This window comes from Chiroxiphia lanceolata, chromosome 5, assembly GCF_009829145.1.
Source record: "Chiroxiphia lanceolata isolate bChiLan1 chromosome 5, bChiLan1.pri, whole genome shotgun sequence".
NCBI lineage: Eukaryota > Metazoa > Chordata > Aves > Passeriformes > Pipridae > Chiroxiphia > Chiroxiphia lanceolata.
The window spans coordinates 31,175,593-31,319,771 of NC_045641.1; the positions used below are offsets into that span (position 1 = coordinate 31,175,593).

The 144,179-nt window shown below is 40.4% G+C and overlaps 2 protein-coding genes, 1 long non-coding RNA gene and 1 other non-coding gene across 7 annotated transcripts; 2 read left to right on the plus strand and 2 right to left on the minus strand.

The window, feature by feature from the left end:
- Positions 1-3,206: 3,206 nt before the first annotated feature.
- SLC38A1 (solute carrier family 38 member 1) lies at positions 3,207-45,043 on the minus strand. Of its 2 annotated transcripts, XR_004357108.1 has the most exons (17): positions 44,799-45,043; positions 36,049-36,261; positions 28,540-28,615; positions 27,865-27,980; positions 22,921-22,994; positions 21,250-21,342; positions 20,868-20,949; positions 19,605-19,687; positions 18,909-18,967; positions 18,080-18,202; positions 15,849-15,928; positions 14,594-14,694; positions 11,374-11,492; positions 10,680-10,821; positions 10,474-10,571; positions 9,235-9,422; positions 5,604-6,084 (listed from the first exon to the last, which is right to left on the minus strand). XR_004357108.1 is itself a non-coding variant. In XM_032688040.1 (16 exons), exons 2-16 carry the CDS (start codon positions 36,165-36,167, stop codon positions 9,321-9,323), a joined length of 1,467 nt encoding a protein of 488 aa, XP_032543931.1. In that variant the 5' UTR covers positions 36,168-36,261; positions 44,799-45,043; the 3' UTR covers positions 3,207-9,320. The 2 variants fall into 2 exon arrangements, 1 of the variants encoding a protein (XP_032543931.1); XM_032688040.1 differs by having other exon boundaries at positions 3,207-9,422.
- A 21,567-nt stretch (positions 45,044-66,610) lies between these two features.
- On the minus strand, positions 66,611-82,351 carry SLC38A2 (solute carrier family 38 member 2). Of its 3 annotated transcripts, XM_032687754.1 has the most exons (16): positions 82,074-82,351; positions 81,290-81,454; positions 80,938-81,019; positions 80,698-80,813; positions 78,449-78,522; positions 78,261-78,353; positions 77,985-78,066; positions 74,985-75,067; positions 73,945-74,003; positions 73,669-73,815; positions 72,819-72,898; positions 72,623-72,723; positions 72,114-72,238; positions 71,248-71,392; positions 71,033-71,130; positions 66,611-70,285 (listed from the first exon to the last, which is right to left on the minus strand). In XM_032687754.1, the coding sequence occupies exons 2-16, from the start codon at positions 81,406-81,408 to the stop codon at positions 70,187-70,189; spliced, it is 1,503 nt and encodes a 500-aa protein (XP_032543645.1). In that variant the 5' UTR covers positions 81,409-81,454; positions 82,074-82,351; the 3' UTR covers positions 66,611-70,186. The 3 variants fall into 3 exon arrangements, with proteins under 3 accessions (XP_032543645.1, XP_032543644.1, XP_032543646.1); XM_032687753.1 differs by having other exon boundaries at positions 71,033-71,392; positions 82,074-82,326; XM_032687755.1 differs by lacking the exons at positions 81,290-81,454; positions 82,074-82,351 and adding an exon at positions 81,149-81,167.
- Positions 82,352-101,086: 18,735 nt separating this feature from the next.
- LOC116787062 lies at positions 101,087-104,587 on the plus strand. Its single transcript, XR_004357150.1, has 3 exons — positions 101,087-101,168; positions 102,784-103,026; positions 104,541-104,587. It is a non-coding gene; the product is annotated as an uncharacterized LOC116787062 (long non-coding RNA).
- Positions 104,588-104,831: 244 nt separating this feature from the next.
- Positions 104,832-104,993, plus strand: LOC116787783. Its single transcript, XR_004357449.1, has one exon. It is a non-coding gene; the product is annotated as a U1 spliceosomal RNA (small nuclear RNA).
- Positions 104,994-144,179: the final 39,186 nt, after the last annotated feature.

Below are 144,179 nucleotides of genomic sequence, written 5' to 3' on the forward strand. Positions count from 1 at the left end.
TCTGTACCAGGCAGTAATGGGGACAATCCAGCTGTTGCAAAGCTTATGTAAAGTGAGAACTGCTGGGAAAACAATAGGTTAGGGTTAAGGAAGAATAATTTTTGGGAACTTTCCTGAGCATGGGTGTGAGGGACTGAAAGAAACTAACTGGCTCAGAACAACTCTGTGTGTGGGGAGAGGCAGATCAGGTTCTGCCAAGGTGGAGTGGTGCTGTGCCACCCCCATAACTCTGCCTCCTTGAGAGCCTTTGGCACAGCTGTCAGTCACTGGCACATTGGAAGCATCGCCTCACACCCTGCCCTGGAGCCCCAGTCCAGCCCCAGAGTGGCCAGTGGGCCAGAGGTCCCACATGAAGGGGGTGGCCACAAAGGGCCAGTGCAAATAAAACCAACACCATGAAGCCTCCACATGGTCATGACCCTACCGTCAGGACATATGGAAGCTGAAATTCTAGTGACCCAAGGCAGTAGTTATAACTTTCTTTTTTTCTCTCTCTTTCTTTACTTCTTCTAATCTCCTTTCTTGATATTTGGGTAACTTAAGGCTGGATGGGTGGGATTTTGCTAAGTTGTATGGGTTAGCATGTGCTAAGTCAATGTTATGTGAAATGCTTTAGTTTGTTTGAATGCTGCCCTTAAATTTTTGCCAAGTTCCCTTATTTTCTAAAGTTTGCCAGTAAAAGTGTGTTATTTGACCTCTTGAGAAATGTGTATAGTGTCTTCTCTTGTGCTCTCTCTCAAGGTATAAAAAGAACTGAAGGCCCTTTTAATAAATCTGGCAGGTGGATTTTTGGAGCCTTGTATATTTTTAATGTAAAACCCCTTTGATGAGCTCGTAGAGCGAGCCTAGGGTGTTACAATGGATGCCAAAAGGTGTCCAGAAAGGAAGAGCACATGGGAGCATGTCAAGGGCATGGTCAGTAGCTGGTACATTTGAAAGGTTTAGTCTGAAGTAATAATCTCCACAAAAAACTAGGTAAATTTCACCAGCTTTTCATAAGTGGCAAGAGGACAGTTCTTAAGGTTTGCTGCCCACTGGGCAAATGCTCTTCCAAGGGTACATGGCAGGCAGGAGGAGGGGGATCTGGTTACCTCTGGGAAAAGGACCTGAGACTTTAAGCCAGGCATTTTCTAAGGAGGGGACGTGGTTCGTCTCCAGGATACGTTCTGACTCGTGTTGATGATACACTTTCCTCTGTTTTTCTGAGACAGCAGCTTCCGTTAGCCCATAGCTCAGGGAACTCACAAGGTGGCTTTGCTCTGCAGATTGAACCTCAGACAGGGCTGGCTGGTGCCACCCCAGCCCATCACAATTTATTTGCTTAGCTGTGTTGCCTAAGCCTTGGCCGATTAACACCATTTTCCAAGAAAACCAGTAACCACATGTTTTTCAAGCAGGGAGTCATGGCAAGGTTGAGGCACACTAAGACAGCAGCACTGTCCCTTGCCAGTGCCATGGCATTTAGCAGTGCACCATCTTTAGGAGTCTCCATTTTCCAAACTGTAAGCTGAAAGAGAAATGCATGGCACTTAGTATTTCCAAAACACAGATGCTGGGCTGCTTGAAAACTTCTGTCTAACCACACTGGGATCTATGTTAGGAAGTTGGTGTTTGAACCAGAAATACTTAACACAACTGACTGCAAGGCAAATGGTGCTCCTCTCTTGCATGGGTCTGAGGACAACAGGGTGCAGGAAGCAAAGCCCGTGCTAAGTTTATTATGTGTTTGTGGCCAGAAAGTTTTGGAAATGGACTTATCACTCGTCTCTGTTCCTACCATCCCCACTTTCTCCACACTTCTTAAACTTGGCATGAGTGCTTACTTTTAGCTCTTGGCAAACTGAGGAATGAGACATCTTAACAGTTGCTTGAATTTGGGCTTCAGCCTGAAGATTAAATGCAATTTTACATGAATTTCAGTTGAACTAAGACCCCACTTGAACCACATGGGGGAATCTCTTCCTTCAGACAGAGCTGCATTGCTTGCCCTAGGAAATAGTAATTTTCCCTTTTTTTATTCATTCCCAAATAGGGACAGGTCAGATGAACTCAAGAGATCTGGCTGACCTTGGGGATACAAGAAGATCGTGCCAAGCCAACAGTAGAAGTATGTGGCTGGAAAAGAGACTGGTGTTTGGTTGCGTGGTTTTAGGTGAACTTCAGGTGAAGCTGTCAGACTGCACTGCAGAAGGCAACAGATGTTTGTTGTAGTCTCTGCAAGAAAGGAAAAAAGTAACTGTAGTTTCTGCTTTTCCCTCTGCTCCATAAAGCATGTTCCTATGTCTTAAGGTATGGCTACGAGATGATTAAGCTTGGCTGGGTAGAGAAGTGGGTGCAAATGTATGCCAAACAGAAGGGGCTATTAGACCAGGTCAGTGCAGAAGCTTCTACCTCTGTGCTCCCTGACTTATGGCTTTAAGACATGTCCCTGGGCTTGGGGACCAGGCAATGGCTTGCCAGAGATCCTCTGATACATAAATCCTCCCATCACTTCTCCTGCAGAGGGGCCCAGGGAGCTGTACTCATCCCATGCAGTCAAGTAAGCTCTTGGGTTGTTTATAGGACTTGAGCCAAGAGCTGTTTTTGTAGGTGGTCACTACAACCTGAGCACTAGTAAAATTCATGACCAAAGGCAAAAAAGTTAGCAATTTCCAGAACCTTTAAGACTCTAACAGAGACATTTTGGCAGATATATCTGGGAATGCTTAAGACATTGAGTCTTTGGGAATCTCCTCATACATCTGCTAGCAGACAGAGAAAGTCTGGCAAAGGCTTAGTCACTCCAGGTACCAGTTTGACATCTGTACTCAAACCTAACTCTAACAGCAGCCCTTGAAATTAAACTGCCTGACTCGACCCTGAAACAGACTGGCAAGCACTTGGACAGTCTTCAAAGAGCAGGCAGAAACAAGTACTGTCTTTTAGGAATGCTGTCATCTTCAGCAACCCCAGACCGCGGTGACCATATGCCCCAGCTTCAGGTCCCTCTAAAACTGTATCAGAAACTTCACTTTAATGCTCCACAGATGTCTATTGATATTTTGCTGCATATACTGCACCAAATCTATTAATATAGTTGGCTTCGCAAAAGCTGCATGCCCTACATTCAGTGAAAATACTTGCATAAACAGCAGGGAGCATATGCTATTCAAATTATTAAAATAATACATACACATTCCTTTGAAAGAATATGGTCCCAACATTAGTTTAGATTACAATTTTAATGTTTAAAAACTATAGAGTTAACAGAGAGATTATAGAACTCAATACATTTTTTTTTATTTACACACAGAAACAGAAAAAACGGCGTTGTTTATTTGGATATGAGCAGCACAAAGTTAACAGGTGATATTAACAGGAGCAAAATATTACCTATGACTCACTTCAACAATCTATTACAGGCGAGCTTGTATCAAGCATACATCATTCAAACAGCATTGTTCATACTGGATCTGGGTGAGCCATAACACATATTGGGACACTAAAAATAGGTTTCTATAAACAAGTTAAAGTTCAAGTCTTGTGGAAAAATACCTTTACAGTTTATATTTTGTTGGCTATAACACTGAAAATAAAATGTACACTTGTATTAACTTGAAAAGCTTTGTAGAACTGACTGTATATAGGTTTTTTTCCTCAATTTGTGCTCATGGTGAAAGCAAATGTTATTTCAAGTTTCATTTTCATCCAAGCTCATAAAGTAAACATGGAAAAAAAATACAATTATTTTTAGATGCACTTCCTTAACCTCCGTTTTTCAGCAATCCTGAAAAAGACATGTTTCCATGCTTTACCAGTGAGAAAGTCTATACAAGGCCTTTGATGGAGGCACTCTTGGGATGCACACAGCTCTTCTCCCCCATCACCCTCACCCCTGGACACGCAGCTATCCCATGACCAAAATACTGGCCTCTGTCTGTTCACAGGGTGGGATGTGCAAGCAGTCCCTGGCCGGGGATGCTCTTGGCATCCTCAGGTATTAGTGTTTTGGTTGCATGAGAGCAGTGGGGTCTGTGGCAGAGAAGCAGCCACAGGACTCTGCAAGAAGGGCAGGGGTTAGAAATGGCACCAATTCCAACTGCTCTGGTTGCTGCCCACCCCTTGCTTGTAGTACTTTTTTTTCTGAAGTACACGCATTTCTGATAGCTGAAAATGGAAATGCAGAAGTTTTGCCCTGACCTGTTTGGCCTAGTTGGGTAAATATATGCCTGGATGCAACATGGCATAATGCTGGGTCAAACTGCTGGTTGCAGTTTGCCATGGTTTCTGCATAAAGCCTTTTCAACACTTTACCTGCATACCAAAGGGGCCTTTTACAAGGGAGATATTTTACCGACCAGGAAGACTGACAAACTTGCTCTTGAGAAAACAGGGAGTCATGCACTGGAATTAATCCTAGCAATTTCACTGGACCTTTTATTTTTCTGTTTCTTGTCACATTAGTGATGTAACTGTAATTTCAAGTTTAGGATTTAACTTGTGTACTCTTGGGAGAAAGAAAAGGATATGCATTTTGCTAAGAAGCTAAAGTATTTGTATTTCTATTTAAATTACTCTTTATATGCAGAGCCTATCTCAACACTTCTATATCATAGGGGAAAAACAACTGCAAAAATATACAGCATCCTATTTATTTACAATATATATGTACATAAAAATGAAATTTCCTACAATACAACACAACTGCATAGATTTGTTTTGAGAAACATAGGCGTGTGTACAATTTGTGAATTCTAGACCTTTCCAGCCCTGTACTTTTTATTAATTCATTCTTTTTTTTTTTTTTCACAGTTTGTTACACAAATCCTTACATTAGATACAAATAAAACATTCTTTGTGTACGTTATAGGAAATAAGGATTTTCCAGCACCAACGGCTCTGGGGACTTAGTTTATGAAAGCACCCTGGCGCCAGTTGATAAAGCCATCTCTTAGAGCTGCTGATGGAGCTGAGTACATTCTGCGGTGCCTTTCTCCTACAGGCACTGGGGTGGGACAGTAGGACTGGACGTGGGACACCACCACATGGGAAGAGTTTTGTTTTGACCGAGATGCTCTTTAGCCTTAATGTAAGGTTCAAGCAAAGAAACCTTTTCATTTAAAGATAAGCTAGAGATACCATTGTTACTGTTAATACTCAATATCAGAACTGTGTTGCGCTTTGCACTGTAAGGCAGATGCACAAACACAACCCACGGATCATCTAACTCACACTTGCACGTGTGACCTATTGCAAGTGGAGCACAGGCTGTGTGTTCAAATGTGTCTCAGAAGAGCAGCCCTCAGGAGCGGATGAGCATCCCCATCCCTGACCTCGCAGGATGAGACCAGCTGTTCTGTCCTAGGCCTGCACATGGGCCAGGCACCACTTGGTCCATGTCAGCTCTACAAAAGGTCTGTGCTGGTGCATGGATTTGGCACTGGCCCTTCGACCAGAAGCAAGCATCACCCAGAGAGGTCACTGCTCCTGAGATACTGTTCCCGAATAACAATTTATTGTGTTTTACTTACTAGGTATGTGTGCCATGGGACAGAGAAGGGCAGCAGTATTACGGTTGTTTTAAGCCCATGACTATTTTCTTTGCAATGTGCTGTGATCTAGGAGAGGCAGCAAGGCCATCTTTTAAGTGTAGGATTAACTCTCACAATCTCATTAGTAGCCCCTGCTTCTAATTAGTCCTTTCTTGTCCCTCACCACTCGATTGTTGTGATTATGCAAATGGAAATTTTAAAGTTTTTTTGTTGCAGTTATTAGGAGCAATTCTGCATCCAGTCTATGACATTTGCAGTGCTCACAATAGTGATAAACTCTCTATGAAAAGAAAGCATGCTACTCCCTACTAAGTAGATATGGTAGTCTGGATCCTATTAATTTAACAGAGAAACTCATATAGCATTTCACTGTGCTTTTAAAATCCTAGCTAAAATGTGGTACTCATACAATCATTGGCTACAGATTCACTATTCCAAATGAACTGAAAAACAGCAGTACATTTTACAGATAACCTCAAACAAATATTGTCATCCATCACTGATGTTGACAGTTACAGCAGGGTCTATTGCATTCTGTTAAGAATGTATAAACCTGATGAAAAAACAAAAAGCAAGTTATTTCACGTTCATTACCACAGACATCAATAAACACATGATACCTTTCCATAAATATCTATAAATATGATGCCAGTAAATCAGTTTAAGCAAAATTCTCTTTTTTTTGTTTGTTTTTTTGTTTTGGTTTGGTTTTTTCCTAGTTAAGAGACCCAGAAGCAAAAAGTCTGTTTAAAGACTTAATATTTTGGGTATCTATTTTTCAGTATCTAAAATATGCTTTGGTGGTCCAGTACCTTGGGTAATTTCACTCTATGCACACTCAGCTCATTCTCCCTATTTATTCAGTAAAACTCCAGTATACAAATAAACTGGGAAAAAGGAGAAGGCAGAACAGCAAAGAGGAGAGAAAGCAATAGTGATGGAAGAGATTTAGGAATATAAAAGGAGCAATCAGTGACCCAACAGCCCTTCCAGTCGAAGGAAGTTGGGTGCCAAAACTCAATGGTTGGTATTTCAAACAGAAGACTACAGATTATTCGGGGGGATGGAGAGGAGGGAGATGTCACAGATGAGACCTTGCTGGAACCCTGTGCAGCAGATCAGACCTCTAGCTCATAGCTGGGTACTTGAAAGTTGTTCCCAGGATCTCCTCTCTCACAACTCCTGATGCACAGAGCGATGCTGCTCATTAATCAGTAGCAGAAGGATAAAGCGGGGAGGAAAGCAGGAGAGCCCTGGAGCATCTTAAGGATAACACTGTACAGCATCCTCAGGTCTGAGTTAGGTTTTTCAGGATAAGATCCAGAGAGATTATAAGGCACCTCAAAACCTGAAATGTGACCTCAGAAAGTTGAGTCAGAGAATGGAGTGAGATGCTGGGCTCCTGCTGCAGTGACCACTGAGGGATGGGTGCCTGCAAAAGAGGAGCCACAAACTTACAGCCAAGCTGGTGGGTGAAGTGCAAAGAGATAGGAACGAAGCATAGGTTCTTCTCCCCAGAGCTTGCCTAACACCTGGTCTTGTAGGCTATGGTATGGACTTCTTTGTGAATAAGGGCAGGGATCAGTCCCATAAAGAGATGGCACAGAGAGAGCTGGTGACCTGCACCATCGCAGGGTCTGAGACCAGTCACAGGAAAGCACAAGGCACAATAGCCCAGTGGTCCCAGGTATCTCAGCAGTTCATGTGTTAAAGGCTGGGCTAGGGGATCCTTGGGAGAAAGGATGCTGCACTGGAGATCTTGCTGGGAGCCTGTGAGTGAAGGTCTCAGGGGCCAGGAGGAAGGAAGAATAAAGGAACCCTGCACTGCAGTCTAGCAGGTCACTTTGCCTGAAGGGAGAAGGCTTCCAGTTTTGTTCTTGCTGCTGGGCTACTCCAAGGACTTGGGCAGCCTGCGGAGTCCACTTTGCCTTATTTCTGGATCACAGTGGAGTATCATCAGAGGCAGATACCTCACTGCCTGGGCTGAGGTACAGATCTGGAAGTCTGGGCTTAGTAGGCTTAGTTTCTGCAGCATGAACACTGCAGATCAATGCCCAAATTCTAAGGAAGGCCTCAAACTAACCTCTCTGGATGCTACCCTTAGAAACCAACTTTCAAGGTCCTGAGATGCACTCTGTGGTCCCAACTTTCAAGCCATGGCAACTGAGGCAATTCAGTAGCTCCCAGAAATCCAAAGACCCCAAATACTCCATCCATAACCTTTAAAAGAGCAAGTTGCAATGACAGGCTCCTCACAGCTGATGACAGTATGCTTCCACAGTTACAATGGGAGTTGTCAATGAACCAGCTACTGGGAACAAAAGGGTTACTACATAGTGAGAGATATGGCATACTGAGAGCATCACTCAGCCCTGGGGCTTGACAGGGGCTCCCTTTAGCCATCAGTGCTTTCAGTGGGAGCCACATTCATATTCTGAGACACTTTTTGGCTCACACGGTGAATGACACAAAGTGCACACATTTATGCTGCTGGCAGTGCAGTAGTAGAAGATGTTTGCTCAGCATTTGAGTCTCTACAAGTAGTTCTCTACACCAGCTATAAGGCATTAGGCAAATGCTTATTCTGTGGACAACAGATGCAAGTTACAGTGTTTCTGCTAGTAGTAATTGAAAGTTGTTTAACTGTTATGAAGAATTGATGAAAAATGTAAATGAAACTTTTAAAACTAAAAAGTATTTCTGTTCATTTAAAGAAATGTTACAGATTTCAATTTCCACTAGAGAGCGAGTCCAATCAGGCTCCCACTACTGCCAAAGATCCTGCTGACTTCAGTGGGAGGAGGGTAAGGTATGTACAAATGAATCCTAGAATGAAAAAGGCATGAGATATGATTAAATGTGTAGGTTTTAATAAAACTGGAGTTTAGTTTTTTTTTCTGACAGCAGTGGAACATTACTGAACAGCTTAACGCTGAAGAAAATGCAGACTTCCCATGGAAATCTCTGAACGTCTGCTTCTCTTCAGGCTCAAGTGCTCATGGTTTGGGGTCAAGTCTAGTTCTGGTCAGTCTCCAACAGAAGTGTGCCAGGGGAACGGTGGCTGGTGGTAGTGGCCATCCTTCTCTTGCTCCCTGCACCCCATCACAAAGACACACACAGGCTGTTCCCAAAAGCCACGAACAGGTCAAGCCCTGGGGCTGGCTCCCCCACCAGAATACCAGAGAGAAGCACCGGATTTAGGACCTATGCTTATATAACGCTCAGTTATGCTCTCGTGGTGCTTTTCATGCCTGTATCCACAATCCTACACTTGACCCAGTGAGGCAAATGGTGCCTGAAACTGCAACAGAAGAAACAAACAAACCAACAAACCAGATGTGTACAATTAAAGAGCAGAGTTTTGGCTAAAAGAGGGAGGGAAGGGTGTGAACGGACATCACTCCAGTTGGAACTGATAGCAACAGGTGCTGCTGCTCTAAAGGAGCAGAACTTGTGGATGAAGGGCTAATGACAATAATGAAACAATGCAGTTCATGAGTGGAAGAGGGGAAACTAATTGTGATGAATTCCTATGAGCAATACTCTACATAGCTTCATGGACAATTAACACAGACTTATCACTGATCTGATAACTCAATATGTCTGTTGGAAAAATGGGTCTCTTTTCTCCAAGAAAATACACCCATAACAATATTTTCAGTACTGGATAATAATTATTTGGATTTGATTTGAGTAAACTCACAAAAGATGGAATAGATAACAGAACAGATGGTTGAGATTTTGGTGTATAGTGAACAGAGGTGTCTTCTTTTCAGAAGGAGGTGAACTTCAGTGGCCTTCAGCACTGCCTCCCGATTGTACCCAGTCATAGATGACCAAGGGAATGCTCACTAGGGAAAACATTATCCCCAGCACCAAGAAAAGAGAAGCCTGAAACAAAAAACGGAGAGAAAATTAGTGCATAAAAAGAAAAGACAATTAATTCAAGGATGTTAACTTCTCCTCTTAAGGAGACTTACAAGGTGATGTATCAAAGTTATCAACTAAAATGAAATAGCACTTCTGGTAAAGACAAGACCCATAGATAATTAAACAGATTAGCGTCATTAATAATTACTTGGTGAGCACCAAACGAATCTTTTTCCTTCTCTCAATTCACTTCTTAAATACCGATCATCCCTAAAGAGGATTAAGTGAGTCTGTTTTTAGGACTGATCAGCTCTGCTCTTTCCAAAGCCTCACGGAAATCAGTATATTCTTCCCAGCGGATATGTGTTCATCAAAGTTCAGCCCTTTCATCATGGGATCTGTGGATGTAGCCACAAGTGAAACACATGTTTCCTGCCTGTCTGCTCAGAAAAGGAAGGTCTGACCTTACAATGCTTCCAGTGCATGCCCCATTAGGTTGGCAATACACAGTATTGCATCTTTTCAGCTCTTTCTGGGGCTCATAGGAAATCTTTCCAAGGCCCATTTCCATCTGCTCATGCATGCCAAAGGGCTAACATAACATTTTAGCTGGCTGCTTCTGGTGGAACCACCCTAAGTCTGACTCTGGTCCATGAAAACTGTGAGGAATACCACAAATGGAGCACTTTGCACACTTTCTGGATCAACTCACAGAAACAGAGAGAGCTTTCTGAGCTGAAAGGTTTGCTGAGGTGGCTGGAGGGGTTTCTGCACCCCACTGACAGCTACTGCTGCTTGCAGGGCTGCTGCTTGCCAGCCAGGGGAGTCCCTCACCCTGCAGAGAAGGGCTCCCCAAAATATGAGATGCTGTGCATGGTATGGCCCCTCCACTAGGAGACCCCCAGGGTAAGCCAAGGAGAAAGGCAAGCACAGCTGCCAGCTAACTGAAGCACAGGGGGAAAGTAATGTAAAGAAGTTCACACTTATGTTCAGATCAGATGTGCTTTGCACGTAGCACACTTTAAAGAATGACAAAATGGAAGTGTTGCATTGATGGGAATGGAATGCATACCCAAATCCTCTGAGTCAACTTTGATCCATCCTGCTGTGTAATTTTTAAATACAACGATGAAGGAAGAATGAAAATCAGCATATTGGCAGAAGTGACCCCTGTAAAATTCAAATAAATGAGTTCTGTTAACTGTCAGCAACAGCTAATTATTGTGTTGCTGATTAGCAACCGTCTTTTATTAGTAGTACAAAACCAGGATACTGTACCTACAACTCCAAAAATATCCTTCATGGATGGGATAAAAATGACTAACAGGTTGATGATAACCAAAAGAACAAAAGTAACCAAAACATGACGGCCTAAGTCAAATTTTGTTTTTCTGGCCATCTCAAATAATGATGAACGCACCTGTAGGGAGAGAGAGAGAGAAATTTCTCTGTCAAGAATAGTCTATGAGCCAATTCAAAGCTTCCCATGTTTATTTGAACTGGTTCTTCATGTGATAAGTGCTGCATAGATCTGTCATAAATTTTAGATTGTCTCACGTAATATCCTTTGAAATAATCCTTAAAATCAATTTGTTATTTCAGAACTGTAGTTACACATGCATGTGTAGTAGGATATTCCTCTCTTTCTAATGTATCTTTTGGAATCCTTCTGCACTTAAAAATTAACTTCATCTCTGAGCCTCCTCCAATAAAGTGATGTGAAGGAAGAGAGAACTCTTGTGGATTCAATTTAAAACATGTTTAAGACCAAAAGCAATTTATTTATTTCCTGCATGAAGAACTTCTCCATGCAGAAAAGTTGAAGGGGGAGGCTGGTGTGCAGAAAACTGATCCAAGCTCAAGCTCTTTTAGTAGCTGCAACATTATGGTCTCAGCAACTGCTGGACTGTGGTTTGAAGAAACATGCTGTGTACAGCTATTACTTCCAAACCATGCAGGAAGTTTTACTTACAGTGAAAAACAGCACCGGCACAGTGAGTATCACCGCCACAATCACAGCCAAGCGCACGGTCAGGATCAGGATGTCATCTTTGCTCTGGTATTTGTGAAGCAGATCTGACTGCACACTCTCTATGGAAAAGACAGTAAGGTAAGTGTTCTGGCAAACAGGCAATTAGTTCACAAAAATCATTGTTTAACAACAGCCTTCTTGAACAACAAGTGATTTATCTGTAAACAAAAGAGTACGGAATGAAACATTCTTGAGTTAAAACAGCGCTTTGAACAAAATCCTAATGATCCCATTATTCCAGATTAATCCTTTGGAGGCCTGATTTAGGAATGCATCTTAATTCAAGACAGTACGTGCCTAAGTCTAAGGTAATTTTCACTGTAGGAAAGACAACAGTGAGACATACACAAAAGCTTGCTTACATATATACATAGATACAAAAATAGGTAAAGTGAAATAAGCTATTTTTAATTAGTTCCATGGACTTTTTGGTTTTTTGTTTCAAAGGATATAAAAATAAACACATGCACTGCAATGGTTGAACTTAATATAAACTGCAAGGTTTTGAACTAAATTAGTCTAAACAGCAAATAAACTAGCAGTGAAAAGCAGTGCCCCTGTTCTCAACCGAGAACAAAGCCTATCTTGGGTCAGCTCTCAGTGGGACACTGACATTTGCACTGAAATCCCTCAGCAGCTCCTCTGAGGGCTGCCAGCAGTGCCTGCAGCTCAGCTCCACGCCAGCCGGCGGCCCCAGCAGCCAAGACAAATCACAGGGGGTGCCTAACGGGGAGGCGCTGGCAATATTTTAATATAACCTCCTGCCAAAATGTTTCCTTGAAGTTGTGATAAATAGTGCAGAGCAGGTCTGCATGTACTAACCAAGAGGAAAACCAAGTTGCTGAGGGATCTACATGTTTGCTTTGTAAGTTTTAAATATCCAGGAGCAAAAACCTAAGGCGGGGGCTGTTAAGCGTGACACAAAACATACTTGCTGCCCCTTTTTAGGCTTATGTTTTGTTTCTGCCTGCTAATCTTAGAAAGCTGGTGGTAAAATATAACAGCTCTTAAAGGGAACTCAACGGCCACGTCTGATTTACCATTTTTGGCACTTGGTAAAACCTCATGTATTCCTGGAGGCAGAGGGATCTATCCTGTGGCAAAATGCCTACACTCCCCCCAGGGCACCTTTCTGGGTAGAGACCACAGGTTAACACCACCTATGCAGTGCTTGAATCCCCACCAGGAGAAAGAAAATGCTCTCCCACCTCCCTGCAGATCAGGAGTGGGGTTTTCAAGCCGGGCACATGCACAGCTTCTGCGACACAGAGCTTACTCTGCTCCTGCAAGCACAGACTGCAACTTCTGTACCACTCACGGGCTGCAGCCAGGTAGGAAGTGAAGGGCAAGGCTTACAGTTGAAGGTCTGTTTTCCTTTCAGCTAGATACACCACAGAGCCCAACCACACTGTGACCTTTTAGGGGAAGAAAAACACCTCTTTTCTGTAATTCTGCAATGTAAATATAGTCATCACTGCAACACTTTTGAGAACACAGCAAACAGACAAGTACTATTGGTGCAAAGAAGAAATGGTCACAATAAAAATACTGTTCTTACCCAGGTAAGGGTAGAGAAGAGGGTTAGAACACTGTAAGTGAACATATGAAACGTAAGGTCTTGTCAGTCTCAAGGGGAAGAATGATCCAAATGGAGGAATTTTATATTCCCTCAGTGTCTTTTTTGCTGCCTGTCACGGCACTGACACTTGCAGAAGCGCCAGCAGAGCTGCACAGCTTCTGTTTTTGGGCTCTCAGTGCTGGGGAGCCTGATGTGGGAAGACGCACACAAGACACCCCAGGGATTCCTCCACCATTCCCCCTCAGGAGGGCCAGAAGGACGCAGCCCCTACCTCCTCCATGGACTCCAGACCCTCGTCCTTGAGGGATGTGGGAGATTCCCAGAGAGGAGCGCCACGGATCTGCCTCCTCAGATCCCTGGGGCAATCACATCAGAATCTCCTCCCTGCCAAAGTGAAGGGGTCCATGCTGATTTACACCCACTTGCTCCCTGGGGCTGCTAATTTGACACATCTCTATGAAAATGTATTAGATGGGAGCAGTTGGATGAGAACAGCTGATGCTGTTGTCACTTGCAGGCTATTTGTGGTTTTATTGGGAAAATTAGAACAGATGACCTCAAATTACTTCAGCGCATGTATACTCAAGGCCTTAGAATGAGAGTCTGAGAAAACAAATATGAGATAGGTAAACCTTGGAAAGAAAAAAAATGCCATATATTTAGTTATTTTCTTTCTCTTGCAATAGGTGGCTTACAAGGGACAGTATCATAAATGAAGAGGTTGTAACAAAAAGGTCACTTGGAATAGGGTGGAGAAGACTGATGGTGACTCTGAAGTAAAAGGCAAATATCAGCTTTGTCACCTGTCTTGTAACCCCTCAATGGTCCATGGAAAAAGAGACTGCTTTTTAACATTCTCATTATACTGGAACATGGGAATAGCTTCCTGGGCAGCATTCATATTTTATCCTACTCTACTTAACAATTGTGCCTTTAGGGTATACATATTGTATCCTTTAGTGACACAACATAATTTGTTAAGTGAACTGATATGCATGAAAAGAGATGGTATGAGTCTCAAACACTGAAATAATCATCCTTTGGTAGCTGAGCTGGGACAATACTCAAAGCTTCCCCACTGCCAGTTTGTTTAACCAAGACCTAAAGAGGTCAGTTCCAGGGACACAGGGAAAACATTTGGTCTGGTGTCTCTAAACGCGTCAATAAAAAAGTGAAAAACCTGTGATGGCCTATTTGTTACTCATTTCCTAGGACCTACTCTCAAATCTGTCTAATTTTTTGCAAGTATGCATGCTTCAGTCGTTACCAATGCACACGTCATTCAGGTGAGGACCCTGGAACACAATCTTAGTGGGCCCCACCTAATCCCCAATTCTGTTAAACAAATCTCTCCCTCATATTTTGAATATGCCTTTTGCAAATAATACTTTCACTTGTGCTTTTCATCCACAGGGGAAAAGGAAGAAAGGACTTATATCTTCCATATGAAAACTTTAAGGAAAATTATTTGGAATAGTATTTTAATATAAGTAGATGGGACTTTCCTTTCCAGCTGGGATAGACTATTGATTTTACACGTATCCCCTTTCAACTCTGATCAATAAAGAACTGCATACTTACCGTAGAAAGTCAAATAGCCAAATATGGCAGTCATAAAGTACATCAGAAACATGGCAAAAAATGAGATATTTGAAACCAACTGCATTTTTTTCTGTGAACGGCTGGAGAAAGAACAGAAAAAGAACACATAAAAACGGTTAGGCTGGATTTTTCAATAGCTGTTTCAAATGTTTTAAGTCTTTGCATAAACACAGTATTTCTGGGGAGACTCACTAATGCATTTCCATACAAAACACGAATTCATTGACAGCTGCACAAGGAAGAAAAGGACTGGGGAAAAGGACCCTACTTGGGGCTTAAGTCAAAAAATAGTGGGTCCAACCTATGGCTCTGCTCCACGGCCAAACCTGTTTAAGCAGAGTGAAGCCCTGTGGAGAGAGGACGGCCCTGAAACACTTCAATAATTAAACTGAAAGGTCAAAATGAGAGAAGCATAAAATTATACAGAGATGAAAAGAACCCAGAAACATTCTGAATGACTGCAGAGAAACATTCGTGTTGCCATGGGTAGAAAATACTGGATGTATGCAGACCTATAAAATAGGTAAAAGTGTAAACATTTCATCTTTAGATATTTGTTCTAAAATATTTACACTCCAGTGGCTAAACTTAGACTTTTAAATCCACACAAGGATGCCCTAAATAGGCACCTGTGAACCTGCTAAAGTCACTTGAAATTTAAAGCATCCAGCAAGTGGCAGTGGCCCGAGGGCACTCATGGGTCTGCCTGACTCTGACCTCCCTCCTGGGCTCCCCAGCGGCCCAGGACCCCACTGCAGCTGCCCAGGGCTGCCAATGATGTCACAGCAGGACTGGTCCCAGCCAGAAGTGTCAGTGAGACAGCAGTACCAGCACAGGTCTTTTAATATCAGTGAGGCTGAAAGTACTTTTATTTTCCTGGTACTGCAACAGATTTTTAGTTGCACTGGAACAAACACCATTAGTGGAACACACACCTCTGCCAAATAATGACCAGCACAATTTGGCACTCCCCAGGCTGCTGTGTACTTCCAGAGAAAACTCACAAGTATTGCATTATTCTCTACTTCCCTTGCCCCCACCCCAGCAGCGCGGCACGGCCAGATTTCCTAGCTGACAGCCATGCTCGCGGGCTTGTTGGGTGTTGTTAAAGCACATCTCTGAGTGGCACAAATGACTCAGAGCACCTCTGTGCTAACATTTTCCATGTAAAATGGTTAAAAACAATTAACTGGAAAAAAAAGAAAAAGAAAAAAAAAGGAAGAGAAAGGCTTACTCTTTAAGTTCGCTGTAAATCGGGAGGACTGACGGGTGGCACACAAATGCAAAAGCAATGGTGGGCAAAGCGTACACAGTCTGTTCAGAGAGAATTTCAGAAAAGAAGTTAAGAAGTAGTATTTCCTCCAGTGGTGTGAAGAAACGTTCCGTGTTCAACTACCTCAGCTCCCAGCTTTTTGAATTCTTCAACTGAACATTGAGAGCCCTTCTGAGAAGGCAGAAGACCTGTCAATTAGCACGTATTTAATGAAATACGGAAAGCAGCGTGCTTTCAACCTGAGGACAAAGTCTTCGCATTGGTGGTGCAAGTGCAGCCCTGACTGTGCTTGTAGAGCGCAGCTCTGGATGCCACACTGCTGCTGGTTTTGCTCCCTGGGATGGGTCTCCCTGCCCAGCTACTGTCACGGTTACTAGCACAGTGTCACGCGTAAAAGGGACATATGGCGGGTCACCGCTACGCTACCCTGCCTTGACATGGAGAGGGGTGCGCACCCGTGGTGCTAAGGCTGAGGTCCTGAAGAGGAAGCCCGTATCCAGACTGTAAGAAAAGAGAACAGGAATGCAGAACTTACAAATAAATGGATATTTCAATGTACCAGACTGAATCCCTTAATTTCCCAGGCCAACAAAAGGACTAGGAGGGCTTTGGAGGGAGCATGCTTTTCTTTGGGGAAAGAGAAAGACCATTATGTCACCAGGAAGTGCAGGAGGCCTCTGAGGGGTACCTCACCCCTTTCTCCACTAAGAGCTTGAGGGGATTTCAATCCTCAGCCAAATTTCACAAATGATCGTGCCCAAGCACTTCCATTCTCCGTTAGGGAATGGATATGAGCAGAGGTAGCGTGAATCTGCAAAGACAAAATGAGTTCATCCCTACATGCAGCTCTGTCCCACCCTCTGAGATCTTGTGCTGGTCACAGGCATCCCCTTCCCACAGAAGCTGTTCTGTGATACAGCCCAGGCCTGGCAGATTCAGTAAATGCACTGGCTGCTCTCCAGTGGTCCTTCCTTGCCCAGGCCTTTGTGACCTACTCTCGCTCACTCATAGCACATTGCTGCTGTGGTGTCTCCATCTGTAGGAGATACTGATAAGTTGCCTGGACACAGTCCTGGGTGGCCCTGCTTCAGCACGGGGTTTGGACCAGGTGACCTCCAGTGGTCTCTGCCAACCTCGGTTATCCTCTGATTCTGTAAAACTGTCCTGTCTCTCCTCACACACCGAAGTTGCTAAAATGATTGGCAAACTGTTGGCCCTGGGGGCAAACCTCGGAATATCAGCTCCGGGTGCCTACTTCAAATGGACTGATCCTTCTGATGTGACTCTGCTGGCTCTGAGGCAAATGCTGAGACTCACTGTAGAAGAAGGTGCCCTTCCATACTATCTGGAATACCTACACTTGAGCCGCTGTCGCACACCAAATTAACTAATTCTTGTTCTGTCACACTGTATCTGGGGTGACGGTTTCCCCCAACCAAAGAACAGTGCTTGGATTGGCTTCTTCAACTGAAGTTGGTAGCCTGAATTTTAAAAAAATTAATTTTTGCATGCCTCTGTTACACATGTGCATTGTTTATGAATGCGACTGTAAGGCCCTGAGGACCATACCCTGCTGGATAAGGGGCTGTTCCACTGGGAGCACTGCATCCCATCCTCCTGCTCCCAGAGCTCTCACATTCTCTTAGACCAACTTCTTTTGCAGCTGTGTGGTGACAGAGGGAAGCATCTGACTGAAAAGCAACCAAATTTTTGCTGGACTAACTTCCAACTGTATCCTTTTTGCAGTCCAGTTCACCACATGGCTACAGAAACATGTACCCTGTCACAAAGAAGTGTTTTTTCTGCTAAAGGACAGAGATTACTTCTGGGCTTTGGATGCACGAGTGGCTTACTCAGCTTCTGCTGAACAAGAGTCTAAAGGCACAGTTGTAGTATGGATAGTAAGAAGCAGTGGAAAGGAAAAATCTCCTGAAGAAAGCATTAATTGTCCAGTGGTAGCTCAGGCTCATAGCCTTAGCACATCTACTACCAGGGCAGGACAAGACTGCAAGGCACATTCATCATGGCATCTCCGTAACACCGGGCAAGGAGACCCATTGTGCATTCACCATTGGATCACAAATGGAAGCATGGAGAATCAGGCCCTATGTGGTGCTGTTTGGCTTAAGAACATGGGGTGTAGGTGCACATATTATGTGAATTAAAAATAAGTATTATAAAAAGAAACATACCTTGGAATTAAAGATAACATACTTTGGCTTACACATATGTTCATGTGCTGAGCTATTTGATAGGACAGATGTTGCATTTAGTTCTGGTACACCACAGGAAATTTGAAACTTCTTGTAAATAACCTAGAATAAGAATGGAAGATAGCTAATTGCTAAAATAATAAAAAAAGTAAATTAAAATTAAAATATCAGTGAAATTGTGAGCATCCTGGTCTGTATCATAAATAGCGTGGCCAGCAGGACTAGGGAAGTGATCATTCCCCTGTACTTGGCACTGATCAGGCCACATCTCGAGTACTGTGTCCAGTTCTCGGCTCCTCACTACAAAAAAGACATTGAGGTACTGAAGTGAGTCCAGAGAAGGACAAGAAAGGCAGTGAAGGGTCTGGGGAGTAAGTCATATGAGAAGCTACTGAGGTCAGCGGTTATTTAGCCCAGAGAAAAGGAGGTTCAGAGGAGACCTTATCACTCTGCAACTACCTGAAAGGAGGTTGTAGGAGGTCAGTGTCAGTCTCTTCTCCCAGGTAACAACTGACAGAACAAAAAGAAACTGCCCCAAGTTGCACCAGGGGAGTTATGGATTGAATATTAGGAAATTTTTTTCATGGAAAGGATTGTAAAGTATTGGAAAAGAGTGCCCAGGGAAGTGGTGGAGTCACCATCCCTGGAAATGTTCAAAAAACGTGCGCCTATTTCACTTGAGGACATGGTTTAGTGGTGAACTTGTGCTAGGTTGACAGTTGGACTTGATGGTTTTAAAGGTCTTTTCCAACCTTAATGATTCTATGGTTCTAAGACTCATCCAACAAAGAAAGCAAGCTGAACTTACCACTACCAGGAAAAATACCATGCAGCTTAATGAAAATCCACTGGTATAGCCAAGATACCCTGAAAGAAATTAAAGGGAAATCTTACACAAAATTATCTTATTAGTCTATCTTGGCTTTTACTTCCTTTTGCTTCTTCATGAAAAGTTCAAATGTGCTATACATTTAATATGCATTGTGAGCTTCTGGGCAGGACAAAAATACGTCTTATTGGTGTGGAAGTCTCCCATGTGGGGAATCTCCTACATAACAAGTCTCCTAGCTTTTGGTCAGGCCTGAGCCTTGCTCTGACCCATTTGACTTCCTCAGGGTCACCTATACATCAGTTTAACTAATTTTACTTTTGAAAGAGGTTGTGATAATTGAAAAATACATGAAAGTGTGCAGTTGCAATCAGAATGTGATACAGATTCCCTGATACAAGTCACATCAGCTGAGTTTGGGTTATTTTCTCAAAAGGAAGATCCCAGCTGGACTTTGATGCCAAATGTTGTTACATGATTTTAAAAAAATACATTGTGTACCTATTGGCATCTCTGTGGATTCAAACACATTTGAAAATGCAATTCTCTGCATATATCTTACTTCAAAGTCCAATACCTCACCACCAAAAATTTTGATGCTTATAGAAAAGTAACTTATTTTTGGTCAGTGTGGCTGTCGGTGGCATGATGCCCAAAATGGCATTTTCATCTTACCTAAGTTCTTAAGGAGACATAAAGGGAGGATTATGCCAAATGTCACTACGACAACAAGAATCCGTCCATCCACGTACCATGCCCTGCATAAAACATTTAAAAAACCATATCATGAGCACACCTTAAACACTCTCTGGTTTTCCCTTCAGTCACCCTCTTTGACTGCTGTACTTACAGAACTATCTTTGGTCTTCTTACCCTACAAGCTCCTACAAAAGGAGAGAAGGGGTCACATCTCAACTTTGCAGACTCTTAAAGTATCCAGCCCTTGAAACAGGGCACTGGTCTGACTCAGGTATGGCAGATTTTCATAGTCACTAGTCAAAATATCACCCTACTGCTGGGATCAGTGAGTGGGACTGAGAGGCAGAACAACCACCTGTGTGACCTGATATAAGCCACCGTGTCAGGATGACGAAAGATTGTGCAAAGGGTCACACATACGGCACAGTGGAGCAGGGAGGGGCACCACAATTCATTTGGGAAACCACCCAGGCATTTGACTGGAGTGGCAAACCAGGCTCCTGAGGGCTGGCATGCACTGGCCAGTCCAAGACTGTTATCTCCTCTAGCAAAGTGCTTTGAATACTGCTGGAAAGCAAGAAAGAGGAGAAGGGACAGTGTTAGTGATGTTCTGATGACCTATTTCCATTGCTTGGTCCAGTTTAGTATGATAGCCTGAGGAGGAATGGAGTCTCTACCACTTTCTTGTGCACTACAGCACACCATATAACCTAGTGCGAGGGATATTTACCACTATAAAACAATGTCATCCCTCTATTAAAGAAACTGGTAAATTCAAGGAATGATAAGTGGCAGAAATCTAAGTATAATATTCTGCAGTTGTCATATGCTAGTATTGAAGGATTTCACACTACGGACAATGTTCCGGGGACAAAATTCTGCAAGATGCTGAGAATGCAGGGAAACACATAATATCTTTAACTTGCATTGCTCCCAATATTTTCAAGTGTTGCCTAACACTATAAAATATTGGATTCTATAAGAGCTTTGCATAAATCACCATTCTTCATAAAAATCTAGTGTGCAAAACCAGCAGCTAACTAACCTGCATTTCCTATCCATCTTTTCCTTCCCAAAATTGTCTTGGTTTTTATGAACCCCCTGAGAGACTCCTGTGAAAATCTACTTTGACAAACCTAAAGGATATCCAATACTTAAGAGCTTTTGTAAACATATGCTTAAACTTAACTACACAATGTTAAATTCTACAGTCTAAGCATCAAAATTAATTCAACTTACGAAAAAGTTTCTTCTTTTCCCATTAGAAACTTTATGGCAGAAGGCAGCTCATTTTTGACGATGAAGAGATAGCTCAACATTGCTGGAGGAAGAAGAAGATCAGTTTAGAAAATGGATAAAGTATTTTGTGGAACGAGTACTGAGAAGCATCCTGAACCTTCTCCCACAGTGATGTCTGATGATAGAAGACCCTGAAGTATGACTGACCGTAAAACTACAGCATTTTCAAAACGCTGCATGCAAAGTGTTGGCCACAGCTATCTTGAGGAGCATGAAGATCCCAAGATGTCGTGGGGAGAAGGAGGAACCTGACTGGTTGGTAGCTGTAACATTATTGAGATATTCCTGAGCTTTGTTTTCTAATATTCCTCATTTCCTTTACCTCCAACGTTCTGAAGAGATGTAGAGCCAAAGACAATCATTTTGCCTGGGGTACCAAAGATCTGCTCACCAAGCTTTTCATACACCATGCACCCTGCATAAAAGAAAAGAGGAGAAAGGTAACAAATATACCACTGAAAGCTGCTGAGTTGAAACACTTATGATTTCTTTTCAGCTAACCAGCCATCTGTGCAGCCCAAACTGCCCTTTGCAAGTAAATAGGGAGCTCTCTTGTAATTTCTAGGGCTGAAACTTATATGTTTTCTTGACTTTTATAAATGTTATCATTGGCTACCAGTCACTTTTGAAATGGAAGCTCTTAATGAGACTATTGCACTCCTTTAATGAGTCTGTCTATACCCCTAGTGACATTTCCTTCTGGTATCCCCATCCTGGCATAGATTTGTGCCTGCAATGAGAATGACATAGAAAGCCTCCTCTCCAGACAAAACCTGGTACAGCAGGACCTGCAAGTCAGCACTGGCAGCTGCTTGCTTTCCCTGAACGATCCAAATGAGGACAGCCACTGTTTAACAGGATCATTTACAACTTCTAATGACAAAGCCCTAACTTGTGAGTTCTCAGTGTGGTATAGTTTTGGTAAAACCAGAGAAAGGTGTAAATTATAACTAAGATTTCTTTTTAAGTAATCACCAAGCTTAAGAAACTCCCCTATTAATTGGTTTGTGTTTCTGTTAAATGGCCTTTTCCTTGTCTGAGAATTAGGCTGAGAAAAAGACTGGGTATTGTGAAGATCATGAGATACATTAGAACCAAAAGAGAAATACCGCAGATGTTACACTGGGCAGATGATTTTTAAAATGCATTCCATTGTTTGGTTTTCTCTATATTTCCTTACAGCTGGCATTTCTGCTTTGAAGTTTATATAAAAAATAAGTTTGAGCTTAAATGTACCAGCAACATAGAAAATAGGGCTCAGATTTTGGAAACTAACACGGCACAAATGTGTCCACATTGAGTTTAAATAGGCATTTGGTGACATTATACATGCTAGAACAGTAACTCGTGTGATCAAATTGTGTATTTATACATTATAGTGTTCTCGTGCACAGATAATTTTAAAAATATGGCTTCAGAGATTGTTTACAAGGAAAGAGACTCTCGGACTTCAGAGCACAGTGACATTTAACATTGCAGGTAACTCCTCATTTCTGCGTTTAGATAGTGTATCTGTGTTACAAATACGCTTCTCTCTGTGAAGGAACTGTTCCCTTCTATTTTATTCTATGAAAACTACTACTACACCACAAAGGCTATCAGGAATTTCACACTAACCATTAAGGACAAACTGTATTTTCATGCATTCTTCATCACTGGTGAAGGTCCGCTATGTTTCATTTGTAATTCACTTTGTAATGCAAAGAACCTATACGAGCTGCTCCTTCTAGCTCACTGAAGACAACATTTCCAGGCAGCAGAATTCACTCTTTGTCATTAGTTTTTTTCTTTATAGTGATATAGTGCTCTTCTCCATTGTCATGACATAAATTCTTGTTAATTCTGGGCTTTTGACCCAAATTTGTCAGGCCTTCCTATCATGTCAGCAAAGTGACAAAAACTCCACCTTACATAAAGCACCTGGCTTCATTTGAACACTTTTTACCTCTTGGTTTTTACAATTCTACTGAAATGGTAAAACATCTTAGATTACCTGTTTCCTTTGAACACACCAACAGGAGATGTATTGAATAAATAGACAGCAGCGTGACTGAAATCAAAAGCAGCCTACAAAAGAATGGAAAATAAAGCTTACCATAAGAGATGAAGTCTAACATTTCAATATTTCATGTCAGGTCATATTCCTATTGACTCCAAGACAATTTTTTTATTCTTCTGACCATGCAAAAAGCCCTAAAATACATGTGATTCACATGCTGTTTGCAGTTCCACCATGGAGGTAGAAGACCCCACATGTAGAGGGATTCAACCAAATACAACTTAGCGGAGCCACAGAGTGCAGCTGAGTTACACCTCCCCATATTGAAAAAAGCAAGAGTAAAGATCTCTTATCAGACAGAAATGAAGATTTAATCAGAGCACAAATGAGCCAGGTATGTCGTTCAACACGCACTCTTAAACTTTTCTATTCTGGAAGCAGAGTAAAAGTTGAGGAAAGTCCCGTGTTTAAGGACTCCCATAACAAATGGAAACATCTTTTCCCAGGACACATTTCATATGTTACCTCCAAAGGGTAACATGCCCAAATTGCTTTTTATGTGCCTCACAGTGCCCAAGGAGAGGGAAGTTAAGGCTTGACTGCCCTCCCTTGGGAATAAAGGCAGCAACCAAAGGCTTATACTTTGTCCAGGTGGGGGCTATTGTTCCCTCACTGATGTCAGTCCTGGTCTGACATGATCCATAATTTAACTTCACAAAGAAGAATTGCAGGAAGTAGTGACCAAACTGTTTGTGTAGGGAACTTGCTGGCACAAATGATAATTAGTCAGTGCTGGGGGCTAAGTGCATAAAAGCACATTTTCTCATTGCTCAATGTCTTTAAGTCAAACACCATGTGTGCCTTCCCCTCCAACACTGACACACAAAGACCTGATGATGTTTTCATGATGTGTGTGAAAAGCATTCCGACAATCTGTTGGCAATTCCTCTCTTTATTATGACAACCACCCTCCGGACACCGAGGAAAACAAGACTAAAATTTAACAGAAAACAAGTTGCTGCCATAGATAGGCAGGAACACATCTTTTTCATATGAATATATAGAAAGAACAGGACGAGAAGCCTCCTCCCGTCACTTTTTTATTAGTTTAGACTGGAAATACTTTAGTGCCAAATAATGACCCACAAGTTCCTTGGGGCCAGAGGAGCAGGGAGAAACATAAAGAGGTGATAGAAGGAACTGTTCTTTTGCCAAGAAAGAATGATGGTTGACAATAACAACGCATTCTTTGTACAGCCCCAAGGCTGTTTCTCCTTGAGAAGGTGGAGAAGGGAAGGGAGATTGTACTGACTGAGGTCACTCTGCTCCATTTTTTACAGATTTGCTAAGCCCTCCTCCTGCCCGGGTTCCCTGCTGAGCTGTTCCGCCCCTGTCTGCCTGCAGACACTGCGCTCAGGCCCTGTGCTCAGCTGCTGGGGCTGACTCAATCCCAGCCCCAAATGGCTCCAGCTCTGCATGCCAGCATCCAGTCTGTCTTAATATTAAAAGCTCCTGTTTTTCAAGCACTGAGCTCACAGAGCCTTTGCAGCGGAAAAAATAACACTCCCAAGCAGCCAGGTATTTATCTGATCTGTTGTCCTTAGCTCCCCATAGGGTTCTTACAGACACTTGGCATTTTCATTAGCACTGCATGAAAAACTTGTTTGTGTTAGGACTGTGGTATGGACAGGAATATTTGTGCCAGAACCACCCCTTGGAAAGGAATGAAACTGTCCATGCCACTCACTCTGCACAAATTCAAAACAGAAACAGGGAACTTGCACTACAGTCCCAAAAGCACTCCCCTACTCTTTGTTTTGCCTGCTTTTAAAGAAGTGCTGGTAGCTGTGCAAGCAAACGGCAGATGCAAAAGTCACTTCCCTGCAAAAGAATAAACAGTTTAGGCCAGAGGACTGATACAGTGTTGAGAAGAACAAACCGTTCCTGTGATGCTACTGCTGTTTTCTCCCAGATACCACATTTACCAGGTCAGCTGAATTCTACGCTGTGCCCAGCCTGCAGTGAAGTCCCAGGATTTGGGGCTAGAAGAGCTGTGAGGCTCATGAAGTCACCTGAATTATTTCACAGAGCAGTTCTGAACCCTCATAAGGTACTGGGTGCAGAGGAAAAAAGAGCATGGGGTTTGCTACCATACAGCCTCCTAGAGGGCTGGTCTGCCAGCTGCCCTAAACCTCTGGAGGAGTTAGGCTGCAGCTTCATGAGTCCTTTAAGCCAAAACTAGCAGAATCGGCTGCAAGAAGCAGTGTGAAACTTCAACTGTAGTCTCAATCTATACCTCATCTAACAAGCTCCTCTGCCTCAACAGGGTTTTTCAGATCATATGCAGTGCTGGACTAAATGCAGGCTGAAGGTACCTTGTGCATGGCTGGCCTACATGTTTCAGCAACATGATCCATCACTCTTGGACCTGGCTCTCCAGGATGAAACCACAAGCAGCAACAACTGCTCTTGCAATTCCTAGGTGGCCTGGCTCATCTCTAACTTCTGAAACCTTTTGTGCCATCTTTTGGCAGCAAAGTTTTCTCTCCTTTGGCATACAGGAAATTATGTTCTCTTTTGGTCTAGGCTGTACTTATCACCAATGCTGGGATTAAGCTCCTCTGAGTTCCCACCTCAGTAGTTTTGCCTAGATAGTATGATGCTTTGTTATGGCACTAAGTTATGCAAATAGGACATAAACATTTCCATGTTTATTTTGCATGTCTTATGCTAAGGATATAAGATATGAAGTGATCCAGGTGTTCATGGCAGTGTGCACTTCATACTGCAAGAGCCCAAAAGCTGTGAGAAAGGAAATCAGGGTGAGTCTGCTTTGTCAGTGCTGAAAATTCTCCCTTAATTTTTCTGCCTCTGCTTTCTACTTTTCAGGGATGGTGCATGCCAATATGGGATAAACTTTCCAGAACTGTGCTACTCAAAGACAGTGAATTTAAGTGCTTTCTCATGTGCAAAAAGCAGTGAAAGCAGAAATCATCTACCTGTGACAGCAACAGTAGAACTATACACTTATGGGAAAAATGTATGGAATGAGAGCGTAAGAAAAAATCTAACACTAATAGACTAGGTTTAACTATAAGATTATTGTAAGATAAAAGAACATTTAAAGCAGTTCAACTTTCAAGCATAACTACAGACACCATGTTAGGATCCTGCATCTTCAGGCTTCAAAGGGGAAAGCTCTGCTAGTCTGCTCAGTTAGGTCCTGCTAGCTTCCTTACCTGTGATCTCAGTTGGCTGCTATATCTCAAAGCCAACAGATCTAAAGGCATTATAAAGCTAACAAAAACAATTATCCACTTTTGAACACACACAGTTTATTCCACAGAGAATAATGCTGTTATTTACTCTATAAAATCTCTACATTCAGTTTGGCAGTTTTTTGCACAGTGTGTTGGTACAGATCTACATACTCACTACTCGGGTCGAGCTCAGTCACCATCACACATTGTTAGAAGTTTCTCTGGTGTTCACATCACTGGTCTGATCTACTTCACTTAAAAGAAACTGCCTTTTTACATCCTTTAGAATAACATATTTCACTTTACTCTCATGAAAAACTGCTGAAAGAATGAGAAGAAGGTGAGCTTATAGAAAACTAAAGCAGTAAGGAGAAATTGAGGCTGTTCCTTGGCTGAGACACTATTATCACAGAAGAGGTAACAAGGCTGAAAAGACATAACTTTTTTTTTCTCTCCTTACAGCAGTTTTTGCAACCACCAGTTTGCACCCACAGAGATGTGCTTATCAGAGCATGGGTGGACTATCACATATGGGTTGGAGTACTGGGTAAAAAATGCAGTAAAAATAAAATAAACTGAGTCACTCTGCTAAAGAAAGATGTAAATTACAATCCGGATATTTTACAGCCTATCTTAGTGACAAACAATTATGAGACTTCATACATTCTTAATCTAAATGGATTAGCTCCTTGGATTATTTCTAGATTTTACCCAACCACAGCAAATTGTAAGCTAGCATCATGGATCTAAGATATTCTGGCACAAAATCCCAGAGCAGATGGCAATACATACCACTTTGGCTATCTACACTACTTTCTACAGGGCTCACATTATATACTAAGAAATGACAAAAATTCTATATTTTTAGATTCGACATTCAGGAAATGACACTTCTTTAGAGCAATCTGTAAACTCAGTAACCCTGTCGAATAGTTCTCAAATATTGTAAATTATTGTATTTCTCCCCTCAATGAACATTTATCATTGAAATCTGCACACAATTCCCAACTGATTTCTTAACAATCACTTTTCACAATGAAACGTCTCATACTGAGATCCAAAACAAGTCATTCAAGGGCACTGTTTCATTTTTAAACTATTTAATTCTCTTTTATAAAAAGCCTTTTTTTTTTTGCCAGTTAAGTACTCTGCCTCAACTCTTTTCTATACCAAAATCTTGGCTATATTTATGTTGGCTCTCAAGTACTCACCTAAAAAAAATGAAGAAACTGTGTGAGTGAGATGGAAATACTATATGTAACTTATAAAGGAATATAAATATTCTTGTTTTTTAAAAAGAGTGTTTATTGCACCATACTCTGAAGAAAGCTCTGGAGATCCTGTGACATAAGTAAGAACAAGGTACTAGCCCACTGCAGCTATTACTACTGAATATTTCTGATGTATGCATAGCTTGTGGAGCACAGGAAAAATCCCCATCTAGGTCTGCAGTAAATAATATGGAGTTAATTTTCCCTAGCATTACAAGTAATGGCTTTTTCCTCAAAAATATTTGACTGAAAAAAAAAGTCTGAAACTTGTAGCCAATATTTTCAGGCTTGAATGCTGTACTTCATTACGGATGGACTATAAATCCCTCCACTTGCTGACAGTGCACACATTCTTCAAACACAGTGAAACTCCACAGAGATCAGCTATTCATCACGTGAATACTTACAGAAAAAGGACAATTCCCGTATTGGCCAAGGCAAAAGCAAGACCCAAAATCCCACTGCCCATAATTGCATTGCTAAGGTTGAAGACAGACATCCCCAGTGAAGTAGTTCCTGGGATCTGGAGAAGTAAAGACAGATGTGTCAGCAACAGCTTGGAACAGAGCAGGGAAATGCACCTCTGCTTCAAACTCCATGTTTTGTGATGTATCAGATGTAAGTAACAACTCCTATGGAAACTACTTAATAAAAATTGGTTTAAAAGAGGAAAAAGCATTGCTGAACCCTGTCAGAGCTACATTCTGATTGCCGTCCAATAGATTTTATAAACTGACATAAATGCTATAGGCAATACAAAACTCATATACAATCTCAGTTTTAAACTCCATCTTTCACTATGCCTGTGAAACATCTTAGGCACATAATTTATATATGGTAAAGCCATAAGGAACCACCACAACTTCCTGCCCAACACAGGCCAGAGGGATTCCCTTGCCTCAACCCAACCAAAATGCTTGGGGGTTTGTTTTGAGGTTTTATTTAAGTGTTGCTCCCAGGCACTGAAACTTGAATACAGTTATAATTGTGTGCCCAGCACTTTTGAAGATGATATTTAAAGGCCCTTCATACACAACATGCAGTTCCTTTCGACAGGGAACAGAACAGTGAGAGAGACTTACATATTCATCACATTTCTTCTTCTCCAGGTGGCTGTTTGTGAGACTTCTTCTGCTTTCTCGATCTGAAATAAACTTGCTGAAAGAAGTCAGAGGATTTATTTCCAGCAAGTGCTTAGAAAATGTGAACACATTAATTCCATGAGCAGCACGTGATTACAAAATAAGCAAAGTATAAAAACTGTGTGCGAAAAGAGGTCAAACTCATAACAGATTATGCCCCACTAATACATTGTACATTGGGCATCAGTAAAGGTAACACCAGCACAAGATCAGAATAAATGTATATATATATATACAGAATGGTCTTTTAGGCAATTTTGTAAAGCAGCAGCAACAATTTTGTGGATGGGAAAGCAATTTGTTTGCACAGATGCTAAGAGGAAATGCTTCTCCAGGTATCCTGCAGAGATGCTTATGAGGAGTACCCACTGCTCCCAGCCCTGCTCATGGGGTTAGCATAGTAATGCTACTCTGTAAGGCAAGCAGCCATTCTCTGTGACCAAGTATGTCATGTATTCATTCCTTTCTCCCACTATCACACCCTGAAGATCCTGTGAAGCAAGCAGACAAACCAATCAGATTTCTTCTTCCCCTCCCTATCGACCTCAAGACGCCTGGGCGCCAACTCAATTACTTCCTTCCTTGCCAGCCTGGAAGGCCCCAGGCACCCAGCCCACCAGGAAGTGGTGATGACCCCTTCACAGAAGAGGGGAAGCACAACATCACCCCTAGCGCTGACTGTAAAATCAGGCAATTACAGGGCCTAAGTGGGGAACTTGGGACTGCAGCTGCTGCTGGCCAGGAACACCCCTCTGTCCTCTGCATCCTCCAAGGAATAAGGGAGTGACTTATGTTCTTTTATATGATTTTTATGCCTAGATTATTATTGTACAAATCATGTATTAAGATTTGACCCCATCTGCTGAGGGTCCAGGTGATTATAAATTTTAAGTTATACTATAAATTCTCTATTATAATACTTATAAATTGCACTACAGTGATTCAGTTTGTTGAAGTCCTGTGCCATTCAAATACTAAATTCTGTGCTACACTAATCATAATACCCTGCTAAAAAAAAATTTTAATTGTAACTATAATTTACTGCTATCATCATTCTGCCAAGGATCCCTAAAAGACCCCACCTGTCCCCTCACTGTCGGGTGACACTGTAAAACCCTATATTGCCACTGAAACCCTGAATTGTCACATAGCGTTGGTACGTATGAAGTTAAGAACAGGAGGATGTGCTACACATAGTCAGCACTGCCTAGACCATCCTGAACCAGGCAACCTGTACTGTTCTGGGCTACTAGATTTTCAATTGAGTGTCTTTCAAAACGCACTACTGAATTCATCATACTGCAAAATTCAACACTTCTGTGCAGGGAAACATGGAACAAACAGCTTTTCTTTCTCTTTACCCTTTACTTGTTTTGTGTCCTTGATGTATCCACATTTAGGAACTTACTGTCCTCCTGTGGCTGTGGTGGCATCCTTGGGACTTACAACACTTCTGATTTAGATGAGCTGTTATTTTCTCGCAGATCTTCTCTTCAGCTAACTTTTTAGTTTGTATAAAGCATTCTTTCAGCTTTTCATCCTTTGAAGGTTTATGCCCAATTAAGTCCCTGGCATCTTTGTTAATCCACAGATGGTTCTTAGTCTGCACTGGCTAATGCATCAGCCATTGTACACGTCACATACCTAACTAGGGGCTGTCACCAAGTGTCAGAGACTGTTTTAGCTGTAGGTACATTAAGATGACTCTTCTTAGACTAAAACAGACAAACAACACTGGACACAAACAGCAGCACTGCTGGTCCTTTCCCACAGCTGGGAACGTCTACTGGCTGGGGATGTATAATTCAAACTGTGACTCAAGACTGCACATCATCTGAGTACATCCAGTGGTATTCAGGTGAACTCGTTAAGACAGAGCTCTATCAAACTTCCCTACTACCTCAGCTGTGGCCTAATTACTACTGATATATGCTAGCACAGCTATGGCAAAATCACGCAGTTATAATGCTGCTGACTTGGCTTCCACAGCTGACACACTTGGACTTAGTGTCTTTAACATTTTGTGTTTATCCCTTAAATCCGGGCATAGCTGGCAAAATGTATGTAGTATTTTTTCCTGGATTTGTTGCAATTTTGACTCCTACTCACTGGTCTGCTTTGATTTCCTTTATGTCAATAAAAAACAACTACAGCCTTCTCCCATATTTTTTGAATACTAACTTCAGCAAATAATTTGCTGCAAAATATAGACATCATGTCAGATTTACCAGTGCTAACACAGTTGGAATGGATGGCTGAACCACCCCCCCACACTGTTTTAAGAAGTGAAAAGCAACCACTTCTAAGATAAACTGATCGAAACTAACTTTCCAAAGCTCACCTTGTAGGTATTTCATCCTCATGGAATAAAATCTCAACTTGATTCAGAGCATGTGCTTTTCTTTTTCATGTCTGTTTAAAGCTCATCTCTTGAACGCAGGCAGTAGAGTGTGAACGGTTTGAAAAAGACATTCCAGCTCTCTCTTGAAACACCCTGCAGGCAATTTGTACAGGCAGGAGCACAGAGAAGAGCTTTATCTCTTTTGGATTTGTAACTGCTGCTGGGAACATCTGTGGACTTTGCCTTCTTCTGTCATTTATGGAGATCATGTGTCATTTTAGATTTTGTCAAGAGTTATGACAGAAGTCATTAGTCTGATCTCCCCACTTCTGCTCATCCCCCTGCAGCCAATCCCCCCTTAATAATTACAAAAATAACAAATTTGTAGATACTATTATTATTGCTGTCTGGTATTAGAGTTCCATGAAAATTATTGTTAAAAAACTAATACACGATAAAGACAACACTTGAGAAATATTGCTTGAATATAAAAACTACCGTGGGACTTTCCATTAGAATATTTCTGACAAAGTAAACAGCTTCTGCAAAACCAGTATCTTCTGTGGCCAACAAACATGTTATTTCCTTCCGGATGGGACTTTGAGAAAACTAGCCTGATTTGATAAATTGATCCAAAGTACTTTCTTTTGAGTTAGCTCTACATTAGAAATGGAGGGGGCTTGTTGTCCAGCCTCTCATCTCCTATTACTAGCTGGGCTCCTCATTCACCCCATGTTCACCAAATCACACTGCACATTTTGCTCCACTTATGCTGTGTGCTGTGTACAGGAAGGCGAAGTCAGATGTGGGAATGTGGCTACTGTGCTCCCAAACCATGAACTACACAGCACTGAGCCCAGCTTCTTTATGGGGTGCTTCCTAGGCCATCTTCCAGCCTCAGGATTGCTTTCCCAGAAAGTTCATCAGTGATGTAGTGTGGGGAGATGTGGGGTCTGCTTGTGCTGCATTTGCTGTTGCAGGCAATTTAACCTGCAAGTCCAGACAAGAAGATTGCTTTGGCACAATGCTTGGGAGGTGGTACAGCCATACCATGTAACAGACAAATTTTCCATAAAAGGAAAGTATTACTGATCTTACATTAAATAAAACTAAAATTTTAAAAAAAAAGTGTAACGGGGAAGGTATTTTAATGAATTCAACAGAAACAAATTTTCCCAAGATACTGCTTTCTGTAAACATTTTTTTTTCATTTCAGGGTGGTTTTTTTTCCCCTATACCATATGAAAGGAAACATATGTTGAAATACTGGAATTTCTAGTTAAACTGTGCCATGCATCTGCTCTGCTTAATAGACGTGCTTAGACAACAAGCCATTCATTGTCACAGAATGTTGTATATTTGACCTTCAAAAATATGACACAAATTAAGTGAAATGCCTGTTTATGCCAGCCTCTCCCAGCCCTCCCAAGGACCAAAGGCCACTGTGAGAGGTGCTGTGGCAATGAGCTGCAGGACCGCCTGTGCCATCAAAGCCTGACAAGCATGAAATCCATTTGTGCTGTTTGTTGTCTTCATTTCAAATGCTTTACTCATCATTAAAAGACATAACCTGTTCTTAACTGTTTCTGCTTTCCTGTTGTGTTTCCTGTACCACAGCTGAGTATGAACAGATAATACAAAAATTTTCAGGTACATTAATGAAATATCCTGGCCAAGATATAATGAGCTCATCCTTTCAATGCATGAAGCCTCACAGTTGGCTTGGAAAGAATATCTTAATCTAATTATTTTCCTGGATTGATTTAGTGCAAAGTAGAAACTTAGTACTATTGATAAAGTGATTTTAAAAGGATGATCTTAAACTATGGTTTCCAAATTTAATTTATTAAAGGACTTCAATGAAAAATGTTTGGTTAAGGTGATATTTCCAACCTAATCATTTTGGCTAAGCAGAGTTAGCCAGAAACCATTTAGCTATCTTGGATATGTTTAAACATAATTAAATTAAAATGATATTCGATGATGCCTTAAACATTTGTTAGGAAAAGCTAGTTCTGCTAAGATGATGGAACTTTATCCTTAGGCAGCTTCTTAAACTGCATGCTAACTTGAGCAGTGGCAAAGATTTCCAGGGCAGGCCAGAACAGAAGAAAGCTTGGTCTGACTTACACTATGAAACTTGGACCAGATCTTGGTATACCTACTAACAACCTTGTTAACAAAACAAGGGGTGCTGATGACTTACTAGTAGCTGTAAACCAAGACAGGCATTCAGATATCAGCTTCCTGAAAGTATTGCATTGTCATAGTTATAGATAAGGAATAAGTCATCTAAATACCGATTTACAGTTATGTGCAGAGATGGCAAAGTTTTATAGCCAGGAGACACGGTTAAAAATCACCAAATCCATGTCTGAATTTGATGCAAATCTCTAGATTGGCATTTCCATTCAACATCTGCATACAAAAAACCCACCTTCTCAGTACAGCCTCTTTAAAACAATATCCCCTCCCTACATACAACTGTATATTTAGGCCTGGAAAAGGCTGGAAATCCAAAGGAAACTACAGAATTCTTTTCCAAGATCAAGAACTACCTGGAGTTTACAACTAGACTTGGAATCAGCTTCTGCCTGGTATACCTTCTCCGAAAGACCCTTAAAAACTCTGTTCTATATTGAGCTTGAACAATTATGCAGTGGGAGAAAAAATGTTCAAAATTAAATACAGTATGCAAAATCAAACAGGTTGAAACAACAAAAAAAGCAAGCTAGTTGAAAATTACAGATCTAATCTAAAGCTCAAGTGAAATCAACAAAAAAAGTCCCACTGATTTTGATGCACTTTGGAGTTTCACAAGGCCTCACACCATGTGCCAGGCAGCACAAAATGTGTTATTCCCTATGCCTGTTAACCTCTTATTCCATGGAAAAACAGTGTTTCCCAAGATAGTTATAGAAAGGGAATAACTACATTCTTTCAGGATGCATTCAGCATGGGGTGCAGAGCAGGATATGTCCCCCTGCTCATCATACATGGGGATGCTCACAGGGCTGCACTGGTGCCAACATGCTGCTGCACTGGAAGCTGTAGTCAGCACGAGCTGCCTTGAAATTTGTTTTAGACATGGAGTGGAACATGAACAAACCGAGATATATAGATCAAAATACTCATGTGTGGGATGTAAGTGGCTGTCCCATGAAAGCCCTGGCAGTGGGATAATAGAGAACTATAATGGGCTATATCCTACAACCAAATGATTGTCTGCAGAAGAAAAAAAGTTATCCAGAAAGGAATAGAAAATCGTGGAATATGTTCATATGCCCTAAGAGCCAGAGCATTAATCAGAAATTCTGCTTCTGAGTTTCTGACCCTCTTTCCTTCACCCCACTTTTCTTCTTCCTTTTGCAGGCAGTCTGAATTCAACTCAGTTCTTGTCATGCTTACTACGTCTTAACTCCACAAAGCACATTGTGACTGAAGAGAATCAGGCACATATGGCACACTCCTTCCCCACCGTCCATAAACATTCACTGAAAGATGAAGTGCCAACAGGGTTTTCCCCCATAACAGTTACTGGTGACACCAGCCAAAGCGCTGGGGAGGTGTAGCCAGCCTGGTACAGCCACTCCTTCTCTCAAGGATATAAATTCTCGGCAGGCTAAAGGGAGCAAATTTACTACTGTTAGCCCATGAGCTCCTCTCCTTCCAACGTGAACCAGCAGGAAAGCAAGCAGGTTCATACTGGAACTGTGTTGTTTTGGCAAAGTTGGAGTGGTTTTGTGTAGTGCTCTTCCCTTTCTTTTTTTTTTTTCTTTTTTTTTTTTTTTAACAGAAGTGGTTTGCATTTCGTTTTGGCACTTTCCATCAAAGCAGTTGCATCAGAAAATTCCTGACCAGCTCTAATCTTCATCAGCGCAGCTGTTGTGGTCACACCACCACACGCCCTGCTGGCTACGTCCCCAGGACTTCCCCAAGGCGGGTGATGGGGGGAGGCTGCAAACCTCCTGCTGGGGTCTCACCCACACCACCAGCCAGGGTCCCCTGCTCAATCCCACAGTATGGCTGTCTGGTTTTGCTACGTGAATGGTATGGCCAGTGCTGACTGCTTATTCCCATACCTGTCACCAAGCTCCCTGTCCCCCCACACAATTGTGAGAGTCACATGACTCTACCTGCACTTGGGAAAAAACAGCTCTAAGTTTTGTTTCAACAGCAGAAAGTGAGTTTCCCAGATAGCCAAAGGAGATGCTGCCAAAAGGAAGAAAGGGCAAGAGAAGATTTTAAAGGGCTGGATCCCCATGCAGTTACTAGCTGGCCAATGTGCTCCACCTTGCAATATGTGAAAAGGAAGTTTGATCAAAAAAGAGCTTCCTGTTTTACACCTCACAAAACCCAAACAGAGTCTGTCAGCAGGTCTTTGCTACAAACTGGTTGGCTCAGCACCTGTTGGAGCCTGACAGGAAGGGCTGGAGAACTACTCTCTGGTGGAAAAGGCAGCTCTTTGGAAATGACTACTGCTTACAGAAAAAGCCAACAGCCTAATAATTGTAACTAGCAATTTTCACCAGTATTCATGCATTTTTTGAAACTTGATATGACTTAGGTGCAAGACTCTGTTTTACCATCTTCTTGCCACCCCTGCCTGAAGGGAGCAAACTGCTGCCCAGTTTATCTTGCCAAATTGCAAACACGGACTGGGACTACACTTGCTGCCAACCACATCAGCTGTAAACCTCCAGGAGCTTGGATGCATGGATGTGGCCAGGCAGGTTAAAATTGTCATATCAGGGATCAAAGGCCAACAAGAAGATTTGCCCCGAATTCTGCCACTGTATTAATTGTTATTACTTCCTTGCTGTGTGCAAGCAGATATTTCAAAATGTTGGCTTTTTGCTACATTATACATTTGTGAATTTTATTAGACTAATTTGAAAGATTCAAAACGATGAATAAATTGCCACTCTGCTTGCTTTATCTCCTATTGCAGCCTATGCCCAACAGATGTTACGTATGAAATTCAAATTACATCTTCAAATGAAGCATGACTTGGTAATGAATAATTCAAGACATATACTGAAAATTAGAATGCTGTTTTTAAACAGTGTGTTTCTTAGCAGAGGAAACGTCAGTGGAAAAATACTCACCTATTTATCTGGCCATTTTCCACCTCTGTGAAATCATTTGAATCATTGCTGATGTTATCATCTTCAGGGACAGTCATATTCTGCAATTCAGTCAGTTCTAATCCAGCTTTGAAAGGCATGCTGGGTGAGGAACTGTGCCTATCCAAGTGGTTCTTCAAATACTAGTGTTTGGTTGGTATCTTGTGAATAAACTGCAGCCACAGTGTCAGCAACCTAAATAAAACACAAGAAAAAAACCTAAGATGTATACCACCAACAGCAGGAAATATCACCAGAAGAAACCAGTGAAACCTGCAAGGAGGGACCATCCTTACTATGCAATTTTGTATTGTTAGATGGACCTCAGGTTATAACCTCAATGCATTGCAGAACAGTAGTAATCTTATATGCCTTAATGAGATCAACCTTACAAATTTACCCTGTCCTCCAACCAACTGCTGAAGACAATACTTTATTTACAAACTTGTGAGCAAACCCAGTCTGTTTGTTTCAGGAAAAAGAGATGAACTGCCTACAAAATAAGGAATAAAAATTATTTGCTTATCCAAGTCACATTTTGATATTTGATGTTTGTCTTCTGTATGTTCTCCATTCTTAATTAAAAATATAAAGCACATTGTGTCCATGCTGATGCTAAGTGGAAAGAAGGAGTGAGTTATCCCAGTACCCCGTTCTACTAATACATATATTCCAACACACTTTTGGTAAAATGGATGTGTAGATGATGCTTTGTGTATGGTTAAACTTATAATGAACAAGGACAGAAGCAGACAAAACCAAATCGCTGAGCTCATGCGTCATGGGAGAAAGAGTAATGTATACCTTGTGTCAAGCAGTTACTGTCTAGATGATCAGGTGAACTCTCCTTTGATAGATGTGTTGCATAAAAGCACTGAGAATAACACCAAAGGCAGATCAGAGAAGTCTGCTACAATTACATATTTCCTTATCAGCAATGCAAATCAACTGAAAGACCAATATTTTCTGGAGTACAACCACTCTAAGCTGAGCTACAAGTCCAGCGTGGTAGTGAGGCAACAGTATGCTATTCACAAACAAGTTCCTACACCACAACTCTCTCAATTCCCATTTTGTGAATGAATTTCCTGCAGTACTGCCAAACAACTATTCACCTTGGGGTATGTGGTGAACACTCAGACGCCAGATTAATCTGGGAATATTTTTAAATTTCTCAGGGCTACCTCAAAGCCATCGAACTGCTTGCATGCAACCAAAGAGGCATGAGCATACCCAGCTCTTACAGGGTGAGACAGGAGGATGTAGTTCACTTGTTCAGTTATGACAGCTGCCTGTTTCAAATTAAGTTTACAGAAGCCAATACTTCTGTTTTATACCACATCTCCACCACGCAGAAGAGGACTTTGCAAATGAGCAGTTTCTTCCCTGTAAATACTTTCTCAGAAATGCAGTTTTAAAATGTATATGTGCTCCTAACAATTCCTCAAGGGCCCACCCTGTCTAAACTTCAGGTACAAACTTTAAAGGCCAGTCTCAAGGCTAACAGTAGAGCAAGATCTGTTCTTTTCCACTGAAAGAGCAACTAAGCACATGGTTATGGTGGCTGACAGGGCCTGGTACAGCCTGTTGTGAGGATAGAGTTTGGGGCATGTTAGCTGAGTCCTTTTTAACTCCTCTACAGAAGAGATCTCCACCACAGACACCAGGAGAAAACTGCTCGAGTATTAAAATGTTAGCACAATAAAATATTTTTAAAACCATTGATTTAGGCTGCTGATAAACAAATGCAGACTCGCAAGCAGAGGGTAGTTTTAGCAGTGACATTCTGGAACAGTCTTCAGGAGACTGCAGGGATAAAATTGTCTACCTATTTTGGAAGAGAAGCACGATCTTTTTATAAAAGGATAAAGCCACAGGAGACGGCAACTGCTGAGATCGCAAGGATCAAGCCCACTGAATCCTCAAGCTTCTTGTGACCATGATTTCCTAAAATAAAATATTCTTTAAGACACTTTACAACCTCTGTACCAGGATCTGTATCCCCTGGCATTTACAAACCTGTGCAACGTTCATCTGAGATTCAAGCAGAGAAGCTTCTCCTCTGGGCACCATTTTGCATCATGGTGCCCCAGGAGGATTTTCAGAACTGCCTTGACATTGGCTGTGCTTAATAAATTCTCCATGAAGTGTTTCAAAAGCAGGTGCTGAAATTAGCACTCATGTGAGGTAAACAGCACACTGGAGAGCTGGCTGCACAGCTCACTGACGTGCGGCTCCGGCTTCAGGAGCTGCTGCTCTGGCCCTCTGTCACTGAAACACTGCAGGGCCAGAGTGGCAGGAGCATAGCTCACTGCTTTATTCGTAAGGAGCGACAAGCTTTGTCTGTTTTAACCAAAACTCTGCTTCTACAGAAAATTAATTGAATGAAGACTTCCGCAAAGGCATGTAATGATAGGACAAGGGGGAATGGCTTTAAACTGAAAGAGAGTGGGTTTAAGTTAGATATTATGAAGAAATGCTTTACTGTGAGGATGGTGAGGCACTGGCACAAGTCGCCCAGAGAAGATGTGGATGCCCCATCCCTGGAATTGTTCAAGGCCAGGTTGGATGGGGCTTTGAGCAACCTGGTGTAGTGGAAGGTGTCCTTGTCCATGGGAGGGGGGTTGGAACAAGATCATCTTCAAGGTCCCTTCCAAACCAAACCATTCTACGATTCTATAAGATGGAGTGAAATCTTAGTACAAGTTGAAGCATCAGTAATCATTTCAGTCGATTCCAGCTCTTAGGCAGACAAGTTGTTCCTGAAGCAGCACGACAGTCATCTTTGAATCTGCTTCAGGTTCTTGCTAGGGTGATTTACTAAAAAAACACCAAAATAAAATCATGAAAGAAAAAAAAATTGAGTGAAATAATGCATTGCACTTCCAAGTATGAGAAAACCTCATCTCAGTGCCAAAACACGAGGAGGGTGAGAAGAGAGTGGTGGGTGGGGCTGGGGACTGAAATTTTCATTGTCATGGCATGAACTCATCACCAAAGAAAAACTAACATGCCCTTAACACTTCCATCTGTAAAATTAAGATGATAATAGCGACAATAACACTCAGTTTGTGAAGCCCTTTAAGATTCAGAGAGAAAGGGTGATAAATGTGATACCTGGAATAAAGCACTATGCAAATCACAAAATTTTTGCAAAGATACAGTTATCTTAGAGATATACAGAGAAAACCCATTGTCATTGCTAATCACTCTGGGCACCCTCCACAGTCAATGGAGTACAGGTGGTCATATAACTTTCCTCCCCATTTTAAACTTCAAATTCACCCATGTGACAAACCGCAGAGCCTTAATAAAATCTACAGTTCCAAATGATAGCGTTCACATCAACCAGCTTCATTCCCTACAAGTCAAGTGTCCGCTCCAGGCTCGTCACTTGGCCTCTACAGTAGAGCCTGGCACTGCTGAAGGACAACTTACCCTGACCCACAGGAGTGGTCTGAAGTCTCACTGAGCTGTTCCCTACAATTGCAATAGCTTTACTCCCCAAGGGAGATTCAATGCTAGGATAGCTGAGCTAAGCAAGTTGCCACCTCAGGTGTAGGTACCACTAATGCCGTGGGAAGAAAAACCCAAACTGCTTCAACTAATAAAAATTCACTATATGTTGATACTGAGCTATATTGGAAGCAGCATGGTAATATTTGTACTTTTACAACCTTTTCATTCAAGAAATGTCATAAAAGAAATGCAAATAAAAATGCTATGTTAGCAAGAGTTCCTAAACTGAGCTTTATTCCTAATTCACATTGAAAGGCAGTAAATAATCATGTGAAGAGTGACTGCAGAAATCCCAATCACTTCAGTCACTGTGCCTAATACTCTGTTCATCCTTAAACCTTCCAAAAAGAGAACCTCTCTCTCCAGACACACACAAAGTAAATCATGAAGAAGAAATTAGAATTTTGCTCTTATTTCAAACTTTTATACTCAGATGGGCAATCACTGCTCCTTGAAGCAGGAATCACCCTAAGAGAAAACCAGGAAAGAGTTAATGACCCTTCAAAAGGAACCTCATGGGCCTTTGTTTGGTAGCTGACCCAGCCCCTCCTTTAATAGAAAAAGTAGTGCTCTGACCTAGGAGCTTGGCTTTCTCTTTAAACGTTCCATGATATGTTTTGTAAAACCCTTTATGGATAATTTATTTGTTGTGTGCTCCTTGCAGAATATGGGAAAGATTACAACTGGTCACAGAATTCAGGAGGACTATGTGATGACACAAGAAGATAAAATGAAAGTTGGGGTTTTTTTCAAGGACACTGAGACCTTCACAAGCCTTTAAAGCACATTCCAAGAACTGTGGTAATTTTCTCTGTTGCCTTCTGAAACATAAAAAAAAAAAATAATCCCTGCAACTCCAGTTTTCTGGACTGTTAAATTCCACAAGAGCAGTAATGGGATCAAAACCCTTGTATTTGAAAAAAAATGTTATACAGACGGTATATCTTTATTTCTTCTGCTGGTTCAAGCATGAATCGTTTCTGGTGATGGTTTAATTCACGACTTTTTTTTCTTTCATGTCCCGTAAATGACATCTTTCAAAAAGTGTCACCTTAAAGCACATGACTGCCCAAAAGCTGAGCCAGTACGCAAGAGGCATTTGGATAATTGGTCGAGTTGGACACCATCTAGCCCATCTCTGGATATGGTTTTTGTAATGTGCCCTTGCACACCCAGGGGGGAGCTTCATTCACTGTGTGCTTCCCACAGTCAGTCTTGGGATTTGTAAATATCCAAGACACACTAAGCACTTTTAACTATGAAATCCAAGCTAATTCACTCAAAAGATGAAACATGACTCAATTTCGTTCACAAAGGGAGTTTTGCCAAGAACTCCTCTTGGTTGGCTAAAACTCATCAGAATCCAGCACTTGATTTTCACATCGGCTGGTTTTAGTCCTGCAAAGCCCAAGATGTGATATGTCTTTGCTCATACTTTTGAAAATTCTTTCAAAGTAGACCAATATGACCAGTAAGATATCATGGATATAAACAATGAAACATTGAGCCTGAAACTCTGTGCACGGACTATTCACTAAAACGACAAAAAGCAAAAATAAGCTTTATACGAAACAGTATCACGTTGGGAGGCGGGGAAGCAACTATCTCCTTTTTGTTCCACATTAGTGACACCTGACATGAGGAACATAAAGCTCCAGATTTACTCCTCATCTACAGGAAGGACAAAATGGAGAGATTAGAGAACAGCCACTGAGATAAAAAGAGCTTGGAAATTAAAGACTGACTCACATCCACTGAGCAAACAGCTGCAGTGCTTGAAATGTCATTGCCTCCAGCTCCTCAGCTCTGCCCCTCTGCAGCAGGCTGCAGCCACAGGAGCAGTGGAAGGAAGCGGGTTCACTCCGGTCCCACGGCAGCCCAGCCCCAGTTGGGCTCAGGGAGCCACACAGAACTGACAAGGTACCAGCACACAGCTGTCCTGCCCATCGGACACAGCGCCAGGATGAAAGCAGTGCAGCAGCTGGAAGGACTTCGAGCTGCTGCAGCTGCTTCTTTGGTGGCTGTAAACCACCACCTTTCATTTTCAGGCTTCTTCTCTCTCACACAGCTTCCACAGCACACAGGATGGAAACAGTTAAAAGATAAGATGGGGAGGGGGGAAACAAGCACAGAAGACTTAGGAAGGAAGCGGAAGGAAGCTCAGAAAAGGATGCTATATATCACTCAGAAGCGATGAGCACAAATGTGGATTGTCGACCTTTCTCTTGGTAGTGCATGACCTTGCACTGCAACAGGAAAATGTTCCTGCTTTGCCCCATCACTCTCCACACTGCCCTTCCATGCTGCCATAAAGAAAGAGAACACAGTCCCAAATTAAGTCTCGACAGGCTACTCAGCTGATCAAAGGCAGGCAAATAAGAAACCATAAAATCTCAGTCTGATTCACCCAGTGATTCATTACTTTAAGCAAAACACTTAAAGATGAACCATAAAGGAAAATGGGTTTAAGTACATTTTTGTTTTGAGCCCTTCCCAGTCAATTTAGGAAAGGCATTTGGCAGAGGAATATAGTCACATTTTTTCCTAATTATATTTCTCTGTGAAATCCTCTCAACAGTCTCGGTTTTGAAAAGAGATCCCAGAACACACTGCCACAAATAAACTCGTCTTCCATAGAAAGTGGAAATGCTGTATGAGTGGGACTTTATGGGGCACTGCAACAAAACAGACTACCCAGATGTATTTGTAAGGGTTAAACAGTAGCTCTGAAATTCCTATTTCAATAAATTTTGTACTACAGAAGGAAGAACCCTTTGTATAAGTTCATATGTAACTCGCCTTCTGCCACAGTTTACAAGTAATTTCTCTACCTCAGTTTTGACTCTAAGAGACTCAGAGTGATATTTATCTGATAAGCGCAGACAAATATTATGAGAGTTGACTGCAAAACATGAAAAAGCTGCCATTTTTCCCAAGAGCAGCCACTCAAACTTCTTGGATTGGATTAAGGTCACAGCAGTAAATACCTACCAGAAAGGAAACTGAATTCAGGCTTAAAATATTTAAATATTCCCACAACATTTCATTTGTCCTCACAATACAAACTTTTAAAGCTGTGGTTATTGTCATGCTACTTGCCATGTGGATTCGTACAGAAATGAGCAGGCTGAAAAAACACAGAGGAGAGCACAGAGGGAAGGAAAGTCCCATTTCTGCTCAGTCACCACTCTTCCCCTGCTAAAAAAAACGAACTCCCAAACCAGAAAAACACAGACAAAATGTAGGACAGAGACCCAGGACAAGCAGCCTGCAAGCAGGAAGGTTGAGAGAGCCCCGCCTCACCTTCCATCCTCTAAAACCTTTCTAAAAAGCGGGATTTGGTCATGAAGGACAGTTGATCCTCTGTGTTTTACAGCAGTCTTCAAAAAGCTTCAAACAACTCAGAGGATAATCCTCTGCACAGGTGTATGTGGAGTGTGGCCCTCACCGCTAACAACTGTCTCCTGTCCTCACCTGGGCTAGAAAGCCCAGTTGGCCCAACTACAGCATAAACAGCCTCAAGTGACAAGCCAGAGGATGCTGCAATGTGCTTCAGAGAAGTGCTCTCTCTATGGTGCCTCTTAAAAAGAAAAAAAAAAAAACTTCGGAAAAGGCAAAGTCAAATAGGAGTCATTCAGTACGACTGTGAAGCAGATCCCATTTTAGTCAGTGAATTTCCATCAAGCCTCAGCAGAAGGCCTCTGCTTACCAGCAATATGGCAGTTCCTAGATTTCAGGCAGGTTTTGCAAGCAGATTTCAATGCCATTTCGGCAGGGGCTCCTAACCTGAAAAGGGCAGTTATTGATATCTATATCCTTCAGCAACAGATGGAATTGCCTTTTAGAGACTTTTAAAACGAAGTTGGTATTTTGGTAGCAAACGAAGTAAACATCAGATGGAAGGATGCTGTTTCTTTCTCTCCCTGTAGCTGTTTTTACTTCTGATCTAAGAATGTTGGACTCAGAAAGTCACTTTCTTGGTTTTTATTTTTATTCCCAGAATGTATTTTATCAACTAAAAAGTATCTTTTTCTAACACTTTACTTTTAGAACAATGGCTCTTCTATGTTCTTTTGCCTTTCAAGCACGTTTAAAAGCCAAACAAACCCGAAGGTGAATGAAGCACCACAAAAGCACAGGTTCCTATCTATAATTTGAACTAGAGGTTGGTAGAAATGTCCCACAGCAGTCTGGGACGCTGAATAGCCTAAGAACATGAGGTGAGTTCGGCTGGTGGCACAAGCATACTATAGATTCAACTTCCATAAAACCAGTTGCCAGATGCGGGGTTTTGAAATTTCAGTCCTTCCAATGTCACATAAACAAAGCACGGGTTTACACACCTCCTCGTCTCCTCTTTCACTAGGAGATAGACGCATCCTAGCTACAGGTTGCGTTACGAACTCTGCAAAACAATGGAACAAGCTCCCTGTCACAAGAGCGACCTGGACGCACACACCTCTGAGCCAATGCACACCCGGGCATTCACACCGGCCCCTTTTTGTTCTCGCCTTTGCTCATTAAAACGGACTACCTCAGCTGTTACGATGTCTTTACGGGCCACCACACACACGCGTACGCGCCTGCATTTTCCGAATACCGTAAAACTTGCACTGACCCCATAGCAGCGCAGGGTTTAAGGGAAAGGCAAGAACGTTCCACAGCCGGGCAGGGCTACACCGCGGCCGCGCACCGTGCGGGGGCTGCGGCACCCGTGGCCCGGCCGTCACCTGGGGCAAACTCATTTATTATTACTATTACTACTTTTTTTTTTTTCCCTGCTGCAAGCGGAAGCTCGTAGTTGCCGACTACCAGGTTTTTGTTTTATTTCTGCTGGGCTTTTGGGGTTTTTTTTCCATGCCCGCCTCAGCAGCCGGCTAGGGCAGCACCGCCCCCCCGCCTCCGGCCCGGCAACGCGCCCCAGCCGCGGGGATATGCCGCATGGCCGGCCCCAGCCCCGGCCCCCCGTCCCCTCCCGCCCCGCCGGGCTCCCCCAGCCCCTCCCCGGCTCGCTACGCGCATTTTTAGCGTTTGGAATGCGCAGCACTCGGGGGCGAGGAGGCACGTTTTGGGGGCGCGGAGAGGGATGCGCAGACGGCGGGGACAAAGCGCGGCGAGCTCAGGGCTCCGGGCTCCGGCCCGCGCGGCGCGGAGACAAAGGGTGCGCGGGGAGCCGCGGCCCCATCCCCGCGATTGCATCAGCTGCTGCCTACCTTCCCCAGGAGCTGCGGGGATCCCACGACAAACGATCCACCCTATCCGCCGGGAGCCGGCTGGAGCACCGCGACAAATAATTACAGGGATAACAAGAAATTTAAAATTAAAAAAAAAAAAAAGGAGGAAGAAAAAGGGGCGAGGATGCAAGGGGAATTAAACTGGCGAAACGAAGACGGCGAGGAAGATGCCGCTCCTCCTCCCGCCGCGGGTGTGTGCATGTGGAGGTGGGCGGGCTGGCGGGAGCGCGCCGGGCGCGCCGCCGCGCCGGGCCAGGGGCCGGGGCTGGGGCCGCGTCACCAGGTGCTGCGGGACGAGGAGCCCTGGCCGTGCCGTCCCCGCGGGGCAGAGGGTCGCACGTGGTCCGGGCAGGGGACCCACGGCGGTCTCCGACACCCGCAGCTCTCTGACCCCATGGATGTTCAGAACCTTTCTTTTTAAAAAAAATTTTTTTTTTTACTCTTTTTACAACAACAGACAATAATTTTTCTCTCTTCGCGCCACAGTTGCCCACAAGAGAACCCCTCCTGGCAGGCAGGTCGGATTTTTGTAGCGTGAAATGGCTACGGGAGATCTGGCATTATCTTGTAACCCGATTTCCTGTTTCGTCATGCAAAATGTGTATGTTGAAAATGCTGCCATGCGTTCGAGAGGTCAGAGCATTTCCAGCTGGGGCAAGACACCTTTTGCAAATACAAGGGGGGATTTGATGCACAGGTGATTTGCTGTAGCTTGTTATTTCTGTACTAATCTCTAGAAAGCATTGTATGAGCTTTTTGACTTGGAAAAAACTCTTTAAGAACAAACCTGAAGCAAGATGGCATTGCAGCTGTCCTCAGTTTCATTCCACACAACACATGACTCGCATGGGATGTCACAAGGCAAAGAGTGAAAGGATTCTGGATGGTGTAGGTTTTGGGGCCAGTTTGCCTGGCTGCCCACAGTGGGGGAGAATGGCTGCTGAGAGGCTCTTGTGGTAACTCTTCCAGAAGCTTCTTGAGGTGTTTGCTCTGGAGTTTCCACTAAATGTTGAAAACGTTGGGTCTTCTAAATGTCAGGCCAAAAAGGCAGAGGACGCACATTAAGAACTGTGTTTTTCAAATCACTGGCTTTGCATATACAAATTGCATTCCCATTTTGGCGCTTCTGCCACATCTTTTTTTCAATAGGGCAGTTCATAGAATAGTTTGTGTTAGAAGGACCTTTAAAGGTCATCTAGTTCAATGAACAGTGAGCAATAAGCAGGGACATCTTCAATTCGATCAGGTTGCTGGGAACCCTGTCCAACCTGACCTTGAATGTTTTCAGGGGTGGAGCATCCACCACCTCTCTGGGCAACCTGTTCCAGTGTTTCACCACCCTCTTTGTAATGTAAGAATACGGGAAAAAATATTTTTCCTTTGATCTAAATTGACTCTCAGTTTAGAACCATCACCCCTTGTTCTATTGCAGTAGACCATGCTAAAAAGTTTGTCACTATCTTTCTTATAGGCCCCCTTTTTGGGAATTAAAACCTAAAAAGTCTCCTTGGACCCTTCTCTTCTCCAGGCTGAACAATAGCAACTCTTTCAGCCTTTTCTCATAGAAACGTGCACCAGCCACCTGATGGCCCTCCTCTGGACCCACTCCAACAGCATCTTTCCTGTGCTGAGGACCCCAGAGTTCTCTGAATGTGAAGCACTGTGCAAACAGTAATTAACACCCATCCCATTGCACCTTGCTAGGACAAGAGCTATATCATCCCAGCAATGAGAGTGAAGCCCAAGGAAAAGCTAGCTGCCCAAGGGCGTTAAGCCAAGGGCTGCTCTTGCAACGCTTCCTCATGTGAGTAAATCTCTTGGGGCTCACACCAGAATCATATGCAATCCCAGAGAAATTTCAGACTGACAAAAGATGTGGGATTGGATTCCAAATTAGAGGCTTCACTGCCCATCCAACCCTACATGCAAGGCATCATGCCTGAAAGCAGATAAGAAGGTATTTGCAATTTAGACTCAATTAGATTATATATCTTGAACTGAAAATCAACGTCTCCCCCAGATTACTGAATGAAAGTGTGTGTTATATAGTGGATGTGGTCAGGCAGTGTTGCTGTAGAGAATAAGAGGAAACTAAACTTTGTTTCTTTAAACCAGAACATTATCAGGCTATCAGGTGAGTGATCATTGATTTGATGTGTTCTGCTACCAGCTTTCATTTTATAGCTGTAAAGGCAGGCTATTTGATTCTTACCTTGTCATGCACATTCTTAAAATCAAGGTACTTAATTTTTTATAGAATTTGAAAAAAAATCTTTTTAACATATCTTAATACAGCTCCACAAAATTCTTAGCACTTCTAAGAAATGGAAACTATTTTACTTTGCACTTCTAGTATTTCAAATTTCTCCACTCTCCCTCTCAGTCTCTCTCTGTTTTTTTATCACTGTTGGTTCTGTTTGTCTTGATATGCTGTGAAACCTTGATGCTTGTGGCAAGCATCTTCTAGTTTTTATGGTTTCTTGTAAGTTTTTTTCAACAGATTTTTGTACCATTCTCTTCTTATTGACCTTATTCATTCCTTCTGGGTCTTTATCCTTTTCAGTCTTAAATCATTCCCATATCTGGTTTCGGATATACCAAAAAGATTCAGGAATTTACCTTTATATTTGAGGCACGTAATTTTTTTTTCTCTTACCCATCTTGAACTGGTAGTTCTCTTCTTGAATGCCTTTTAATACACTTTTATCTAGTCAAAATAGATCCTCTTTTCTTTCCTCTGAAATAGCCCTGAGCCTCTCTCTGTTTTGTTCAGACCTACAGCTTCCAAATATTTTTAGACTATATTTTGCCAGCCTAAAATGAATCAACAGCCATATTCATTTTCAGAACTACCCTCTGAAGTGCAATGTTCTTACAGAGTCTGGAAAATTCCCTTCTGAACTGTCCTTCAAAAATTTATGCTTATTGACTAACTTTTACTGCCTAATGGAAACTGCTAGTATGCAACAAAAAATATAACTACATAGTAAAAGTGAGCTAAAATCAAAAGACACCAAATACTTCTTTGTTTTACTATATTATCACACATGTGAGCATTTAGCAATTTTCTCTATGCAGTTTCAGAATGCTGTTTGATTTGGGGTGCATTTCATTGAAAGTGGGACTTGGCTGACTTCTTTGTTGTCTTTTGCTTCCAAATTGCAGCAAAGCCTACCAGGCATTCCAAGCACAATTCTTGCACCTGGCACAAAGCTGATGAGAGAGCGTCATTAATTTTGTATGATTACCCATTTCAACTATTTTACCCTCTGGCAAATATGTGACTACAGCCCAGGGGAATGGAATTGCTGGGGTTGGAGGTGGCTGTACCTGGGGTGGGGGATTCACAGCTGATGTGACAAGCCTGACAGGTGGAGCTGGAGGTGCTTACAGAGTTCTCTTCACCTCTATTTTAGTACATCTGTCAGTGGCATGCTTGAACTTACATGCTAGTGCTTGTGTGAAAGAGAGAAGAATAAAAGAGAACAGACCAGAAGTGAAAAGCCACCTTAGGGAGAAAAATCCTGTGTTTTGCAGTGAGGGTGCTTGCTGCCAGAAAGTGACCTTGAACATCTTTGAAGTCTCTGACTGCCCTTCAAGAGCAGTCAAGAGTGATGAGGAAGCACAGGGTGTAGGCAGTGGCTATTTTTGCACCTCAGTCTACATCTAAATCAAGTTGAACTAAAATGCACATAGAATTTTGGGGCTGTTTTTTAAAATTGGTTTTGTTTTTTGGAAAGAAGAATTTGTGTCCATTTGCTGCAGAGCCTGTGAGCTCAGGTTTGATAAGGCGGCATCTAAGCCATGGGGTGCTCACAGGAGGTGGCAGTACCGGTCCTCTTAATGGAAGTAATTAGACAGGGAGAGCCTTTTTCCACCAAGGCTTCACTGAGACTGTGGGCTCAAAAAGTGTTGCAGATGTTCTGCAAGGATGAACAAAGTACTGGTACCTACCTGGGCTGGGAGTGCCTCAAGCCCAAACATTCCATGGGTTGTGCTGAGGTGGATGTAATCTTTCTGGGTGGTACAGCAAGCTATTGCACTGCACAGTGCAAATTTCTTCTTTGAAATAAAGTAATAATTCAAAAAAATATCTATGGTTTCTGTAGTCTGTCATTCCAGGATTTGCTAGCAAACAAAAAGAAAGGTTTCTTGGAAATCTATGGCCATGTTAAAAGCCTTCTGCTGCTAGCAGGGTCCCGATGTTGAATCTGTGACATTAGCAGAGGAGGATATTTTGCCTGGCAGCTGAGCAAGGGAGAACATCACTGACTACGATGCATAATGTACGATATGTACATGACTGGTCTTGCGCGATACTCTGAAAAGAACTGCCCACACTTGTCACAGATTTAGTGAACATTGATAGCATCAACTGTGTTTAAACATGTGTTCAGCCGCCTCCAACTCTGCGTGTTGAGACAGTCAGTTTTCCAGGGCTCCGAAATCTTGCATGCATGGCAGTGACTCTGTGACCATGATATGTTATCATTTGTTTGTTTTCTGACCAAAGTATGGTATACAACTATGATGAGTAATCCTGGTTTAACAGGAGTTGTCCTCTGCTCTTCCTCTTTAGATTCAGGAATTCATGCAACAAACCAGGTAGTTGTGCTTTTTCTTCTTACCTCCTGATCATCTGCTCTAACTCTTTTCTTTGGTCAGAACAAGTGTTTTATTGGGATACAAAGGTTTCAAACTTCTTGCGTGAGGTTAAGGAAATAGCAGTGACTAAACCAAAAAGATTTACAATATGATAGGTCCCTGTAGCCATAGTAAAAGTGTCATTCAAACACACTTTAAAAGTAGGTGTAACAAAATGCTCTTCTATCTACTTGCTTTTAAGGTGTTGCTTTTTCATGTCAATTTACAGTGCTATAGACCGAGTTATATGGTCTGAGTAGACCATAAAATTTTGATCTTTCTGAAATGAGTAAACTTAGACTTTGTGGTGACCAAGATGATGAGTTGTGTTTCTATACAAAAATGAGATCCTCTCTCCTTTTCTCCAGAAAAGGATATTTTTTGCAATTCCATTTCTATAGAGTAACTTCAAAGGCTTGCCAGCATTTTGAGGGACAGTACCTGTTATGTCATATTGCCAGAAATTGTCCACGCAAATTGCAACTCCTAGTCCAAGCATAAAAGGCTCCATCTATGGAGGATGGGATATGTCTAGAAACATGAAATAATTGATAACTGTTGTGAATTAAATTATTCTAAGAATACTTAGTTATGTATTGTATTAAATTATACTAAAGTTAATTTATTTAATCTGGGACCAGCCTGCTAGTGCAGAGCCCAGTAAAGATAGATATACATATATATAAAAAAAAAAAAAAAAGAAAGAAAGAAAGCTTGATTCAGAGTTTGAGTGCCAAATATTATATATGTAAATCCATAACATTAATTTAAAGCTTTCGGAGTGGCTGAACATGTCTCACTGCGGCTTAAATCTATAGGAGTTAAGAGAACTCAGTATCTTTAGAAACCAGTGCTCATTTCCCTGACTATATATGATATTAGATGCTGACCTGTTAGTATCCAGGTTCTATGTACTGATCTTAGTGTAATCCAGCAATAATGTATCCTGCAGAAGTTATGGGGTCATGAAAAATCATTAAATGGGTGAATTTGGAAAAAAGGAGTGACTTTTTTTTGACAATTCCCATCTAAGAAGATGACAAGCTTTTCAGGATGGTGGAAAAATGATGAACTCTTTAAATCACCACAGTAAACAACCAATTAATAAATCTTAGCTTTACACACGAGAAATTAATACTCAGGGAGTAGAGGACTGGGTTAAAATGAAGTCCTTTAAAACATTTTGATGGCTAATATTTTTTAAAAGAATAAACCAAAATAAAACTATTGACACACCCGAGGGCACATCAGAAAGTATGGCCAAAGTCCAGCAGAAATAGTCAGTTTATTTAAAATCTGATGTTGTTAATGCAGTGGTAAAACCAGACAGGTGCCTCATGTGGTACCCAGTACCCATCTCATACTTCCCCTAACGTTTACGTTAGCTTTTGCAATTCTTTAAAATGCAAACAAATTCCATTTTCATTAAAACTAGATTAAATAAATGAAAGCAAAATTTGATCCATAATTTACAAGGCACTGGGTGTTGTGTATTCCTGCAAGTCCTTCCCTAGAGATTGTGACAGTGCTATAGGCCAAGGCACTGCTCTGTGCACGTGTGTTCAGTGGTTATTAAATGTGCATGCCTTTAACAATGTGTTGCCTTTAACCATGTGTTTATGGAGGAGTTAAGTTCTGTAGAAAGAACGTTAAACTGATAAACTATATTTATAACGTGGAACTTCATGTTATAAATATAGCAAAACTTCCTGATCCACTCGAGACAGGGAAGTCTCAAGCCCTGCTGGTGTTCCGGCTTCCCCTGAGTCTCCCGTGCGGCATGGAGCTGCTCAGCACCAGTTGCATGTCACTGACAGGCTATTGAGCTCAAGCTGCAAATAAGGGAAAAAGGCAAATGGCAGACAAAAATGTCGAGGTATGCAGTTCTGTTAGCAGTCATGCTTAAACACATTCTGAGGTACCTGTGCGGTAAACCATTTCTCTCTCTGGTTTTGGGCTTCATATAGCAGCTGCCATTACGTTAATGAAGTGATTAGATCTGCTCTGTTGCCTAATTACAGGACTAGAAATGGCATGCATTCCTGCAATCTAGTTAAGTACTCCATATCTGAATCCTCTGATTTCAAGGATAGTGTTTGGGAAATTATCTTTAGAGTACATAATTTTTTTTTTAAGGGCACTTATTGAAGTGAGGAGTCTGTCATTTTGTAGAATTATTGATTACAGTATTTTGAACTTACACAGTGTTTTTCATTTCAGCATCTCCTAGTATTTTGCTTACAAGTGGCAAGTGTTATTAGCCCCACTGCAGATTGAAAACTTGGGAAAAAAAGGAGAATAATTATTTATTTAGGATTTCTGTCAAATGTTAGGGCAAGACTAGTTAGTTCAAGATTAAATGCCCTTTCCTTTGATGTCCTTGAAAGGATCCTATAAGCAAAAGACCTTTTGTTGCATTTCTTTTGGATGAAAGAGTCTTCCATGCAGGTCCAGGTGCTATAGATTTTCGGTACAAAATGAGACTGCTCATACATCCAGTTGGATACAGCATCTGCAAATTTTATTTCCCAGAACAAATCCCTACTCTTTGTACAATTCTGTATGGTCATATTAATTGTAGGAGCATAATATTACAATAGAAAATATTTCAGGTGTCTGCCTTAAATATCAGTATTTACTTCTGTAGAGGTAGGTCTGCCTTCATGCCAGCTCCTGCCATCTTTGGAGATGGAAAACTGAACCTGCTTCTTACCATCATCTGTTTTATTGTCTTCAAACAGCTATATATTTGCCAACCTAAAATGTGTTTTAGCACTGTGGACTTATATTCCTCTCCTATCTGGACTTACATCCCTTAGCGTCCTATCTGGGACACTTGCTGCGACCAGAAGTTGAACATCTGAGTGAAGACTACCTGCCTTGTCCTACAGCCTCTTCTGACAAGCAGGTTAGCAGAAGATGCTGTTAACTTAGCAATGCATACAACTAATTATGTACCTTCTTACAGCAAACAAGATAATGATTATCAGTGGAACATATGCAAGTCAAACATTAGCAGAGGCTCTTCACACCAGAGAAGAGATTCAGTAGTTTTGATTCCCACTGCTTTCACTCATCTAGAGGTCCTTCCTGTTTTACCATGTTTCACATTGCTTACTCAGAAGATGAAGAAAACAGGTAACATTTTAATAAGACTGTGTCAGAGGTAAAGTGCAATAAAATTTCTAAGACCCATGTAAAATTCTAGAAGTTGGTTTAAAAGACTTTATCCTGAGGTAAGTGATAGGAGAAAAAATTCTTACAAGATCATGCTTTACCAGTAGACCTGGTGTATAAAGCTCGAATAACTAGAAGGCAGAAGATATATTACAATATATATGATATGCAAATTTGTATTACTACTTTATAGCTAAAATTTACAGATATGTATTGTATATTGATGCTACTATAGCTCTAATAATAAATAAATTTTTAAAAATTCCTGCAAATAGGCTTAGAGCTTGTATTTCATGCAAGAACTTGATTGCAGTTTGTTAAGTGTGTGCTTAGTCCACAATGTCCATTTGAAAATGCTGTCTTTCTAAAGCCTTGCCTTGGCACCAAACCATAGCCTGATCCTGCAAATTTTGTGCACTCAGGTACTGAAGTCGCATTGGAAATATTATTATAGACTAGTGTACGTAGCCCAGTGTGTTTTTAGTATTACTCACAGCCTAATGCAGATGTAAAAGTAAGGAGTGACTGCATTTTGTAAAGGTGTTCTGAAATATTCATGTTCATTGCAAATACTACCTGGTTCAGATTCTGGATGCCTTTCTAAAAGATTGTCATCTAGTATTGCTGTTTTCAGAAAGAGTTGTGGTGCTGGTTTTGCAGAGTCCATCACCTCTCCATGTGCATGCAGGGGGGCTGCGGGAAGTTGCCTCTTTGGCAATCTCAGCCAGCATTAGGGCTGACTGGAAGCTTCTTGAAGTCAATGAAGGCAGAGAGATACATAAAACATCCTCTGTGCTGAAGCGCTTTCTGAAATTTGGCCTGTAATGGTGAGTCCAGGATGTAATGATGTAAATAATTGCTTGGAATTACAAGGGTCTAGAGGGAAGGAGGATTCTGGGGAGGAGCATGCCTCCTTAGTAGGCTGTAGTTGCATAGACATCTCATTTGCTTTGAGCCAGGCTGGGGCACACATCCACGTTAGGAACAACACTATTCCAACCTTGAGCTCAGATCAGTTCCCAGAATGGCCACGGTACAGGCAGAAACAGGCAGGTGGTGCACAAGCAGCTTTGCTTCTCTGAATCCTGAGCTAGTATTTTTAATCTACAGCAGTTTTCTACAAGAACTTGTCTGGTACCTGAGTTTCCACTCCTGGACAAGGGATTTTTTTTTTCTCCCACACCTTCATGTTCCCTTCCCAGACTGGGTATTCAAGAGTCCCCACTGCATTGCTGTTTCAATTCCCTAGAGCGGGACCCTTCCTGGAACCCAGAAAGCCTCAGTGAGGGCACACCAATGTGAGCTGACAGGGGCAGCATTGGGGTGATTGGGACCAGAGCAGGGTCACAGCATTGTCAGATCTGGTGAGGGCTGCCTCATAACACAGAAGAGGGGGCTGGTCATTCAAACCTCTGGTAAGTCTCAGAGTGGATACTCTATATGCCAGGCTGGAGGGAGCATGGTGGCTCATTCCAACTCCCTGCAGCAGTGACCACGGTCATACAGGAGCTGTACAGATCTCTGGGTTATAAAACTGCATTTATTCCTGCATCCCAGGAAAGTGGAGCTCTTCAATTTTCTTTAAGTTTTGCACTTTTTGGGTTTTGCACTAAAGCCTGCGGTTTATTGAAGAGGTGAGAGGTGGGAAAATCTGGGTGTCAAGTGGCAGATTGGTAGCAGACAAAAAGTAGCCGAGCTCAGCCACAGCCTCCCCTACTCCATTCTTGGTTGAGACAGAAGAAATCCAGCCTCTCAACTTCCCCCAACCCACCTAATGCTTGGAGCATGCCTGGCATAGGAAATGTCAAGATTTTGATTGTAGTTTTAAGAAACCCAAATCAGGACCTTAAATGAAACAGGGATCAAACTTTGGAGCATGCCCACTGCCACAAAAAAACCCAGCAGTCTGTGTTACAGGGAACCAGGAAATTAAAAATATGGTGTATCAAACCTTGATTCACTTGCATAATTCTGTTTGAACATGTTCTGGATTTAACCAGGGGAGTGAGTGATAGCCAATTCCTGGGAACCTCCCCCCACGTACTGTATATATTCAGCAAGCAGAGAGGCAGCCTCCATGAATGATCGAGAAGCTCTCGAAGCTTACAGCATTATACAATTATTACAGTCTGAACATTTTTTAAGCAGAGCAAATATTTGCTTTCAATTTCATGGCTAGTTGTTGCCAGCGATGCATGCAGCCTCTATGGGCACAAGCATTCACTGGGTCCTTGTTTGCCTTTTGGTTTTCATGCAGGAGAAGGGTTCAGTGCCAATGTGTACTATTACAAATATAAAACTATTTGCTTTTCTCTGACGTTCAGCTGGTTTGAAATGGCTACTGATGCTTTTCATTTAATTTCTTGTGTGGATTAAACAAACACGTGCCACTCACAACAAACACTGCTGCTCATGACTCATTAAGTTGTGCTTCCTAACCAGGTAATCAATTGCCTGAAAATGTTGCAACAACAGAGTTGATGAGCTGTGTAATGTGAAGAGGATGGTAACATAACCAAAGGCCACCTTCTTCTGGCCTTTTGCACTCAACAGTGCTGCGTTGGGACTTCTAAAAGTGGAGGCAGTTTTTCCTCATCATTTTAATCTCATGCTTGGCAAATTTTTGGATTGAAATTTATGTTATTTCCCCTGCCTTTTTCCTTACCTTGTTTCCTTTTATTTAGGCTAAGTTACATCATAGATAACATTAAATCACATTACATCATGGGAAAGGTGGAGTGCCAATGTCATTAGTTAAAGACAGACAAAACTTTCTTTTTTTACTATCTGCAGGGCAGAACACTTTGCTAATTAAAACACCCCACTGCCAGCTCACCTGCATTGCCCAGTATGTTGATCCAGACCTCATCCCAGTATACTCTATGGACACAGAGGCAGCAAGTGCACCCTGTACTCTCCTTCATCTTGGTGATAAAATGCAAAATCTAGATGGTCCCTCTGGGGCTGTTTGAGTATTTGGAAATTTACTTGCATGCTCTCAGAATTTTTGAGTCCGCACTGCACATTTGAAGAGTGAAATAAAATTTCTAAAAATAACTTTTCAATCTAGTGTTGAACTGCTCTTGGAAAATATCCAGCTACTAACAAAAATGACTCTCACCCCCCTGCATTTATCCAGTCTAAAAATACTGTGTCATACAGAATTCTCTCCTATTTCATTCACAAGTCTGTAATTTTCTCTAAGAATTTATTTCTTACTATGGAAGTGTTTATTTTCTCTTATGCTAGTGATGCTAATTCTTGAAATGTTTCTCTCATTGTCATGCCTCTGCAGTAAAAGGCAGATTTCTAGGCATCTGTATTATTCTGTGTTAGCACATCACGAGAGATGGCAACAAAATAGGACACAATTCATGGAGATGAGGTGCACTAACACCTGTTGGCAAGCTGAGGTTTGTACGCTGAGTAAAGCAAACTATTGAGCACACATGGCCTTCTCCAGGCAAGATGTAGAAGCAAACTGGCAGAAGTGGGGGTAAGCTGCTCTAAGCCAAATTAGGTGTGTGTAAATTAGGCCACCCAGAAGAAAAGGTAGCTGGTAACTTGCTCAGCAAAGTGGAGAGATTTGATAATTTTATCCCCTGAAGTGTGGGGAGGCTTATCACCTGCCTGATGTGACAATAGGAAAGGAACAGACTGTGATGTGCTATGAAATGTAGTTTCATAGCAAACTTTGGTTTGCTGCTTCTATTTCAGACCTGTATAAGAGCTTGTGCTCCTTCAAGCTTTCTTTTAGTTTTATTTTTTTTTTAATTAGACTAGTTTGTCTAATAAAAGATGTAATCCCTATATACAAAACTTGTCTTCTTTATGTTCTTGTGCCTTTTTGGCTACAGTGACGTATCTTTTCTATCTTTTGATACAAATATGTATTGAATACAACTTATTTTGATATATATGGCAGGGTATTCTCATCTTTCATTTTACAGCATGTGAAGGAGGCAATGTGTTTGTGTGACAAAGTTTATGGAGGGAAGTAACAACATTAAATTGTGATTCCCATAGCTTTATAATGGACTTCTCTGAGAATATGTGTTCCTCTGCTGTGTTGCAGTTTTTTCCACAGTCATGTTTAACATGTATGGAAAGATTTCAGTGTTAGTTCTTTGACATCTAAATTGAAAATTCTTTAGTTTATTTCTGTTTTCCCCGTCAGTTTTGGTATGTACTTGGTTTTGGATATACTGCTTTGTCTCTTTTCCTTTTTTCTGTTCCAGGAGATAGGTGTACACCTTTCAGACAAGTGGGAAGTGCTTTATCTTTGATAGAAATGTGTTATGACATATAATGCTCTTATTGATCTATCATGGTATTGTCCTTAGATATGCTTTCCTTGCAGAGCTGTTTCCTGAGTTAAAGAAATGAGCACCTGAAGCTCTGACAATCCCAAGCTAAATCTGAATCACTCTCATAAGTTTAAATATAAAACTGAAATGTGATCAGGGTTTGCATATGTCAGCTTCCTTTGCAAAATCAAATTCTGACAGGAAATGGAAAACAAGAAAGTCATCCTCAAGAGGATCCTAATAATTCTGAAATTTGAATATTTTTATTCTTTTTTTTTTGTTTGATCCTCTTTAAGGATTGATACAGTGTGTCAGGAAGATGTTTCCTACACCAGAAACCTAACAGATAGAAAATAATGTTAAAAGGTCTTATATCCCAGCAGAATGAAGAAATGCTTGTAAAAAGAGGAGAATGAGAAGTGAATTTAAAGGAAATGGTTACTTTTTCATAACTTAGCTACTTAGCAGCAACAGGCAGGAATTTTCCTAATTTTCTCTGAACTATCAAATTGGTGACTAATTAGTCAATGGGAAGGAAACGCAGCAATATTGTTCTGTGTGCTGTCATATGACTTTGCCTAGAGGATAATGGTGGCTTTGCTGGCCCGCGTGAGGGGCCCAGGGAAGCTCCGGCGTGCGCAGCGTGGCTGCTGCCCTCTCTCCCAGCAGCCATCCTGTGTGCCCATGCAGCAAGGTGGTGGCTGCAGGGGGACACCTGTGTTCAGGTAAAACATTCACACAGCAGCCATGTTGAGTCAGCTCTCTTCATCTTCCTAATTCTCCTGCTGAGAAGTCTCCTTCCGAAAGTGGCCATGTCTTCCCTGAAACACCTTCATGTCCAGTAGCTGAGAAGTTCCTTGAAACATTTAATGTGAAAGGGCATCTGTGAGAAATTCTTTGACTGGTGCAGCTGCATGAACATCTGGCAAGAGCCCACAAAGCTGAAAAGATGGTGTGTTCAAAGGCTAAATACCGGGCAAATGCATCCCAGAAGCACAACCTGTTTCGCCACCCTTGGCCTTCCTGGCTATGCTGATGCCATGCCCTTCTTACGGGTGCTGTGCCTGATGCTGTGAAACACATGCAGGTATTTAGGCCTGGAAAATGTCATGAGAACCGTTTTGGTAATGATCCAGTGTGGTTTGTAATAGGATTAGGTATCTGCAGCAGGCCTGGGAGTTAGGGTAACTCTTCTCATGCCGCAGAGCTTCTCCCTGTCACCTTCTTCAGCACATGCCCCAGTTACTTGCTTGTTTTGGTGCAAAGTTTGAGTTCCATTTTATTTCTTCATTTTCCAAATTCATTCTGTATAGGAGGTCTTGATTAAAAAAACAACAACTTGTTTTAGGTTTGATTCCAAAGCTACTTTAAAAGAAACATCTGTTAGTGGGACCATTCAAGGTGCTTAAAGCATATAATTAATTTGTATCCTCAGAGCCCCAAGCACCATGCAGGGAAAGCCAACTTAAGTTGTCTTTAAGTTCAGGCAAGGCTGGACCAAGTGCTGCTCATCTCCTCCAGCAACATCATTGCTCTAGGAGCACGGCTACTTATGTTTCAGCAATAAAAGCAACCCTGGGACTGTAATAATTATGCTGTCGGGTTTGAAGTTGGTTTTAATAATCCTCAGACATTCTTCTGTGTAGAAAATTTGATTAGATGATGAGTGAGCACCTTCACTGGGTTTTGGAGGGGATTTGCAGCTCTTTTTCTGTTAGCGCCTCAATTAATCCTTGTTAACTTTATGGTAGGTTTAAAAAATGTGAAGGTAAATATATGACAGCTAGTACCAAAATCACGTAAGATCACCATTGTTAAGACTATAAATCTCTTCAAAGCAAAGAATTTTTCAATTTTTGTGTCTTCCAAATAAGTGAACAACTTGTCAACAGCAACATAATCCAAATTAATTATTCAAAATCTAAACTTCTCTCATTTTATGTGTTGCTATGCTCTTCAAAATAATTCACCACTGTCATTTGCCTTTGGTGCAGGCAGCTATAAAGAAAAACGAAAATGACCTCACATTCCATTAACATACTTCTTCACTTCGTTATTCTTTTCAATAGGCAAAGTTATCCTTCCTCAAAACACAGGCATAGTTCAGGCCATCTATTTTGTTCCACAGAGGCTGTTTTTAAATCCCCAAGAACAAAGATATTTCCTATGAGTCAAGGCAAATTCCTCCCTTCAGATGTGAATATCACCATCAATCTTTTGGCCAGAAAAAAATACTTACTTTCTTTTCCTTCCTATCTGGTTCCTGGAAAATTGCATCAATCATGCCATTTTATGTTGATTTATTTATGTTGCACTTCAGGAAGTACAGTTACTAGCTCAAGGTCAGAAGCTTGTTTATGACTTGGCAATTTTTACGAGATTCATGTGATTCAGGATATTGTAACTGACTGTGAGTAGAAAACCTCCAGCATCACTGGTATGTTTTGGTATAGAGTGGCAAACCTAGGATCCCTCAAAGCTGTGTATCAGGCTCCCTATTTCCCTAGGGAATAAGAAAGATTTACATTTTATATTTGTAGTACCAAAATGCATCACTGCAAAAGCTTTTCATAAAGTAAGAGAATGTTTTTCTGGAGAGAGGCACAAAAATGCCTGTGTAGTTGCTCTGTGGCTGCTTAGGAGAAGGAGGAATGATCTGCCTGCAGTTTGCCTGTAAGGGCTGTTGTGAGACTGCACTGGCTGCAATGGGCCATGGCTGCTGCACCAGCTGTTGCTGCCCACCACTTCTTGGCTGCCAGGAATGAGCACTTCTTTATTTTCCAGGATGAGTTTCCTCATTGTCAGCTTGAAAAACAGGCCAAGAAAGGGTTTATATATCTTTGCTCAATAGTCAGAAACAGTCAGATGAAGTCTGAAAAAACTTAGTCATCCCTTTTTGGCTTATTTGTAATGGTTATCCACTCTAAAAATCCACGTTTAAATGGTGATGTGGACCTCCATGCTATTCTGACAAGCTACTCCCTTGATTTCACTGAGCATTTCCTGCAGAAAAGATTCTGGCTTAGAGTGATTTGTTTTATTACTTATGTTAATGTGCCAGTGGGATAGAAGATAGCCTTGTGGGCATTAAGTAACAAGAGTTAAGTAATGACTCAGGTTTCCCTTGGAGACTGTCAACATGTAGAGTTTTCTCCAGTATTTTTTGCACATGATTTCAAAATAATTCCAAAAGATTCTGAATATTTATTAATTGAGCAGTTTTGAGGGCTGGGCTGGCTGATGTTCAGTTCTTCACACATTCTGTTTTGTGTACCTTATCCAGGAGTATTTTCACCAAGTCCTTTCTCCCTTCCTGTTCAAGGAAGGCAAGGAGGCAAACAAATAACCACAAAACCACTTTGGGATTTCTTATGTTTTGCACAGACATTCTCATCTCCCTTCTCATTTGCCACTTTCTCTCTTCTTCACAGTCATGAAATCATTCTCCTTTTCTGCTCTTCTGCAGGCCTTTTCCCTCCTGTGTTTCTTCTGGCTTGCTTTCCTCTCCTGTGACTGGTGCTTCAGTGAGTTCCAGTGCCAACTCCAAAAATGCAGTTGTTGTCTACGTTTTCACTCCTGCCTGTTGGAGCCCTCAGGGAAGCTGACCTGCTTGTGAGCAGGGGCCAGCAGACCCCGTTGTGGTGGGCACTTGGCCAACAGTGGGAGCTCCTTTCCCTGGGCAGGATAACTGGCTGCTGGCAGGTCTCATTCCCAGCCTTTAGGCACCACGAAGCAGAAGCCTTTGATCAAGCATCCCTTTTGTTAGCACACACCTGAGTTTTTGTCTTGGACACCTATCCCTTTTGGGCAGCAGCCCACTTCTTCGCCCCAGCATCTGCCAGCTTTCCACATCCACCAGCTCCTTGGAAGGCTGCAGGGAGAGTGGGCTCATGGATAAAGGAAACACTGGCTAATGAAGCAAAGCACAAACCCTGAGGCTTTGCAAGCCAGGTCACTGTGCAGGGCAGCAGGTAAACATGGCCGAGCTGCAGCAGGAGGATGAAGAGAAAACTTTGTGCTGTTAATTTTCAGCTTTCCAGCATCAAAGGCAATCTATAGTTTAGTTTAGTAACATTAATGCATCAGTTGGCTGCCATACTCACTACTATGATATTGCAATATTTCTCACAGTTTCTTTATCACTTAGTCTTCCAAATATTTCCTCTCTTTTATACTTCTATAAAATATTGCAGTCAATTTGTTAGACTAGACAAAAGGCCTTATGTACTTCCACTTTGAAATCTGATCATCTTTACAGTCTCTGAAAAGATCATGTCGGAAACTACTAAGCAAATGAAAAGCAAAGACATTTATTTGTGAGAAAAAAAAGGAAGTGCTAAGAGTTTTCAAAACCTTGTGAGAATTAGCAAAGTGAATGGTTTTGGGTGTCTGTAGTGGAGGGAGAAGGTAAAGCTACAATACATTAGTCTGAAGAAGAGTGAGAGAAATGAAAGCAGGAAAGATTCTACAGAGGAACTTCTGTTTTATCTCTATGTTATTGGACTATGTGCACTCATTGTGCACAGACAGGGAAAGCACCATTCTAGTCACTTCAGCACGGAAAAGGCTGAATCACACGGGCAGCTTTACTCAGATAACAGCAGAACTGACAGAAATAAAATAAACTGCAAGAATACTTTAGGTTCCATGTGTTTAAGTTTACTCAGTATTTATAAAAATAAGAAGGCAATCAAAGTAGTTACTCTAAGTAGTTGTTGATGCCTTTTTCAGAAGGATTTCATGGTTCTTTAAAGTTTCTGGATGACAAAGATTGTATCTGATTCTTTCACACGCTTATCCACATTCAAGTGAAAAAGGAAATACTTCAGAGGTTTAGTTTTGGTGAAGTTGCTGCTAGAAAATGCAGAAGAGAAGACTCATGTTCCCTGCCAAACTAAAATTTGCAGGGGAGGATAGATGGATATTCCAGCAGTTAGCCATGCTCAGACATAATAACCGTCATAGGACTTCTCCACTGGGACTTGGGAGATAAGCAGTGTGTTGATCCAAGATACCGATTGTTTAAATGCGTTGAGAAATTTAACCACAAGATGGAAACTGCCTCTGTTAAGTGCTGGAGTAGTGAAGTGCTGCATTTGACGTACCAGAATGGGTGGAAATCTGTGGCAGCAAAAAACCAAAAACATTTGTTTTATGTTAAACTACAAACTCAGTTTTGAAATACACTGTGACCTGGCTGGTAGTTTATAAAAGCTCACTGCAGAGCTTAGGGCTGGGTCCTGGGGGAAAAAAAGGCTGTTGCACATATGTCTCATAATCAATTTGGTGTTCACATTAACTGTATAAGATCTGAAGCAACCAGGATATGAAATACAGCATACCCGAAATGAATGTTCTCAAGGAAGAAATGAAGATTAAGAGCCAGCTTGCAGTGGCTGTTAGAGTGAGCACGGGCTTCCAAAGTACAATGTGTAAGAGGAATTTGAGAATCATGGATCTTTCTGGGACCAAGAAAAGCAATATAGGTGTGGAAATCAGTATTGGCTCTTGTCTGGTTTACTGGAAGAGGAACTTGTTTTCTTCACTTCTCCATTTGAATTTTTACTGTCTTTCCATGTAAGTGGAAATATATCGAAAGAGCCCCTGTACCTTCTATTCCCAGTGTGTACATCCAGACACAGACACACACAGTGTCACCCCAAACCACGATTGTTGTAGCAAGCAGGACTTCAAAATGTTTCCTGGGACATCCATGTCCATGTTTAGAAGAATGTAAGTCTTGTTTGTGCTTGGAAACATCATCTTTGCAGTAAGGCAAGAGACCTTTGGGATCTGATTTTTGGGAAGAGAGCAAGAGTCAAAACCTGGCACAAGCAGAAAGCATGCAGCCCCTCTGAGCTGTGTGATGGCAACAGGCTACAGACAGTCCCCATGGGCACTCGATCTGTGTTAGTGCAGATTTCATAATTTCCTGCACTCAAGACATTTTGGCTCAATTTCTGCAGGCAGGCCAGCGCATGCAGGAGGCTTGCTGCTCCTGGCACTGTTCTGCATCAGGAAATACCTGCACCCAGCGCCGGCCCCTATAACTTCGGCAGCTTCTTGTGACAGCTCGGTTTCCTGCAGCTGCTGTTCTTAGGAACTTCCTCACTTGTTTCCCCGAAAAACACATCCCTTATATGCCATTTTCATTTGAAGCCCACCAGTCCTCACAGAGCAACAGTTTCAGAGTGGATGCCTCCCCAGTTGTGTCAGAAAAGCAAGCACAACTGCAAACAATTTAGGGGCAGCTACTTCAAAACAATCTTCTGATTGGTTGCCACTGTTTTCTGATGGACAAAGGGGGAAACTGCTCATGGTCTACATGGCTGCTCTTCACGTTTCCACAAAGTCGAGACTCTGCTGTGCCTGTTCTGATCCCCATCTTAACATTTTCCTCAGTGTTTTCCTCAGCCATGATGCTGGGGCACACTCCCCATATCTTGCCCACAGTGGAAGTGCCTGCCAGTTTTATTCATTGCCCAAGTCCTCGGTGGGGATTTAAGTGGAGCCTCCAGTGCCTGTGCTGCAGGCAGGGTGAGGTGCCTGGGGGCAGTCTGTGCCATGTCTCATGAGATCTGTCTGTCTGTCTGTTATGTGTAGTCACCTTGGCTCCAGCCCTGAGCTACCACCCACCAGTGCACTGAGTCATTTTACTGAAGCGAGCAGGAAGGAGCAATATTGGAGGTTCACAAACTGATATTTATTTTAACAAAAAGTACATGTGTCATTGATCATGTTAGTCCCAGCCCAATAACTCCTGAACATCTGGGAATACCCACAGCACCTCACTTGGCTCCATTTAATTTTGCTGGAATATGAGCTGTTTGGCAATGATGTGAAGAAGAGTTTTAAAGATCATGAAAAAGCTAATTATATAAGCTAAACTTCCTTTCCAAGACCCATACTGATTTCTGCTTTATTGTTAGTACCTATCCAACATATATTACCTATCAGTTTATGTTCTGCAAATGGAAACCCTTTTTTTTCCTCCTTTTTAGTATATGTAAATAATAATGACAATTAAAAATAGCACTTATTTCTAATCTAAATAACATTTTCAAACAAGACAGATTATGCCACCTGTTACTGGGATTAAATGACTCTTCTCTCACTGGAGTATGTTTCTGTTCTTTTAAATGGTACCTAGCTTCAGATTCTTCTCCTGACATTTTCCATCATGTGTAACTGCAGCAGGGCGGTGTTTTTGTGCATCTGTGTGAAAAGACAGTCAGAGTAAATGATTTGGCCTCTATGAGAATAAAATCAGGGAAAAGAGGACATAAAAAATAATGAATCATTTTTCTTAGAAAAGATGTCCCTGTCATCCTCTCAGCAGGACTTTGTGCTCAGCCAAAGGCTTGAGGGGCAAGAGGTGCCTGAACTGAGCGTGGAAGTGGGCTTCTCTGGGCTCCTGAAGTAGCCCCTGTGGGACTGCTGGAGAGCCGTGACTGGAGGGATGGCCAGAAAATAAGAAAATAAGGCTTGTATTTAGAGTTGTGGCCATAAGGAGACCACCTAGGAACAGACTAGGAAAATCAAAGGAATATATTTCTGGCTGTACCTGGGTACAGTAAATGTGTAAGGATGGGGCAGGCACATAGTCAAGAAAGTAGTGAGATGAAGAAAGGTGGCTGGCAGGAGGAGCTTCAAGAGGTGGTGTTACTGAGGAGCTGGCAAACTGGGACTAGGCTGCAAGCAAGAGTGACAGAGTTGACAGACTCACTTTATGACAGCTTAAAGCAGTTGTGCAAGAACACAGAAAATGTGAAAAGCAGGTGGTGTCTAGACTGTCACACTCAAGAGACTAAAAGCAGAAAGGCCAAGAAAGGCAGTGCTGGGCACATCTGCACTGGAGATGGGATGGCACATCCACATTCCTTGAAGGACAGGATTGGAGGCTTCCTCATGGCATCTTGGTTTCTTCTGGCACTGAAATGTGGGCATACAGTGGCCATGCTCTGCTCTGTTTTTCCAGAAAGGGAACCTGGGCACACAGACTGAATGGGAGCTGTGCTGCCCTGCAAACAGAGATATGAGCTAAGCCACAGGGGACCTTAGGGCACAACCTGATACAATCCAGCTGCTGCATGAACACTTGAGGGTCAGGTGCCTAGGCATGACCTTGGGACAGGACAGACTTGGCAAAGCCTGGGTTGAGGAAAGGAAAATTTCCAGGGAATCAGAAATAAAGATGCCACCTGTTACCTGCATAGACCTCAAAAGATTCACAAATCTCAGCATTGTGATTAAAGTCTAAGTGACAACCATCTTCTGAAGCAAAGACCTCATGGCAGGTAGAGACGTTCGAAGCACAGGATTTTAGACTGTCACAATGAAATTTCGGTTTCTTTTTTTAAATCACTGCACTATCTCATTCACCTCACACGATGAGACAGCTCTTGAGAGAAATAAGTGTGTAGAAAACACTGTTTCTCATGTTATTTAAGTTGATGGAAATGCCTGATTGCATAGAGGTGGGCTTAATTGTTCAGCTAGTCAAGCAGCGTTCTAGGGAAAGGGCTTCTTTGCTGCTATGAAGTTCCTTTGTGATGGTGGGCAACTTAAGAGAATGAGCCTTTCCAGACTTGATCACCCTTTCCAAATGGCTAACTTGATGCTTAGGGTTCTTGTTTCAAGAATGATGATCACGCCAAACCTGTTTAAAGTTATGGTTCAGATGGTTGTAAGCAAATGTTGAAATACAAAATAAGCAAGTCCACATTAAATTGTGGACTCAAATACATGACTGCTTCACAGCACTACCTCTTCATGCTCCAGGTCCCCAGAGCTGTATACTGATTAACACTTTCTTACAGGCTTGCAACATTGTGCAAATGAATAATTTGTGTTTCTCAAAGAAGACATTAAAATGAGAACTAGGGAGAAATGAGGACATTCATCCCCTGTCAGGACTTTGCACAAATACATAAACACCGTGAACAGAAAGCATCATAGAAAATAATGAACAGCTATGAAGTGAGGATTCCAGGAAAAAATACTATGCTATCATGTAATTAATACAACCTTAATTGAGGCATTTCCTAATTTCAGGGTACTTAACTATACCTCTTTAATATTCCTTTCCTGTACTGTTTTGCTGCATACAAGACATTGTTACAACTCCAGTGTCTCTCACACCTGATTCTTAATATTTGGGACAGGTATTCATGATAGAGATTTTTTGAGAATTAAGAAGAGATACACCGCATTTAGTCTGTATCCAGTTTCTAAAATGGAAGTGAAACAGACACGCCAGTTTTGAAAATTTTACCTAAGCAGTTATTCTTCTCTTGGAGATTCAAATCAAGGAAAGTGGCATAGGATTTCAGCAAATCATTTTTTACACTTACACAAGATCTAACACATTTGAGTCTTGTCTCCAGCTATGCCTGTTCTAAAAAAAAAAAAAAATAAAAAAAAAAATGACAGAATGCAGGTTCCTTGCAGAATTTAATCTCCTGTTTTAATGCCCAGTCTCGTTCTGTTTACTCTTTTAGTGTCATAAATCGTAGATGTAATTGTACATTTTTTCTTTCCGGCCTGTTTTCCTAAAGAGTGCTCAGTAAGTTAAATATGCATGAAATTAAAGGTACATTTTTAATATCATCTTTAAAGAAAATCCTCCAAATGCCTTCCCCCAAGAAAACACCACACCATTACTTAGGATTATCTATTTATTTATTTCAGTTAAAACAAACATACAATGTTTCATTGAAACTGTGTTGTTGGCCAACAGTCTAGCCAACAACTGCAGCTGTACTGCTGGCCTCTACCAATACGGTGGGTATTTACATATGTACACAGATGTACCACAGGATGCCCGAATTTGGCAGCCTAACAAACAGGTTAGATCGCAAAGGTTGTTAACTTGCTGCATTCAGGAAATCGTAACATCCATGGTAAATCTCAGAGGAAAAGTATACATGAACCTGAACAATGCTTTCTATGGACCCAAGTGATTCCTGTGTTTATTGCAACATATACATTTGTAGTAAATACAGTCTTAGTGTTTTATTACACACCTTCGGTGTAACACACTTCTTCCATTTCTGTAAGCATTATACTGTTGTAAAAGGCTCTTTGCTTTGACAGTTGTTATACAGATGTACAACATGAACAACTTGAAATGATGTTACAATCAGTAATGAGAGAGAAATATATACATAAATCCTGGATTCCAAACCTACATTATATACATTATACTTACAGTATATACACACATACAATTTAATTTATGTACATAGACTATCATAAATATTGAAAAATAGGTTTAGTTTTAATGGATTAATGTTTTATAAATAACATGTTACATTTATGACTGAAATATCATGGAAGACAGTAATGTCTAACTGAGGTGACAAAACAGTGGTTTAATACTGAAGCTGCTCTTTTAGGTGGTTTGTAATGTATGTAACTTTAAACAGACAGGTTTGGAAAAAATAATTAAAAAAATCATATGTTGGAAATCAACCCAGCCAAGTGGAACTCAACTGTTGCAGGTGGAGAGTCAGTTATCAAATAATATGACACACAATGTATAATCTGGAAATTGCTACATTCCGAAAATTAATGACATGTACAATATCTTATGAGGTGTCATCACAAAAATCTTCCTCCTTTCTGGTTGTTGAGAAGGACTTTGTAGTAACTTCTCATGTACAACTCCTTCCTTTTCTATGGTTACTATGAGAAAGGAGGCTATTTCTCACTTTCTCTCCTCCTTTTTGAATGCTAGCAAGGGAAACACTTCATCCCTTATGTGCTACAAATTGCTCAAAGGCAGACAACATTTTAATCCTCTTCCACCTTTGCACATTTGTGGAGGAAGAAGAAAAGCTGCCACAGTACTGAGGAGGCATGTGCTCAGCACTTCTGTGGAGATCAGGTAACACGGGATAGTTAGCCATGGATGTACAGTACCTGAGGCAGAGAAGTACCTAAGGAGTGTTAGTCAGTGCTGACTCCAGGATTGTTAATTGCCAGTTGAGTACCACCAAACTAATAATACAAATAACACATGAGAAATCTAACTTCTCATTATAGTTTTACACTATAGACTTAAGTGACCAGTACTTACAGTCATGCAGAAGTATCAATACAAAATATCTGCAGTTGTTTTTCATAGATTTTAAATGGCTGGGCAGAGATTAACATTATTTGCCAAACACTATTGTTTAGGTTTGTTTGATTAATTCTATAAGAGCAAAAAAGTCTCAGGCACTGTTTAATCAATGGATTACAGGCCCTTAGTTATTCCCTCTGACACAAAGACTGAGCAGACCTTTGTAAAGAATTTTTTAAAACATTGTGTCAGATGAAGATAGTTGACCACATTGCCATGATTATTTCATTAATAATCTCTCTCTAGGCTTTTGTACCCAATATTGCTGTGTTTGAGAACCTCTTATAAGCCAAGTACGCTGTTATACAAGTGTTATCTCTCTTCAACCTGGGATAAGAATGGAAGAGTAAACATGCACTAGAAACAAAATAGCTCATCACAACCATACAGCACCTGTTTCGTCAGCTAAGGCTCATAAGAAACCTATCTATCTCTGAAGCAAACAAGTATGAGATGACTATCCGGCCTATGAGGTTATCTTTAATACTACTATACAGTATAAATTGGAAGAGGAATCCCAGTTATGTGTGTGAAGAGAGTTTGTACCAAGCATGAAATATTGGTGCAGTTATTTTGTGGATTTGACTCAGAAACAGAATAATCAAGTAATTCAAAATCCAATAATGGATGAGAAATTTGAGAAATACTGTACAGTTTTTGAATATTATACAAGTAGTAGACTAATTTAGGACCTTTTTGTTTTCCTACAGAGTGTTTCAAGATATACTGGACAGAAAAAACCCTAACGGACATTTCTACAACTGAAAATGGACCTTATTAATAAAGGGAATTTGAGGAGGGAGTTTTGTATTAATGGCATCCTATGCTCCAGTGCCATTCAGTTTATATCTACAATAGGAAAACCAAAACAAAACAAAAAAGCAAAAATCCCAAACCCTGTTTTACTCAATTGCACTACTGAGTACCTCAAGAAGGGAAATGCCAATGCCATCTTTACAATTTTAGATTACCTAAGCTTTTCTCAAATGTACCCATTTCTAAACGGTGGGGTTTTTTAAAGCTTGAAAATTCGGGTTTCCACACCATTTTTGGGTAATAAGGTAAATGTAGTTACTTAAGTAAGCTGATAAATGATTTTCAGGATTATTTTCACTCTAATTTGAACTAGGTGAATTTCATGGGAAGCATTTATTATCAGAGAGTTTTGACCTGTTTTGGTCGAAACAGGTCAGAAGCATTTTAAAAACAAAATTTCTTCTTATTATGCCTCTACAGAATCATAAAATATATTGAATTGCAAGAGACCCATCAGGATCACTGTGTCCAACTCCTTGCCCTGCACAGGACAGCCCAAGAATCACACCATGTGTCCAACAGCATTGTCCTAACGCTTCTTGAACTCTGTCAGGCTTAGTGCTCTGACCACTTCCCTGGGGAGCCTGTTCCAGTGCTCAACCACCTTCTGGGTGCAAAACCTTTTCCTGATATCCAACCTAAACTTCCCCTGACTCAGCTTCATGCTGTATCCTTGAGTCCTGTCATTGGTCATGAGAGTGAAGAGATCGAGAAAGTCAAACTAAATTTAATAATTTAATTTAGGACACTGATTAAATATTCTTAATGAGCTTTTCTATGTTATTCTTTCCTTCTTTTTAGAAAAGTGTTTCTTACAGTCAAAATAGTGCTTTTGAGGTCCATAAGAATTTTTGGTACAAAAAATAAGTGTTTCTCTCTCTCTCTCTCTCTCTCTCTCTCATTGGTTATTTAAACACTTTGCTTTAAATTAAAGAGTTCTTTCTCACATCAAATGGTTCCATTAGGCACATTCAAGTAAAATAACAAAATATCCAAGTAACAATGACGAAAGCCAAACATGGCTTGATAAAAGTCTACAGAGAGTTCTGTCCATTCTCTGGAATGGAATAAAGTTGTCACTTCTGTCAGCCAGACACTCACATAGTTTGATGTTAATATCCACTTCCATCATGCAGAAGAGTTTCTTAAAGACAGAGTTCAGATATTCTACAGTCAGAAGAACCATCAACAAAGAATCTGCCTTTCAAAGGAAGCTGAATAGCTCATTTTTGTTCTCAGGAGGTATCTGAGTGAACACTGGCATTTGAAGTGGAGTGCTAGAGATTAAACCAGGGCAGTTAATGGCCATCAGATGTAACATTCTGGGTCCAGTCTAGAACAATCAGTGTCATACACCCAGTCATCACAATTATTCCACTTAGAAAGAAGAATAAAGCCTGAAAAAAAGAAAACATAAAAGAAGTACTTCAGATTCTGCTATGATACTGTTGGTTAAACCATGATATAGCCTACTATCAAGTCACGCCTATACATAACAAAAATGCCATTGCTTATGAAGGACAAAGAGACAAGAGATCAAGTCAATGATAAGGAGCTAACTTTCTCACACTTGGGGTCCTTTTTCAAATCAAAAAGTACTTTTTTTTCAATACAGCAGACCTCACCCTGAACTAAGGAAAGTTAATGTAGCTGCTGATACCAACCGGGCCATGCCACTGTGCTGACTTAACCCAGTATGTCTAAGATTTGATTCTGAGTCTGTATGTCTACGATCAGTAAGAGCATCAAGAACAGTCAGGATAAACCAAAAAGAGGTCAGCTTTTATGGGTTAAATGACATACATAAGTCTTAAAAGACTATTCAAAGATTGTTAAGCCTTTTCTAGTATAGCTTTTAAGGGTATTCTGTTGAAATCTGGTTCTTATCAGCAACGGAATGACCCAACTATTGTTGAGACTGGAGGCCAAGGGCTGAGAGAAGTCACTGAAGTGAACTGAGCCTTGTGATGGCCAGCCCCTCAGCTTCTTAATTCCTATGCAGCTTCCACATTTTAAATTAACATTAAACACCAATTTACTGACTACCTTCAACAGGACTTTGAAATTCTTATATCATGAAGCAGAAAATCACTTTTTTCTCTGAATTAGTAAACAAGTGTAATTACATATCTGTCTATACATACCCCAATCTTTTGCACTGATTTCATTGGTTCCTTCTTCACTAATTTGATATAGAAGGCAGAAGGAAGTATAAAGATCAGCATGGCAGCTGCAGAAGCACCTGCATAGAAAAAGCACAGAAAGAAATATTCATAAACAGGTAAGCCTACTTTAATTACATAGAAACTGCCTTTTCTAAAATGTGAAAGACTGCTTGAACTGACAAGGGAATGCTTACCAATGAATCCAAAGATGTCTCGAATAGTAGGGACAAAGATAACAAGCACATTGGTAAATGCCAGAAGAGCAATTGTAATGGAACAGTGACGCCACCATTTGAACTCCTTCCCTGCCCACAACAGCTGCGTAATGGAACTGCGGATCTTTTGAAGGGGGAGAAAAAAAAAAGACAGTTTACTCTTTAGTGTGGAAGACAGTGATTGTCACCTGAGTTAGACCTTCCTTCTGAAAGTATTTTAATGTTATTTTCCTGAACACTTCATATTTTAATAGAACTCAAAATATGAAAGAATTTTTTTTTTAGATATTTACTTCCTGCACTTGAGAGGTGGCTCTGTGTTTCTCAGTTTTTTTCCTCTTTTCAGTGATTTAGATTTTCAAAGCGCAGTCAGTAATGGAAAAAAAACAACAACCAAGGAAAAACAACTGTCTTGAACAAAAATAAATTCCAGGGAATTTTGTAACTTCTATGGATGCTGCTCAACAGTACACACCTAAATGGTCCAATTGGGTCTACAATGTATGTACAAAAACACGTTGACTTTTGTAAGCTGATAACACAACAGTGTAAGCACTCTATATAAAGGGCCAGTCTGTTTCATTTTCCCACTTGATTTAATCATACCAGGAAAACAATATAACTGAATGTATTTGTACCTGCTGCTTCGTAAATGTTGCATATTTATTTAAATTAACAGCATAGCTATATTTCACCAAGCTTATTGGAATGAATTTCTGTTTTCAGTTAAGAGAAAAACTCTCTAAACTAATAAACAGGAGTTCCCAAATCAGTCAATGACTGCAGGAGTACAGGTGATGAAAATAAAAACTGGTAGTAAGACATAAAAAAAAAAAATTACTTACCGGGAAAATAACTACAGGTACAGTGAGGGTTACAGCCATAAGAACAGCGAGACGCACAATAAGAAGGAGAACATCAGCACCCAGATAAGCAGAGTAGGTGTGAAGCAGTTCTGGTTCGACTTTTCCTATAAAGAAAATAGTATTTTAATTAGATGTAGTTGATATACTTTTCAAACAACTGCTTCTGCTCTAAATTCTAAGCAAATTTTACAGTCACATCAACATGAACTGAAAGCCTTAAGAGCTCCTGTAAGCATGTCTCCATTTTACACAGGGAAGACTTGGAGGCATGGAATCTGTTTTAATCCAATTTTAATCCTGTGTCTTGGACCAAAGTCTACCACTGATCTCCTTTTGGGTGTGCCCTTACAGAAGCACTAAAAACACCCCCAACAAACAGTGTATACTTAGAACCCATAGTAAATGCTTTCTTGTTCTATCTTTAAAATAATACTGTGGTTTTGCAGAACATAAGTAATTTAACAAAAAGCAGAGTAGGCAATATTCACCATAAAATGTCAGGTATCCAAAGAGAGCAGCCAATAAATACATGAGGAACATGGCAAAAAAAGATACATAGGATACATTCATCATTCTTTTACGGCTTCGGCTGTAAGGAAAAGAAACATTGTTAGTTGTGAGAACATACTGTTTCATACTACTTTGTTTGTTTAGTGGAATTATAGATATATCTCTAACATTTACCTTTTCAGTTCTTCATAAATAGGAAGAATTGCAGGATGGCAGACAAAAGAAAATGTTAGGATTGGGACAGCATAGACAGTCTGAAAAAAAAGTATATTTTGTAAGTATCTCAACAGGCACTAAAAAATTAAGTTTAGAAATAATCATCTGTAGATTCTTCAGTTTTGACTTAGGCATTAGTTTATTTTTTGAAGAAGACTAGCTATTCTTTACACCAGAAACTTTAAAATAAATTAAAACAAGTTTATGTTTTCTTAAACCCAGACCCTGAGGACCAAATCATCTCAAATGTCACTGAAGTCCATGCTGATCTGAATGTATCTGCATTCAAAATTATGTTCTGCAAGTAACAGGCTTAAGCCACTACAGCCTGATCTTGGTATTAGGTATTACACATACTTCTCCATGTGTGGACATTCACCACTGCAATTGGGAGCATTCATGACTCAAGAATTTGTGACTGGGAACAAGTCTATCCCAAACCCTGGCAAACACTTCCTATTTGCATGCTTTTACAATTTTATTTCCTTCATCTTCTTCTGCACTCAACTTTTTAAAATGCTTCACTAGCTTACTCGACCAAGGTTGAGAAATGCCATGCTGAAGAATGAAAGATGTATTTTTTGCCACTCAAACAGGCACATCAAGCTCTGCTAATTTCTCTGTATTTGGAATGTAGAAACACCCAGTCCACATGAGGTAAACAGTGCCCAAGTCTACTGGAACAGAAAGCCTTAACACATCCCAAGTTTAGAACTGGGCAAATACTTGAAAGTAAAATGACCTAATTTATCTGCTATGTATTTAGTCTCAGTTATTTTCAACAGAGCATTTGATTTCAGTCAGTTACCTGTGAATTGAAGATGAAATATTTTGGCTTGCACATATCATTTGTTATGTTTTCATTTACCAAAGGTGCCAGTGTTCCATTTAATAATGTCGCATTCATAATGTCACTGTCCATAGGACAAGGAATCTGAAACATCTTCCAAATTACCTAGAAATAAAGACATGCATTTATTATTACTTTGACTAATGCAAGATGTGAAAATTTTCAGAAACTGTGTTTAATTTCACTTTGAAACACAGTTTTACAAGCACTGGATCTCAACAAGATTATACTTACAACAATCAGAAAGAAGACCATGCAAAGTAAGGAAAAGCCGCTGGTATAGCCCAAATACCCTGTGACCAAGAAAGATAAAAAAAAAAAATCTAAGGTACAATAAACAGAAACACCATTCAAAGTCAAAACATCATGACAAAATATATTCTATCAGTGATAGTTTTAGATTGTGATTTTCTTAGTGTTACACACAGAACTACTAATATTCATTGATTTTCTGCTAATCTCAACCCACATTTGAAAATTCTGAAAGACATATTAGGGTCTGTACATACAGTGAGTCTGTAGTATTAAACTTTTTAACTTATAAGAAAAAAAATGTGAACTAAAAAAACCCACAGCAACAACTATATGAATTGTTTATTGTATAAGAAGAATGATTATACAGTTAATTCTTATAGCATGTGCTAGTAGATAACTTAGCCTTTTCCCTTCTGTTTTCATTGATTTACTTAATTTCCAGAAATAGTCACTTGATAAATAAATTTGAGACACTTGATTATTAAGGTTCTACTACAAGACTCTCTGTACAAATAAGTATGTTAACTGAATTATTCACATATATCACTGAATTACAGCCATTTCAGAGAAAGCATCTGGTATGAATAGTCTGCTAATGCTTGGGATCCAAAATGAAAAGACACTGCAAAGACAATTTAACTGCCCAGGGTCATCTCTATTCTTTGGAGACTCTTATAGGACAGCTAATAACATTATTTTATTATTTCACTATTGACCAAAAGAGGTCAAACTTTGTAATAAGAACAGAAGATTACTGTTGACCTTGTTCTAAAGCCACCTATCTACTGTTCTTTCATTTTCCAAAAACGCATCTGTAATTTAGGATACTTGTATTGATTAATTTTTTTCTTTTATTCAAGTAGACTGATAGCAATTACCTATACACTAATTAGTCCCAAGAAACGAGTTTGGAAACAGTTGTTACTTCACATAGCACGAAGACTCAAACATTCTATCAATCCACTTCCCCACAGTATTTTCAATGTTTTTTTAAATTTTGATTGCACTCTCCTGCTTACCTAAATTTTTCAGTAAGGACAGGGGAAGAATGAGGATGACAGACACCAGCAGCACTAAATAGTCACCGTTGAGATACCATTCTCTGTAGAAAAAAAAAAATATTTTTAAGTAATCAAGTATTTAAAAATTACATTTTCAGTTTAGTCTTCACTCATCTTCTATAACATATGGCTCCTTAAAAATATGCACTACCTGATGTCACAAAGGATTAGTGTTCAATTTCTTTTATGGGCCTAATGTTCTACAATAGCTTCTTATCTCACCCCAAACCTGCATTGTGCCTTTCCTTTAGTGTCCTTTTATAAAAACAATATGTATCTGGAAGTCAGAAGACAGAAAGTTAAGTGACTAGTTAGAAAAAAAGTCAACTGGCATCAATCATGGAAAACCCGGTAATTTTCTTAAGTGTTGTCTCTCAACTCTCCAGATGTATTAGAATATTGCAGAGCCCCAACAGGGTTTCCACTTTAAATGGAAATAAAATTCTGTTGGGTGCACTGCGGGAGTTAAAGAAAAACATATGAGGGCTGAAGGTAAGGTAGTAGCTCAAGCCCACTGGCTGAGAAAACTCCAACAAGCACTGGGAGTCTCTTGGAGGCACATTTAGTCCCTTTCAGTAGGGAAAGCATGGTAAGAACCTCAGAATTTTTTTCCTTCAGAACATTTTTGCCACTTATTCCATAAGCAGCAGCAGCTATTTTTTTGACAAAACATTTTGGGGCATTAGGAGATTAACATATTTTTTGAAACACAGAAAAACAAAGTTCTACAGGGTCATCCTATGCGCTTTAAGCAATTAAAGTAACATTAAGCATTTATTCCCAAATATTAATATTTTACATCCTGTTATGGTGCCATCTAACAGTATTTATTTTAAAATGCAATGTATACTATTGAGTTAAAAGAAAAATTATTTAATTGGAAATTTGTATATGCAAACATAATTGCTGAGATATAACTTTTTACATGGTAGTGGAAATATGAAATAATTAACTGACTTGCTCTGGATTTATGATGTAAATGCAAAACCAATTTGGTCATCTCTTTACTCAGTTTTATCTGGGATAACTAGATGTAGAAAGGACTATTTTAGAAACTTCCAATGTATAGGACATTAACATCATACACTTTTTTTTAAATGTAGTAGTCTTGTGGTAAATTTAAAAGAAATCACAGCACAGAGACTTTGCATTTGATACAGTCATAAGAATGTGTACTGTTATTGTGCATACCTCATAAAGAGGCTATCAGGACTTTCAGATCAAGGACTTCAAAGATTTTCTGTGTTAAAGAGAAAGAATGGGATTGTGCAACTTTAAATACAGCTAAGTATTTTAAAAGTTGCTAAACAAATTTTAATAATGGAGCTAGTATCTATGATATTGTCTCAGAATTCAGATCTTTTACAGTAAGCATTATTTTGGGACATTTAAACAGGTAAGTGCTTACATTTTAGGCACCAGGCTGCCAGAGTGGAATCCATGCCAATGGTAGCCACCCAGACTCCCCTAAGCAATGCATGGAGAGAGTCAGTTAAACGGGGTTCACAATTGCCAGAGCACTGAGAAAATATTTACTTTGAATCTGTGTACAGCTACCTAGTGCCAGCCAACAAGAAAACATTTAAAATATAGATCTTGATTTCTTAATTTTCTCTGCCAGATTTGCAAAGCAGCAGCTGTATCCAGTGAGATTCACAGCCTTTAACTTTCCTTCTTGAACAATTTGGAATTCTTTACTGAAGATGGGACAGTTAAAAATATTTGCCTCCAAGCCCCCTTCTAAGTACTGGTTACTCCAGGGACTTTCTTAAGAATTAAAAAATAAGGACTTGAATTCAGCCAAAGGAGAGAAATGAATCCTCCCAGTAAAGAATTTGTAAGTATAACACTACTAAGTAGATGGGGTAGGTGCAGCATTCGAGTACATTTAAAAAAAAAAAAAAAAAAAAGATGGCTAGCATTGTTATAACAGTATCTATCAGCAAACTGTATGAACACCACCAAATGGCTTGAACACCCCTTGGGGAACACAGGCAGAAAAATGCCTACCTTCTGAACTCAGGCTTAGGTGTAAGTTGGAGTCTTGAGCTGCTCAGCCCTCTCAAGACTGGGACACTTCAGGACAAGGCACAGAAGTACAACTCTGAAGAGTGAGATTTATAGCACTTAACTCTATCCATCTGAACTCAGGCATCTTGTTTTTACACACCTTCTCAATACAGAGTGATATGATTAACTGTTCTGTGGAGATGCCCAAAACACGTGTCTAAGACAGGTGTGCTGAACTGACCACTACAGGGGATCACCCTTCTCCACTGATTATACAATGACCAGAGTAATGATGAGCTCAAAATCTAACTTTCAGAGGGTATGGTTAGATAAAACTAACCTTATCTGAGGCACTTATATGTAAAGCCAAGGATGAAAGCCACTCTGGAGTCAAGGTGTCTCCAGGGCTAGATGGCAAGGCATCCACCAGTTTAGTCTTGGGCACGGAAACTCTGGTTTAGGTCCCAGATTTAGTCCCCCTATCTTTTTGAGAACTTTTTTGTTGCTTAAGACATTCATTGCAAACTGCACCTTAATCTTATATTTAAACACTTCCCACAATATTAACACTAGAAAACCAAATTAATCAGACCAAACCAGTTAGATGCAGTAAGAAAAAAAACAACAAAACAAAAAAGCCAACCATAACCACATTTATCTTTCCTTAGAGTATGTACTGACTGGTACATACATTAACACTTACCTGATATTCTTTAGAGAATAGCTTTCTGTAATATGATGCGATACCTGTATTTTTCTACCCTTTTCCCAGGTCAGGCTGGATCTAAATGAAGTGAAGCACTCAGGGGAAGGGAAAACTTACTGTATCTCTGTCTGAGTAAGAAGCTACCCTACGGTGTACCGAACGTGGTCTTCATATAAAAATATACACAGTCTCCGTATTTGTTTCTCCTAATAGTTTCTCTGATGAGGAGTTCTAACACCTACCCTGTGGTCTCTTCGATGTTCATAAATGTCTTGATGACCAATGGTAACTCATATTTCACTATGAAGAGGTAGCTTGACATAGCTGTAGGTGAATAACATCATAGATCATTACAAATATAGAATATGCCACACGATGCAAGAATCACATAACATGTTTCATAACTTCACTTGAACACAAGCGGTTAATGAACACATGTTGCGTGAAAGTAAGTCTCCAAGAATAAGTAGGGAACAATTACTATTGACAGTACAGACATTTTAAGATCTTGTCCTCACCTCCAATGTTCTGCATTGTAATTGATCCAGAAGCAGCAAGTTTTCCTGCCATACCAAAAGCCTTCATTCCCAACTGTTCATACAATAAAGATCCTAAAAGAAAACAGAATATTCCATTGGAAGGGTGTGTTTCACCAAGATACCATATGAAACAAATACCATGCCTGTAATATAGTAATTTGCCATACCTCCTTCATTGGCAGTCTTTAAAAGAAGATGCACTGAATACAAAGAAAATATTGAGACAAACAGCAGGAGTATCCTGGGGAGAGAAAAACATGCAAATTTGTAATAGACATAAATGACTTATTGTAGTCCTATTAAATAAGATGTATCAAACATAAGTATTATTCATATTAAAATATTACCTCGGAAAAAAATGTAAATTCTAAGGTCAGCTAAAAGCATTTTGAAAACCTAATTAATGCTTCATTTAGAAAGGATTTTATACTAAATTGCATTTCAGAGGCATACAAAGAAATTCTAGTGCAAGATTAAACAACGCTTCTATTTAGTGTAAAGTGGCATTAACATCGCCAAGCTGTCAGGCTATTAAAATTGGCTACATTTGATATAAATAACAAAGTATCAATGGGAATGGTGGTTGGGGGGGTTGTATCCTTATAAGACACTGTATTTCTCCTGTCCTCCTATCCTTGTTCAACAGTGTGTCATGCACCCATTGAATACAGTTGTGACTAACTGCAAGTGAAGATTATCTCTTGTTCTTAAAAGAAATCAGCTTTTCAGCTTAAACCTATTTTTTAATGTCTTTTTTAATTTAAAGATGAAACTGCAAAAGCTTTAAAGAATTGACTGAAAATTCAGACACATTGAGAGCTGTGTTTTCAAATGGAAATATGTATCTATGTCACTAAAAAAAAAAATTAAAAATTCTTTCCTCAAAAGTTAACTCTTCAGGTGTGCTCACATGGGAATTGCTAGTGGCTTGTTTATCTTTCCCACGGCACGTGTGAATCACCTAAAATGCAGATCTCTCAACAATTCTGTCCCTCAACAAATGCACCTTCTGGAGTGGCACGCTAGGGGGGACTTCTCAGCTGCTGAAGAACACAGTGGAAAATTACAATACATTCAAAAAACCCCCTGGTCCTTCTTATATCAGTACAAGCATTCTGCTTTACAAGAAACCTAAGAATCAACATATCTGCTTAAAAATGGCAAGCTGTATTTAGCGCTCCCAGAATACCCTTTACATTTCCTTTTGTGACATTGGTGAAATTAGTAAATGCAGCACAAAGAACCAGAAACCAGATTTGAGAAAAACTTCACAGATCTGTACAGGGGATTCAGGAAACTTGTCTTACGGTGCTAATTCAAGACCAACACATGCACACAAATAGACCTATTTCTGACAGGTAGAGGTTAACTAGGATTTTACTCAGCCATCAACTAGGAACAGCACAGCTGAGATGTGCTGTTACTTTATGTTACTTTAACGTACTTTTACATTACTTTAAAACAGCAGAGATCCTGGACCCCTCAATCCTCAACTAGAATGGCTGCCTACAGTGTTGACAAGATCAGTCAGCAAATTCATCTTAAAGCTCACTCTGTTTCTGGCTTCCAGACCATACTATTTATTTATTTAGTGCTGACACAAGTGACAAGTCACAGCACTGACACAAGTGATTCCACAGTCTTCGAAGAATTTACCGCCTTAATCAACTGCATCTGGATCTGAATCTATAACCTAGTTATTAAAGCATGCCTGTAATGCCCTCACTGTCATCACAAATCCTCAGTATCATCAGTGATTAACTGCTTTCCTGCCTCAGGACTATGGAAACTATACTAATTTTAAAAGGTAACAAGGTAGTTTGTCTTTGAAACAGCCCTAATGTAATTTCCAACTACATTACTACAGTCTGTCTTACACCTGAAAGCTTTTGCCAATGTAGATGTATCAATAAAGATATGATGGTTATTCCACATTCCTCCCTGGCAGGCAGACAGCAATTTTTTGGTGTAACTGAAACCAGTTCCCTGAATTGAGTAAAAGCATAGCAATAAAAAGGATTTCTTTATTGGTGTAAGTACACTGTAAGTCTGTAGGCACAATGATATCGTCTGAGAAGAAGGATATTACATCCCTGACTGGAACTTGGATAACAGAACTTTCAAGGGAATTCTATCAGTTTTTCATGAAAAAACTACAACTAGGTAAAGTACTGTAAAATATTTCTGTGGGTTGCAGAACTTGGAATGAAGCTGTTTAATGTTTGCAAATCCTTCTGAATGTATCACAGTCTTTAAATTTAAAACAAGTCATAAATCCTAAAATGCAATTCTGCACCTATGGAAACAACTGGATGTTTTCTACAGCTCATATTCTTACACCAAGTATTTTTCCACTAGGAATTACACAGCAAAAAGATTTTTTTTTTTTTGTTTTGATGAACCAAAAGATACTTACACAAAAAGAGCAATTCCAGTGTTAGCCATGGCAAAAGAAAGACCAAGGATGCCACTACCCACAATAGCATTGCTCAGATTAAATACTGACATTCCAAAGGAAGTAGTACCCGGATGCTGAGAAAAGGGAGACATGTAATAATTAACAGAAAGTCATTACTCATCCCAGAATTAAAACAAATATAATTTTGGCAATACATTTCTGTTTATTTATTTGAAACGTCATTGCTTATATACTTACATACTGAGTTTCATATTTCTTCTTTCCAAGATTGGAGTCGAGCAAGAAATTTTGATTTTCTGGATCAATATCTGCATAGTGGCTGCAAAACAACATTGCATCGTTAGTGACTGTCACGGGTAACTGGCATATTCACTTCTCATTCAACACTTCCAATACATTTCAAAGGAAACGAGCAAACTGACGAACAGCCCCGAAAGAACCGCCCCACCTGCCGCTCTGTCAGCGCACGGAGCGTCGCGCCCGTCTCCGCCCGCAGTCATTCCCGTGTTTCCGTGTGCCGACGAACACGGGGCACCACCGGGTGCCCGCCTCGGTGCCGCCCGTGGCCGGTGGCGCGGAGCCCGCTCACCTCTTCATGGCGGCCGGCTTGGTGGGGTACGGGTAGCTGAAGTCGTTGCTGTTGGAGCTGTAGCTGGAGCTGTCCTCGTCGGGGGAGATGTTGAACTTGCCCATCTCGGCGCTGCTCATGCTGGCGGGGCCGCTCTTTTGTCCTTGCCGGCGGGACTCGCCGCGCCTGCGGAGGGGGCGGGAGGCGACGTCAGTGCCGCAGCGGGCGCGCGCCCGTCACGTGGCCGCGCGGCCCCCGCCCGCCGCCGAGTGGAAAAGTACCAGGCGCGCGGGGCGGGGGGCGCGCGGACAAAGGTGAGAGCGCGCGGGGCGGGGGCGGCGCGGCCGGACCGCGCTGGGACCGGCCCGGGCAGCGGCACCGCCGCGCTGCGCTGTCCTCCTTCCCTCCCCGGCACCCCCCCGCCTCCCCGCCCCGATAGCGGAGAGCAGACTGATGCAACACCGACGGGTGATTGTCACATAGGCTGCCGGAGCCTCCCGCCCTGCGGCTGTCCCTGTGTTTACCTCCCTCCTCCCCGCGGCGACACCGCGCATCCCGGCGTTTTCAATGGAAAAACGCAAATCGATCGCGGGACTGCGTCGCGCCGCAGTCGCTCTGCGGGTTTGCCACCTTTCCGGGATGCAGCGGCAGCGCGTCCCTACACTCGTCCCGGCGGAGCCCGGCGGGGTCTTGGCGACAAGCCGGGGCGCTGCCGCCGTACAAGGCGCGAAGGACGAGCCGCGCTCCGTCTGGAAAGCCACCCCGTTCCTCCTGGCGGCCCGGTAACAGCCGGCCCCTGCCGTACCTTCTGCGCAAGAGCTTGAAAGCGAGTTTTTTCTCCCGAAGCCTCGAAATAAGCAGATGCTCCTCTCTCTGCTGCTGCTTCTTGCAAGGGAAAAAAGCCCTTAACTATAAAACGTCAGCGAAAAGAAACCCCTAAATAAACAAAGGTAGAAAAAAATCACGTAAAAAACCCCAGCGGTATCAAAGGGAAAGAAAATATTGCGTCCGTGGGGCTCCGACGTCTCTCACGATCTGACGGCCCCCTCGGGGCGCCGCCGCTCTTCACGCAGGAATGTGGGCGCGTCATCCGAGGGGCGCGGCGTCCGCCCGCCGCCGCACCGCCCCCGCCCTGCCCGACTGACCCCCTGCCGCCTCCCGGGCAGGGGCTGGGGGGGCATCCGTGCCGGGGCGGGCGCCTCCGACTGAGGGGTGGGAGGCGGTCGCCGGTGTGTGCCTGGCGGGGGTCGGAACAGGGTCGTAGCACATATGAGCCGCGCAGCTCTCCCGTGTTTACACTGGGGGCACTGCTTTACACGGCGGAGACAGGACGCTGCGGTGCTTGTCAAGAGCGCCCTGCCTGAGAGGTGCTTCTACCGGCCCGGTGCAGCATCCGCAGCGTTACTGCAGCACCGGGTGGGTACCGGCTTCACCCAGGGCTGCCTCTCCGTTTCCACCCCGAGCCTGCCTCTGGCGCGCTGCCGAGCTCCGGCGCTGGCGTTTCCCAGTGGCTGGGTGCGTGGCAGGAGACGAGGTGCTACCGACCCCTCATAGTTCCTCGCTGCAGTCACTCCCTATTTTTAACACATGAGCAAGCAGCGGTGCATGTGCAAGCCTAGACCCCGGTGGCAGCCGACAGGCTTCCCGAACGTTTCCTCCGGGAATGACAGCCTCCCCCTGGTGATGCGATTTACGATATACCCCACTGTAGGGAACAGAGGAGGTAAAAACATCCTGCTTCCTCTTCCTCAGGTAACCGCTCCAGAAAACTTGGAGGGCTTTGCTACTTGGTCCTCCGTGGAAGTGGGCGGCGGCTCTTTACTGTCCGCCCCAGCCTCTCACACACACGCTGCAAGGCCATAGCCCCGGAGGAGTCTCGACGCGGGTAGTGCGGGCGCATTTGGCTGCTATCTCTAGAGGAGCCAGGAGTTGCAAGGCAGCGTCTCCCCTCCCCAGCTCCTGACCCCCCGGCAGCAGCGCACTCCCACGCCAATCTGGTATTGCCAGCCTCGAGCGTGTAGGATGCCCAGCCACTGAACTGTTTGGCCCCTCTACGTTATCGCCCTCCCTCCCTCCTTCGCTGCGAGAGCACGTGGAAGTTGCGAGCGGCGCTTCCTGGCTGCTGTCCCGGCGGTGGGGCGGCCGCAGGGACACGGGATCAGCTCACACCTTCGAGGGGCAGCGAGCCTTCACCAACCCTACCCGCTCCTGGCCCCACTGCAGTGCCTGCGGCTCTGCCGGGGGACGAGGCTGCCCGTGGCCCGGTGGGACAGGCGGGACCACCGGTGGCTCTGCCGCGGCCCGAGGCGGCGGCACCCGCCCGTAACACCGCAGAACGTTCTGGAGCGCCTCCGCCACCGCCGGGATGGGGGGCGGGCGGTGGAAGCGAGGAAGGGGCGGGGACCGGCGAGGGCACGCGCAGGAGATGCAGAAGCCGAAAATTTTCCATCACTGCAGTGGTACCCCCGCCCCCATCCGGCGCGGCGCGTCATGCTCCCCCCCCTCTCTGCAGCCCGGCGGGGCGGAGCAGGAGCGGGCGGGATACGCTGCGGCGGCTTCCCGCGCAACCCCGGGGCGCGGAGGGGCGGCGGGGTAGCACCTGCTTCCGCGGTTATCGGGATTTGAAATGACCTCGGAGCGCAGCTCGGGGCTTTCTGGGGCTGAGCTGCCTCCCGCCCTGCCCACCTGTCCTCGCAGGGCGCCCGTCTTTGCCCCATGTGCGGGCGCGGCGGACCAGGCTTGGGGTGCCTGTGACGGTGACGGGTGGTAAAGGCGCCCCAGGAGTGCCAGGACACGGCGTTTTCGACCCTCTGAAAATCTGACTGCACAACGGGCAATTTGCCAAGGCTTCAGCACCCTGACGGGTTAAGGCGAAGGGCTGTGCCGCTACCCTTTCGCAACGCAATCACAGTGATATGTAAATAGCGCTGCTGCGGGGAAGGCAGGGCACGCTCCTTTTCCAAGGGGAACGGTGGCTTTTGCAGTCGGTCCCATTCTCCGGATGTCAGCAGTTCTGTGAAATTACAGTTTACGTGACAGAGGTCAAGGTGACCTGTTTGTTGTGGGTTTTGCCAGTGTAGCAACAACAGGAATGACGTATTCTTAACGTTTTAAGGACTGTATCATCCTTTTCAGGGCGAACACAGAGATTGGGTGCATAGTAAAGTGTCCCACGTGCGTCTGATAAATACAGCAACCATCTTCATAGATGTGATCTGGTTGCCATAGACGGTACAGCTTATAAAAAAGTTAAAACTAGATTTTTTTAGCAAAATAAAAGTTTTATTCTACAAGTGCTTGAATTTTTTTTCTAGAACTGTCCTCATTTTATATGGAAAAAGATGATAAGGCTTTGTTCATCGTTTATGAGAAGAAAAATTGGTGAAATGCATTCAGGAAGAAAAATTGCTATTTTTCTAATGGCCCTATAATTGGACGGTTCACTCTGCAACATGCTAGTGCAATCTGCACTGCTCCAGAACAGGGAGTCTTTAAAATTTTACCCATGCAGTCTGTTTGCTGGTTCAAATGATCTGCTTTTTCAAGTGGTTTTAAGTAATGCCTCGCTGATTGAATTATAATTTTCCTGACTTCGCAACTGCCAAGAATGTCCTTGGCAAAACATACATACAATGTGTTTCGTCCAATTTTGAAATGTATTTTGTAATCGAAATAATAAAAGTTAATATTCATCAGTTCCTCCCACCATAGTTTCAACGATTCATCTGTTTTCATTGTCATGCTTTTCTTTCTTTTTTTAGTGTTCTTGTGTTCTTTTTTCCTTTCCTTTGTTTTCATCCTCCTTATCCCTAAGTCACCCTCATTTTTATACCTTCCATTTGTTTGCTTTTTATTTTGTTCTTTTGTGTGCCTTTACTCTTTGGAAGCTTCCTTACAAAGTTTGAGCATTTAGGATAGTTAAGAATGAACTTTTTTACTTTTAATCTGGAGATTCTCTTTCTGCTTTATATGCTCATAAGATACCCCAGTACAGTTCTGGACAATAAAGACTGCTAAAGAATATTATTTTTAATACTGAAAAACAGGTTTCTGTGTTTTCTTTAATACATAGCTGTGGGTGATGTCTTGTTCTTAGTCAAGTTTCCCTTGCTGAAAGACTTTCTAATCATTTAGGGGGGCTTTATGCTTTCACAAGAAAACAAAACCAGACAAACAAAAAAAAAGTTATGCTGTTCTAAGACTGTCATAAAACAATAAGTTAGTTGTTAGGTGTTGTAAAAATGGAGTTGTGTTCAGTTACACAGGTAGAAATTAACTAGTTTTCAATATGTTACATGGGAAGGTAATGGGGTTTTTGTAGCTGAAGTACTTCTTCTGAGTGCTTCTAAAGGTTGGTTTGGTTGGTTTGCAGCAGAGACTACACTGTAGATTCACCCCTCCTGTAACATTGCCTGCCATTTTTCAGCCTGTGAATGGTTTCTTTTTAAATTTGATTAGTTGTTTTTATGTTTAGAAAAAGAAGAAGTACCTGGCAAGTGCCCATGTTTTTTCTTTGCTCATGTTTTAGCAAATAAAGGTCTTTATAATATGGGAGGTTCTTGTTTCATGCTATTTCTTCCAACATACATAAACAAACCTTGTGGGATACCATAAAACTATCTGTAGCACATGCCCAGTAGAGTCATTTATGTTTATGGTATGCATGGAAAAGTTTTGTGTACAGTAATACTGTCAAAGTCAAGTCCATCCACATGTTTTTTAGATGATACTTTCTAAATTGCCCAAAGGATATCTATTGAAATATGTAATATCTTATGTCAAAGCACTCTGTACTAATAGCTACATAACATTCATTTTGTCTGTGCCTAGTATGAATAATATAAAAATCCCAGCAGAGTAAGGATCTGCATCAGATGAAATCATCAGTACTGTCAAGAGTCTTGGGAAGGATGGTAATGTACATCTGAGAACTGTATTGTGTCCTGAATGAAACCTCTGCACAGTGATCTCCTCTGCATGACAGATGTGGTCTGTCACGAGGAAGAGCTGGAAGTGTGGATGAGTGGGAAAAATGAGGATTCATGGTTTTGCTGTGTAGACTCAGTGGTCCACAAAGATGCAGGCAGGGCTAATGGGTTCTACCATTCTTCCAACCAGTTTGGTTCATGATTCTTACCTCACATGGACTGCCTGTGGCATGCAATTAATGAAATCATGGGTACTGATTATATGCTTTCTTAAACAAAACTTCCACTGAAGCCAAGAAGTATTACAAGTGCATAAGGAATGAAGGATTGCATATCCTGCCTCTTGGGCTTTGTGATGGTGCGTTGGAGTTACATATTAAACTTGGTTTAAGCCTTAATTTTTTCCCTCTGTGTTTATCCTAGTCTAGTTTCAGTTTTGCAATGTGAAAGCAACAAAATCACTATGTAAGAATATAAGCAGCAGCATTCTATCAAAAAATATTACATTCAATATAATTATAACTTGAATTTAAGGCAAAAATAGGGAGAGATTTTGAATCTGAGTTTTAAAGCCATCTGATTATGCTGTTATACTGTAATAAACTCAAAACAGTGGGAGCTGCATGAGATATATAGTACTAATCATTTGCAAGAAATTGTCAGCCTTAAATGGACATTGTCAGCTGCTATAAAAATAACTTTTACTTTATATTTTGAACTCTGTAACATTTTTAGGGGTTTTAAAAATAGCATTTCTCACTAATCTTTTCCACTCAACAAACACTGATTTTTTTTCTCCTGTGTGAAAGTCTTTAAGGCTGGGTTTTGGTTATTTTTTTTTAATAATACAAATCTAGAAAGGCTTTGGAAATGGTATTTGTTAATTAGCTGAAACTCTTGCAGTTTTCTATAAGCTCTCCCACATATTTTTGTTTAGATCCTTATAGGAATAAGAACTATTATTTTTGTTCTTTTACCATTTGCTAGTAGCACAGAGTACAATTTAAGATATGCATTTGGATTTCCAGAGATGTTATTGCCATAATTACAGCAGTCTGTACATCAGTATCACTTATTATGTCAGCAGATCTTTGAGGATATTGTTTGTCAACTAAACTTTGAAAAGTTGCTTGCATTTTTGTGGCTCCCTTAAAAATTGTGTAAGTTTAAGAAATTAGGCTAAGTTCCCTAGGCAAGTCTCTATGCAAGAGGTATATTCAAAAGGGAATGAAACTGGAATAATTGTGTAGTTACCACAAGGTTTCTGTGCTTTACCAGTTAAAATAAGTGTGTGATGGGGCAAAAAGTGGCAAATTAGGGAAGGAGATCAACAGGCACTATACTTTGGTGGAAAACAAAGCCTCAGTGAACCAAGAAGATCAGCTCCTCACTAAGTATTTCTTACCAAAAAATACCATGAAAACAGGTAGCAGTAAAAATGTATTATAATTGGATCTCCATCTGTACATTTATGGGTGTAAGTTAGTACACATTATCCATTTTTTGGTAAAATTGCTGATATTCCTAAGCATTTTGAGGACTGGAAGACTTAAGGACTGGATCCTATTTTGTGGTAGACAACCATTATCTGCTGAACTTAAAATTCTGCTTTTCATCTCCAGTACATAAAGCACAAGAATAGCTGTCTACAGTATCACAATGATCTGATACTTTGACAGTGGCCAATAGATGATTCCTCTGTGGTAAAGGATGGGAAAGAGCATAGGACCATGTATGTTTTATGTAGTTGTATGTTCGAGCAATCTGATGTTTAGGATTTAGGATTTACAGAACCAAAGGTTGTATCCACATGTATGTGTTTAATAGTTTCTGGCACTCATCTGCATGAAATTGTTGAATCACTTCTGAACCTGTGTTTTATCATAAGCAGTGACAAAGCTTACTGAGGCATTTACAGAACCTTCTTCCATTTGTTAATTTTTTCCCCCAGACTTCTTTCTGATCAGTTCGAGATCTCTGTATTTTACACACCTTTATTATACATTGTATGGTCATCTTTCTTAAAGCCAAGGAGACCTAGTCAATCTGATAGAAGTTTTTTCATATCTTTGGTTCCCCTGGATTCCTATACTAGAGAAAATGGAGGTTGTTCGAGACGTTATAGGTGCTTTCTCCTTTGCTAGACAATGAAATTTAGACCTGGAGTCTCTCATAAAGTGGCAGCAAGCAGATTTTACCTTGATGTTTTTTGCTGTTGTTCTGTGTTCAGGCTGATCTATGTTTATCTGCATGTTCTGAGGAAGGACATTTCCCTCAGCTCTTTGGATTGAGTGTTTGCTGTAGGTCTAAGTATTCTAAGTTGACTGGTGTCCAGTGTAGAAAACTTGTAGCTGTTTATTTTTTATTTTGGAAAGATGTTTTTTAGTTGTAAATAATTATGAGCCACATTTGTAAACTCATTGCTTGTGGGAAGAAAAATCACTCTCCTACCTTAGCGTGTATAGTTTTTAAGTGGGCAAAATGGACATCTTTAATTTAGTCAGGGAAATCTGCATGAATCAATTCCTGGAAAAATGAAGAATGGTTAAATAACCCAGTTTATACAGTCTTCCTTGTACGCAAAGAGAAGATTTGAAATAAAATAGTGAAAAAAATATTACATAAATTCAGTATAGTGGTAAGGACATTTTTGTTTATATACATACCAGAGAATTTGTGTGCTTGTAAAGACATCGCCCCTCCTGTTTATCTCCTACGTGCAGAGTACTTTTACGGAATAAGCAGCTGCTGAGTCACACTTTCACTGAATGATTGACAACCCCTGTTTCTACTAAGAATTGGTAGACTTTCTCTCCTGCATATCAGGCGAGCAGTGTTACGCCCCTTACTTAGGAAATGAAAGCATGACAGAGCATTACAGCTGACTTCACTGAAAATGCTGTAAGCAGGGGAATGGAAATGTGTTTAGGCAGCCGTGGAAGGCAAATCAAAGTCTATCCACATTAAATTATTTATTGGCAGTAATGATTCGTTATTAAAGAAAATAATATAGTAGTGTTCATTTCAATGTGCTGAACTATCAGTTTTGCAGTGCAGTTATTCAGAGGAAATTTTACCTGAATATATGAGTAATAATAGATCTGAGAGAGACATCAAGCTCTCTGTTGGCAATGTTTCCTGAACAAAGAAAGATATGTACATAACTAGAGTGATTAAGTCTAAACCTAGATAATCTACAACTTATTATACCGATGTATAACCTATATTGTGAGGCCAAAATAAATTATGAGAAGCTGTAAATGTTGCCTTCCTCTTCATAAATGTAGGAAGGTTTTATTGTGGAACCATAAATATGTTCAATAAATATATTTCCTCCTTGAATATGATGTTTTGAATTGTTTTTTCCTTGAACATATTAGTACATGCTTGGATTGTGATAAGCAGAATCCAGTTTACATTTACAGAAATATCTGCAGCTGTTACTTTCTTTAGAATCCTCTAAGTAGTTAGTTTACATTGCTATTAGAACCATAATTATTCCATAAAGAGCACAGCTCTTCATGTTCCATTTAGCTTTTTTTTTGTTAAGTCTGTAGTTATAATCTTTGAACAGAGAGAGAAATTTACCTTTGACCAGTAAAGATTTTACTGTCATTTGTTGTGTAAATGCACATATTTTTGAAATTTATTGTACTCCTGTTGTGTTCCATAAAAAGGTTTGTCAGTGCATTCAGCAGGGAAAGAGTGAGTGTATTTATTTGGTTGTTGCTGTGGAAGTGCTTATTACACCATTCTTCTGATGGCCTTTTTCAGATTGAAAAAAGATTATGGTATGAACTTCAGGTCATCTGGATTTTCTTGTAGCCCATGGGTACCTTGGTTTCCATAATACTGACTTCGCTGTGTGGGAAAGTTACTCATCTGAATAGAGTCATATGGTCTTCATGTGCATGATTTTGTTCATGTACTAAAGCTTTTGCAGAACTGAGTGATGGATTTCATGTCACTGTATTTTTGATGGAGTATATTGAAATAATGGCTCTGGAATTTGGTACGGGATTTTGTCATGCCGTACAAAGAAACCTTATACTCTTTGTGGTATGACATCAAAATTGTATAAATTGTACAACTTATCTGAAGAATTTTAAAATACAGACTGTTCTATAAATAAGTAACATGTATAGAATACATAACAATTTTTTTTTAGTTTAACTCATGATTGGCATACATGTGGAAAAATATATATAGCTCACAACTACCTCAGATTAAGAAACACAGAAATTCTCTATCATAAACTCTCGTTTTTATTCCGCATACTGACATGAACAGGTACGCTCACACATACAAGCTTAAGAAGGTGATATTGGCTACTGTTAATGAACAAGGAAGCTACAGGAGGGATAGGATCCCTTCACCAGAAATTTAACATAATTTAAAATACAATCAGGTTAAAAATTTTTAAGTAGATTCACTAATTAATGTTAAAATAGATAATATATTTAAAAAGAGAAACATGGTTTTAATAGAACTTTAGAGTCAATTGTGGCTAATGAATGCTGTTATTATACACAATTTTTTTCTTTCTGTTCTGATTGCCAAGTTGTTGTTACTGTCATGTTAGTTTACAGAACTCCTCAAGGTCATGATTTAGTTTGATATGACTTTCTAGTAAACAGTCTGAAATGGAAAAGTCTCACAAAGAAACAAAATTGTTGAGATAATAATATACATTAAAATTTTGCTAGGGGATGAAGGAAACGTAGGCTAATTATTATGTCAGTGTACTAGACATACCTGTCATTTATACTTTCCCCCAAAACTTTACATTCTTTATTTTCATATTGTTGGAATTGTATGTAACAAACACCATTTATTGTCAGATAGAAACTTGGTGACCTTGACTGTGGCTGAAGTGATCTTAGAAAGCATAAAAATTTAGAAATTGTTTTTCCTCTTACAGAAGATATATAGGACAGTCTCACAGTGAGAGAATAACTGACCTGGACAAAATCATGCAAACATGTAGAAAATTAATCAGAACTAACGGTGTTACTTTTCCACACCTCTCCTTTTAGTTCCCCTAAGTGCTGGCAAGTCATCTTTTGTTCTATTTTTCTTTGCTTCACTTCTTTCTGCCTACCTCAGGACCAGGACCCTTACTCCTCACATCAGATTGGCACATTGTAAAACCTTAGTGACACAGAAAAACTGCTCTGTAGTTTTTTATTTTTATGCAAAATTTTGAAATGAACCTACAGGAAGGCTTGATAAAAAAAGTAAGAAGTGTAGGAAGGCTCATTAGGAGGAGTCACAGAGAGGCCAGAAAGTCATCAAGAGACCAGATCATCACTTTGTTCACTAAATTTCCATTGAGATCTTGTCATGGCCCCTTACTGCAGTACTCCCTAGGCTGAGTTCTTTCCTGCATGTGTATAATTTTGTTGCCAGCCACTGATGAAAAATGATTGTACACCATGTTCCCAAACATTGAAGGACCATCGAGTGTAAGGCTATCTATGACTAGCACAGATCCCCTTTGGGCTCATTTTTCATGTATTCCCAATGTCCCTAAAGGTCTTTAACAACCCGTAATGGACCATGCCTCTGCATACCCCTTTTCCTGGCAGTCTTTCCCTGTTGTAACAAAATCCTTTCAAGCTATGGGAGGAAACACAGGGTGGGCCCTGGGTACTGACTGGCTGTGAGCTAGTGCCAGTGTTAGGATATTGGCCCTTTGCTTGAGAATTGCTCTAAGAAACCTCCCTCTGTAGGTAAATGAATGATGAAATCTGTGTTTGTACAAGCTGTAGCTACTCTGTCCAGCCTCCCCAGACTCCCACCCACAACCTACCTGTTTAAGCTCAGATCTGGACATCCCGTTCTTGCTTGTGTGGTGGTGTAGTGAGCTGTGTACAGCTCTGTCTCTTGCAGTCCAGCTTTGCTGGCTGCCTTCCTGGCTGGACCTTGAACTCACATGGTGTTTAGCCTTGACCCTGGTGCTTTCTTACGGGAACATCTGGCTGCACCTCCTGGATTGACCGTGGACCTGGTTCAATATCCATGTCTGGGGTTGTTGATGAACTGTGACCCTACCACCACCCTGACCCTGCTGGGCTGTGGGACTACCCTGTTGCTGGGAGTGCTGGTTGTCTCTCCCTGCCTGTCTTGGGGTTCACATAGGCTTCTAGTTCATCCTCCCTTGTGACAAAATGTATCTGTTTTGTTTCTTGACACTACCTAACTTCACCAACCAGCTTGGTAAGAGCACACCTCAGACTCAGCTTCTATATACACCTTCATAGTATACTAACATTTTTCACTCCTGGAAAGATGATACAACTTCATGCAATCTAGCTATATCTCTCACAATGGCTTCAATACATGCAGCAGAAATAAATGTTTTTCCAAAATATTACAGCTCTTCAAGATACCTTTTATTACTGTAGGGATTTTGTATTTACATAATATTATGTTGCTTGTAGTCGAAGACCTTCACTAAGGATTTGGCCCCAAACCCCATAGTTATTAACAGGAAGGTGTGGGAGTCTCTCTGTATAGAGTCACTACAAGCTTTTGTGGGTAAACAAAATACTTTCTTACTCACCTAAAAAAAAATAGTTCAAGTCTGAAACTCCAGCTGCTTATGGCAAAGATGATATGGTATTAGTTTATGGAGTGCAAAACATGTTAGTACATTTATTGTAACATCTTCTTTCAAAGTTTTTTATTCCTTATTATTGAATGAATTAAACAGGGAGAATTCTTCCCCAAAGAATTAACAGGACTATGCAAATTCTTGTATTTTTAAAGCACATAGTGTTGTAGAACTTTACAACATTATCTTTAAGGTTTCATGCTTCTGTACACACAAATACATACACAAACACTACCATATATTGATGATCATTGCTGTATGAGACTGCATAATTATTAAAAAAAATATTCCAGTGGTAGAAGTTACAAATATTCTTGTTTTTATGTGCCTGTAAAATGTATACAGCTGCAGTAACCAGTCTGTGATTATTTTAAACATTATGAGAACTCATATGACTGATTCAGCCTTTTATCTATCTGTGGATAATCATGTAGAAGCTAGGCACACAGGAATGCCGAACAGATAATATAATTGGTAGTGTAAATCTGAGTGGGTAGGCAGCTGGATTTTCTTCAGTCAGTTTGTCCTAGCCACTGTCTTTGAAGTGTAATCCTTCTGAGCCAAGCACTGTCTTAGGTTCCAAACACACATAAATGTCATGATAAGAAACTTGGTGCAGAAAGGTTGTGCTTCATTGGGATATTACTGCTCCCACGGCCAAACTGGCTGTGAAGTTTTCTAACTTGTTTCAGTACAAAGTCAATGGCTTTCCAGCATAATTTTTATCAACGCAAGCTATTTTGCATCAAATGCATAAAGAAAGCTCACATCTTTCACCAGGTCAGCTCTGGACATAGTATCTTTCACTAAATTTGTGATCACAAGCTTCTGGTGACTGGTAACTGTTCTTGTACCTGGGCTGAGTTGGGATACGTGGTGTGTTCTGGGGTGCAAATGAAGAGAAGAGGAGAAGACACACAGGATGATGGGATCTGCTTTACTTTTGTTTATGATTTGATGGAATCTGCTTTACTTTTGTTTATGATTTGACTTCATTCAGTGGGGCATGTACGTCCTGGAGATCAGTGGAGACAGCAGGTTCCTCACAGGCACACAGACATTAGGATCAGGACCCTAGTTTGTATTTTTTCATGGCCAGTGTTGGGTAGAACATTTTAAAATTTTCATTCTGTTTAAATACTATAATACAAATATTACCTTCTTTAAAACTGGTGAAGCAGCAAGAGAGTGAAGGCTAATAAAAGTATTAGTTTATTTCTGATAAATGCTGCTTATGCCAGGTGAGTTTAAAAGATATAGGGTAAGAACTATCAAACCTAAAATTGTTTGTTTCTACTAATTTTCATTAATTTCTACAATCAGATATTGTTAATACAATGCCTAAATATACAAGCAAATAACCTCAAATCTCCTGAGATGAGCTGACATAGAGTTTCATAATGACATGTGTATTCTTAAGTGTAGTAATTCTCCAGGTCTAAAATAATAAAAAATGTGGGTAGGAAGTGATATTCTTTCTTTTCTCATTTTATAAATCTATTTCCAATGGAAATGAAGCATTAAATAAGTAACCTTTGGTATTCCTATACTTCTTCTGATCTTTATGATGTTATATTTTTAAAAAAGATATTCGGTATTCCAGATATAGTAAATACTTACTGTGAAATTTTAAATTTATTTACATTCTTCAAGTTACACAGAGGCTTGGTCAACCAGTTAGTTATATATTAATTTTTGGTTGCTGTATATGCAAAATCTGAAATTCTAACTGTTGACTCTGTTTTGTCCTTCCTTCCTTCCTTCCTTCCCTCCTTCCTTCCTTCCTTCCTCCCTCCCTCCCTCCCTCCTTTCCTCTCTTCTGTCTTTCCATCTGACTCTCAAATGTAGTATTCTTCATTGTATGTCTCACAGACTTTTGTTTCAATGCCTGGCTTTCTGATTTCAGTGCAAAGATAGCCACGCTTGAATGTTTAGCAAAATCATATTGTAAAATTTATCCTTTGACAGTTGCAAAGCATGAAATTACTCTGATGGTGTTGTACTCTTGTTGGTGTAAGACAACAGTCCTACGAATGAGGTGCAGGTGTTGACTAATATCAAACACAAGTGCAAGGCAGAGTCCATACTGAGGCAGATTCTCTGCTAATAGACTCTTATTGCCTGGAGCTGATCACAGAATTTATTCCAGACTATCTGTACAATCTTTCCTCTAAACTAAAAAGGCCAGATTATGACTTTCTGTGTGTATACACTTGTGAATGAAATCAGTGACAGAAATGTTATTTCTGTACAGGAGAAGTATTTGGCACAAGGCTTTACCTTCTTTTCTTCTGCCAGCTTTGACAATACCAGGAAATATGTTCCCAAGTAAAGAGATAATTCAGTTAAAAGCGCAGTTAGAATTTATCTAGATGAATTAAAAAAACAAGGGAACACCAAGCCCACCCTGGAGTGCAAAGAGCAGGTTCTGGTTAATTGGAAGCCTAAGGAGCCAGTCTCCTTCCTTTTGTGGGTGGTGGTAAAATAGTTACAATAATTAATCTGTTCGAACTCTGTAGCTAAAATTCTTCCATGGGAAAAACCATATCAAGGAAAAATATGACTTTGAAGAATGAGGTGAATATTTTATCCTAAAATGTTTTGTTTATGGAATAAATACTTATTTTGCTAAAGCTTGTTGATTCATTTTGTCATGAAGCAAGTTCTTATAACAGTCTTTAGTAACATATATAGTTGTCAGGCATTAACACACTCATGAATGTTGCGAACAATCATCTTGTTACTGTTTTTTCTTCTTCTTTCTTTTTTAAAATATTTCTATTCTTTTTTCTATTTTCTATTTTTTCTCACAGTTGGTGTAGAAGACGTTGGTCTTTTTCTTTTTTTTAAATTTGGAGGTAGTGATTTTTAGTTTGGGAGTACTAGATTAACTTAAGCATACACTGAAAAAGAAGTCTCCAAATCTGCTGACGTGTTTGTATTTTGCTTCTGGAGCAATTAAAAAGTTTTATTAAAGAAGTCACAGAAAAGAGACAAAGTAGCTCTTAAAGCCAGCTAGTCCATCCTCTGTTCTAAAGGGATATCTAAGGATGCCTAAATCATTCTTGGTAGAGATTAGTCCAGTTCTCCCTTTGTTACAATTTACCTCCACTACTGTTTGTTCTCTCTGCAGTCACCTTTCACATATCTGAAGACCATTATCATGTCTGCCCACAGTATTCTCATTTGTAGGTGATGAGGAACCTGGTCCCTTCAATGTTGCCCAGGCTCAGGGAGCTCTACCTGCTTTCCTCTGTTCTCTCACCATTTGATTCCCGTCATACCTGGAAATGATGCTTTAAACCGAAAATAATACTCCATCTAAACAGTCTTTCTATTGACCCTTTTTGAGGATATTTGCTTTTCTTGCAGCCTCGTGGCATTGCTGACGCATGTTCAGTCTGTGACCCATTGTGACCTCTGATCCCGCTTGTAGAACTGCTACCCCAGTCATCCCCATCTTATATTTGTTCAGTCAGTTATTCCCAAGTGCTGTGCTTTGGATTCGTCCTTAGTGAAACACATTCCATTTTTTTAATGACCACATGAGTCTTACTTCGATAATGCATCCTCTCTATTTCTTCAGTTCATCCTTCTGAATTCAAATCCTGTGGTCTGCATAGGTCTTACAGCTTTTCCAAGCATTGCGTTCTTTGCAAAGCTGATATGAGTGCTATTAATTCCATTGTGCAAACCATTACTGAAAATACTGAAAAGTGGCGTATCTGGGATAAATGCTGCACAGTGTAACGGGTATGGAATGTCCTGGTCAGTAACTCTTCATTCCTGCAGCTGACAGGACAGGCATGGTGTGAACAGAGGGTTATTCTACCGGTACATCACGACTTGAGAGAGTTGAAGTGAAATTGTGTAAAACTATCCGGGTCTGGGGAGCTTTGAGCATCTTCTGCAACAGGCTGATGAGGGTCCTCATAAGGTCCAAAGCCAAAAAGACAGTAGCTTGAAGCATCAATGACTCTTCTACAGAACCAGGGGAGTTATATTACCTATGGTCCCTCCCTCTTTGTGTTTATGGATGTACAAATCAGTTTTGTGAAAAATTAAATTGAGTTTAGCCTAGTGTCTCTGTAAAAAAAAAAAAAAATGTGTTCTTAATTGGGGGAAGAAAGAGTTAGAAATATGAGCAGGAAGTAGAAATATTGTTGGAAGGGACAAACATTCAGGAACTAGAGCTATTGTGGTGCTCAGAGTAAACCATAATGTTTAAGTTTTCCTATTCATAGAAAATCTTGTTAATTTTCACTTTTGAAAGCATAATTTTTGTTTCCTGACTTTAGTGCTATAAATAGCATGTTTCATTAGGAAATCGTATTTTTCTCAAAAACTCCTGACAAGGATTTTTTTGCTTTCATTGCTGCTTCTGCATGAAAATAACCCACCAAATATATTTGGGTTTCACATAAGTTTTTCAAAATATGATGTATTTGAAACTAAATTTCTATTACAGTTATTTTTTTTTCAATAACTTCCAATAAACAGATATTTTATAAGAATGGTCTTTTGGCAATATATTTTGTTGTGGAAACTACTTTTCTTTCTTAGAGCTTCCCGTAAAATCTTTCCTTATCTAAACTCATGATAAAGATGAATTTGCTGTTCTTGCTAACAATGATTGCACTCTTTTCCGAGGCCATTTACAAGAAAATAAATAGTTGAAGCTGCATGTGCGCTTACCCTTTCTGTCTTTAGTTCAGCATATGAGAAAGTAGAGATCTACAAGGAAACATTTTAAAATGTTTTGCCTGCTCATCAACCTTGTAATTAGCTGCAAAAATAATGCACACTTACACATAGCTCCTTTGTTTAGGCATGGCAAGGCAGGATTCCTGAGACCAAACTCAGATTTTTGCAAGGGCTCTTTATGAGTGCTTGCTTCTTTAATGCAAGTAAAGTTACAAAATACCACACCTTCTATGTACTACATGGTTTCTAAAGTATAGCCCTACATTTCCTTTGAAAGAAGTAAGGCATGGAAAAATTACATTAAAAAATGTTGTGTCAATGAAGTAATTTTCCCTTAAGATATAAATGATTCAGAGGCTGATTCTTGCTGCTGTGTTACTCTGTGAGCAACAATATCGCCTGATATAAAGCAATGTTTTGCTTTATACTGATATTGCTCTTGACTGAGTGACACTGCATTGTATTAGAATAATAAAAACAGAATCAATCAATTGTATCTCAAACATTAGAATAATTAATAAGTGATTTTTGGCATAAAAAATATCCGGTTCTGGCACAGTCACAATTTGAATGAATTGACCTGGATTTAACTAAAGGTTTTCTCAATACAAGGCTTGTCTGAAAAAGAGCAAATGTAGTTACCAAATCAGAGACATATGACCACAACTGAAACATATTTGATGGAAAAAGGAAATTGAGAAATCCAAGACAATAAGATAAGGCAGTGGTCTCTCCATGGTTTATTAAAGTTTGGAAATGTGTAACCTTTAAGAGACTAACTAGCCCCATAATTTTGCAACTCTCATTCAGAGCTGCTATTTTGCATTTCAAGCAATATTGTTACTTGAGATGAAAAGTTGAAACTTAAATGGATGATTTCCTTTTTTTTACACTTTCTGATGTGTAAACAAAAGCTCAGACTTTTAAAAATTATGATTATTATTATTATTATTATTATTGTTTCAACTTTTATCCCAAAATCCATATACTGTTTGATCTAGGACATTCTTGTCTACTTGTTCTTGAGTAACAGGTGCTGTTGACTGACTGAAAAGCATCAGTTAGTAGTGATTGAAGAGTTAGGTATGGATTTGTTAGCCAGTATGAGACTAGCCTACCTATATATAATGTCTACTAATGAGGTGGAGGGACTGACTTACCCAGGCTTTTGTCACCTGCCTGACACTTTTTTCCAACTGGAAATATTTGTCCCCTGATCTATCTCCAGCCTCCAGCAAAATTGAATGTCTGGTTACTCATTAACTTTATTCTGTCAAAATGATGTGAGTGGCTTTAAATACTTCATAGTGGGGGATCAAAAAAAACCAAACCCAACAAAAAACCTGGATCAAATTTGACAGAACTAGGCTAGAGCAGACTATGTGTGCAGTGGTGCCAGGAGATGGGAAGGTGCAGCTGTCTCACATGGGATGGGTGGTGAGGCCTGAAAAAGCAGCTTGAGGACGTCTGAATGGGTAACTACAGACACTGATGAGCCACAGACAGAGAATTTTGTCCGACTGGGCTTCCTTCAAATCTAGCCTTGCCTTCAGTGTACTTTTCAGTTAAGAAAAATGTGTGAGGTGACAGCACCATCAGTGAAATAGTTACATCAGAACATCTAAAGGAATAAACATGCCCAAGAAAGGGAGAACTTTTTGGCTGTAGTTTGTAGACTTGGTGGGGAGAGAGAGGAGGGAGATGAGTTTGTAATCTGTTTAATGCGTTTGATTAACTTGCCTTTGGAAGATGCAACTGATGCTATAACTTGGTGCCTTCTCCCATTCACTGAAGGCATTTGGAGTTTGCATCTCCACACAGCTGCTCCCCAGCCACAGGAGGGTATTTCTCAGGATGCTAGTCTGTGTTATGAAGATGATGCCAGTTCAAGGAGTCCTACCTTCTTACATGTGCCTCTTCTGCTCATCTCTCATTCCTGCCCCTATACCACAATGTGTCAGCCTCTTCAGAGTTTCTCATGACCTAGATCCTTTCAGCAATTCACCTTCTCACAGAGCCCCCCCCCCCAATAGTTCCATGAGTATTGCTGGGGGGGGGGGCAGCAAACTGGTGTGGTGAAAGAAGAGAAACCTAGGTTTTAAAACTGGTTTTGCTGCTGAAGCCAGTGGCAAATGACAAACATTCAGGCAATGATGTATAAAATTATTCTAGAATAAATATGTTAAAATGTTCTAGAAATTATTTGGAAGACTGAAGGAGACTGGACACTTTTTCCCTCAACTTTTCAAAGAAGAGTGGTCTGAAAATATACACATTTATTATGCTTTTCACCATGACAAAACAAGAGCATCTGAATTTTGTCTTTGACTTTAAGATCCATTGCAGTATGATATATTAAATCTGATTACTGTAGCCACTTGCATTGAATGAACATTTTAGCATCTATAGAAAATTGCTCTTAAAAACCAGCTGTTTTGACTCTGGCCAAGAGTGTGAAAGCCATTACAACTTTGTTCATTGATGAACTTTGAACTTTGTTCAAAGATGTATGTCATTTCGGTTAAAGTTTTAAAACTTGTGTAATCTGGGCAACAGTGAGTTCTTTTGTACTGTTTCTGCCTGTATTTGTGAAGCTCCTGCTGCAAAGAATCCTATTCATTTGAAAGTGAGAACATTTGAGAACACCTCTAACATGAGCAACAATCATAGTTCAACTGGCCAAGCACTGATTTACAGTATTTTGTGTAGGAAGATTACTAACGGGCAGGATTCCAAAATACTTCAACAACCTTAAAAATGTTTCCAAGAAAATGTTACTGATTTTAATATTGACTACGCAATACATAGGAAACATGAATGCTAGAGGTCAAGAGATCAGCAAAGACTTCTCAGCAACACCGATTTAACACAGGAAGCAATGGGGAAAGTCTAAAGTTAAACTGTTCAGCTAAGGACAGAACGGAAACTGAGGCAAGAAAAAGAAAACATAAGGTCATAAACATGATGACATCTCTGTACTAGGAAGATGACTCACAATACTAGGTTGTAAAACCTAGGTACAAAAAGTTCGTATAGATTCTAAAAAGTAAGGTAGAGTTGGTAATCATGTCATGTTTTTACCACAGATAAATCTATTTCCCCTTTCAATTAAAAGGTCAGGGGGATCAAATACAATCAGATAAAGCACATGGTAAATCACATACTCAAAATACTCTCTTTAATTAGTTATGAAATATAATAATGTTTCAATGAATTCTTCTCAGGTTAGGTAGAGAAGGGATTTTCTTCAAGGTATTTAGACACACAGGAAAAAAATTGCAGAGTTTTAAGTGAAAAGAAAAACATAATGTTCTGACTTGCTTACATCTAAAACACATCAACTAATTAAAACAGCTGAGGAAAGTGTGATGATCATCTCTGTACTTTCGAATGAGGAGAAATTCAAATGCTTGAGAAGTTGAGTTTTCTGGCTTTGCCTCAGGAAAGCTCTCAAGCATGTTCTTATCTTTAAGCACAGATGTTCCCATGGAAATTACTGCTAGTGCCTCAGCAACTTGCAAGATCAAGTTCTTGAAATGTTTTATGTTTTTTTTTCTTTCATTACCTTGCATATATTTTGCAGGTTCTACTACAGCAAAGCAGCAAGCTGCTACATGTCTCTTGTAACTGTGGGAACAGAGGAATTTACAATGTAAGCGTTTTGTTTTATATTTTGTGAAATTTGTACTCTTACATCAAGCCTTTGCTGTAGATTAATTGTAGCACAGAAATGCTGCAAAACTAATAGACATTCAATGGAGAGGGATGGGAGATATTGCTTCTTTGCTGTCAAAAGCCATTTACTTGTGGGATAGTTTATGGAGCAAGAGCAATTTATCATGAGTTTTATTACATTGCATGTGAGGTTGGGTAATGAGTTAACAAAACTGCATTGTTTGCTAACAGGAGTCATAGCATTTTGTAAAGGAGAGGAACCTCTTATGAAGTAATACAAAAATATTCTGGCTGTCATATGTGTAAAGGAAATAATCTGCATTCATTTCTTAATAATAAAGGGGTTTGAGGTTGTGCAAGTACACCAATGCAAGATGGTCTTTAACTATTTAAGAGACAGATTACTCAATAATGACTTCTTTCCTAGTTCTTCCTGTTTTGTTCATAGTACTTTTACCATTTTTTTGCACTTACAGCCTACTCTTTGCTTCTAGAGAAAAAGAAAGTACTTTTATATGTAGATGGTTTACTGCTGGCAATATATAAAACTGTGCTTTCCTTACATTTTAATGGAACCTCTACCCTTATTTTGTGTTCAGTTAATATTTTGTGAAGCAAAATAACATTCTCTTCTCCTCCATTGTTTCTGTTGATTCTGTGTCTTGGGATTTTGACAGGAAGAGAGGCTCCAATTTAAAGTCAGAGTTAGCAACTAAGGGCTTCAAGAATACAGACTAAGCAATTATCACAGAAGTGGCCAGAACAGCTAGTTTGAACGTGGGTCCAAGATTTTCCAAAATTTTCCTTTAAGCAGTTGTTCTGGTTACAGCTGACTCTAATAATCACAGTTAATACTCATTTTATTCACAATGTCCTGTTTGCAACATCTAGACAGGCATTTAGAATCCTGATTTCTGCCAAGGACTTCCAGGCAACACAGTAATAGGCAAATGCTAACACTGCTGTCAGTAACAGAAAGATTACCACTATAATTTAAAAGACTGTAAGTGGAAAATAGATTGACCTCTATTGTCAGACTTTTCCTTAAAAATGAAACAAAAAGGTAAATTCAGATCCAAAATCTAGTTACTTGGTTTCTTGACATAGTTTTGATACAACAAATATTTCTAAATGTGTGAAATAAAGTATGCCCCAAATCTGTGCAAGCCTCACTTTTCTATTTTTTTAACCTGGATATTTAAGCTAGGGCAGAATAGCCAGCACTGTGACCCTTCTGATCCTATGCTGGTCAGGTAAGGCATGAGGCTCTGCACTGGGACACAAGAAAAGATTTTTAGTTTACACTCTGGAGAAGCAGTTGCAGTCTTTCAAAATGTGGAAATTTTGAAACACTGCAGCCTATGAACTACTCTACATTTTCTGACACAAGAAAGAATGAATAAAGCGCATCCTCTGTACATACCAGGCTCAGGTAAAAGAGCACTTGCTGGTATGAGAATGCACCTTCTGTTTACTCTCCGTGTAAAAAATGCGACTTGTGAAACTTATGCCTCTGATAGCACATTATTTACTATTCTTTGGAAGTTACTTTGCTTTATAAATGTTTCAAGGTTTTGTTTTTTTTATTTCAGCTTGGAAGATGCTGTTGGACTTTGAATTACCTGTCTCTAGGGAAGGAAGCCAGTTAAAAAACAGTGGCTCTTGATTCATCTTTCTCACAAATATTATGATGTTACTCCAGGGTCCTAGGATGAATAATGTCAAATAAACCTCCAAGATTTTAAGATAAGATTTGAGGTGTGTGCCATACCTGATGATGTGCATGATGACATGCCACGTAATAGAAGCTGGGTTTAAAGTTTCTTCTGTTACTGGTAGTCAGTGGCCCTGGAGGCTGGGTTGTTGCTTCAGAGTAGCCGAATGAGCCATTATTTCAACTCTGTCTCCTATAAAGAGAATGCTCAATATTTGTGATGAGTATTTTACCGAGATGTACTTGTGTAGATTATTAGATTTCTCTTTTCTTAAAGAAATCCCTTTCAGCTATTTGCAGCTATCTCAAATTTGTTAAAAAATTTTCTGATCTCTCGGTTCTTCCATCTATTGAATTATGTATTTAGTTAAAATTAGGTTCTTAGTCTCATTGGTTCTGTCATCATTTCACATATTGGCATATTCATGATAACTGAATGCAAATGGAAGCATGAAGACACCCAAACAAATTTAAATTTTTATTTGAGTGAATACTGTTTGAAGGTTTGGCCTGGTATTGTTCAAAATGCAGTGCTTCTGATTCAGAAATTATAAACTCACAAGAGAGAGTGCTAGAAATAATCCCTGGATGTCTTGTTCTTATTAGATATAGGCTAAATAATTCTGACAGATTTCAAACCTACTGAAATATTATTCATTAAAATGTTGATGTTGATTTCAGCATTACTGGGAGCACATCTTACTTATACCTTTAAAGGTGACTATGAAAGAGGGGGAAGACAAGTATATATGGTGAAAAACAGGGTGAGAAAAGAAACAGAGAGTTGATTGTGTGAAAGAGAAAGAGACACCCTGGGAAAGCAGCAGAGAAAAGGGAAAGAAAAAGATCCTAATTTTTGTAAGTATGTCTCTCTAGGACTGAGACGTGCCAAACCTTGGACTTGGAGGCTGTTCTGTCCTTAATACATTGCACATGATTGTCTGAGCTAGAAAAACATTTTTTGTGGTTTTTAAAAAATTGAATTATACTTATATGAAATAAAACAAACTATGAGTTTAAATGATAGAGTAGAAAGAGACAAAATTCATTTTGCAATCCCTCAGAGAATTTAAAAATCCCTTATGTTCACAAAACCTCAAAATTCATAAGGTTTCTGTATTCCCAGAGTAGGATGCACAAAGGAGTTACTTCCATCTACTTTAATGAAGTTTTCATCAGACTCTTTCTGTTCCGCTAACTGATTCTCCTCTCAAGACATCTTTGTATTAAGGGCGAGATTCAAAATATCCCACTGACACTTCCTGTGCAATCTAGATAGAAGTTTGCTAAGGAGAGAGATTATAAAACCTTGGTAACTTTCAAAGCTAAAAGACCATAGGCAGTTGAGTATGACTATGAATGTTTATTTCAGCACCTATGCCTTGCTCCAGGTAGGCTTATTTGCCTTTTAGGATCTGCATCTTCATCCATTGGAAGTATTCAATGTGTCTAAACCACAGAGATGGTCCTTAATGTATTCCTTAAAAAAAATTATCTCCTGTTGGCTGCCTGTAGGTAATTTCCCACTTAACGGGGGGTTTTGGCTTGTTCCTCAGGAATGCCATTCCCCATCCAATATGATGTCTAGGCTCTCATCTTAGTGTTTTTAAGAGACTAACAGGGTCCATTTTTCAGACATGGACTGCCTACTGAGCAATGTGGAGCTGGGTCTATGTGTTAGCTCCAAATGGAAGCAAACGCTTGTGGCATTCAAACCTGCAAAGCCCATGTATCTTCTAGGTAAGTAATGCCTACCAAGTGGGTGCCAAAGCAGGTGTGTGTGTGGAGTTAGTGAAACAAGTTGATATGAATAGTCAGTATCAGTAGACTCTGATAATCAACAGAGATACCAGGGGGCTGGGTGAATATAAGAATGGCTGTGCTAGGTCAAAACAAGGATTCACCCAGCCCAACAGGCTGTCTGTGATACCTATCTGACAAGGAGGCATTCTGATCATGAAGGTGTTTTTTTGAGAGTGAGCCTCATCACTAGCACTTCAGGTAGACTGATTTCTGCAACTTCCCCAGATCCAGGGAACTTGACAATAAAATTTGTGATGTGGGAAACTGTTTTTGTTCTTTTTCCTGAATTAAAGCATATTGCTACCTCCAAACTACCAGTAATCTTAAGTGGATGCCCAGGGAAAAAAAATAGGAAAAGGTGATCTGGTTGCTGCTTAAGCCCGTATCAACTTCTGTCATCTTTGATGTTGCTGCAGGGATTTCCACCCACTTAATGAGAGCTACACCTTTTAGTTCAGTTTCAATTTTTTTCTTGGAGCTTCATTTGATAGTGCTCACTTTTGAATTGGTAGATGCAGTACAAAATTCATGCCAGACTACCCTCTCCATGACACTTTTAGTTTTACACACCTCTGCCACATCCCTCACTCATCTCTTTCCTTGACTGTATAGTCCTGAGTAATTTGATCATTTTCTTACATTGTTGCAGACTTCTAGTCATCTATCCTTGCTCTTTCACAATTTTTCTTTATTGTGAAGTGTGTTCTGAGCCACACTTCTTTATTCAGTTTTGGAGCTAACTCTAGATTTTAGGTTGAGTCTAGTCAGGAGTCTTCTTCCTTCACTATTAGTCTAAAAAATGTTGTGTAGTGACTCATTTTTCTAAGGACATATTTATATACAAGCGCGTGTGTGAGTATATGTGAATACTTGAGATCTGCTTCACCTGCTCTTCTACCATGGATGACACAAAGCTGTTGACACATTATTGTATCTGCAGCAGGTTTGGGAACTCAGGTGTCCTGGCCAGTATATGACCCTGTGACTGGAGAGTCACACAGGCTCTTTCTCACACTCAAATTACAGGATCATCATTTATGCCATATACAGTACAACTGCTTCAGGGACACCCTTCCTGCAGGGACACCATCCTGCAGCATGGTCTTGCCTGCTACTTCAGGTCATCCCTGAGAGATGGCAGAGGTGAATTTGTACTTGCTTGGGATCTGGGAGCAGGTTTTTCTTATCTTCTGTGTTTGCTAAGCTGTTGTGTAACTGGACTTCTCCTCCTTCAAGTGAAACAGCAGCTGATACTTCCTCCAGGACTTGCTCCTATAGGTGTAGGGAGTGTGTTCATGTGCCACACAGCACTAGGAAATATGCACAGTGGCACTGTGATATCAGAGGTCATGGATCACAGAGCAGTTGCTGGTGACTTTTGATCACGTGCAGGAGATAGTGTACTGAAGAACTCCGCTGACAAAGACATAGGTGCATGCAGGATTAGGCAACAAGAAAGACAGAATCGTAGGATTTTATTTGGGACTGAATAAGTACAAAAAACTGGATCTGCATCAGGTGTTCTGTATTGCACAGAAAGCTATTGCATTGTCATTGTTGACAGCACTGTCAACCTGTATAAGAGGTCAGTAATATCCTAGGTGCCTGATGTAGACTTACTAAGGAAATATCTCTATGGGTTCATAAAGGTGATATTACTGTTATCCCTGCATAACACATGAACTTGGGGCCCAGAAGTGACACCTGTTATCTGGAGTCCCAGTATCATAACTGGCCACCAAAGCCAGTTTGTGAAAAAGTCTTTCTTTCTTTCTTTCTTTCTTTCTTTCTTTCTTTTTCTTTCTTTCTTTCTTTCTTTCTTTCTTTCTTTCTTTCTTTCTTTCTTTCTTTCTTTCTTTCTTTCTTTCTTTCTTTCTTTCTTTCTTTCTTTCTTTCTTTCTTTCTTTCTTTCTTTCTTCCTTCCTTCCTTCCTTCCTTCCTTCCTTCCTTCCTTCCTTCTTTCTTTCTTTCTTCTTTCTTTCTTTCTTTCTTTCTTTCTTTCTTTCTTTCTTTCTTTCTTTCTTTCTTTCTTTCTTTCTTTCTTTCTTTCTTTCTTTCTTTCTTTCTCTTTCCCTTCCTTTCTTTCTTTCCTTTCCTTTCTTCCTTTCTTTCCTTTCTTTTCCTTTCTTTTCTTTTTCTTTCTTTCTTTCATTTCTTTCTCCCTTCCACTCTTTTTCCCTTCCTTCCCTCTTTCTCATTCATTCTTATTCAAATATTTGAAAGAGTTGTCATCCTTGTTCTTGTGCTTTCTACTATCCTCCTGAGAAAAAAACAAATCCCTTGTAGGGAATAGAGAGGAACATGTTGATGGTTCATGAAGCTGGTGAGAAGAATCTTTCTTTTGGTGACTTTTCTTTCCTTCTAAGCATCTCCAAATCTTATTGCTTTCCACAGAGTAGTTTTACAAAATAATGGGTTAGTCATATTATTTGTCTGTGAACACGGCTGTCCAGTTTTCATTTGAAGAGGAAGTAAGTGAGCTTTCATAGCCTTTCTTGGCAACAGATAGTTTAAAATCTAGATGACTAAAATTGGAAAGTAACTGGAATAGAGATAATCAGTTTAGAAATGTATTAATAGAACACTAAACTTGGAATTTATACGCATAGTTAAAGAAGATTCATCTGTGTGTTTGTTGTGACATTTCTGCTCAACTTTCTGGATAAGTATCTGTAATGTAACTGTGAAGTAATTAGGGTAAAATACTGTACTGAAGTGATATTAGTGAAAGAATGTCAGGTGTTCTTGGCTTGGGGCTTTTCTTTCTTGTTGCTCTGGGTAAAAGCAAGGAAAGGATGGAGGGAGGGAAATTCATCTTCATCTTTTCCAGAAGATAAGCGATGTAATAGTTTAATGCGATTAAAGGTTTAATGGCTTCATGATCCACAGCTGTCCCAGACAGAGCAAGTCCCCTCTTGACTTCTGGCCAGGAGGGTCCTCAAGGGTGTCAAGAAGGAAGCTGGAGCTGAATGGGTGCTGGTTCCTTTGCCCATGGAAGTCCTACGTGGACCTCCTTAAACTTTTCAGATGGGATTAATCTCTAGATCTATGTAATCAAGGTTATTACACTAATGTAACATTGCTAATTTCCCTGAGAAGGCTCCAGTACATATGGAAGGATACTATGTTCCTTCACTGGTGTGTTGCTTCTCTGCCCACCTGAGATCAGACTGGCAATGGTGACGGCAGGGAGACAGTTCGAGTAGTATAACCCCACATAGGAGCTCCCTCTTCTGTGTATGCAAAGGAATAGGGGCTAAAATTCATGTCAAGGCAGAAAATAAGGGACTAGTTTCTCACTGGAGTAAACTAAGAAGGGAGAAATGTGAGAATCTGTATCTGAATTTACCTATTTCAGTTTGCAAGCATAATGTAAATAAGAGTGTTAGGATGAGATTTTCTTTACAGATGTGCTCTTACCTGTACAGTAATAACACCCTGTTTTGTACAGCTGTTTGGAATTAGTAGAACTGTTGTTGAATGATGAAATAAATACATCACTTAATTAGCTGTGTACCATTCAGATCAATATGCCTTTCTATGAGCAGAATAACAAGTGCTACTTTGATTCATGGTAATCAGTAATCATTGGTTACTAATATGTTATAGCATCAGACAGACTTCTGAAAATTCGAAGGAAAAATTTTTTTTTTTAATCTCATCATGAAATTCCATCTAGAATGGATTCCCAATAGAGTATCTTAAACTAGAAATCTGGATATACCTAGAAGTAACTTTAAACAATGAGCAAAAAATGATAATAACAAAAAGCTCTTTGTTTTTCATGTAGAGGAAAATAAGTTTGGGGGCTTTTTTTCCTAATACACATAATTTCCACTAATATCCATCTCAGGAAAGTGTATACTGTAACCCCTTCACTGTGTGAAAGTACTTGTTTATTACGGTCTGTGAGCCTTTTTTGACGAAGCATACAGAATAAGGAATTCTGCTCTCAAAGCCTTACAAGGTCTGGTGCTAGTGAATACATGAGTATAACGGTGCTAACAAAATGAATACATGAGTATAACGGTGCTAACAAAAATCGCTTCTTTTTTTTGACCCGTTGCCTCTTTATCCCCTTTTGAGTGACTAGTGTTAATATCATTGTCTACATGTATTCATGCATGAGAACTTTTAATCACAGCTTTCCTGCACTGAGTGGCTGTGCATATGTGGATACACATGTGCTATCATGTTAAAAGATGATGAAATGATTTTTGATCCAAGTATTCTCCTGTCATTTACTCTTTTTTGGAGTGTGTTCACATAAATGTTCTGTCCAAATTCCTGTATTGAATAATGTATAAACAGTTAAATCCTGCTATGGAAATTATTTTTTGCTTAATATTGAATGAATATGCAGTATACACGTGAATATAATAATATGCATTATACATAGGTACTAGTGGTTGTTAGTTACTGTTTTTCAAACAAGTTATATGTATACACACACATACATATACACATATATATATATCTCTATATCAAGTTATATAACTGTTGATGTCTACCTTGAGCATTGTAACCTGCTGATGTCAAAAGAGAAACCTGCATGGTTATTTTTGCCAAATAGTGATAAAGAGTAGGGCTACCAAAAGTGCACTGGAACACAGGGAAAGATATAGAATCAAAACATATTCTCGGCTATACTGAGAACACAACTGGATTGAACTTATGGGTCTCTTCATATATGAAGTGATAAATATATTAGTTCTGAAGAAATCTAGCAATTTCTGTTTTATGGAACAGATAGTTTTCAGAATATAAATTGTACAGTTCATTGGTCAGATTGATTTCCTTGCATTATGGTCAAAACTATCTTTTGGATGGTTTGTGAGTAACATCCTGCCAAAAATATTTTACATTTTTGTGTCTGCAAAATGAGAACTGTTTTTAATTTACGCAAGAAGCCTAATCAAAATAGCGTATAATGTAGCTCTGAACCAGATAAAGATGCAATATTTTTGGAAGCAATTGTATATTTATTAAACGACGATTTGCCTTTACTTTTGTGTCTAAGCATTTATTATTTTCGACTCGTTTTCCAGAGACACATCCAGAGACACTTCATTACATTACTGTTTGCTTTATTGCTACTGCAGTATTAAAAATATTCCGTTACTTATAAATAGAAACTTCGTATGGGTTCTGGCAATTTTGGTTCTGACTAAAAGTGAAAATAAACTCTTATTAGATTATGGCGCCTCATATAAGAAATTATTATGGTCACTTATGAATGAACGACCTTCGCATCCAAGAGAACTGGGAAAGGGCAAAGGCAATACAGCTTGTGTTTCTGCTGCACCCCATTTGTAGGCAACAGTATAGCAGACGAATATGCAGTAAAAAGAAACAAAGTCTGAAAGTTAATACCCCAGGCGCCAAACACATGTCTGTGAAAGAGGAATGCAAGCAGACATTTCTATGTGCAGTACATTAATTCCTAATGGGCTCTTTCTCTTTTACAAAGATCAGATTGTTGGACTCAACGGAATCCAGTCTGAGGCAATGTATTACCTGCCTCGGTGTGTGTAGAGTAATGGCATAGCTGGGTTTCCTTGCTATGGGGTTAACACCACCAGTAGGTGATTACTACTTCCACTGGTAAGGCATGGACAACTCAAAAAGTCAACACTGGCTGTGTATAAATCTGGCTTTTTATGCTGCTAGAATATTCTCAGCCTCAAAGTGCTGGGTGTCCACCAGAAGGATGAGGTGTCAAGGAGGATGCCTGCACAGAGAATCATATCCCACCTGGTGTGGTGTTCCATATTGCCCTTGATTTTTCAGTATCCTGCTTCCCTTTTTAATTGCTGATGATATGATGGAAAACATCAAATTGATAATTTTAGTGTCTGAAGTTGGGGCGTGACACAGTCATAGGGTATGAAGTCAGTGCAAGCCTTGTCATAGCTTCTGGTGAATTTTGCCGTGGGAGAAGCCGAGCCTGGGGAGAGCCAGTGGAAGGGTTACTAATGTATGCCCAGGCCCCAAGAGAGAATGGAGGGACTTTGTAGATAGCCTCCCTGCTCCTGAACAAGTACACAAACTGTGGCCAGCTGCAGGGTCAGTTTCTGGCTGTGGCCAGCTGTCCAGCAGAGACCATCAACCCACATCCCTTACAGCCACCAAACAGCTGAGAACATGTAGCAGCTTTTCTGTGTTGTCACCCACAGCTGAATATATACAAGAATCTGAGAGGTTAAAATTAATAAGCAAGTCCTCGAGTCTTTGACTCTTTTAGGACACATTTTCTTTATAAATTGAGGCTCTTAATTTAAATTTTGTACTGCTGTTTTCGTTCACAAACAACTACACAGCTTATAACTGTGTAGGACTGCAGTTTGCAGTTCTGATATGTCAATATTCCTCCTCTTGGTTTCAAAAGTAATTTTTCTCAACTAAGAACCACAAAATTCCATAAAGACAAGTTTATGCAAGATTTAAACTGTAACTAACAGTTAGTGTAATAGTATTAGATTAACATTTGTGAAGAGAAACTGAGTGGAAGAGGAGTAATTGAGTCTGGAATTTCTCCTTATAAAATAGCAATTGATCTTTAGATAAGTAAGTAATTTTTTCCAGAAAGGAAATTGGTACCATACGGCTCTGTTGAATTTGTGTTTCAATGATTCTTTATGACTAGATTTCTGCACAAATATATATTCAGTACACACACCTTGTGATTAGCATGGTGTGAATATTACAGATCTCACATTACTATGTCTATTATTTTTCTTCAAATTTTTCCTTGAATCTTTTCAGAACAAACTGAGAATCCTAAATAGTAAATGTAACATTTTATAAAGGTGATTCTTATGGAAATCACAGTGTTTTGCACCATTCAGTGAGAACAAGTGTAACCACAGTGGTAGTGGATCAAGGGTTGGACTTGATGATCTCACAAGTTCTTTCCAACCCATCTGATTCTGTGATTCTATGATTCTATGAAGAGTGTCTAATAAATATGCAATCATCCTAGATATTTTGAGTGAGCTAAGTTTTGTTGACTCTAGCTATGTCATTGGCTGAAAATTTTAAGGGAGGAGGAGAAAAGCAGGTTCTGGAACTTATACCCGATGGCTTTTTCTCACCCATCATCCCTTTGTGAAGAGTGAAATTTGTGCATTACAAAGGCAGGATCTGAAATCTCCAGATGCTCAGAAAAATGTATTTCAGTGCTACGTAATGAAATCCGATGGGTGGAAATGGCCTTCACAGGCTATTTCCTTCCCTTGAACAACAAATACTGTCATTGACTATTTTTGATTAGCCTGTGATTTTTGATTCTGTGTTAGCAATGGGGCTCTGGTTACAAATGCACCCTCAAGTCTATCAATCGTCATGTAATCATGAGCAAAACTTGAACACCTGCAGTGCTGTGGGGCTGTTTGCATGGTCCACAATGAAATGTTGGGTTAAGACTCATCTGTGTAGGACATGCCTGAGTCTTCAGCGCTTATGACATTGGCTGTGGTTGAAATGCTTTTGTTGCTAAGGGGAAGCATAGTAACTCCTAGAATACACGGTTTCGAAAACTGTGGAAAAGTGGGAAAAATGGGAAAAGTGGAAATGATAGATTCTCAATCAGCAGTAAAAAAAATTCCACTCTTGTTTCTTGGCTACCCTATATGTATATCTAGAGAAGGACCAAAATCTTTTGAGGAAGCAATTCATCATATTACTATGATATTATTCTAGAGAAAAAATACCAGTATGTAAAAAAAGTGGAAAAAATCCACAGCAACTTGATTTGAAACAAATCAATTTCCTAATTTCCACCTCCAAATGAGATTACTGAGTACATGATCCTTGTATTTCTTTAGTAATACAACGGATAGGATAAATTACTATTTTTACTTCTGCTATTCTTACTTCTTGGTGTAGCATTATAAACTGTTTAATTCATTGCTGGTCACACTTTTCAAATATTTTGTAAGAGTTAACCACTTTTTTTTTTACCTTCAGGCTTTACTCTCTGAACTTACATTAGTCTCTGTAGCATTTTTATCTCCACTGTTGCACTTAGCTGAGTTCCTCCCAGTTTGTGGCTGTCATTCTGGTATTGCGATATCCAGATCTGTATATAGAGTTATAAAAGAAATATTAGCTTGTCCCGCTTCTGTAACAACAGTACAGAATTATAAATTTTTAGGTTTATAAACATTTTGACATTCAGTATCAACTCAATATTCTCTAGTAAGGCTGCTCTTTCTCAGAGGGCTTAGTAGTTATTTCCTATTTTTTTTTCTAAACTGAATCCCATTTGTTGTTTTCCATCATTATTTTTTATCTCATGGTTTTATTTGTGAACACTAATCTAGTTTTGATGTTCATCTTCCGTCTCATCACTAGAAGAACAACCTTCTTTGATGAACGTGATTGCGAGACCTAGATTTCACACCATTCCCCAAAAGGAGTCCTATGCTGCTTACTACTTTCTTCCATGCTTTAGCCCAGGAAACTAGATACAAATGAGCTTTCCACTGATCCATGGGACATTCACAAACCACTTCCAGTTTTTTAGTGCTTCCTAGTCTTTAAGGAGATTTGCTGCCTGTACTCAAGCCAAAGTAAAGGCCAGTACAGAAATTAGAAAACACAGAGAAGGGACAACTGCTCTCAACTCTGCATGAACTCGTCTTCAAGGAGCTGGAGGTCACAGATCCTGATAGCAGTCAGAGCCACCTCTTGCAAACTGACCCGGCCCTTCCAAGCTGATGGAAAGTAACCCAAAAGTCCCACCTGCATAACTAGAAGCAGTTGTGCCAGCATTGCCTTTGATAAAGTGTTTCTCTGCTATCAGTCCCCTCACAATAAAAAAGCTGTTAGCCAACACAGGGAAGCCACAAGCACAGGAGACAATTTTCCCTGGAGTCAGAGCTGTAAGATGAAATCTGCTCCCACAAGATGTATGGGTGGCCATGAACCTCCTTACTCTGAGGGCTAAATGCAAAACTATTTTGGTTGTATTTTGTTATTATGGTTCAGTGGGGTTTATGCTTACCTAAACAACCAGAAATATTCAAAAATACGCTGGTTAACTGAGTAATTTAGTTAATACTTCAAGGAAGGTTTAATATAACTCTCCCTTTTTGAGAAAACATATTATTCTACAAATTAAATGATTCAGTTGACAAGGAGTTGAGCTCCTCAGCTGATATGAAAGAGTGTGCAGGGCCTAAATCTCAGGACTACCCGAATCATGTAATCCACAAAGTTGCATTGTGCATAAGGCTGCTGGGATAATTATCCATTGCCTCTCCACTCCCTGCCATTGGTGCCCACTGGACACTTCACCCTCGGCACAGGTTAGGCCACCGGCCATCACCCACCCAGGGACCTGTAAGCATGGAGGGCTCCAGCCTTACGTGGGGATAGCCAGCTTTCATTGCACTTGGAGAGCAGGTAGATGTTGAGGGCCGAGCTGTGACTCTCATAAGTAAGGCTCTTTTCTAATGTGCTGATTTTGCCTTTGTTGTCAGGAGTAAGAATGATGCAACCACTCAGAAATATTGAAGCAAAAAAACCCTGTCTTTAAAAGTAATTGCTTCCTTGCTTTGTAAACTGCCTACTCTTTAAGCACTACGAATCACTGTAATTAATCCTTAATTCAAGTTGCTGTATCTATGTTACACTGTTATGTTTACTTAGACGTAAAATGCATTATTCTTTACAAGATAATGGCATCTGTCCACACAATGTCTGTGACAGGCACAGACAACTATAAGCTGAAACATTAGGTGGAGTGTTATAAAGCTAGTTAGGTGCCAATATGTTAATTAATTAATCACAGACATGTTTCAAAGCATTCTTCATACCTCAGGTGGGGCTCCTGGGCTATTATAAAATGCCAAACTTCCCTTGGGGCTTTGAAGATTGCAACTCTAAATTCCTCAGAAGTTCAGGGAAGTAAAAGGGTATGTTTTTGGTGTGAGTCACTGAAGTGAGGCTGGAGATAAAGATTTTTTTGCTTTGTTTTATTGTGGGAGAGGAGGGCAGTAACCAGCCAGCAAAGCAGTGTTTCAGGAAGGAACTAGGTGGAGGGCAAAGATGTCTTTTTCTAACCCTATGAGCCTCTTTTTTCTAAACACATCTAATTTTTAATTTAAATTTTTTTGTTTAATTTTTTGGAACTTTCTTCATTTTAAGTTCAATCTCTGATATATATATAGCCAGCCTTCTCTCAACTTCTGGTTAGAAACCCATGGTTACTCTTTGTGCCAGCAACCTGTGCAGTACAGGGCAAGTGAATATACGCCACTTCTACTGTTCAGTATCAAGGACTCAAACCCAATGCATTTTCTCCTATGTTTTTGCAAACAAAACATTATTGTTTTCTCTCAGCTTTTTGTCTTTGAACCTGTGAGGTACTTGCAAGACTGTATCTGTAGATCCTCCTACAGCTCCTTTTTTGTAGTAAAAGAGGAGTTGCCTATCAAATAATTTCATTCCATTTCAGGAGAGATCTAGGGTGGGCAGGAAATATCATGAGATTTGGAGAAAAAGAAAAAAAAGAGAAAAAAAAAAAGAAAGTAGACTTTATGATTATAGGGATTTCCTATTATTTTTTAAGCCACGCAAATCTATATGGGTATATGTTGGAGTAGTGTAATCCAGCAAGGGAAGTTCCTGAACTCTGTAGGTGGCCATCCCTGTGCCATGAGAGCAAGGCATGAGGAGACACCTGAAAGGCATCCTTGGTGAGACTGACACCTAAAAAGGACCACACCAGCTAGAGGCTGGGGTGTGTTGGAGACCTGAAAAGAGCTCTTAGCAGGACTGAGCTGAGAAAATGTGGCTGGTAATGTCTGCATACAGATAGAGATTCCTATTGTCTCACTCCAGCCTCACATGCAAGAGGAAAAAGGTTAGTGAGTTGTGGGCCACCTGCTCTGCCTAGAACTTGTATTTGAATTGGCAGGAAGAGTAAGTGTAATGGAATTTTTTAAAGGGTTGGGCAATTCTGTTTATATCTGACTCATGTTGCATGTAGATTCATGAAATGTAAAGTGATTCCTGGGTTAGATACAGAAGAGAAGTCCTCACATGTCAGGACAAAACTAGTAGTATGTGGCATGTTAGTGCTGAGGGAAGGTCACTCAGTTTCGAATTTTTTCTAATTACCATTCCCACTGTGCTTTACCTGCGGCAAAGTTGTGTAACGCCCTGGGAAAGCATTTATGCTTTCCCAGCGAAGGTGCAGAGGAGAGACAGCGTTCAGAGAACCCCTCCCAAGTCCTTCACAGCTCAACCTGGAATATGTTCAGGCAGGACTTTGGGAGTGCATCCAGTACTGCATAGATATCACTGATGGAGCAAAGATAGTGAAATAATTGGCCTCTTTACTCTGATTCAAAGAGTTCTCAGTCCACTGGAGAAAAATGACAAAAGCAGGAAAAGTTTTTCCTCCTTTGGAAACTTCACAAAGGCTCCTTAGAACAAGGTCTTTGAGATCCACTGTGCAGTTGAAGTGCTTTGTGAAAGGTGCCTTGTTTCTGAAGAAATAAAAACTTCAGCAGAACTTCAAATATTTTACTTGAATTCTTCTAAGATTTTAGTTGCTGATTTAAAAATATATCATCAGGAAAGGGAGAAAAATTCAGATGAGTGTTGATGTGAAAGAGAAACAACCTTTCACCTAGATTTGTTCTGCACTAATCATGGGAATATGGGTGTAAGCTCAAACAAATATGGAAAGGGAGTGGCTTACTGAAAGACTTATAAATAAAGTACAAAGGTATCACATTGAGATCTTTATAATTGGTAGAGCATTTTGTAACCAGGAAAGATTTGGCAAGGATCTCTTATTTACATTCTACTGGATTCAGCTGTTTTTAGCTGTTTTTTTGTTGCTTTCAGCTGAAAAGGCTAAATGCAACCCCTCAAGGTGGCTCTTCTTTTATTGATTTTAAAATTGATGGATATTACTGTGTATTCTTCTTGAGTGTTGTAGGAGAATATCTTGGATTAGAATTTTAAACAAATAGTCTAACAAAGAAAATGTCATTTTTTTTCTTTTTCTCCCCCCCCCCCTCTTCTTTTCCTGTTATGGTGGTTGCAAAAGAAATGCACAACAAATATAGGTCTGTCAAAAACTCAAGAGTTAAATAATGTAGAAGGAAAGGATGCAAAACCAAAAAGCTGCTTTATGTAGGCAAGTTTTGACTTTTAATACTGTATTTTATTTAAGTTTTCTAGAACTGGGCTGCCAAGTGGCCCTTAATTTACAGAGCTGTCATGCACTTGAATGCAGTGGAACAGCTTGTTTGGAAAAAAAACTACAGAACGAAGCTTGATTTTATGTGACTGGAAAGATGTGTGCTTTCTTTCAGTATCAGCAGGCAATCAGAGTTTCTATGGACCTGGTGCTAACAGAGTTATAACTGCATGAAACTTGAATGATACGGTGATGAATGAACCTGGAGGTTGGGGGAAACAAAATCATGTGCTTTGGCACAGGATGGTATTTGGTAGCCAGGGAGAATCCTGCCACTATATATGGTCACTGTTTTGTTCATGTTCTGAGATTCAGGAAGAACCACACCTTAGACACTTCATGGCTTGACACCACAGGATGATAACAGACTATCACTTTGTATGTGGGATGAGCACTCTGATATAACACTCAGGGTTGCCCTTGCCTGTTTGCATGCTGTAGCTTGTGTTACATTTCAACCTTGTGATCATAAATAGGAACTAAATTTCTGCACCTCTGCCCACTGGTATTGATGGAGTGGGTTTTCTCAGAAACCATCTCTGAATAATTCTGGATGGATTTGTATCTCCAGAACAACAGCTTATTTACATTAGTAAATAGTCTGGCTTTATGACTAATTAAAATCTTTACCTGTTACCTAAGTCTTTATGGTTTCTTTCCATTGATAAAGACAAGGATACCACAAGTTCTCTGAAAGCCAGTGAGAAATGCCCACTGAGAGTCAAGGATTGACCTCTCGTTGCTAAGCACAAGCAGAAAAGCAGAGAGAAAAATGAATTAAGTGGTAAAGAGGAACAGAGTCTACATCTCTTTCAGGAAATGAATTATTATGTAGTAATTTACTCTTAAAGCTTAATTATTTTAATTAGATATTACATAGATATCTACCTTGCCCTTCAAAAGTGGCCTGGAGGACATAAGTTGCTGCCATTTTCGTTTGAACTTGGCAAACGCATGGGGTCCTGCATGCCCCAGCAGGCATCCTGGATGCTCCTGATCTGGGGCTTTACTCTTCCATAGGCTGTGAGTGTGGCATTGATGTTGGCCTGCAACTACAGCCTATATTCATCTGTCATACTTCCCAAATTAATCAGAGGATGGATGCAGGAGGAAGCAGAAGGCTTATCTTCCATTTTCCATCTCCCTCTTTACTGTCTGGTAGTCCCAGTTGCCCTTGGTCTTACAGAAATCTGGCAATGGTGCTCTCTTGATGAGATGGACCCTGACTCCGTATCCCCAGCATGAGTTGAAGGGCCATAGTAGAGCAAGCCTTGGAAAGAGTAGGCTTCTACCTCTAGGATTAGAGCTTGTAATTTCTGTGTTTAAAAATATGGGTGAAAAATTTCAGCAAAACTTGATTTTACTGAGGTGCCAGCCCTGCAGAGAGCAGCATAAGAAGATGGACTACTTCTGTGGGAAATATTTTAAGTGACTTCTTGCATTACCTTAAATGACAAGACACAGAATCAGCTCAGTGATTTTTCTCCGTCCTGAACAGGTATTTCTGGGGAAATGTGACAGCTCTGTATCTCCTAAGTTGGATCAGAGTCTGTATCCAGTGTATCTCACAAGCATACAGAAATGCAGTTCAGTGCTATGACTCAATCCCAGAGGCTTATGTACTCCCTGCAGTGAAGACTTGCACCTTTATTTGGGTTGTAAGTGCATCTAGAGGGCTGTGATATATGGTCTGTGAGACAGAAGCAAAACCATACACATGAAGCCAATTTCAGAAGCTCCTTTACATTAAGAGAATATGGTTGTATAGGAATAATGGACGGATGGGCTGCATACCTAATTGTACCTGGCAGGGTTATCTTTTGCTCCTGGTTGGTCTCAGTTGTCTAGTATGGCTGATTATAATAAACCACTATTTCTTCCAAATTGGTTGCATGGTGGCATGAGTTCCTAATTTATACTGATATGGAGTTCAAAGGCCTCTTCCCTGTTAAAAATTCCAGCAGAGCTCTTTTTGCCTGCTTACCGTGCCTTTGCAATGTCACATCTCCTAGGGCATGTCCACCCAGCTTGGATTAGGAATGCTTTTTGCAGAGAAAACACTTGCTGTCCTTCATATTGAGCTGCAAGTTCTGGAGTATACAGCTTGGCTGAAATACTTTTGCATGAAGCTAATGCTGTCAATGTTCTCTGGTAGCACGTCTAATGGGATACAGAGTCAGGATAGAGGTCTTCCAAAGGAAACCTTGAGATGCATATGGGGTGTCGTTAGTGGAACCTCAAGCGGTGACTCTCTTGCTCTACAGGTCTGCCATTGTTGGGACACAGGGCTTGCAGGGAACTGTGTGTTCCCACTGTTTCTTCCTCTTCCTGGAACTCCCTTCCAGTCATTCCAGATTTCTGCTTGCATTCTTTAAATCCTTCTTCAAAATCCGACTTTACAGTTTTCTTCTACTACTGCTTTCTCGTCATAAGCAAGTTAGCTCTGAACATAGGGCAAAGGTGAAATAGAACACAGGGTGGTCGTAAAGCCATAGGCCTTGTGTCTCCACTGTCTGGAGATGATGACTGAGCTCTTAAAATTTTTCTGTCTATTTCCCAGTCTTCATCAGCCATGAGATCTGCTCTCTCAGCCGGATGAATGTTTTCATAATTTTTTTCAGGTATGTGTATTTTATTAAATTTAAAAGGAGCTAATTTAAAACCAAGATACACCACTGTGGGCCGAGATCTCCATTAGCCAATGTACACACAGAAAGTGTGTATGCAATTCCCACTGTCCTGGATGACCAAAGTGTACATATTTTTACTGATGGAAAAGTAGCCGATCCAGTGATGTTGAAGGTGGTTGCCAATTTGATTTCTTCTCCTGAAAACACTGGGGTGTATTTAACCTTGTGTATGGGAGTGGTATGGGTATATGTTGCCTACATGTATGCTTTGGGACTTTCAGGAGAACAAGCTGCTTAGCTACTTAAGGATAAGCATGTGCACATAGAGCAAGAATATTAAACCTGGCTGTGCAAAGGCCTCCTCCCTTCTTTGCTCCTTCTCTCCTCATGTCTTCTCTCCAAAAGTGCATTAAACTACTTCCAAACTACTCATGCAGTTGGGGATTATCATGCTCTGGGGATTGTAATTATTTGAGATCTCTATACTTCCCAAGTTCTGGAGGCAATTATCGTTTGGCTTTATCCTTCAAAGTGTGCTTGCTGAGTGTGGAAATCTTACAACTGCTTGCCTCTGAGATATTCCTTACATAACTCCCAAGTTATGAAAATACAGTGTCTAATTTTTACAGGCGATGAGACTGCTTGGTCTATTGTTTCCTGTTAAATTCAGCACACCAAATTCCATCTCATGGGAACTGAAGCCAGTCAGTAACTGAGATGGGGATTTAGTCCATTCTTTTCTGTCAAAATTGGGATATTTTGCATATTTGATAGTGCATCTGTTGAAGGGATAAATTCCTGTACAGTGTGTTTGCTACTTCTTCCGAATTAAAATCTTACCTTACACGTGTTAGGATTGCGATTCAAACTTGTCAAGTTATTTAACTTATTAAAAAAAAAAAGAAATACATGTTTTTTCTGTACTCATTGATCTTGTCTTTTGATGCCATGCCCATTGTGCTACAATACATCTGGAAAATGGCCCATAATTTTTCTTAAGGCAGGAAATAGTATTTATGGCTGTACAATAATATTTTACAGTATATATGATCAAAAGATTACCAACTTCGTTTTCAAATCAAGTCCAAACAATAACAGAAACTATCAAGGTACTGTGCTTTGTTTCACAGTTTCTCAGAATATCCCTGGAATTCTGCCTTCATTAAGTATACTTCCCACACTGCACAGCTTGGGGATCTGAACAGATGTGTTACAGCCTGAGAAAGCACAAAACAAAGTGTGAAACAAAGACAGAAACGAAATATATCTGTAGGGAACAGCTTTAATTAACAGAACTCTGCCTGTATGTTGCCCTAAAAAGAGCAATATGCTGAGCGAGCGTGAGCAGAAATACTTGTAGTTCCTTTAATCATAAGTTATTATAAGTTACATGGTTTCCAGGTAGCTGAGTTCAGGATGGATAGTCAAGCAGCAACTTTTTCCTACAATATATGATTAGAGAGTGCAGTTCATTGCCACCCTGCATGTCAGAAAACAATGGATAGAAAGATTCAACAATTCATGTGAAATTTCAGGTAGGCAAGTGCCAGGTAGCAGTATCTTGAGAGACAGTAGCAATGAGTGCTGAAAAAAACCTTGGGCTGGGAAGCAATCTACAGTTCTCAATGCTTACGATAACTTCACTGGAAAGCTGGACCTTTATACCAGGCTTGGATATCCTTTTTTTCCCTTAGTATATTTGTTGGTTGTACTACTTGGTGATAATGAACTAGCTGAGGTAGAGATCTAGTTGTGTATGGACAATCCGGTGTTTTCCTTTAATTTTCCTTTCCCTCCTATCAATAAAAATGTGTCATTGTGATTCTGCTGAGAGGAGGATTTTGTACAGGCTTCACAAGAAGTGTAATTTACTCACAAGCTTAGAAGGCTGAAATTGAATGAAGCTCTCTCTTCAGGATGCAAGAGAACCAACCTTAACTCTCATCTCTCAGGCTTTTCTACTGGCAGTAAAGATTTATGACTAAACTGAATACAATTTGGGTTTGAAATAAAGTCTAGCTGTTCTAAAAGAAATTTGGTTTCTTATCCCTTATTTTCTTGATAATGTAATATTTGCAGTCTTGGAGCAGTTTTAAAATAAGAAATCAATGTTGTCCGATATCAATATCTTACTAATGATCCCACAGTGAAGCTATTCCAGTTATGGAGTCCTTGGCAAGTCAAGGGACTGAAGTACCCCAGTCCTCTTCTTCCATGGTGTTGCAGTGGCACAAACATGCTCTGCAAGTGCTGTGGACTTCTCTTTCTTCCTTGTAGCAGGAAGGAAGATGAAACAGTGCGCAGAAACTAGAAGTCTTATGGTCTGTCCTTGGCTTCAGCTGGCCAAAGCCACCACTCCTATTGTGTGACTGTCACACAGCATTTGCAGCCACAATTAGGAGCTTCTCTGTGATGTACCCCAGAGTCCTTGTGGAAATGAGTGTATAATTGGGGTGGAAACTGTCTGAAGTCTCCTGGAAGCTGATTATTATAAAATCTACCTTTGCCTTAGAACAAGTGGAAAAAAACTGAAAAGATAGAGACTGATGGCCATGACACAATCCATTCAAGGCCACCTGGGACATGAGCTGTATCACTGCAAGGGTTTCAGAAGGGTATAAAAGCAAGCAATAGGGTGTGTCTGGGTGTGAAGGGGATAAAACTGTGTGTAGGCAGTGCAGCTGGGATACCACAAAAGCAGGCTGAGACCACTGGAGAAAGCCAAGAATGGTCAAATAAGCTTCAGTAATGGGGCCCTAAGAGGAGAAAGAAAATAACAAGAAAAAAGGTCATGCTTTTTGGGTGAAGTGCTGGCTGACAAATAAAAGACTTGGAATAAAGAGCAAAGAAATTCCTTCTTGCTGTTTGATGATTGTATTAAGAGAAATACATTTTAATGCCCATTTTCAGTAAATAAACAGGGTTTCTGCCCTGTTTACGCACAATTCAATCTTCAGTTTCCTCAACAAAAACAATCTGAACATTAGCTAAGGACTCTGGCCCAAAGGGGTAATAGTAGTCTCTAATGGGAGTAAATAGAGGGTAGGCAGCACTCTTTCAACCCACTCTTTGAAGAGTCAACTGAATACAGCCTTTAAGAAAGGTACAGGTACACAAATATTTACCTGTTAGGTTTCTATTCATGATAGGCTCAACAGTATTGTATTCAGTTGTTGCTTTCAGTCCTCCATAGATCTGTGTCCTGATGTGTGACCTGCATTTGCAAGCAATAATTAGAGAATCACTGGGCATTTTGAATGAGGGGCAATGCCAAGTTTTGTGTTCTGCAAAGGCAAAGTCCTGTGTATTGTCTCCAGCACCGGGGGCAGCTCAGAATTTGGGTCCAGATCAGCCCAGGACTCCTGTTACTGATTCACATCCTGGAAGCCTGTGGTAATGCTAACGAAGGATCAGGGATTTGTTACAGTACTTGATGGATAGTAAGTGTCATCTTCTGGAAACGCCTGTTGACAGAGCTGCCTTTCTCATTTATCTACCCTGTAATCAAGATACAACTGGGAAAGGTTTTAACAACTGTCACTTTCACATTGTGCCTGTCATGTAGTTTGATTGTGGTAAACTGTTTTACAGGATTAATTCAATGTAATCTTAGATTTGCAGTTTTGTGAGATTACCAGAAATGGTATAATTTTTCAACAGAAGTGGGCAGATGAACTAGGATTAAAGTAAAAACCAGGAAGTCTGCTTCAGCCAGATCAGCCTAAAGGAATGAAATACATTGTCCTGGAGGATTAATTTTCTCCTGGGAATGTGCAAGACTGCCATAAAAACAACCTCAGGTAAAGAAAGGAGTTGGGGCTTTACTTTGCTGGCTGTGTGTAATGTCTTGCATTTTTTTTCTCCTGTTGCTGGGGGCCCCATATAGAGCAGAAATACTCACCAGTCCAGTCCAGTGTGTGTGACTGGAGAAACCACATAGTGGTTTCTCCAGTCACTCACACTAGCTCTTCTCTAGCTAGTGGCCCTCAGAGGAGGGCCTGGAGAGGCAGGCCCCAGGTCTGCAGACAAGAGGTGCTCCCAGGTGCCACTGCTGACCCCCATGTGGCAGCCAACAAAGGCCCTATTGAGAATAGACAGGGAGGCAAGGTTGCAGCCAGGGTGGAGGAACATGATAGCAGCCTCTTGAGGCCAGGGAATCTGTAAAATAAACCGCTGGGCAGCATGAACGTGGAGGTGAGGAATGTGAAACCAGAGTCGAGTTATTTGGGAGCAGCGCCCGTCCAGTGCTATGTGAGATGTTACTGGCCAACAGCAGAGGCATAGCTGGTTATAAAATACAGCAGCAAAGGGAAAACCTCTTTGTTGGTATAAATAACTTAAACTCTGATCAGATCAAATGCCCACTTACACCAGGGAACATGGAGAGCACCTGCAGCTCACAGGCTATTGCCTGGCCACCTTCCCCCCACCAGGTCCGGCCAGGCTGAAAGAGTCTGGCAGCTGAGACTGCATAGTTTCTGTGATCTCTTTATGGAGGAACATGGCAGAATGACTTCTGCATCCTGGCCAAGGCTTGCTCTCTGCTACTCGTGGTTACAGACACATTCTTGGCCTATTCCACACAAGAGGGTTTAAGGCTGAATCCAGGCCGTGCATGCCGGGAAACATGATCCTGCATTCCCCCCTTGTGCTTTGTTTTGACTCTTGTTTTCAGCCTTTCTATACTGATCATAGTTTATTCTCTTGAGTTTTCCTTCTGCCAGGTCAGGTGTGGTCCACCACAAGTACTGGTTCTGGCATAAAGGGAGCTTATAGCTCTGTGCAGGCAGAGGGCATAGGGCCAGAAGAGTACTGCCCCTTTCTAGGGGAGCATGTTCCCAAACTGCTCTTTCAGGGGTGGTGGTGTTCCGGCTTCTCTAACTGACCTTGTGGCTATACTCTGCAGATGTCTTCAAGAAAGAGAACATACCAACAATTTGTGCAGAAAAAACTGCTGATTAGAAAGAAGGCAGGAAAAAGGTTAAAATCCAGAAATCACTTTACAAGTGCTTTCCAGTGGAGCAGGTGGTGGGTCTGGTTTCCTCATGCTTCTCAATCCTGTTCTTTCTCTGCTATATCAGCTGCTGACAGAACAGCACAAAGCAACTGAAAAGAGTGGCTGGGGCATTTCAGCCAAGGATAATCAGAGAAATAAATGAAAATGAAACTTGAATTGGGCAGTCAGTCTTCCTATCAATCCCTGTGTTGTGCTGTTTCACCCTTACAAATCTTGGAATGTTGCCATTCTGCACAAGGAATATAAGAACCAAAAAGAAGCAATTCCTTTTGAGGCAAACAAGCAAAGTGTGTGGTAGGCAAAGCCTGTTGAAAGAACCAAGTCTTCCTATCTGACAAATTTTGTATAACGTCAACTTTGCTTATAGTTCATAACATTACTAAATGGAGTGCTCTGAACTGCAACTGGAGTGTTTACGATAGCAAAGGAACAAACAAACAGAAAATAAAATGAGAACTGTTTTAAAAGGAAAAAGCCTGACTAATATTAAGACAACTGAGCTATTGTCTAAACAGTGGTTTTAAACTTGATTTAGCTTGTAACAAATTGTAACAGTGCCCACCACAGTGTCTTATGTCTAATGCTTTCCTTTTGGCTGGAATGGAGGAATAGTTCATTCTTCTAACTTGTTCCAGATATAAAAATAATGGTGTTTTCTACTATTTATATTATTAATAAAAAATTATTTTAATAACAAATCACTATCCTGTGCTGTGTCCTTGAAGAACCTCTGCAACTCTGTGGAACATGGTCAGCAGTTTATTAAACTGGAGGGATGAAGACTATAGCCATAAAAATCTGTTACGCGTGACTTACGATTATTTCATTTGGTTTACATGAGGCTTTTTTGTATGCATTTCATCAACTTAAATTCTAATTAAAACTGAACAATAAACTCTGACTTTTCAGTCATAATGTTCCTGCATCCTCTCTTCAACAGCAATACTTTAAGGAACATGTTTGTAACTTCTCCTTCAAGCTCTGGATCTGTTCTTCTTGTTTAAGAATTGGAATGGAACTGATTAAATATTTGTAACCAATACAGAGCATTTTGCTTATTTGTGGCATAATTTTATTCATTCTTTGTATATATTGAGATGACTTAAATTATACTGAGGTTCTTGAACAGATGTTTTCACAGAAATTGTCTAAATTTGCTATTGGCTAATGTTAACTGTTTGCTATTCTTACTGTTCCTAAGTTTGATTCTGCCTGGACTTTACAGCCATGCTGCCTAGCTTTGATCACCTGGATGCTATTATCTGGGAAAAGGCAAAATTAGCACTTTGCATATTAACTGTAGATTGTGTTCTTTGCCTGATCTCTGAGATTTAAAGACAGTCTAGCAACCTGGTAAAATGAAGGAAACTTTAAAAAAATCTAAATGGAAGAAAAGGAGCTTGTAATATAGAACATTTCATTCCTCTGTAAACTTCTCTCATTTTTAGCATTCATGGTTTTAGCTCTCAGTGAGATCTGTTGCTTTCAGTTGTGTATTGCCATAACCTCATGTATGTGCGTACAATAATTTGTTGTCAGTGAAACTTGAATGTGTTCATCCACATTCCCAGGAAAGAGACTTTCTTAAAAAGCACTTATTAATTCTAACTCGCTCAAGGAGTATCTATCTTCCCCAGAATGTCACATCTTTTGTTCTTGCCTGTGGCTCGTTGGCCTAGCAATGAAGGTGAAATTTGGCTGTCACTTAAATCATGCTTATTTGTAGTAAAGCCTAGATTTAAAGAGGAAAACCTTCCTTTCCCCCTTTAAATGTAAAGCAGTGCCATGATATGTGATGACAGTCTTGAGGAAGTGTCTAAAAGTCTGTTTTCTTGTAAAACAACATGTGCACTTAAACAGAATAATTTCTGTCTTCCTTTTAATATAGAAAACCCATTTATTAAGAGACTTTCAAATGCTTTTTAAAAGATAGACTTGCTTGTAAAAAAATGCTTAAAGCATTGGAGAATGAAATTCCCAGTAAAGTGCTGCTGTTGTTCCTGTGGTGTTCCTGCTGATGGAAGCACTGTCAGCTTCTGGTGGGACCACTAGGAATCAAGGAATGACACAGTTCTAGACTTCTCTCTGAGAGGTAGGAAGTTTTCTAGCTCTATGCATTTTCTCATGCTTCCTCTGACACTTCTTTTTCTATCTCTCCTCTATCCCAATTTGCCTGGTCATCCAGAAAAAGCTGGACTAAGATCAGCTCATTTGTCTACCAGCACGTTATCTGCTGCTAATGATTTTTTTTCGTTCTATACTTGCTCAGACTGTATGCAAAACAGTAAACTATAGATGAAATGACACTTATTATGTTTGTAATCTTCTCTGCCATCTAATCTCCATTTAGGAATTTTGATTTAATTGTTCTTGTGTAGGCTGATAGATATGCATCTGTGAATTGGGGTAGGTAGTCCTTAATGTTTTTTGGATTGTGTATTTCAATTTTTGCACTCTTGTGCCCAGAGCACAGGATGTACATCAAATACTAGATCCGGCTTCCATTGAAGTCGAAGTAGCAAGAGCAGGACTTGACTCTTATGTAAAATTGTGTTAATCTAAAGAAATAATTGTTCATCCTTGTTCTGTTTTGCCAGCTTTTTATATTAGCACATTAAAAAAAAGAAAAAAAAGAAAACAAAGAAATGCCACGTATACAGACGCTTGTATTGAAGATGTATTACAAACTGAAATTAATTGTTGCCATTTGGAATATCATTCTTGCTGGGCCTCTACTCCCAAACATTTATGATTTCAACCAGAATATCAACACATTTTATAATAATATGAAAATTCATTTGAAGTGCGAGCTGAAGAGATGAGTGTAAAGCGGAAAATGGTGTATGTGTTTAGACCAGGGTACTACATTGTGAGAAAACTACAGCACTCACTCTCTTAGATCAGTTGGAAAAGAATCACAAGTCTTTCATGTCAAAATGACGTGGTTTTCCAACTCATCTATTATTCCTCAGCATTGCTGCCCAGGGATCTGAATAGGAGATTAACAAAGTATCTGGCTGAAAAGATGTAATTTAAAAAAACATACTGCTGTGTTTACAGTTGTGCAAGACCAGCCAATAGATCACTCGAAAGTGTGGAAATTGGAAAATGGCACTCTCCAGTTGTGGAAAATCCCATTGCTCAGAATTCAGATGTTTTGCAAAGGAGGGAATTCTCTTCAGAACATTTGGCTGAATTTTTTGCATTCTTGTATTATCTCATTCTGCTGGAGGAATGTAAACAGTGCTCATCTGTCAGTATAGCTGTTGCAGCTGGATGGCTTTTAGGACTGTGATTTTTTTTAAAAAATGAAGATGTATCCTGAATGTGATGCTTACAAACTGGCAGCTCTAAACAATAAAATTTCCACTGTGATGGGTGAGGTATGACAGACAATTTGCTTTGTTGTTGCCCCATTGCTCTGTCTATTGTCACTTGCTGAGGAAATAATCCCAGGCTAGATATGTAATCAGATTTGATGCCTGACTTCCTGCTCCACTAAAGTGACCAATTAAGGCGCCATTAATTAGAAGTGAGCAAGTATGAAAGCCAAAAATAAAATCCCTTTTTTGTCTCTTTCTAGTACTATTTATTAGAAGATTGAAAAGTTTTGCCTATAATGATTAAAAAACATTTACTTTTCCTTGTCAACATCATCTACAAAACAGTAATATTGTTATCCTGCGTTACGCTGCATCTCTGGCTACCTTGCAGAACACGATTTTCTCAACAGCTGCTAGCTTTGTCCTGGGAATTGCATAGATGCTATTTACCCTTCTGTTTTTTCTTCCTTCTACTTCACCAGAGATACCCTTAGCCATGGATTCCTATTAATTCATTTTCTAAATGTTATGACTGCTGCAAGCAGGGATTGGTAGAGATATCAGAATTCAGCTTAAAAAAGCTATTTCTGGATATCAATCCAGAGCAGTGTAGCTAACTGCTCATCTCGGATGCAACTTTTAAAATTTATCATTTATACATCTTGTATTAACCATAGCAGGGCACAAGAGCATAAGCTCAGAACTCAGTATTGTTTCTTTGGCCTTACACTTATACTCTGAATATTATATTTCTTCCTTCTATAAACCAGCCCAGTTCCAAAGTAGGAATTCAACTCTGGCTTTCTCTTTCCAGTAGTCCAATTTTCAAGGCAAGAGGTGATAGGTGAGAGTGCTGTGTCTGTACCTGGAAAGAACGGGGAAAGTGTTTGAAGTTGGTGTCCCATTCTGTGCTCATAACCACTGTGTTTTGGCTTGTCTTAACCCAGTCTAGAGGCAGAGTTTGAAGGTGCTCAGAAAATGCATGAAAGCCTGAGCTTCATTTGACTGATGAGAACTTGGACACCCCACAGTTTAAGCAGCTGGGTGGAGATCTTATGGATGACTTGCTTGAACTTGCATACACAAATTTTTCCTAAATTGCTCTAAGTGCCTATTTATTTATTTATTCATTCATTCAGATTAGGCCCTTTCTTTTGCTCTTCTCCAGTCTTTATCCAGAAAAAAATAATAACAACAATTGCTGCCTCTCCAGGATGTTTTGTAATGAATATTCAAAGGTTTGGAAGATATCCATCTATGATGACTGCAGGGGTTACTATGTAATGAGCACAACCAAGTTACCTAGTCACTGCAAGTTCTGGTCCAGTAGAAGCAAACTGAAGGAATAGTTATTTTTGCCACCTTCTCCAGATGTATCTTTATATTGATGAGAATTTAAATGGAAGGATACTTTTTATTCATGCATCTCTACTTTTTGATTTCTGTCTCATATGCACACTCTGCAAATTTGCCTACTCCAGCCATGGTGGATGAATTTATTTTTTTATACTTGCTGTCATTTCCAAATACAGTGGGATTTTCACCTCCTGTAAACAGAGGCTTACATAAAAATAGAAGTACACTTATCTGTCAAAAAATAAATGTGTGTGTACACTCACCCCTGTACCCAAGAGTGAGGGTCTTCATTGTGGATAGACTTAATATTAACGTATAGCATCAACTGAGTCATATACTTGTAAGTTAAAAGGTCTGTATGTAAATTGTTTAAAAAAAGTATAATCCAATTGTATGTTTCCTTAACAAAACGACTAACCTCACTAAATGTTACAACAGTGCTGGTGGAACTTGAGCTCTAATCTATTAATACATTATAATTTTACAAGAGTAGCTGTTCTTAATAAACATCAAAGTGCATGTAATTATTATGTGACTTTAGCCCTTTTTTTCCCACGATACTGTAGTTGATCTTGACAACAGCCACCATGAAATACAGTGATTTAGGTCCCCTGATGATGAAGTTCAAAAATAGCCTTGGTTCAGATTGTTCCACTCTGCCATTATCCTCCTTCACTTGGCTCAGAGGGGTGAACTTCACTCTCTTGTCTGGAGGCAGGGCTTAGACACGCTGGATACTGCCCTTTGTAGGCTGTTTTGCATGAGTTTTGGGAAATGGAGCTGGGACAGGGGACAGCATGAAATGTCCCAATTTTTTATGGAAGAGCACCGCTATTTTGAATATAAGCTTAGGCTGTGTTAGTATTTGGATATTTCTCTAAAGTTCATTTTTCTCAAAAGCAAAGCAAAACAAAACCAGAGCACCTGTAAGATTTTGGAGCAGGAATTGTCTTCCTAAAAAAGCAGATGTGGAGCAATGGTGGTGCTCTGTTGCATTTGGAACTGGATAAAGTTTTGTCCTGTTGATGGGTAGCTCACATCATGGCTGTGAAGCCTGCAGCCTGCAAGATGTCCTGCAGCTGGGCTTCTACAAAAGCATTATTCTTTTGTCTAAATAGTCTTGCTGGAGGTTTTGATAATAACTTGGAAGAGCAGGGAGTATTTAACTTAAATCTTGCACAATTGAAAAGTGCAATACACAGGGTCTACTTTTAGGAGGTTTGAGGGACAGTTGTATTCCAGGCAAAGGAAACAAAACCAAAGTTCCCTGAATGGACTGGGGCTCATCATTTGCCTCTGAAGATCTCAGCCATGTTTTATCTCCTCTTTTGCACTAATGGTATTGTGGGAAATAAATAAGGCAGTTTATTACAAACAAGGATTTCCATGGTTACCTCGTGCTGAGATACCTGGAGGTCATTTCGTTTGAAGGACTGGGGAGCCAATTGGTCGAGGACTGGTGGACTGCTTGTGGTTCTGCTTGAAGTTGCTTATTGCTGCTGCCTACCTGCTGCTACATACAGTTCTGCTTGGGGTTGCCTATTGCTGCTCTTTGTTACCTACTGTTGCTTGTAGTTCTGCCTGCTTACTGTTACTTACTCTTCTGTTTGCTTACTGTTATAGTGTGAAGGCGAGCCAGGAAGAAGGTAAGGTGGTGAGACCAGCCTGGGCTCACTGCCAGAGAACCATGTGGCCGGGGGTAGGGAAACAACCTGATGGGTGGATGAGGACAACCAATGGACTGCACCAGAAAGCAAAGATTACCTTTTAAAGAACAAAAGAGTGAGGGCTGGCATGGGAGGAGCAAGGGAGTGGTTATGCTAATCAAAGGGTCTTAAAAGGGCTCATCCCTCCCATTTGGGTGTGCTCGGACTGGGTCGCGAGTTTGGTGCACTCAGTGCACTGTTAATAAAGTTCTTTGTTTCACTTTATTTAACCATCTCCAAAATTTTAATTAGAGATATTTCTCACAGTATCATCTACCAAGCCCAAATCTTAAACAGTTCTTTGAGAAATTCCCTTAAAATACAGACAAGTACTTTGTGTACAAAGATTTTAGTCCATTTGCTGATACTTGCAGTCTTTCCTTCTGTGCTCTTTTCTCCCTATCCTTGACTTCTTGAGCTGGTTTGACCAGGTCGTTTTCTGATAAAACCTACTACAGCATAAGTCCTTGTAACTTTCTAAGGAGGAAAATGAAGCTAATGAAAGTAATACTTATCATAGTCTACAGACAAATAGAAATGTATTAGTAGCAACAGTACTGTTATTGCATTTACTGAAATCTTTAGTTTATTTTCAATCTTAAGGGGCAGATGGATTTGCTCTTTTTGCAAACAAAAGAGCATTCAAACCCCCTAACTAGAAACAAATGATCACACACTGTACCTGTATTTCTTGAATTGAGAACAGAACAAAATCAAATGTTTTAGTCAGGCATGCTTTATAGTTGTGCATTCCTGCACATAAAGGCCCAAGCAGTATCCTTCTCAAATGACACAGATGATTATTATTTTGTTCCCAAGGGAAAGTGGTATTACAGCATCAGTATTATCCACTGGTAATGAGGTGCTCACAGATGGAAAGAGGAGGGGTAAGACAGATATAACATGAGTGACTACCCTGTGGCAAATATTGCTTTAAAAATGTTTTCATAACACTTCAAAGAGTCTGAGTTAGGGGATCATGTGGTAATACTGTCTAACTCCTGCTTTAAACAACAGGGACTTCCACCCCCAATCCTGGATAACTCTGTTAATATTGCTGGTAGTTCCTTTGCTTGGTGCCAAGTACATGATTAAGACACTGATTCAACAAATCAGAGGTGATCGCTTAGCCAGAAAGCATCATATGATAATGAAAGGCTTCTGGGAGGGAGCTCTCCTCACTTCTGCAGATCTGCTTTGTGTTTCTTCCTTACCGCAGTCTCCACCACCATTGCTAACATCAACAAAGGGTTCAACATAAAAACCCTGTGATAGTGTCTAAGCATTTTAACAGTGGTGATTGTTAGATGAAAGGATGGGTGAATGCTGTCAGTGACATGTATTTGCTTTTGGTTCTCAAATGTTATGGGCTGAGGTTACCTTTTTGTAACAGCCAAGAGAATGGGTGCAGCAGAGACATACCTTACTGTCTCTATGAGATGGCTTCTTTGGAGGCTTTGTCTTTCTAAAGACTGACAGAGTTTACTGATTTGCACGATAGTAGGAGCAGTTCTGGTTTCACTAGCGATCTAGTATGGAAAGTATTTCTGAACTGTTCCCTTTGCTTGTAACAAGAGCAGAAATGAGATTCAACTACTTGTAAAGAGATGTAGTAAAGAGTCATTAACCACTTTTTTAATGTGAGACCTTCAGTGTACATAAAAGAAGCATCTCTCTGAGCCCAGGTGTTACACTAAGTGCTGATAAGCTGTTCCTCCACAACTATGAGGAGGGTTTCTCAATTTGCCTTGTATATCAAAGACCTTTCTTCCTTTTCTTTTTTTTTTTTTTTAATTTTTTTTTTTTGTGTATGTGGATGGTCACTTAATTTCAGTGACACAGTGCATACATATTAGTGATACTGGGCAGCCAAAATGAGTGCAGAAAAGGGAGAACTGCATGGACAAAACCAGGAGAAGGAAATGTGTTTATAACCCCAGTAATTCCAGCACATGAATCAAAGCCTAAAATCTGCCCCCTAAACCAATAGCATGTGAGGAGTAAGCGGTTTCATGAATGAGCTACTGCACTGGTAGAGCCTTCAAATCTCTCTGCTATTGCTGTAGCACAGGATGGCCACAAATGTTAATCCCCTCTTGGAAGAAGTGATCAGCTGTGGAGGAAATGTTTTTCAGTGGGAATGGTCTCTTCTTGGGTGAGTTAAAAGGTAAGAATCTGTGCCAAGCTGCTTGGGGAAAAGCACTGTTGTAATGGGAGCAAGGAGTCCCATTCTAATGGGTCAAGGAGGGGTGTACATCAGAGTTGAGTTGATCTTTCCTTTGTACCCTCTCCTGGAGCAGTGCTCAATATTAAACACTCAAAATAAAGAAATACAGAGGTCAGTTGGAGATCACTGTTTCCTAGGCCAAGGGAATGATCAGAGGTATATTTAAAACATGAGGAAAGACAAAAAAAGCAAGCTGTTCACTTTTCTCTGAGGAGTGTAGGAAAATGTAGTGATAATCTTCAAATAAGTAAAAAGTTACCACAGAACTAAAGGCAGTGTGGTATTGTTATATATCCACTGTTGCTAGGACAAGAATTAATGGGTTTACATTAAAAAAAAAGTTTAGGCAGGAAGTTTCAGTAGATAAAGGTATTAGGAAATACTTTCTCAGGAAAGAATAGTGAAATGTGGAAAATGGTTGTCTGAAGATGGTGAAGCTTTTAAAGACAAGTTTGAAAAATATCTGTCATAAATGATGTGTAGTCAGTCTTTAAAGCACAAGGATGTACTACCTGAGTTCTCAGACTTCTTCTGGACCTTTTTTTTTATGATTTATATGCTGGGGTTTTTTTAGTCTTTTTAATCAGCCTTGTTCTTAGTATTGTGATTTTTTTTTATTGGTATTTCATTTCTTGCTTATTTCTATAAAATTATAAACCATTTTCATAAAGTACTCTATCAAACAAATTTTTCTCTTCTGTTTGAGGGTATAAAATTGGTTCTTATAATGAAGAAAATGAAGTTGCTATGTTGTTCATCTACCCATGTCAAAGAGTTACTTAAGCTACAGTAAACTGTCCAGAAATATTAGGACTACAAATGGACCCCTCCTGGATTTATATGGGGTGCCTGTGGGAGCATACTGAGGCCGTTTCAGTGTACTGCTATCTGGAGGATGACATGTGCTGCCATGCTCAATGTGAAGGTAAACTTCCCTTTACCAGCAGTGAGTACTTACAGACTGATGATACTACAGGTGTAAGTAGTGAACTCAGCTTTGCAGTTTATTTGGGGGACGATAATGAATTATGAGGTCTATCACATAATCCAGATGACAGAGTAATCATGTCTCGCATCACTGTTTATTTCTCACTAACTTTCAGTGTGCCAGTGCTTGATGCATTTTGCATTGGTGATGCTTTGTAGCTGGATAATCAAATCACACACTGCATGTAGTTTTAATGGAAAGGTTTTCTTGTCCCTCTCTTCTTTCCCCAAATTCATCAAGTAGCCACCATCCCAAAGTTTTTTTCCTTGACATGGTGAATGCCTCGCTTCTAAGCTGGTCTCTGCCACAGATTTGACTTGCAACTCTCAGTAAATTGTGTCTTCCTTCTGCTTAAACAGATGTTACTCACCCATATTTCAGCTTTGCCGGGTAACGTTTGCATGGGTTTTTTTTTGCATACAGCCTACTCCAGCAACTGTAATTAAATCCTGACAGAAGCCAATGGAAAGGCTAAATGATCCAGAGGTACTGCTAATAGTAAAGCCAAAATAGACTTCTCAGAAAAGTAACATGAGTCCTTCAGCGCTTTGTAAAATCAGGGTGACCTCCTTTCTGAAGGCTAGGTTTTACTTCACATTTCCTAGGCATTTCATCACTTGCTTCAGAAACCTCAGCTAGAACAGTATCTTCAGTGCTATTTTCTTTTACTCTTTTCTTTCCATTTTCTTAGATATTCTTGGACCATACTTTTTTGCACTGTCTGCTACATAGAGGACCAGCACTGTTTGAGGACAAAGACAATACACTTCTAAAAATAATTCTCTAATATTATTCATCAATGAAGAATTTTCAAGTATATGAAAGGGAAATGCCCAGATAAAGTGATAAGCACTCTAACTATTATCTGCTCTATCAGACAAGTTTGCTCCATTTTTTTATTCAGAAGATCCTCTTTGATCCAGTGTAAAGATTTCACACAATTTGGTGGTACTTGAAGGTGGAATCTATTTCTATATCTTTAATATTCCAGAGAATTCAGGTTCTTTAAAGATGCCATAAATGTCCCCATAGTACATCAGTGTGTGTGCATGAAAAATCTCTCTGTGGTAATACTATCTTTGAGATTCTCAGAAACTGAGAGTGCTGGCCAAAATAACTTCAGAGGGACCAGAGACAGGCCAAAACTAACAAAGTTTAAGAACTTATCTCTATAAGCTCACATGCAATTTTTTTAGGAGGTATTTCTGCAGTGAGCTGCTGATCGAATTTCTAAAACTGAAATAAAAGAGGGTCTGTCCCTCAAGTGATTGTCCATGCCACAGTATGAAGTCATTTGCTGAGAGTGGATAGTAGAGTACAACATTATAAATAGCAGCTGGGTCCTCCTCCCTCTCATGAACAGCTCGTGCCAGACTGCTGCATTCCTGGTCTGCGTGTTTGGGATGCAGAGTGAGTTAGATTAGAAGAAATTGTATGGAAACAGTCTGCATCGTTTTGAACACATCTACAAATCTGAAAAAATATGCTCTCACATAACTTCTGGTCACTTACTGTGAAATCTAACCTCTTGGTGACTCCCTGGGTTAATTTCCCAGGTGCCTCTCAGGCATTTTGGATCTTGGCAATAAGTGCTCATCTGATATTGCCTGCAGTGATATTTGGGAATTGAACTGCCCTCCCTCTTAGATTTTATTTCTTTAGGAGGCTTTTGAAAAGCACTAGCAAACCCTTACAGACACCAAAAGCTTTGCACAGGTGCTTTATATCCCACAGTTGCTTTCCTCAAGGTTTAAGCATGGGCCTTTGCAGGTAGAGAGCAAAACAGTCTTGTTAAAGCATCTGCTGTCTCTGGAGGTCAATGTGCCCTTGGGACTCCCTGGAGTCTGTCTGAGCTCGATAAGCTATGCTTTTTCCTTCACTGAGACCCTGGTTTGGAAGGATATTGAAAATCTCTGACAGGAGTAAAAAGGAGTTGCTGTTCTTTTCATAACTTATCGTTTCCTCTGGTATCTCCTAGTTTAAGCCTAGGATTTTTTTTCTGTTAGTTCATATTTTAATTTTTGTTACCCACCCTCCATATATGCATTATCAAACATAACCAACACTGTTGTTTTTACAGTTTCTTTAACCAATCAGAAAATAAAAAGCTGGGTTTTTTTCTTTCTTCTATCCTATCACCAGCTAAAAGCAAGACAAAACTGTGTTGCTGCTTTAAAACTTTCATGCTACTGATCAAAATATTTTTACTACTGTGAGAAAGTACAAAGCATCCTCAACTGAGTTTTCTAGTAGAGTTCCCAATGATTTTATGATGATAGACTTGGGATTGAAATGCGACTGCTCTGCTGTGGATAAACCATCACCCACTGAAAAACAGAAGAGAGGTCCAGAACTGACTAGGGTTCCCAGGAAGCTTTCTGTCTGAATCTCTTAGCAAGAAGATGAAAATATTGACCTGCAAATAGCACCTAGTTCAGTTATTGTGTGACAGACTAGGCTAAACATGATTAAAAAATAAAAAAAGAGCAATCGTTCAAATTTGGAAATAATAAAACGCATTTGTCTGCCCTAGGAAAGAAAAGACAGAAGATCAGTACCTCACAGCAGCTCCTTTGGAGGAGTGGGGATGGGGAAGCTGCTTGGCCCAAATACAGTCTGGTATATTTGGGCAAGAGAGACTGGGAAGAGAAAGGAGGAAGGAACTTTGATGCAATAGGAAACTTCTGAATTTATCAAGGCAAGTCCTCTGCACAGCCCTGGATCTGAGGCCTTATATATAGTCTATGCTATTCTTAGAGCATGTAGCAGAACAATGGTTCCATTCGAAGAAGCTCTTTTATAGCTTGCCAATATAAAGAAGGCTGTACAAAATGATATGATCATATAATTGAACACTGTAAATAGATACACTGACCCAAATGATAATTTTAAATTAGCTCACTTTCCTGCCACATTTAAACTTTGTAGACTTAACAGAATGAGAAAGACTTTATTATTTTTTCTGGATTTATAACTGTTAATTTTACTTATATGTGATTTATAAAATCAGGTGATTTGATGGGACAATGATGGGAACCATTTTTCTGTTCATTGAAGTATAAACTAGATTAATTTAATCCCTTTGCTGGTTTGACCTTAATGTACAGTTATGAAATTAAGATCTGTGTATCGTGCAAAATCCAAACCTCAAATGTGAAGAATGCCTTTTATTTTTTTGTGATGCTGCCACAGCTTCGGCTATTAATTAGGATTATTACAATTGGTTCTGTGCAATGCAATAGAACTGGTGGTGCAGGCTTGAGTCAGACAGGTGTAGTTCGATGACAACTGCCAAGATAGTATGCTAATGTGACAACCATTACTGACTGGCGCGAGCCACGAAGTGTCCTGGCTTGCATGGCCTCATGGAAGCCACTTGATTCCCTGTATGCCATGGGAAATAGCAGTACTGCACTATAGAGGTGTTTTTTGGTAGTTTCCTTCCTAATAAAGCCAGATGTGGCCCAGTGCAATAGCTTATTGAAGATATTCTCAGCTGCCTCAGAGTAGACATCTCACCCAGCTCCTTTTCACTTTCTGATCACACCCTTATCGGTGGCCGCGTTCTTACAGCAAGGCACTTGACTTGGTGGGGGGAAGCTTCGCTCTTCATAACAAATGATGTACAGCAGCATGTGGTGGATGCAGAGAGCAAGCTGATGGGGTCAGAGGTGACAGGGCCAGAGGTGGTGCCTGGAGCAGCAGGCTCTGCTGTGAGGAGTGTTGTGAAGCCTTCTGGATGCCAAAAACTGGAACAAGACTAGTAGTCAAGATGGGACAAACTTGGTTTTTTCATCTGCAGGATGGCAGCAGAGCAGGGAGTGGTTGGGCTGGGCAACATTTCAGTGTTCAGCTGTATGACCAGAAAATAAGTTCCCAAAAGGTAAAGAAACCCCAGAGTATGCCAGAAGTAGCAAATGGTCTGCAAAGCAGGCATTTTCTTTGATTAACTGATGCTGGATCGTTGCATGAGCAAGTAGAAACGGAGCAAGGCACCTGGTCTTGGACAAAGGGTAATCTTCATCAGGGAATCCCAGATACAGTGTTCCCCTTGGGGATGCTGTGGTACAAAGTTTTGGATCATGCTGTGAGCACCTTTCTCCAGCCTGACTAGTGGATAGATTATCCATCAGGATCCTCTCTGGAGTGGTTTTGATCCAGCATCATAAACTCACATCAGATGAATATGTTGAGTCATGGGGCTATGACACTTTTCTTTCAGCCTTTAGATAATGCATATCTCAAAAAAAAAAAAAATCAAGAATGTTGAAGGAGTTTCTAAAGCACTACAATACTGAACTTTAAGGGAACAGCATCTGGGAAATTATTAGCAGGTCCGAACTACAGCCATTTCATCTTGGCTGCTTTTTTCATGTAGTGCCACATACCATTGCTGGGTCTTCTGTTGAATTTAGTTTTTTTTCCATGCTGTAGCCTTAAGCTGTGGGTCAAGTGGCAGGTGGATATTAAACCAAGCTGCATGGTGAAGGTGTCACTGTGGAAGAGGGAAGCCCCTGCATTTGCCAAGGACCAATAAGTAACTTCTTCCTGAGGTAATCACTCTGGGAGGCTTTTTGAGGGGGATCAAATTTTCTTGTGTTCAGTTTTGCTCTGGTGTTGGAATTCATAATGTAGTGGTGGCTTCTCTCCTTTCTCTGGTGATTTAAACCATGCATTTTTAACATCACAGCTAAAAGGAGAAAATGTGATGTTGAGGGCTAAGCTGGGAATGGGACCCAGAATTTGGAGCTGCCTGACTTCAGTGTGTCTGGAGTCTCAGCTGGAAAGCTGCTTTGTGGTTGTTTGATTTGTGTTGATATACTGTTACATCATATATGTGATATAATAGATTTAAAAAAAGCCATGTGGCTCTTGTCAAGAAAAAGTGAACTATGTACTTCTAGTAATTATTACCATATGGTCCTTGCACTGTTTGTACATATGTAGTGAAGTCACTTATATTCCACTGAAATGCTGGGTTTTTTCTATCTGAGAGAACAGTTGAAGCAACACGTTTATTGATACAATAATACCCTTTTTTCATTTCAGTTCCTATCATCTGTTCCTTAGCCACATTGTATGTGCACAGAAACTTTTAGTCAAGTCAGTGAGCTTCAGATGTAATTGCTTAATATAAGTTAAACAAATTTTTAAGAAAACAGATTAAGCAAATTATTTTCCTTTTTAATGATTTAAAAACTGAAGGTGATAATGCAAAATGGACACATGAACAGCCTTCCATGTGTAGTAATTTGGCATAGCAAATTGAACATATTGTTGCTTCCCACTCAGATCTTACGTACCAAATCTTTTCTGAGTGAGTTCACATAGAGCCTGAGTGTGAATGGTCATATTAAATCTCGTCAGTGACATTTTAAATGTTGTACAGTTTGAACTAACCTTCTTTAAAGCTCTGCTCCTTTAACTCGTCCTGTTATTGTCTGCTGCAGTTGTTGACTCAGTAGATTTTCTGATGTTGTCTGGGAATGAGTTCTTTTGGACTTTCACATTATCATATTACAATATACACCACAGATTATTTATACTGGGGGTTAATTGCATCATCTGAATGGAATTCATTTTCCATTGTATCTACAAGTTTGGATTTTAAACTAGTATTTTCTTTTTTTGGAAATTCAGAATAAAATGACATTGATTCTTAAGAAAATGAGCTTTAAATCATGATTCTATGATTCTATATTTGGCTTTAAACAAAAATATTTGATTGTAATAATTAACTGGGAAGTATTATTAGAGGATGAAATATATCACTTCTGAATTGTAATGGAATATGGAATCTGTCCAGTTAAATGTAGCAGATAAATAAATAAATAAATAAATTAAATAGTATTAAGCCGTCTCCAAGGGCCAGAGTTGCTAAGTGCAACTTATCCATGCTTGGTAGAATTTTACATCTACTCTCGGGCATTTCTATTTAATTTCAAAATACAATATAGATAAATTTTCCAGGACCAGTAACTAGAAATATGTAATATCATTCATGAGAAAAACAAGTGGAAGACACAAATTCATTGTATGTATGCTTATTTTTTTGATTGTCTGTCAGCATATAAATGTGAAAATAAATTGGAGTCATTAACTCAAAACCTCATTTTTGTCATGACTTATTGGTGAATTTAAAACCTTGAAGTTCATTTTGGGTCAAGCAAACATTTTGCTTTTCCCCTCAAACAAAGCACCTCATTGAATTGCATGAAATGCCACAGAAAGGAAGGGCTGATTCACTAGAGGGAGTTTGCGGGGCTGCCCCTGCCGCTGCTCTGTCTTCATCCGATGGCCCTGGGGTTATGGTGGGACATGGATCTCCTGCACCAGCTGCAACATTCTACTGGGCTGTTTTGGCTGAGGGTTGCCCACCCCTGGGAGAGGACCTTGCCTGAAGCACAGGCGCATTGGATACCCAGCCTCCACACTTCCTTTTCTCCCTTTGAAAGCAATGTGCAGTGAACACACTTCATCTACCAAAAATAAGAGAACTCTCTTCCTCCTCTTCATCCCAAATGAAAAACAACACAGGAGCTTTATTTTTTCCTCTCATCTCACAAATCAAACAATTCCTTCCCTCAGACAGCCTCACAGGAGGAGCCTCACTGGGCCCCATCTGTGCTGCACAAAAGCCTCTGAAGCAGTGCCAGCCCAGGATGCAGCAGGAAGAGCCAGGCCAGTGACCTGCATGGTGTCGTACAGCGCTGGGTCTGGATCTCGTATTGGGCTGCTCAGTGCTGCTTCTGTGAGGGGAAAAGTGGTTGCAGCTCTGGTGGGTTGGGTACTGGGTCTACTCCTGGCATGGACACCTTTCCAGAATGCAGCTGTACCCTCTGGGGCACCCAGGCTTTTACAAAGATGCTTGTGAGTGCCCGCATTTGGGCCACATTTTCACTTGACAATTGTGGCTAGAGGGCTTGCGGAAGAAAGTTGTTTTTCATGGCTGTTTTGTATTTCCTCATGAAGATCTGGACTGAACTGGAAACAAGTTAAATAGATCTGTTTGATAGGCCTTGGGAAGCTTTCCTGATTGGCCCCCCATTGTGCTGTTGAAAACTGGGGTGAGCAGGAGGAAGGATTTGTCAAGATGAAAAAAGATCAAGTCCCCAGGCGCGTATGTGCGTGTCTGTGCACACAGAACAAAAGGAAAGGGGGAATTATGAAGCTGTTAATTTGTTAGTAATGAAGGAACTGTTGCCAAGGTCCAGTCTGTATTCATGTGCTGTGGTTAGTTGCAAAACAGAAAGGACGAAAAGCAGGGCTTGGTCAGTCCTTTCCGTCTCCATGTTCTCTGGAGGTATCAGGGCTGGCTTGGCAGTTCTAGTGCCATGTGACGCAGCACATCAAACTATCATTACAAAAAAGGAAATCACCTCAAATCTACTAGCATGCAAGAACAGATTCATTATAAGTAACCAGAGGTATGATGATGCAAGATGCAGAGAGAAACTGAAAACCAAAGTGTGCTTTTGGTGAAGTTGATGAGTAAGAGGGCTCTAATGTAATGAAAAGATATTGCATTCAGGTCAATAAAAACAATATTTTTTCCTTGTTTCAGAGGTACTTTCTACCATTCAAACAGCAAATAGTGCAATATTTTTGGGAACACAGCATACCATTCTTTTTCTCTAGGAATAAGACTTTTTTGACTCTTCTGGGCTGGCGATAATGTGGGCTAGGAAAGTAAGTGCTCAACATACTTCATGGCAGCAAAAGTTATCTTTTGGGTCTGCATTTTATTTTCAATCTGGAAATGAGAGGAAAGTTCCTGGAGAGTTATCAAACCATTACAGGTGGTTGAAAATATTTAACTCCTCTCTTTTAATAACAAACAAATATTTTCACTTTCAAAAAATTGGTTCAAAAATCTAGCTACCTCCCTAGAACCATTTAACAAGCTACTGACAAGATTGGTCTGGAATGTGGGATTTACACCATGAAAACAACCTTATGCCTTCTTCCCGTGCAGAAATTCCCTGCAGGTGTCAGTCACAATTGTGGACCCATGTGCATCAGGCAACATTAAGGGGAAGATTTTTAGCTAAAATTAACACCTGCCTTGCCCTTAAGGGGTCTTTTTTTCTGATAAGCTATGAGAACTTAAAGCCTGCTTCAAGTTGGAGAGGGAACCATGTCTCTTGAAGGGTGGCAGTGCTGTGGTGAAAGGCTTCGCTCTCGGTGCCGTACCTGTCCAGCCTCTCCACACAAGGCAATCCATCTCCCAGCTATGGGTTGGTTCTGAGAGCCCGCATGGGCATGCAGGGAATGCACATTTGTGGTTCAATTGGTGCAATGTTGATGGTTAATGAGGTAAGCATACTCCAAGGTTTCTAATAAAGGATGTCCTGCCCCCTCTCTGTCTTTGACTGGTGCTGTCAAGACCTACCTGGACTATTCAGCTGCTCCTCTATTGGTGAGGTGGTCCAGCTTCTTGGTTCAGATTCCTGTAAGCTCCCCAGGCTCAAAACTTGGGCCTAATATATTTGCCTGGACGTAAATCAAAGTAGATTTAAAATTTAAAAAAAAAAAAAAGCATAAAAAGCAGTTTGTGTTTTAGAGATACCATATTCAGACTTCAAGATACAGATTCTGTTTACAGTCTTTTTCCCTCTCCTGTGGTTTAGGTTCATTATTTGCTAGACTTCCTTAGTCTGACCTACTGTTTTAGTATAGTATAGATTAAGAAGGAAAACAGGATCTTAGTTTGCATTATAAATAAGTCTGGATTGTGCACTGACTGTCAGTATATTTTTCTTATTCCAGATCTATGTGAGCTTGAGATGAACACCTCATCATTGTCAAGCCACCTGTGTTACTGCAAAGTACCAGCTGAATCCGTCAGTGTTGCAAAGAGGAAATGTAGAGACTTTGATCCTCTGAATAACGTTCCTTATCACCTAAGGATGTTGATTCAGATTAATATTTGGTGTGACTTTCAATATGAAAAACTTCTAAGCATTTTATCTAGTGCAGTATTGCTCTATCAAGGCTATCATGAGATTGTGAGAAAATGATCTGCAGTGATTTTACTGTGTTGTGTGCTGCAAGGATTTTTGCTCCCCTGGCCCTACCTTGAACTCAGCAGCAGGGCTCCAGCTCAGCCTTGGTTCACCCCTGCCATTTCAGTGGCTGCTGACACATGAAATGCTGCACTGTTGGCAGTGCTGGATGCCCCTGGGTTCATAAGGGAAGTATTGTAAGGAATAGTTCCCCAGTGTAAGTAGGAGTAAATATGTTTTTTTGTTTTGTTTTCTCTTCATCTGGAGATGCCTGGATATTCTCACCTCCTGAGCTACTGGCTGAGGTCGCCTTAAGGATCCCTATGTGGCCACAGCCTCATGGTGTGGTGTAGTGATATTTTCCCCAAAGGCTGTGATTGTGTTCCCTACTCCCACTTGCAATTTTCCCAGTCTCTCCTGTGTTTGCATCAGTGCTTATGTGGCCATCTGTATTGGTAACCCTTCTTTTTGCTGAATTAGGCAACCAACAGAAAACTAATGATGAGACTGCACTGAAAGGGTGGTTTTGCTCCTGGCTGTGAGCTCCCGCTGAACATCTTCAGGGAGGTGAATGCTCAGAAAACTAGCAGAACCACAACAATGAAACCTAAATTATTTCAATTTTCTTGGTGTGTAGCTGTCCCATATTTGCACTCTGTATGAGTAACTGAGCCAGTGTAAGAGGTGGGAGAGGAACTTTCACTCTTGACAGCTGCTCAGCTCTACTTGGCTCAGCCCCCATGAGAAGCAGAAGTCCCATTTGCTAGCAGGCTTTGGCTGCCATTTAATATCTGTTGGTATGTAGGGATCTGACTCATGTTCACTTGACAAGCAGCTAAAATGGGTTAAAGTATGCTTCTCCCTCAGGCACACATCAGCTTTTTTGCAGCTGGGGTCAGGACGCCACGTTTTTGGCTGGCACGCTGCAGCGCACGATATGCTCTGCTCCTGGACAACAGCGTGTGGCAGTGGAGAGGAGTGAAGGGCTAGAAGGCAAAC

Coding starts and splice junctions, on each gene's coding strand:
- SLC38A1 (XM_032688040.1), bottom strand. CDS start 36,167: ATGCCTTTCAAAGCTGGATTAGAACTGACTGAATTGCAGAATATGACT. Junction 22,995..27,864: donor ACGGGAATTGTCCTTTTTCT/GTAAGTATTCAC, acceptor ATTCTTTTGTAG/GCTGCTTTTGATTTCAGTCA. Junction 14,695..15,848: donor ATTTACAGCGAACTTAAAGA/GTAAGCCTTTCT, acceptor TTCTTTCTCCAG/CCGTTCACAGAAAAAAATGC.
- SLC38A2 (XM_032687753.1), bottom strand. CDS start 81,408: ATGAGCAGCGCCGAGATGGGCAAGTTCAACATCTCCCCCGACGAGGAC. Junction 72,239..72,622: donor TGGATACCTGACATTTTATG/GTGAATATTGCC, acceptor TTTTCTTTATAG/GAAAAGTCGAACCAGAACTG. Junction 71,393..72,113: donor TACCTGTAGTTATTTTCCCG/GTAAGTAATTTT, acceptor CCCCTTCAAAAG/ATCCGCAGTTCCATTACGCA.